Source organism: Psittacula echo (genome assembly GCF_963264785.1).
Source record: "Psittacula echo genome assembly, chromosome: 3".
Lineage (NCBI taxonomy): Eukaryota > Metazoa > Chordata > Aves > Psittaciformes > Psittacidae > Psittacula > Psittacula echo.
The window spans coordinates 34,122,037-34,243,725 of record NC_137736.1 but is presented as its reverse complement, the minus strand read 5'-3'; the positions used below and the strand labels follow the sequence as shown (position 1 = coordinate 34,243,725).

The 121,689-nt window shown below is 43.2% G+C and overlaps 3 protein-coding genes across 8 annotated transcripts; all 3 read left to right on the top strand.

The window, feature by feature from the left end:
- Window positions 1–6,256: 6,256 nt before the first annotated feature.
- On the top strand, window positions 6,257–56,569 carry PRDM15 (PR/SET domain 15). 6 transcript variants are annotated; one of them, XM_080612464.1, is made up of 27 exons: window positions 6,257–6,453; window positions 11,734–11,778; window positions 14,273–14,366; window positions 16,837–16,990; window positions 17,836–18,088; window positions 19,259–19,381; window positions 21,832–21,930; window positions 22,694–22,915; window positions 23,617–23,752; window positions 24,830–25,011; window positions 25,669–25,763; window positions 26,690–26,777; window positions 36,237–36,404; window positions 37,656–37,750; window positions 38,849–38,980; window positions 40,100–40,234; window positions 42,172–42,335; window positions 42,796–42,875; window positions 43,475–43,594; window positions 44,331–44,462; window positions 44,976–45,059; window positions 45,257–45,432; window positions 46,459–46,539; window positions 46,764–46,976; window positions 47,476–47,843; window positions 48,470–48,525; window positions 51,498–52,275. In XM_080612464.1, the coding sequence occupies exons 1-26, from the start codon at window positions 6,330–6,332 to the stop codon at window positions 48,480–48,482; spliced, it is 3,576 nt and encodes a 1,191-aa protein (XP_080468590.1). In that variant the 5' UTR covers window positions 6,257–6,329; the 3' UTR covers window positions 48,483–48,525; window positions 51,498–52,275. The 6 variants fall into 6 exon arrangements, with proteins under 6 accessions (XP_080468590.1, XP_080468588.1, XP_080468589.1 ...); XM_080612462.1 differs by lacking the exon at window positions 48,470–48,525 and having other exon boundaries at window positions 24,833–25,011; window positions 47,476–48,440; XM_080612463.1 differs by lacking the exon at window positions 48,470–48,525 and having other exon boundaries at window positions 45,260–45,432; window positions 47,476–48,440.
- A 5,748-nt stretch (window positions 56,570–62,317) lies between these two features.
- On the top strand, window positions 62,318–79,208 carry LOC308218967 (histone H4 transcription factor-like; the record flags this gene model as incomplete). The annotated part of the gene is made up of 9 exons (XM_080613506.1): window positions 62,318–62,670; window positions 63,770–63,993; window positions 67,959–68,070; window positions 71,579–71,731; window positions 72,652–72,729; window positions 75,415–75,535; window positions 76,554–76,692; window positions 78,058–78,173; window positions 78,809–79,208. Exons 1-9 carry the CDS (start codon window positions 62,520–62,522, stop codon window positions 79,206–79,208), a joined length of 1,494 nt encoding a protein of 497 aa, XP_080469632.1. The 5' UTR covers window positions 62,318–62,519.
- A 7,492-nt stretch (window positions 79,209–86,700) lies between these two features.
- RIPK4 (receptor interacting serine/threonine kinase 4) lies at window positions 86,701–108,028 on the top strand (the record flags this gene model as incomplete). The annotated part of the gene is made up of 8 exons (XM_080612955.1): window positions 86,701–86,882; window positions 93,977–94,268; window positions 101,890–102,038; window positions 102,840–102,889; window positions 103,967–104,125; window positions 105,009–105,115; window positions 105,597–105,849; window positions 106,851–108,028. The coding sequence occupies 8 exons, from the start codon at window positions 86,701–86,703 to the stop codon at window positions 108,026–108,028; spliced, it is 2,370 nt and encodes a 789-aa protein (XP_080469081.1).
- Between the last annotated feature and the right edge of the window lie 13,661 nt (window positions 108,029–121,689).

The following is a 121,689-nucleotide window of genomic DNA, read 5'->3' as shown; positions in this document are numbered from 1 at the left end:
GAAGAGTAAAATGTCAGTCAGTATTTCCCAGGTACTATCTTTTGTGCATACCTGTACTTTTCCATTATCTGCATTCCTTCTGAGGACAAAGGACCAAGCCTGTTCCCTCTAGCCAAGAAAAACATCCATTCCATCTAAACTGCTGACATGAATGGATGATAGATTTGTGCCTGCTCTGCCAACAGTGATCTTCCCCCTCCCCCTTTTCCTCCCCTTAAGACATCCAACACTTTGGCTGATATTTGGGCTTTCAACTTAAATCACTTGTCAAAAATGAAAAGTCACTGAAGAACAGAAACACAATTCAAAACTTCTAATGGGCTCTGCATTCCTTGGTAAATATTTTACAAAGAATATAAAAGTAGAGGGATTTTGGTTTCTGTTTTACCAGAAAATATTAGGACAAATGAACTGTCAAAATATTTTATCTGAGCCTACTGGTTAAAAATACTGTTTAGGTGTAACCTCCTAAAATCACTGTGATAGTACAGCAGTCCAGACTATCAAATAGTTGTATGTTTGAGCATGCTGCTTATCACAAAAACACTTGAAGGCATTTTAATATTCTGTATTTTGAAAATGGGTTACAGTTGAGTCTTCTAGAGCTGTAATGTGCTTAGAAATCCCAGTTCAGTAATACAGGTTTGTCCAGCTTGAATGTGCTTGAACACATTTGTTTATTGTTAACTTAATACAAAGTAGTTTCTTCACTTCTTTCTACAGTGGTTCATTATATGAGCATTAAAATAACTGACATTATGTTGTCTCATCATACACTTTTCCCCTTGACTCTACTAGGAGCTCTTTGCATGACAGTGACAGGGCAGGGTGGGGGTCAAATCTCTGCCATGTTTTAAATGCTCAGTCTTATTTCCTGAAGAAGAAAACAATAACTACTCACTGAGTGCAAGAAATCAAAGTGAGACTGAGCTCCATGGGTAGCACCCCCTTAAACTAAAAAGGTATGGAACTGGGAGTATAAAGGGAGCATAAAACACTACTTGAAGTCTGCTTAAATTATTGAACTGGGATTTTAATTTATGGAAGCTTTATTGTGTACTTCGGAATGGGGTGGAAATAACACTGAATAACTTGCAGAAATACAAGAGCAGGGTTTGCTCTTAGCTTACCCTGTGGAACAGATGCTCGCTGAAGCAGTGGTTTTTTTAGTTCATCTTTCTTAAGGTCTTGGTGATCGCCTAAATGCATGTCTTGATGGTGGGAACCAAAAACATTCTATACTGCAAACTGTATGAAGGTTTGGGCTTGCGTATACTGAAAGAGAATGAATTCTTAAGATGAGGAAAGCAAGGCATTTGGGGTAAAAAGGGAATTGTGTTTTCTAATTGCCTTCACTCCTCAGGAAAATAAACATTGTTTGGTTTGATGTTTGACCTCTATGTCTGGCTGGTGTGTTCCTCACCTCTTCCTACTTCTCTACAAATACGTCCTGTTGTAAAAACAAGCTATGGTACTAAATACAAAGGGATGACTGAGTTGCTCAGTTGTGACAACTCCAAAGGCCCACAATTCTGAATCCCATTCCCCCCCTTCTGAGATGATTAGGTTGTCACCTCCATCAGGAGGCCTGAGTATGTACGTTTCTTGTATACATTAGTGTTTAGGTCAGTGTGAGTTAGATTCTGACAGCCAGCAGGAGCTGTGCTACACAGTTTGAGTTGGTAGGACTGGATCCGTAAACTGGTGTTAACACTGTGACATATCCTGTCAGGTGTTGCATGTTGTCTGTGTGGTTGTGTGAAGGATGCTGGAGGGAATCATTTTGCTCTTTTATGTTTTGCAACCGTCATAATTTTAATAACTACACATTTAACAGCAGAACAAATCTCTGCATGATACTACACTGAAAACTTACTGTTTTCTGCCTTCCAACTTAATTACTTCAGTACAATAGCTTGGAAACAACCTGTGAAATCTTTCTTCCTTTTTGCTTTCTTACACTCTTGTGTTTCTGAATGCAGCAGAGGCAGAGGATACAGCTAAGAAGGCACGGTACTTATTTTATGAGGATTAAGAGATAAAGTCTTGCTTTTAATTTCTGAAGAATTTTTTTGCCCGTAACTGAACTTAATCTCTGTTTGTGGTCTGCTTTGCTTTATGGCATTTTAGCTTTTCATTTGCCTTGATGTAAACAACCTGCATCCTTATCTAAACATGATTTGCCTTGGCTTTAATTGTCTTTTCATAGATTAAAGCAATAAAACCACCTAGTATCTCAAGCTTGAATACAAGCTAGGTGACTTCCTTAAAGTGACGGAGATCACTTTAAAAGTCACTTCAAAGAGGAGAGGGGTCCTTTATCCTAGATATCCTAGATCACTAGTATTTCCTATCTAGTTCAATCCAGAACAAAATGACAGTTGTTTCACTCCTAACTGCATATGAAACTTGTGAGTCTTAAGCAGCAGGAAGAAGAAGGGATGCCGTGGAGGAAAAAAGTTTGTAAAGAACTAAAATACTTTTGGCAAACTTCTTCAACTTAATGGACAAGTCATAAACTTTCAGGCAGAAATAGTGGGGTTTATTCTTATGCTCTCTGTCAGATTTTTTTTTTCCTCAGCTCTTTCTTTGGGAGAGAGGTTGGGGCTCAATGTCTTACAGACCTGTAGTTACTGTCTTGCTCTTTAGAGGACTTGGCTTACAGCACTAGGGTTTTTGAGGTATTCTATTGCTTGTCAATATCAGTTTTGAATATGAGTGAAATTTCACACCATTTCCCTGTACCACATCTCCTTGCTGGTTCTAGGTGGTTTTCAAGGGAAACCTTCCTGCTGTGTATTGTAAAGTTTTGATGTGCTTGATATGCAAAGTATTGTAGGAAAAAGTGAAGTTGACTACATAAAATGCTATAAATGTCTGCGAGGAAGCAAAATAAGAATCTTGCTTTTGGTTTAACATCTTTTTCAGCTCTAGCAGCTCTAGGTTTTAAAAGGAGCAAGAGCTCTGTACAAGGTGGGAGCCGCATGGCTTTTTCATTTTGGTTTACTGCAGTTTTTGAATTGCAGAGCTGAAATTTGAGATAAGTGCTTATCCTGGTACAGAATTAAGTATACCATAGCTCCAGGCTAAGACATGCCCATTATAAGTGGGAACAGGTGACCTCATACTTTGACCTCTCTGACTTTGACAGGACCTAAGTGGATTTATTCATATATTTAAGATTCAGCATATGCTTCTGTACATATATGCTTCTGTACATTTCTAAGCCACAGCCTTGGTGACAAACAACTCCAGATTAATTGTATAAGACGGGTGATAAAGGTGAATAATACCATTTCACTCAGGATATCCAAACTGCTACTATGCAAGGCACTGGCATGGTATGAAAATAACTGGGAAGGATGGGTCTGAGGTCTTTCCAATACTGTAAACTCTGTATTTCCCAATAATGTATTATGCTGTGATATTCCAGGTGGGGTAAAACATTCTTTTCCAGCACTCCACTGTTACAGTCACTTCTGTGATGGTTCTTTTTTTTCCTTTTCAATGTGTGTACACAAAATGAAGTTGGTGCAATTACAAAGTCTGTGATGTACAGATTTATTCTGTCACCTAAAAGCCTGAGAAGAGGATTTTTAAGAAATAACTACTGCTGTACATACAATAAAAGCCAATTGCCTCCATGCAGTGTGCTGTCCTACACACTTTGTCTGCCATGCATCAACAGATGTCTACTCCCCGTCAGTAATTTGACCCCTTGCTTAACACAGTGCATTTACCTGTTTATTCAGGAGCAGAGTTCTCCCCTGTGCTGTGCTGGGTTGTTTCCGATAACTCCGGCTATTATCAAGTAGCCCTTTCTTGATCCTTGAGAAATCACCTGAAACATGGACTGGGTGGGAATCTAATGGAAAAGGGAACTCTGGAACTCACTGTGATCACTTGTTCTTTACGTTGTATTATCCTGAAAGCATTTATAGTCTGAGGGGTGAAAGGGGAGGAGCGTTAGAGCCTAGATCTTGCATAGAAGATACCAGTACTAAAATGAGCACAGCTCGGGAGTAGGGTTCTCTTGTGATGATTTTACTGAAGAAGTTATGTTCTAAATTAATGCTGCCACAAAGCCTTACCAGACTGAGGGAAAAAATCAAAACCCACCAAGAATGGGCATTCACATGAAAATAGCTGCCATAGTGGTTTTATTTCCATTCCCAGAGTGCTGGACCTTCTTTTGCAAGGAAATTGTATGTTATCTTACAGGGTGTTACTGCCCACATTTCTATGCCTGTTTATTTCATCTTCTCAAAGTGCTTAGCTGAAATTTCCTAATAGACTCCCAACAAACCTTCTTGCTTCTCCTTCCTGCTCTGCTCTTGGGTGAGGTTTTTTAATTTGAGTCATGCCATTTGTGTACACTACGAAAAGGGACAGTAGGGACATGGCAAGGGGTAATGGGTTCAAACTTAAACAGGGGAAGTTTAGATTGGATATAAGGAAGAAATTCTTTACTGTGAGGGTGGTGAGGCACTGGAATGGGTTGCCCAAGGAAGCTGTGAATGCTCCATCTCTGGCAGTGTTCAAGGTCAGGTTGGACAGAGCCTTGGGTGGCATGGTTTAGTGTGAGGTGTCCCTGCCCATGGCAGGGGGTTGGAACTTGATGATCTTAAGGTCCTTTCCAACCCTAACTCTTCTATGATTCTGTGACCTATCAGAGCACAAGCAGGGGTGGATGTAACACAAGTCTGCCACTGTACTCATTCCTCCAGTTCATCATTCTTAAGCAGTGAATGGAAGGCATCTTCATTTTGGTTTATGTCTCTACTCCAGTGACCCTGGTGTCAGACACAAGTTCACATCCGATGTTAACTCTGCAGAAAGGTAGGAATACTGGGAGGGAATGAGGGGTAGGAGGGGAAATCATTTTGGAGCTGCAGGATCCAGACTCACATGGATTGTAAATCCAGACTGCTTCAGCTAGGAAACATACAGATAACTACTCTGAATTAGTTAATACTTACTCTGACAAAGTGAATGCAGTGCAAGTAGGATAACCACCCTTGTGCACTGGTTGTCTCCTAGGCAGAGGCCTGGAGACAGCGCTGTCAATGTGCATTGAGACGTACAAGAACAGTAAGTAAAAGCAAACTATACGAAACTAAACACTGGTCAGCTTCGACTGCTGAAAAAGCACATGACCTGTACATGCACTTGGATCCTGGAGAAATCCCCCTTACTACTCATGTGCTCACTGAAAACCTCTGATGAGCCATTTTTAAAGACTAAATGGTTCCCTCTCCTCAATTTAATACTGTTTTGCTAAGAAGCAGCATTTTCAAAACTGAAAGGCTGTGTTGTTTCACTTTACCCAAGCACTTCACAGAAGTCACAATACTCTCTACACTGGGTACTTGTGCAGAAGGGGACGTGCACAGGTAAGGTGAGAAGCAATAAAGCCCCTTGTCTTAGCCAGCTGTTAAAGATGTAGCTGCGAGAGCATATCCCCCAGAGAGGTGCCTGCTTGCCATCATCTTTTTCAGTGGTGCTCTCACTGTGCAGGCTGGGCAGTCACACCACAATGGGTATGACTTCTGGGGGAGGATGGGACTCCATTGCAGGCAACACATCTTACCAGAGGAGACTGGGGCATCAACTGAATACCAAAAATACAAAAAGCGTAAGTACCTCTTTGTCCGGGCCTCTACCGGAGTGTTCTTGGATGCACAGCACAGGCTGCACCTGGGGGAGCAACGAATGCTGCAGTAACCTGCCCTCAAGGTTTAAAGCAACTTGAGAAAGGAGGGCATGCTTTCCTGGTCACCAGGATTCAGCGGTAGCCCATTACGCAGGCATTGTGTAGGTTACATTTCTGTATTCTAAGGGTGGCTACAGCGTTTGCTATCGAGCACAGTATGTCCGGTAACACTCTGGTAACACCAGGCTGACCACACTTGAGAGCGCAGAACTCCCGATCCTCAACAGAGCCTGGGTTCGGAGGCCTTGGATCCTTGTTGAGGGCTGGGCTGAGGGTCAATCAGCTGACAGCCTGCCGTGTGCATGATGTGGTGTCCCTGTGGGCCCTTCTCGCTTGTAGACAGACTCCTTCAGGAGCTGCTTCCTCCCGGGAGGCGAAGAGCAAATCCCAGGTTGTGCAACCCAGCCTCTAAGCCAAGTCCAAAGGCAGCCACTCCTCTCCAACGCAGCGTAGGCCCTGCCGAGGGCGGTGCGGGGGAGGGGGGGCGGCCACCCCCCGCACAGGTGCGGGACCGGCCGGGGGGACCCCTGCGGCCCGGGGATGATGGTCAGGCCATCGGCTGCCCTGGCGAGCAGGGAGCGGCACCGGGAGAGGGTCAGCGTCAGGGGTGTCACCCATGGGACTACACTTCCCGTCGTGCTTTGCGGCCGGCAGCGCCGGCTTCCGGTGGCGCGCAGTTTCCGGAGCGGATCGGAACCCGGAGTCCGGATCCGATCCGGGTCTGGCCATTCCCCAGGCAGGTAACGCCGGTTCCCCGCGCTCCCGCCCGCCGCCTCCCCGCCACCCTTCCCCGGCCCACGCGCGGGACTCTCCACGCGGGATCACCGCCCCGTGCTCGGCCTGCGCCACCCGGGCCACCGCGTCTCCTCTCGCCGCCCCGCCGCTCCTCAGGGCGTGCGGGGCCGGGGCGAGGGCGGCGGCGAGAGTTCCCGGTGTGGCAGCGGCTACGACCCCGCCGCCTCCTCCTCCGTCGCCTCCTCCATGCCGCCTGTTCTTTGTTACAGCGGCCGCGCCGCGGCGCGCGGAGGGAGGGCAGTAGGAGGGGGGCGAGGCGGGTCCGAGGCAAAACCCGGCGGAGCCGCTCCCGGATCCCCGGCCGGGCCCCGCCGCCCGACGGGCTCCTGGCGGCTGAGACGCCGCTCACCCCCGGCCGTGCCCGCTGTCGGTGCGGGGCCGCGCCGCGGCCTCACTCTCGCCGCACACACACACATTCACACACATTCACACACACCCACCCCGCGACGACGGGAGGCTCCAGCCCCGCTGCCGGGCACCGGCGGCGGCCGGGGGACGAGCAGCCGGGGCTGTGTGGGGCGGGGGAAACGGGGGGGTGTCCCCGCAGGCGGGGCTCGGCCGATAAAGTCATTGGGCTGGGGAGGGTGTGGGTCCTGTGAGGGAAGCGGGTCGTGTGGGGCTTGTGCCGCCAGTAGCGGCGTGTCCCCTTCGGCTGCGGGAGCGGGGAGCGCCCAGGTGCGAGGGCGAAATCCAAAGGGAAGAGGGTGGGAGGAGGAGGAGGCAGGTCTAGGAACCGGTCATGGGAACCGGCCATTACCGGCGGCTGACCCGGTGACTGGCGGCTCTGCCCTTGCCTGCCCTGGATCTGTAGGTTCACGCTTTCTGGAATCACAGAATGGTCTGGGTTGGAAAGGACCTTAAATATCATCTGGTTCCAGCCCCCCTGCCATGTGGAAGAACGCCTTGCACTAGACCAAGCTAAAAGCCCCGTCCAATCTAGTCTTGAAAGGGATGGGGCAGCCACAGCTTTTCTGGGCAACCTGTTCCAGTGCCTCTCCACCCTCATTATGAAGAATTTCTTCCTTACATCTGATCTAAATCTACCCGTTTTTCAGTTTAAAGCCATTCCCCCTTGTCTTGTCACTACGTGCCCTTGTAAAAGTCCCCCTACAGCTTTCACGTAGGCCCCCTTCAGGTACTGGAAGAGGTGAGGTGTGTTCGTTGCAAGACAAAAGGAAGAAAGCCCCAGCCTGCAGTGCTTGCTGCGCACAGACTTTCTGCCATACACTTGTTTTCTACTCGTGTTCCTTAAACTTTGCATGTACTCTATGCACCATAGGCGGAGTGACCATGGTCACTGTAAATGATGGAAAGGGAAGGTGGGTAACCTCACTACCCACTTTGTGCTCCCCCCAACTGGTACATAAAGTGTCCTACTCTCCCTTCTCAACAGTAGCTGATAGGATGGTTGTACTTCTTTAGAAATGCAGTGCCTTGCTGTAGTTTACTAGATATTCTGCCAGGTAGTTTCTGATTACTTTGAGCAGAAGTATGAACAAAGTAGACTACATCATGAAGAAAACAATCTGTATTTTTAAATGCATTCTGCTTGCACAAATATATTTGCAGTACCCATCTGCCTCTGTTTTCAAGTTACTTATTCCCACTAGTTGAAGCCCATTCTGGAACTTTAGTGGAAAACTGAAGCAAGAAGAAAGGGAACTTTAATTTGACTTTGTTGGTAATTAAATACAGATTTTTAGGGTTTGGGTTTATTTTTAATTTTCTCTTACCTGTTCTTTTAAAATCTACTGGCAAGATCAGAATTGCACAACCTGCCACTGCAGCCTCATTTCTTTCTTCAGCAGTTTAGAAGGGAAAGTATGCTGTTACACCAGGTCTGATTTATATGGATAGCTTACAGCTTGAGTGGTTCCCTGCTGCTGCACATCATGCTCTGTAAACAGATACCTGTGATGCTGCATCCCCTCAGTGTCTTCATTTGGGTTCCCTCGAGTTTCAGAAGCGTCCAGAGGCCCGTGTTGCAGCTGGAGTTTGCTTAGCTCTGTGTATTACTCTCAGGCACAAAGTCACTCAATTAATTATACTCGTTATAAACCAGAAAGTTCTGGTTTTCTGCCATCAGAATTGGGCCTTGTACCCGTGGTCTAACTTCTGTGTAGCTTTTCACCTGGTTAGTCACTGCTTAATGATCGTTTTCTGTTTTATATAAAAAAATCTGTAATTCCCAGAGGCTTTTATTATCTCTGCAAGGCAAGAACATGATCATGTGCAGCGGGATGAGTGACTTAATGGAATATTTTTCTGATAGTAATGCTTAAAAAGAGAAAAAAAACCAGACATGGCCCACAGCAGCAGCAGATGAAGGTGAAAAACTTTGAGTCTGTCTTCAGTGCCATCGTGTGAGCTTGCATGGCACTTCATGACTCTCTTTACCAGCTGGGGTGGGTGGCATAATATCATCTATTTCAAAAACTCTTGGGAAATACAGTTGAGATTTGCAAGGAGTTTTGGATCCTATGGGTTAGCAGTATACGAGTGAGTATGTGTCTGCAAAGCAGAACTGTTGAACTCATTTTGGGGCAGCTCTTCTTTTCTTACACACGCAGCAGTTTATAGCAAGTTGCAGATACTAACTCAAGGTTAGTAGCTGTCTTTGCACCTGCATGTTGAGGTGGGAGTTTGTTACCCGTTCCTGTTTATTTCAGAGGGAAATTTTATTTCCTGTTTATTTCACAGGGAATTATTTCAGCAAGTTGTTGTGCTGAGCACAGGAAAGACAGATAACAAATCAGAAATGTTGCAGTGTGGAAAATGAAAGTACGTGCTGTGTTAGTGAGAATCGTGCTAATGCAGATAGTGAGAGGTAGTGTGCTGAACTGCGCCGAGTGTGTTTGAGGTACTTTTATGCTTTCTCCCCATCACCTTGAACAACATTTCTGGTACTATAATTTCCTCGTCCCTTTGCTATTCTCATCTATGGTCCCTTAGAACAAGACTGACATGGCTGCTTCTGTAATGCTGCGGATCATCAGTCTGCAGTTCATGAAGAATGCAACACAGGGAAGCCCTAGAAGGTGAATGCCTTTGATGAGCAGGTCACACAGCAGCATTGCTTTTCTTGATGACCATGTCCCCTGTGTATCTGAACCACTGACCAAGAAAAGTATTTGTTAATTCAGCTGTATTTAGGATTAAAGTCTTGTCAGGATACAAGCTATCTAAAAATAACTGGGTGTGCACCTCTTGAAATAGTGCAGAGCGTCTGCAAAACATCTTGGTTAAAAAGCAAAGCAAACCATTTTTGCCATCAGCCTACAATGCAGTTTCTGTGGCTTGCTTTGCACCATTATATTCTACGATTGTGTAAACACCTGTTGCATTGCTTACAGTGCTTTCAGGTAAAAAGCTTTGAGAAATTCCCTGAGTTGCTGCTCATGCTCAACATTGGGATTTTGTATACAAGTTTAAGTGTTTTATCATAAGAGTAGCCAAGAAAGGCCTAGCTTGTGCCACAGATGGGCAGCGCTTGCCCCTTACTGGGGCTGTTCACATGAGGTGGAGTTGGGGAGGTCAGTGCTTTGGACAGGCCAGGATGCCCAGACTCAGTAACTAAAATCCTCCTTAGGCTGTTGCCCAGATAATTAAGCAGCAGGATACCTCCTGCTGTGACCAAGAGCCACAGTGACCAGATGTTCTTTTGTATTCCCATCAGTTGACATGCTGGCTTTCCACTCAGTACCCCTCCATGTGGCAGTGGACTGTCCTTTGCTAATTGAGAGTAACCTATAGATTTATGAAGGATTCTTTTTGCTGCTTCTGGAGGAGGTTTGAGGGGGAGTGGATCATGGGTGCAGCCAGCAGCTAAATACCAGACATTGCTGCCCGGTGTGCACAGACGCCATCATAGCATTAGCAGCAGGCCTGGCACAACCATGGAGTTCTTCCTGAAACAGTGAAAGGGGTTTTGTGGGACAGGTACTTCACTTGTGCTGAGAAGTCAGTAGATCCGGTATCTGTGCAGTAGTTGCCTCTCCAGACTCCAGCCTGAGGCATGTTTCCAGGCCTCAGCCACACAGAGCGTATGAAGCATCAGTGTTCAAGAGTTAACTCGTAATGGGAAGTCCTGCTCCTGCGCTGATCCTGAGTAACAGCTGTGGTCATACACATCTCTGGCTTGACTTTTGTAGTTGTAGTAGCAAATGCATTATATTTTTTCAAACAGGGCTCTGCTAGCTTGGTATGTCTTTGCTTACTTTTCCTCTCTTGTTCTCCCTTTCACAGGTTCAGTCTCTTATTCCTTCCTGTTCTCTTCTTGACCAATGTGTTTGCCCTTTCTGCAGCCTCATTCTCTCTTAGAATTGGGTCATGATGTTCAAGTTGCTTTGCTTCTCACTGGGCCATTGAGAAAATTGCTTATTTGAAGAGGAGAACCTTTTCATGGTTAGAAAAGGGAAAACAATCTTCTAGGTCTTGCTTGTGTCATGATCCTAGCCATACATAATCAGACTATTTGCCAACCATTTAGATTGTCTAGACATCGTTGAGGAGACAGTTTTTAATACATACTGCCAAAACTGATTTATAAAAGTGAGTATAGGTTACCCTTATTTTACGGGTCAAAGCAAATTGGTGAGTTACCATTTCATGGAAGATCAGTTACAGAGATGAGATTAGTTTTCCCAGGTTTTCTGATGTTTGTTACTACAGTATACCTTTGCCTTTGGAACAAATCATGATCACATCTGCAGTTTTTAGGTTCTTGAGATTATTGTGTTTATTTAATAACTAATCCACCCTTCAGAGGTAATTTTTTAAGCTGCTGTTCAATAGAATGCTTCGCTGAACCAGACAGGCTTTGTTTCTGCAATGGTTGTTGCTGGCCTGGATTAGTCCTCTGGCTCTGCTTGTTCCGATGCTCCACAGGAGCTTCTAGCAGGGGGCACACAGGAATGTCTGAAGGTTGGCAAGAGGAGGGATGAGGAATGGCGTGTGACAGCATTGCCTCAGAGAGAAATGCCTGTGAACCTACAGACACTTAGGCTTCTTGGTGGTGAATTCAGCAACACATGTAATGATACAGCAGCCACTGAGGGATTTCTAGCAACGTTAATTTCTTTGACTTTCTGTTGATACTCCTGCAGGGACAGTAATGTGTTTGGGTATAGCTCTGGGTCAGTCAACATCATTACACCATAAAGGGGTTCTATACTATGGAAAGTAGAAGTCATTCAGAACTAACCTCATCTTTTGTATTTTGGCAGGTTTAAAAATGGCTGGAGATGGCAGTGATGAGACTATGTTTATCTGTAAGTATTAGAAGAGAAAATGATCTAACTCTGATGATGTGACTTATCTACTCAGAATGTTTGAAATGAAAGACTAAAACAGACTAAGTTTTTATTTAGAAAAGTATTTATGTAAAGGAAGTTTAAACAGTTTATGGGGTAAGAAAAGGTTGCTCATTTTAAGCATGAACATTCTCTTGTTTGGGTTTGGTTGGGTTTTTTTGCAACCAGATAAAGAGACATCTGAATGTGAGTTAGCAGAGCAGCTTTTTCATGGTCAAAGTGAGACTGAAGGCCTAAAACTAGCCTAAGCCCTTCATTTATACAGCCAGCTTTAGCAGCCAGGGGTGTCTGGGGGGGAACTTTGACCTCTAGGCTGAGTTAAAGATCTGCACTTCCACAGATGGAGGACGCAGGCTCATTCTTTCTGGACAGTTAGCGTCATTGAATACGTATTTTATAGACAAAAGAGAGTTTTGGAGTTTTTTAATAGAAGTGTGTGTATATACTTCCCTCAAGGTGTTTCACCATTTAACCCATGCTTAGTTTTGTATTCCTCCTGTGGCTTAATCTCTTGAAAGTGTCACATATGGTGAGTGTAAAAGCCTTGGGGAACATCTGCTGTAAGGCATCCCTTAGATTTTGAGAGACACGCTACACAATGTATCAGTATCAAATCCCCCCTGCTTTTGTCATTCATCTGCAAAGGAGTGAGAGAAATATGTAGCTGATTCCCACATGTAGTTTTGGACAATACTGTCTGCCCCTTGTTGAACCTGTGCAGTGGCTGGTTCTTTGCAGAGGTGAGGGATGCAGTTGAAAGATGAGGGGAATGATGAAGTGCTTCGTTTCCTCTGGCAGCAAAGCCAAAAGAACCTGTTGCTCCAGCTACTCCTTCCTGTCCCCGTTGGTTATGACAACCCTTTGTAGATGATAATCCAGTTCTTTTCAGTAGTCTGGTTTGCACATTCCTCTGTGGCTGCTTCACCCTCTCTGGTTTTGGAAATTTATATTTGTCCCAGATAATTTCTGTAATAGTAAGCACAGTGTGAGCTGCAGGCACAGCTAAGGGTGGTGGTATGGTAAACAGTGCAGGATGGCTGTAGGCTTAGTTGTGATGCCAGTGCTAAGTGGACAGCACTTTCCCACAGATCCTTTTCTCTGGTACAGCTGTCTGGTGCTGTACAGCAAACTGGATTGGGAAATTCATTCATCTGAAAAATAAACTGATGGGAAGAGCTTGATGATCCTTTCCTTTGTTCACCAGAAGGGAGGAAACAGCAGTTAGGGCAGCTAGGCTGGGGGGTTGCATGAGCTGGTACTACCACCATTTGTCAAATGTATGTGGATTTTCACTGCTAAGCTGTTTTTGTTGCCAGAAGAAGGAACAGTGTGGAGCTCTGCATTGTAGTTTGGGATCCTTTTTCCACATCTAAGAAGAAATTTTTTTTGTTAGTTCACTGGGACTGATACTGGGAGAGAGAGGTTTCCAGTTAGGAGTAAAGAGTAGCTTTACCAGAAGGGGCATACCCTGGAATGACATGGCATTTTTCTTGTTCTCTTTCCAAAGTGTAACCACCCTCTACTTCGCATCCTTACTGGGGTTACCTGACTTGCCCTTGTGAGCGTGAAGCTCAGGTGTAAATCGCATTGTAGGAATATAACCCCTGTGCGATGATCTCTTCTTAAGCCGCATTAGCAGTTAACTAGGCAGGGCAGTCTGACAGCTATTTTTTACGGTGAAGCAATGTATATGCATTTGAAATCCTGTTCAGTCAGCTTATTTTAGAAAGCCACAAATTATCCTGATCTGAAAATTGTTTTTTAGGAGCCATTCAGTTCTGGGTAATTTACAGCCACATAAACTAGAAGTTAATTTAGGTAAGCTAACAGTGAATTAAGAAGTGGCCAGAGTGTACTGTGCAGCAAGCTGACTTGTTTGGAAAGGCACCAGAAGGTATCTTGGAGGTATCTCTCCCTGCACTGTGAGTGAGGAGCCTGAGTGGGCCAGGCATAGCTCTAGGTAGAGCTGTGCTCCCACAGCATGTTCATGCCCTGCTGAGACCCTGTGACAGTTCTGCTACTGGTGCTGGGTTTGTGCCTCCTGTCACTAAAAAGACCACCCTACCCAAGCTCTTTTTAAAAGCTTGGGTGCTGGGAAGGTTTTCTTTAGCTGCCGATGTTACAGCACTTTATCTGAAGAATTGTGTCATCTTTAAGCAGAATAGTTACTGTGGATGTAAAGCAATTATTTTCCTTTGAGAGAGATTTTTAACAATTGTCTTCTGATTGTACTGATGATCATGGTGTGTGTTATCTCACCTACACAAGTGCCAGCTGTCAACTTGATGTTCAATTATACATGTTCTTTTAAGCAATATAAATAAACATCTGCCTCTGTATGTATGTATTTTGCCCAGTGCTAGATTTTGTATTTGGCTCTTGAAAGGAGAAGGCAGCTGTCTAACGGATTGTTTTCCATCAACCTTTCTGTATTCTGTCTGCTTCCTTGCAGGGTGCGAGGACTGTGGGCAGTACCATGATTCAGAGTGTCCTGAACTTGGCCCAGTGGTGACAGTCAAAGACTCCTTTGTATTGAGCAGGGCAAGGTAAGGAACATTTGTGTTAGTTCTGACTAACCCAACACCCATATTAGTTCTTTGATGCATATTTGCTATTTAATGAGTGTCACGCTGAGAGCTGAAAAGTGAAGTCCCAATCTATGGAAAGCATATGGCCTTGATTAAATAGAAAAATTGATGCATACCCTTAAGTGCTTTACTGAATCTAAGCCAAAAAATAATTTGCTGCTCATCAGGACTTGGCTTCTTTGCTGAGGTTTCTGGCAAAAAGTCAGATACTGCCAGATGGGGTGATGACTTCTGTCTTGGTTGAGTACCTGCAACTGTTTCCCCTCCTCATATGTACCTCATTAGATTCAGAGAAGTGTGTGAGGATTTCTCATGTGTATGAATGGTTGTGTCCTCCTGCTTGGTATAACCTCTGTAGTTCCTTCACTGAGAGGCAAAACAAGTTGTTCTCTTTATTATGAGACTTTACGGATTATTAGGGGTAATGCTTCTGTAAGAAAATGTGTGATAGCATGGCAGAAACATTCATGCTTGCCAAAAGAAACAAATAGGCTAAATCTAATTGGGAGAAAACAACAAGTAGTGATTTTTATAGTGAAAGGCAATCAGGAATGTCAAACTTCATATTAATGTGTAAAATGTAAGGCTAAGGGAGAGAAACAACTATTGTGAAGATGCAGGACAAGTCAAAAAAGGAGAGTTCAGATGGCTTCTTGTATTATATAATGTGCTTAGGGCTTCTGTATTTTTTTTGAGAAATCATGGACTGAAAATGTGGACAGCAAGTCTGACACATGCTGGCTGTGTAGGTCATACTGTGTAATCCCAGTAACAAACACTGAATGTGTTGGGTCTGCCATGTGGATGCCCTGACCCATCTCTGCCTGGGCAGGATACTCTTGGTGTCCCACAATGTACATTGGCTGCATAGCTGGTTTTCTGGGCCTTGCCAGAAAAGGAAGCTCCTTGCAGCTGTTACCAGGTCCTGCCTTCCTATGCCTGGAAACTTGCCATGGATGATCTCCTGCATCAAGTGTTAATGAGGACTGCTGTCTTAACAGCCCTGATGCTATTGTCTCTTCTGCTCTTGCCATGAGCTCCTGGGAAAAGCCTGATTCCTCCATCCCAATTACATCCCTGTAGGTATGCACAGATGGCTTTTTGGGCCGCCACAGCCACCTCTTCCCCAGACTGATCAAGCTCTGCTTCCCCAGCCTGTCCTCACTGCTCTAGCCTTTGACCATGCTGGTGGTCCTCCTGTGAGCTCAGTCCAGTTTGTCCATGTCTTTCCATTTCATGAGCCTGAAATGGGAGGTAGTAGGTAGGATCTAGCAAGTGCAGAGCAGAGGGGGATGATCATTCACTTCAGTCTATTGGCTGCTCCAGTTCATACCATCCAGAATGCTTGTGGTCCCCTTTGCTGCTGGGACGTGCTATGGCCTTGTGTCCAGCTTGCTATTCACCACCTCCCACCCAGTGTCTTTCTCTCTGGTGATGGTACTGGCTGGGGTTCTTCCTTCCCACATGCAGGGCTTTGCATTTGTCCTTGGAATTTCATGTGGTTCCTGTCAATGTATCTGTCTATCCAGGCTACCCAGGTCCCTCTGGATAGCAGTCTTGCCATCTGACTATGTCCCCCAGTCAGTGTGATCTGCAGACTGGACAGGCGTGCACTCTATTGTCCGTTCTAGGTTGTTGATAATGATGTTAAACAATGCAGAAGTCCCAGCACAGATCTCTGTGGTACCCCACTTATGGTCTCCAGGTAAAGAACATGACCGTCTAAGCCTGACAACCCAGCAGCTTCTTTACTCTAGTAGTTGTGTGCCCATCCAGTTCATAACATCTGAACTTGGACAGAGAGATAGCATTGGAAGCCTTACTGAAAGGCATCCACTGCTTTTCCCTCATCTGCAAACCTGGTCATTTTATCCTGGAGGGCAAACAGTCTGTCAGGCTGAGTTGCCCTTAATCAATCCATGGTGACTGTTTCTCATGTCACCTTCTCGTGTGCCTCTAAATCCCTCCCAAAAGGTCTTGTTCCATGATTTTCCCAGGAACAGAAGTGAGGCTAACCAACCTGCAGTTTCTTGTATCCTCCTTTTGGGCTCTTTTGAAGATGTGTGGAACATTTTTCTTCAGTCATCAGGGGCCTTCCCTGATGCCCATGATCTTTCCAAAACAATTGAGAATAGTCTCAGTATGGTATTGGACTGCTCTGTCAGCACCCACAGGTGCAATCTGTCAGGTCTCTGGGCTTACATGGGTTGAACTCTCATTTAATCACCTACGTGGCCCTCCTCAACTGTTGGTGGTTGTTCTCTTCTGTTTATTTATAAATCCTCATAGAAGTTAGGGTATGTTGATCAAAAAACTTGTCTGTCTCTGAAGATGGGAGAAATACATGTTGACTTCTTTCCATGAGTTTCTGCACTGTTGTCGCATGTGTAACTTTTTTTTCCCTCTCAATTCTCTCTTCAATTTTTAGATCATCTCTGCCTTCTAATTTGGAGATAAGACAACTGGAAGATGGGACTGAAGGAGTTTTCGCTCTGACTCAGCTGGTGAAACGTACCCAGTTTGGCCCATTTGAATCCAAGAGAGTTGCCAAGCTGGAAAAAGAATCAGTTTTTCCCCTGAAGGTAAGACAGGGCACATGAAAAGCAATAGCAAGGAGTCAGTTTTACCCATGATGGATTTATGCTATCTCACACTATGGGAAAAAGATGTGTAGGGGGATCATTTGGGACATCTTTTAAGCATGCCCTGTTATGGACTAGCTAAACAACCATTATCTGAGCAGCATACAGAAGAATCAAACTATAGCCTCATTCTGTATATTCCATGTGAACATCGTTACAGGAGACAGGGCTGGGATACAGTTCGCAAAACTGCTTGTCTTTCACCTTCTGCATGTGACAATACAAGAGGGACAATGATTATGGCAGCTCATTTCAGTTTTAATGAGTTTCTTCAGTTTGATTGTATGTGATGAGTGACGTGCACACTAGGTTTATGGAATGTGCAGAATAAATATTTGTTTCTGTCTTACATTTGTTTTACTCTTTTCTTGACAAGTTTTGGTAGGAATATTGCTACAGTAAAAGTTAAATTCAGTTTTAGTTTTCAGTAGTACCTAACTCAGAAGCAAAGATTTAGAAAAGTGAATTGAGCATGCTTTTTGCATTCTCCTCCATTCTCCTGTATTCAGTCATTAAGATTTTGTGAGAAACTAGTTGCTATAGAAAGAATTCTTCAGATAAAAGTTCAGTTTGTTCCCATCCTGCCCCTGGTAGTCTGTCTCAGACATCCTCATCTGAAGATGTGACGAATACATCACATCACATACATGTTGATGCAAGTGTTGGGGCTTGCTTTGTCTCTGATGTGCATTGAATGGAAGCCATTGCAAAAGCAAAAAATAAAGATTATTTTTAACTTTGCATTATTTTGTAGGGTTTTATTATATGCATATTTTGTTTGGCAGGTGTTCCAGAAGGATGGGCCCCTGGTATATTTTGACACCTCAAATGAAGATGATTGCAACTGGATGATGATGGTGCGACCAGCCACCGAATATGAGCATCAAAACTTAACTGCCTTCCAGCATGACAATGATATTTACTTCACCACCTCCCAGGACATCCCACCAGGAACTGAGCTGCGAGTGTGGTATGCAGCTTTTTACGCCAAAAAAATGGAAAAGCCAGTGCTGAAGCAGGTCTCTAGTATTGCCAATGGTATGTGTGGGGGCCTTTTTTCCTTCCTAAGGGCCCAGTCCTGATAGGGACTGATAGTCCCCTACTGGTGTAGTTGACAGTGCTGTTTATCAAATAGGTTCTGACCCTGAGTTCGTTAGCCTTAGAGTCAGGCTGACCTGCATACATGGTTGTCCTACGAGAAGAAAGGATAGATGATCATGATATATCTAAGGTTTTGAAAATGGATGGCCTATTTGATGATTCAGCATCTTCAGAGTAATCAAACTGGATAAATAGTTCTTAACTAAAGAACTGGTGGTTGCATCAAAACATTTCTGGGTAGAAGAGCAAAGGAACCCAAGAATCAGTGAAAGTCTAAACATTTATGCAGATTTGCTCAAGAAGCGTTCTCTTTCAATTGAAGTGAAAATGTTTTGCTTTTGCTCAGAACTGTTACACAGTTTTAGAAACTTCCATATACCTTATGCAGCCTTACATGGGACCCACTAGAATAAGTTAAGCCCAAGAGTGAACTTCCATTCCACATGATTTCTTGTGCATTGGTGAAGAAAGGCAGCAGGTTTTTTAGAATCTGAATTAGAATTGCCAGAAGTCTTTTGTTCCTCTGCCTCTTCATTTTCTTCTGCTTTCGCGTTTCTACAGCTAAAAGGCATGATCCTTTAGCATTGCAAGAGCATTTTTGTTCTACTCTTGAGCTCGAGTACTCCCTGAATGGTATTACTGCTACTCTGAATATAATTTGGGGTGACAAATGGCTTGGGGAGGGCATTGCCATCAGCATGCTTTACAGCTGATCTTGATGGTAAACACATTCTTAAGCGCTACAGCTGAATCTATGCAGTTAAGAAGGTTTTGAATTCTGAGATGTTTCCAGTTGATATTAACTGTGTTTCCTCTTTAGTTTAACCTGTTCATGTATTTTTGTGTTCATATGGGTATTTAAAATTACTGTTTAGGTACATCCTGCTTTCTGTGTTCAGCACTTTCAGTATACACTTCAGAATATGAAAGGCACATTTTGTGAGGTTCAGGCTTAAGAATGTTCTGGTTAGGATTTTACATGAGAACGTATTTTGCAGGCCTGCCATAGGGCAAAACTTTCTGGCTATAGTTACTGCTCTCAGCACAGAGCAAGAGAATCAAAGGGTCTGGAAAGTAAAGAAAAGGAACTGTTCTTCCTCTTCACAGATATGTGCTTGGTAGTAATGGATTCTGATAAAGAGGGAAATAAAACATCTTCAAAACCTTCGTCTGCTGTCTTCCCCCATAAAAAAACGAAGAAATCCAGCATACCAGCAGCTGATCCAGCAGGTATGCAAAATCATGGTATTTTTAAAGGAGACAGAGCACAGATACAGATCTAAAGAGCTGTCATGTGTACCACTTCTATGCAGATATTATGGTTATATAGCTTTCAACAAATCCTAATTTAGAGAGGATTTGAAAGTCTGGGGTTTTTTTCTTTTTATTTTCATGGGCATTGTGCTTAAAATACATTTGCAGGTTACAAAATGACAGAAAACCACAACTGCTTCTGACTTTGGAGGTGGTTATTAGTGGAGGTGGCCGGGGGGTGGCAATTCCAGAGAAAATCGTCAGATGTTCTTTGCAAAGTGTAATAGTTCAAATTACCAGAATTTTGCTCACTAATACTAAAAGTAGCCAGAAGAGGAGGAGAATTGTTGCAGATGTGTACAGAGCAATTAATTAGAAGATCCATTCATTTAACTGGATACTGTCACAGCTAAAATGTGAAGTTGACTGGGGAGTTGTCTTTGATTTTGGCACCACTGATATTTTTGCTGGGGGGGGGGAAACTATGAAGAGTTTTAACTAACAACCCCTTCATCCTCCTGAAAGTCCAACTTCAATAGAAACAAAATGCTCCATATTATACTTTGGGAACCCCAAAGTGTTCTTACTGAGGTAATGTTTTGGTATTTCCAAAGCTAAATATTATACCTCTCTTGATTCTGCATATTTGCCTCAAGTGGTACAAAGCAGTTGCCAACTGACAGATCTGTTCTTCCAAGTAAACTGGGTTGCCCTGCAGCCATGCTGAAAGCCTGAAGTGGGATTCTAAACAGAACCTGAGTCTTCCTGGCAAGGCAATGCGTAGCCAGGGTTTCTAGGTTTACTCCTTGAGGCAGCTAAGGAGCAAGGGAACTGCAGAGTCAGGACAGGTTTCCAAGGCAGACTTCAGTTTTGCAGATGGTGCTTTTTCAGTTTTATTAGATTGCACCTTTGTGAGGCAGATGGGAGTAGCGTACATGTTGCCTGCCAGTCTGACTGTTTTTTGAAGTTATGCAGAATCTTGGGGTTTAGGTTTGCTGGTTTTAGCCTCCCAGACAGAGCTCTGAACTTCTTTGTGTAGCCTGTGAAGAATAAACTGATGTTGCTGAACTGTCTAGTCATTTTTTATTTATTTATTACATCATGGATGAGATCACACCTCTGTAGTGCAGAACGTTGAACGTAACTTGTAGCAAGGACACTCTTTGCCTCAGAGAATCTTTTATTTTGGTCTAAGAGACATCACTGAAAAGGAGGAGTAAGTTTATCGTGCCATTACAAATGTGGTCCTCAGGCAGAGACAGATGCACTGATCATGTAGGAAATCTGTGGCAGAAACTGAGGCACAGTTACCCACACAGTTATGCCGACCGATACCCAGCCTGACCCGAGCAGCGAGTAACTCCCCCCAGTTTATATACTGGGCATGATGTGCTGTGGTATGGAATACCCTTTTGGCTAGTTTGACTCAGGTGATCTATCTCTGCTTCCTCCCGGCTTCCCGTGCTCCTCCTCACTGTCAGAGCATGAGACTGCAAAGTCCTTGATCAGATTAAGCATTACTAAGCAACAACTAAAAACAGTTTAGCCGCTGTTCTCAGGCTAAAGTCAAAAACACAGCACTGCACCAGCTACTGCAAGGAAGGAGAAAAATGACTGCTACAGCTGAACCCAGGACAGCTGCCATTCACTTAACTAATTTCAGTGTCATACTCCTTCTCTGAGGGAGTCTTGTAGACTGTGGAATATTCAGCTTTGTGTGTACCAAAAAAAATCTCTGAACCAGTCTAGATTTATCAGATCCTCTTAACAAATTCAGACGTATTATCCAAGGACTTAAAGACAATGGACAGTGAACAGAGTAACTTTTCCTCTTTTTTTTTTTTTTTTTATTCCAGTTCAATTTTCCCCCTAATTTCTTCTTTTTCTTTTTTTTTTCTTTATCTTGTGTGAGCTGATATGTTAATGAAAACATCTACTATGGTGGTTTTATAGAACATCTGATTAATGAAATTGAGTTTTCATTGTCCTCACCCTTGCTTCCATTAATCCAGATGTTCTTACTCTGCAATGCTTTTCATGGAGGGCAAAGAAACTTCTCCTGCTTCTGTCCTCAGCTGACCCAGAAGAGTACTGGTAACACAGGTTTTAAAGGTGCTAAAAATGGCTTTATATTGTGCCTTTGATAATCACAGTTCTTTAGAAAGTGATAAAAGGACCCTTTAGACTTCAAAAGAGCACTGATACTCTCTCTTGGCATCGTTTCTGTTCTGACTTCTCATCTGTTCTGATGCTTCAGGTGTTCATATTTGGAAAATCCTGAAGTTATCCCAGCTGCCCCTGTGGGCCTCTTACTGCTTAAATTCTGACTTGTGTTACTCAGAGAGTTTTTGCAAGATAAACAAAGCTGCAGCAATTTTTCACCTTCCCATTTTCAAAGCTTCTCAGTATTTCTCCTTGTGATTTAGTGAACACTCCAGAAGGCAGCGGAGGTGCAGAAGCAGAGTCCAGCCAGTGGACATGTAAAGTGTGTTCATCTGCATTCCAGGAGCCTCATCTGCTGACAGGTAAGTGCTAGAAATTCATGACAGACTACTGAGAAGCATCGGAATTCTGCTTCTCCAGAGCAGGGCACTGTGAAGCCATGCCCCATCCATGATGCAGAAACATGAAAGTCTTAATTTTTGTGTTTCTTTAAGAAAAAGGGAAAATGGTAAAACAGTGATATTTTGGATATGGCAGTGGTCAGTCTGTGGGCAAACAACTGTGATGTTGAATCTAGAAGAAGTAAAAGTTGTATAGGAAATGACATGTGAATGTTAGGAATATCAGGGATGTGAAACTGCATGCAAAATGTGTAAGGTCAGTGATGCCAGCTTATTCTTAGTAATATTGTTTGTGTGGCATTTACAGCACAGATTTAGTAATGGTAATGAAATACTTCTATGTTTTTTTATTGCATTTCATTTGCAGCTATTTCATGCAGTTTTCAAAAGAACTTAAAATATTGAAGAGCTCTGGCCATCTGATGAATCATTTCTGAAAAGGGGACCTAGGCTGCTAAATAACTTTGACATTTGGTAAAACATGCCCATTATCAGGGAGCACAACCTTTTTGTAGTGATATCTAATAAATCTGTTAATGATTCAGTCCCTGTGAGTAACTGTTTCAATGTTTAACAGACTGTATGCTTCTGTTTAGGAAGGTATTGTGACTGCTTTTGGAATAATTTGAAGTGAGTCTGTCCTAAGTGACGTTGCCCTAATAAGCTGGATCAATCCATTTGAGTATTTCATGACAGTTTTTTACCTCCTTACTCGTCTACCCAGAGCACTTGCTGAGTCACCTGGAACAAGCTAAAGGTGCCCCTCAAACCAGCCAAAATGAGGCTGTTGCAGAGAAAGCAGCAGAAGCTTCCCCTGTGGATCAGCCAGTGACTTGTGGTGCAGCCAGTGCCAGTACAGACTCAAGGAGAAAGGCCCGGCGGGGAAGAAAGCCCAAAACAGCAAAAGCAGAAACACCTCTTGTTGCTGAAGAGAGAGATTCTGCAGGTAAAGCAAAACTTAAGAAAATGCTAAGCATGTATCCCCTCTTCTTCTGTATCGATGCCACCTTAAAAAGACCTAAAAAGTAGCAGAGACAAGATGGAGGGTTTTAGTTAGATCACTAAAGCAGACAATTACAAACTTTGTTAATTATCTCTGAGGACCTTGTCTACAGTAAATATTGTAGCACCTACACTTAGATTGCCTGCATTCTTCTGTGACAGTTTTAGTAATAGAGAGGCCCGGAGGAACACAGAACAGTGGCTATGGGAGACCTGCCTAGCTTTCTACTAGAAGCAGCAGCAGATAAAGCATCCTCCCTCTCAAGAGGAGATACCTTCCTCTGTCTACCTTAAGGTTTATTCTTGAAAGGGACCTTTTTTCAGGGCCTTACCTTCCTTCAAGGGAAGCTCTAGTAGGAAATTTCATAATGCATAATCAACTGACACCTTAGTAATAGGTTGGAAAGGTAAGAAACTGCCTCCCTAAGAGATGTTGACTACACCTCACTTGTCATTCAGTAGTGACTTTTTCTATCTTGCAAGTGCTGCCTACCTACTAATTAGCAATCCATAATTTATCATTGACAAATAACATGTTTGTGAATAAATAATGTGTTCAGTGCCACACCTCATTACAAATTCTGCATTTGAGGTTTTATTTCTACCTATCCGCGTTAACTCTGTACTTTTATGATGTGTTTGCAGTGGAACGTGTATCTGACATTGTAACTCAGGTCCCATCTGAAGAGGTAGCCCTGCCTTCAGCTGCAGAAGAAAGGATTATGGAATTGGTTTTAGGAAAGATGCCTAGCACCACAAATAGCATCAGTTCAGTGACAAAGTAAGTGTTCTGGGATGCAGTTTCCTCTTAGGCTTAGTTAAGATTCTGTAGCATGTAACAGCTCTGCTCAACTTCTGGGCCCACAGATGCTCCTTTTCGTTAGTGTAAAATTGTGTGATGCTGCTGCTGCTACAAGAGCTGACTTTGAGTGCCACAAAGATTGCTTCTGCACTGGAGGATGGTGGTGCAGAGATGGTGAGATTGGTGATAGAATTTTGACACATAAACAATGAGAATTTCATTTTTCATTACAATACTGCTTTTATTTAGTGTGATTCCAAAAGTCTCCTGCAGCTGCAATGTGAAATATTACTCCCATTGAATGTTGGTGAGAAAACAGGCAAACAGATTTTTGCTAAAAAAAATAAAAATAATAAAATATGCTAACCATTATTACTCAGTTTTGCATCTTAACTCATAAATGATTTCTGTCCATGCGATACTTCGGATTTTGAGCAGTGGGAGGGGAAAACTTCAGTATAACAGTGCCTCAGGGAGATTCATAAATATAATTCGACCAATTTAGATTCTTTATGTCTTTTTGTCTTGGTATAATTGGCTTTTTCAATTATTTTTTGTATAATAAAGCACTTGATTTTTCAAAATGGGCTAGTAGTGCTATATATTGAAGTCCTTAGCAGACACAGAGCATTTCAGCAGGTGGTTGTGCTGGGAAATAGAACAGTACTGCTTCTTGGCGCCCTACTGCCCTCTTATTATATACGCCTTTTGCATAACTGCCAAGCTTTCTAAGCTGAAGAGTGCTAATATTTTCAGATGAGCAGAACAGATCCTTTATGTTCCTCTGAGGGGCCTTCCAAGAGATCTCTGAGGCTGGTGGCTGCTGCTTTTTTCCTCTTTGTGCTGGGTGAAGATAATTTGGAGTGAGCTGCGCTCTGACATCTGCCACTTGCAGGGGGTGGCCAGGAGGGCACCTTGGCAATGAGAAAGCCCCAGGCTCTTTCCCTCCTGTCAGAAGCTGAGCATAACACTCCTCTAGCTTTTGCCAGCTGGTGGGGCTCTTTCTTGCAATCTGTGGGATACCTTTCAGTCCCTGCTTTTCTTTCTCTAATCCAGTAGGTTTGCTCATCACCAAAACACCATGTCCCTCAAAAGAAGTTTAATTCTCTCCAGTAGACATGGTATACGGCGGAAACTGATAAAACAGCTTGGGGAGCACAAGCGGGTCTATCAATGCAGTATCTGCAGTAAGATCTTCCAGAACAGCAGCAACCTCAGCAGGCACATCCGTTCTCATGGTGGGTTTGCTTTTGTCTTGCATATTGATTTTGTATCTCATTGGTTCCACCTTTGAGTAAAAGAGCTAGGCCATTTTCAATAGTGGGATACATAATTTTAAGAGATTTGGGGGGGGGGGGGGGGGTTTAAGTCTCTCTAGGAAACTTTTTGTTATGCAGACCAAAGCATGCAAATATAATAGTTGAAAGTTGGAGTATTTAAAATTTGAATTTAGGTACATATTTTAAAAGAAGGCAAAGATGCAATGGTTTTTCCAAAACCATTCTTGCCTTTAAACATATAAATATATATCAACCCCCACCTTCACAGGCACACTGGCAACATTGGTGTGTAAATGTCAGCTGAGTGCTTTTTAGCTTGTGATCTGCAGTTACAGGTGTCCATGATCTAATTGTAAAGATTTTCTGATAAATAATCACTGAAAAAGGGTGGGGGAACCAAACAAAATTGTTTTCAAAATTGTTGGAAAAGGTTAAAATCCAGTATTTGGATCTCCTGAATTACTGAAGTGGCTCATCACTAGCCTGTTTGTTTGCAATTTGTGCTTTGGTTTCTCCTGCTTGTGTGTGTTTGTGCTTTGGTTTCTCCTGTCTTGCCTGGAGTTGGTTATTATCAGTCACTGACTACTTTCTTTTTATGTCGATTGATCCCCTCAGGTGACAAACTATTTAAATGTGAGGAGTGCGCAAAGCTGTTCAGCCGTAAAGAGAGCTTGAAGCAGCATGTTTCATACAAGCACAGCAGGAACGAAGTGAGTGGAAATGAGTAGCAGGCTCTTTCTGAGCTTAGGTGAAAATGTACAGTGAGCTTCCAGGTGCTGGCTGGGGAGCTTGGGCCAATTATATTTGAGAAGGTATCTGTGTGAATAAGTGAGACATAACTGATAGGGAGAGGTAACATCTTTTAGAGCAGTGGATGCGTTGGCAAAGCATGGGCATGCTTTTGAGCATACAAGTCCTTTTTCGTGTCTGAATTTCCTATAGAAAGTCGTTTTCAGGCATCAGTTACAGCAAGACAAGCTGGCGTTAGCTGGACCTGCATGATCTAGAGATGAGATCTCACTTCAGTTTATAGCACTAAATGGGATTGTTTCAGACTTGTTTGCTTGTCCTGTTTCATTTATCCTAACCTGTAGTGTCCCTCAATGTATGAACTCTCTGGGTAAAGGCTGTGTCATTAAGGTCTATGCACACATGTGTAAACCTGCAGTGCTTACAGTAGCAGCACTGTCCCAGTTGGTGAGGGCTTTTCAGTGCTGCTGCCATTTAAGTATTAAACATGGTTGTAGTGGTGCCTTATCAGTGAGGATTTCCATTACTGCTTGGCATTGAGGTCCTAAGCGCTCAGATTGCTGGAATCTGTTCTGGAGCTGGAGGGTGAGTCAGATTATGTCTTGCTTCTTACAAATCCTGTCACTGTGTTCAACCAGTGGCTATCAATGAGAGTGTTACATGCACACAGCTGCATGGTCTACTTTTTATATAGAGCTCAGATGTGGGAACGTGGCAGGATGGTACAGCATCAGAGTTTTGCATAAATATGTATTTAAGTGAACTGTTGAAGGAAGCAAAATAGGAAAGATGGAAAACAGAAAAAGTAGTTGAGATTTAGCATCTCTCTGTCAGATGTAACTGGGTGTTTTTCCCACTTAAATTCTTAACTGTTTGCAATCCTCAGGTTGACAGTGAGTACAGATACAAGTGCACCACGTGTGAAAAGGCCTTTCGGATAGAGAGTGCATTGGAGTTCCATAACTGCAGGACAGGTAAGAATGGCTAACCATTCAGTTTCCTCTGGCCTCACTACTCATTTTGGGGGGATGTCCACAAGTCCATGTCACCACAGAAACTACAGAAGGGAGTAAAAATTTAGATTTTTGGCATCCTCTGAAAAAGCAGCCTGCCCCCTTTTCCGCCAAAAAAACCCCTCGTTTGTGATAAGAAAAGTGTAACCAGTAATCCATAGAGCAACACATCCGTTTAATTTATTCCTTTTTTTTTAGCATCTCCTGCCTCACTGCTTTTTCATTTGTATGTTCAGATACCCTGTCACCATCTCTCTTTTTCTTTCCTGAAACTATTTTTTACCTCATTTCTCTGAAATAAAGGAACTGGAAAGGGGGCTGACACTATCGATAATGTGTAGTTGTTTCTGGGGTTGCAGTTTTCTGCTTTCTCATGCTCGCTTTATACTTGCAATAGACTTTCTAGATGTTGGTGTGTTGTTTTTTTCTCTGTATCACTAGAACCTGTTCATTTTTTCCATAGTCATCCTTTGTGGTTGCTCATATTATTTATGCTAAGGACTGTTTTGCTTAGAAAATGACATCCTGGTTACTTTTATGGACCCATAGAATCACAGAATAGTTCGGGTTGGAAAGGACCTTAGGATCATCTAGTTCTACTGCTTTTTCCTGGGGGCACTAGTAGGGGTCCTCTTTACTGGTACACCAGCAGTTTTTTCATTTGATATGGTGTGTGTTCCCTCATTAGCCCCCTACAGAACTGTGAAGTGGTTCTGGGTGAGGACATCGAATTTTAGAGGAAGCCCTTTGCTTTTAATTGTCCTCTTCCTCCTTTTTTTTTTTTTTTTTTTGTTGTTGTTGTTTTTTTGGGTTTTTTTATGTATTTGTTTTGATTTGGAGAAATCTCCAGGAATTCGCCAACAAAGTTTTAAGTTGACAAGCAGGTATTCTTTATTGCGGCGCTGGGAGACACGGGGGATCACTCCTCCAAGCATGTCTCCCCCAGGCATCAACCAGGCTGTGATTGTATTGTCCTTAAACATACATATTCATTAGATTACATACATTACATCATACTTTTTAGAGAATGCCTCCAGTATGCATACAAAAATGTGGTAGTGGGCTTTCAGACCCCTGGTGGTTATTTCTTCATCACTTTGTTTTAGGATCGTTGTCGTATCAGTCATATCAGTAACCACCAGGTGGTTCTGGCAAAGGTTATCTCAGTAATTTCCTTTTCTCTATAGCTGCTAACAAAGCCTAACGTTCTTGAGGTTACTTATTTATTCTTCAATCAACCCCATTCTTCAATCTCCCCTTTTCTTGTCCTATTGCAAATTCTTTTGCAGCTGAGTTGTTTCATTTGTATTTAAAGTTTCCTGAAGTATTTCCCTGTTTCTACTTGATGCTTAATTTTGTTTCTCTTCCATTCGTCATAGTTCATCATGGTTTGTTTGCAACACCAAAAGGAGCATTGGACTGTTATACATGTAATTACAACCATTGCTATTATTACAAATACAGTAAAAAACAACTGTCTCAACCAGGAGAGATTGGGTACCCATGATGTTAATTTTTCCCAAATTTCCTCAAATCCCCATGAGGTGTTGTCCTGTGCCACCTCATGAAATATTTTAACTAGTTTCCACATTTCCTTTAGATCAGTAGTAATTCTTCCACTTTGATCTATATAGGAACAACAGCTATCATTGATTACAGAACAAACTCCTTGGGATGCTAACAGTGTATCTAATGCCATTCAGTTTCGGAGCACTACTTTAGACAGACTGGTTAATTCTTCTTGTAATGCTAGAATAGCATCAGCAGTTCGATTTTCCATTTCCGTAATTGCAGCTGAGATATTTACAGTCGCTTTTTCTAGTTCACTAACACGTAGAGATGGAATAAGCCATCTAACAAAGCTATGGAAAGCAATGTTTTGTTCTGCTATGGGATTATATCCTTGTTTGATTCTTTTAATAAAACTCTGAACCCAGGTTCCAGAGGGATGAATGTCAATTACGATAAAGTTTGGAACCACTACTCCTAGTGTGCATGTCCCTTTCCAGTTAGGAGGCAAAGCCTTATAGGCATTTTCTCCACATAACCAATACCATCCTTTCCCTTCAGGAACATTACAATAACCAGTTAAAGGTTTTCGAAGGTGAAGTTGCATTGCCCAGCTGCAATATAGGTGATTTCCTACTGACATGTTGCCTTAATTAAGAGTTTTGTTAGTTGTTACACATTTAACTTCTGATATATTTGAGGCTTGTATCCTTAAAACCTGTAAATTTGTATGGCTCTTGTTGGTATAACAGGATCTCTCCATAATCTATTCCAATTTGTCTTAAACGGGATAGGGAGGCCAATTAAAGGAAACCCAGTCTCTCTCCTGATTTAGGTAGCTGCATACAGTTCCAACAATCACTCTTGTTTAAGACATAAGTAACATTTGGTATCAATCTCAGATATAGATTTTGATTCCATGCTTCTACACCTCTTATTATACAAGTCCAAATTATGATCGATGTAGTCTCATATGTGTGGGTCCTGAAGACTCGATGTGCCATACTTTTTCTCAGTTCTAATGTGTTTCTGGTTCTGCCGCCTTCTTGATTCTTGAGTAATGTATCCAAACAGGCTGTTCCTTTATCTTCACTGCTGTAGTCAGTAATACCTGGTATGATCCACTCCTCTTCTAGGGGATCACCTGCAAAATTCTTAATAAAAACTCAATCTCCTGGCTTAAAAGGATGAATAGGATAATCTAAACCTCTGGCCCTGGGCCCTAACACTCTGCTGTTTATTTCTTCTAACTGTTTTCCCAAGTTTACCAAGAACTGTTGAAGGTGTCCTTCTGCTTCTTGAAGGCTGTCTCCTTTAAATTGAGATTGATACGACCTTACATATAGAATCTCAAATGGGCTAATTCCTTCCTTTGACCGAAGTTTTGTTCTGATTCTCAATAAGGCCAATGGTAATGCTTGATACCAATACAACTTAGTCCCTTGACAAATTTTCCCAAGCTGTTTAATTAAGCGATTCATTTTTTCCACTTGCCCACTGGCCTGAGGCCTATACGGAACATGTAATTGCCAATCTATTTCCAATTTCTTGCTGATTTCTTGCAATAATTTTGCACTGAAATATGTACTGCGGTCAAAAGAGATAGTTGCTGGTACCCCAAAGCGAGGTATTATTTCACTTAATAGCACCTTAATCACTTGTTTTGCATTATTTGTCCTGCAAGGAAATGCTTCTGGCCACCCTGAAGAAGCATCTGTCAATACCAACAAATACTGATAACCTCCTTTTCTAGGTAATTCAGAAAAATCTATTTGCCACTGTTATCCCGGATAATTCCCTTTTCCAATTGTCCCTACCTGATTCCTGTTTTCAGTCTTAGGGTTATTTTTCAGACATAGTTGACATTGTTTTGTCACTAATTGCACTATGGTATATTAATTTCTTCCTATCTGTTTGTTTGAATGTTTGTACAAGGCATTACTTCCCCAATGAGTTTTGTTACGTTCTTCTTGTATCAACCTTCATAATTGATTATAGAGGATCACTACTCGCCCATCAGGTATTTTTATCCAACCCTTTTCATTTTCATGTCCTTCCAAGTCTTCAATTAGTTTCGTATCTTCTTTAGAGTACCTAGGTTTATTTTGCTGAATTACCAGTTTATCGTCAGGAATCAAGGACATCACCTCAACTCTTTCTGTTTCTGCTGTCCGTTTAGCCTCACGCTCAGCCAAATTATTCCCAATCTGTTGATCAGAGTTACCTCTTTGATGTCCTTTACAATGTATGATAGCCACTTCATTGGGTAATTATACAGCTTCTAACAATCATAGAATTTCCGTTGCATGTTTAATTTATCTTCCCTGGGTATTTAAAAGTCCTCGTTCTTTCCAAATTGCTCCACGTGCATGAACTACACCAAAGGCGTATTTGGAATCAGTCCATATGTTTATCAGCTTGTCCTTTGCCAACTCCAAGGCTCTAGTCAGGGCTATTATTTCTGCCTTCTGTGCTGAGGTGTTAGAGGGTAATGGTTTAGCTTCTATTACCTTTGAAGTTGTAGTTATGGCATATCCTGCTCTTCATTCACCATCTTTAACAAAGCTGCTGCCATTGGTGAACCAGGAATCTGCACCCTCCAGAGGCTCCTCCTTCAGATCTGGTCGGCTCGAATATACTGTCTCTATAGTGGCCAAGCAATTGTGAGTCAGTGGTTTGGTAGGGGTTTCCTGAAGGAAGGATGCTGGATTCACAACATTAGTGATCACAATTTCCACGTCATCCAGTTCTACTAGGATGGCTTGATACTTCAAGAAACGTGATGGTGATAGCCAATGTGTACCTTTTTGTTCTAGGACTGTTGACTGCATGTGATACTAACACAGTGATCTTTTGTCCCAGTGTAAATTTTCGGGCCTCTTGGGTGTTTAAGATAACTGCTGCCACTGCTCTCAAGCATCCAGGCCAGCCTTTACTTGGTTCATCCAGTTGTTTTGAAAAATAGGCCACTGCTCTTTTATAAGGTCCCAATCTTTGAGCCAAAACCCCCAAGGCAATTCCCTGTTTCTCAGGAATATAGCCAAAAATGTTTAGTTATGTCCGAGAGCCCCAGAACTGGAGCTCTCATGAGTTCTGTCTTTAAACTTTTAAATGCTTCTTCAGCTTGATCTATCCATTTTAGAAAGGTTGGATTTTCTTTTAGCAGCTCATATAAGAGTCTTATCAGAACACCATAATCATGGATCCAGAGTCATCACTATTCTGTCATTCCCAGAAACGTCCAGAGATCTTTAACTGTGGATGGTCATGGTGTTTGAAAGATTGCTTCTTTCCAAGCTGCTCCAAGTTCTGGTCCTGTTATTTTGCATCCTAAATAAGATACTCGAGTTTGAATTAGTTGAGCCTTCAATTTAGATACCCGGTATCCATTTAGCCCCAGAAAGTTAACAATTCTACAGTCCATTGAACACATTCTTTCTCAGTTTTGGTAGCAATTAACAGGTTGTCAACATACTGTAGTAAAGTTCCTGTCTGGGTGGGTGCTTCCCAGGATTCTAATTCTTGTGCCAATTGATTTCCGAAAATGGTCAGACTGTTTTTAAATCCCTGAGGTAACATCGTCCAAGTGAGCTGTGTCCTTCTTCCTGTTTCAGGGTTTTCCCATTCGAAAGCAAATAAATTTTGACTTTCTTTGGCCAGGGGCAGACAGAAATATGTATCCTTTAAGTCCAGAACGGTAAACCAATCCTGATTAGTATTCAATTTAGTCAATAAGGTATACAGATTAGCTACTAATGGATGAATATCCTCCACAATTTTGTTGATTGCTCTGAGATCTTGAACTAATCTGTAACTTTTCCCATTGGCTTTGTTTAATGGCAAGATAAGAGTATTATATTCTGATTCACATTCAATTAATAATCCGTATTTTAAAAAATTATTTCTTTGATTCCCTTTCGATCCTCCACTTTTAAGCAATATTATTTTATTCTAATTAGGCAGCCCCCCCTTTTATTTCTACTTTAACAGGCAAAGCATTTTTTTCACCTTACCTGGAGCTTCAGATGCCCATACTCCCAGATACACCTGATTAAGGATTTCTTCTATTTCAGGGAGGTCCTTCTGTTTGCTTTTCTGTTGAATTAAAGATAAACTCAAAAACTTCAATTAATTGATAGCTTTTGACACTTAATTTTATTTTGCATTCTTTAAATGTTGCTTCTTGCCCTAATACAGATTTTGGAGAATTTGACATATATAAAAATTTATGCATTCCTGTTTGTTTTCCCAATTTATACTCTAAAGGTTTCAGAAAGAATGCTTTCTTTTTTTTTTTTTGTCTTTTTCTTGGTGGTCAGTAACTCCCACATGTGTAACAAATTCTTTTCCCTCTGATTTAACGCTGAATAAGTTGCTCCTATATCCACTTAAAAATTCCAATTTATTTCCTCTAGTCTCTAGTTTTAATTTAATCAGTGAATCTGCTAGGGTAGATTCCCCAGATCCCCATCAGTCTAGTTCCAGTTCAGTCACCGGAGCCACCCCATGGCACTCCCCCCAGGGCAGTCTCACTTCCAACGTCCAAACTCCTTACAGTATGCACACTGATCTCATCCCACAGGGGAATTCAGTCTCTCACCTCTGCCTGGCATTCCTCCTCTACCTCTGCCTCATCTTCTCACATTAGTCCCTTCACCAGTTTCTACTTGTCCCAAAGCAGCCACTGTAGCCATGCCTATAGCATGACTCAGCTCGCTCTTCTCTACCTGTTCCCGACTCCTGTACTCTCTCCACACTTCTTTAACATTCTCAAGTCCTTCTTCTCTGTTGCCAGTGACAGCAACCTCTTCTTCCTTATCAATAACAGATGGGGCAGATGCCAAGAGTACTCCCTAATCTATCTTCCTGATTACTCTGTTTGGTTTTTTTGTTGTTTTGTTTGGGTTTTTTTAACTTTAAACATCATTCCCCCAATATCACAGGCTGAACAACATCTCTCCAGCTTAGCTTTCTGTTTTTCCCTGTCCTTTTCCAAAGCCAAAATTAGGGATCTGCCAGAGCTATATTTATTTCACATTCTGTCTGCCACTCTGGGTGGTTTCTGAAAGTGAAAAACATATCTGCATACATCACTTCATCCCATTTTCCTTGTTGTCTTAAAAATAACATTAATTGCAACAACGTAATTCAAAGTTCCATTTTTGGGCCATTTCTCCTGATCCTCCAGAATATACAACAGCCACCATTGGTTACAATATTTCACCAACATTTTCTTTCTTACTGAGCCCCCAGGAAACCCTCCCAGTTCTTTCCAAGTGCCAAAATGCACCCTAAAGGACTCTTTTTCAAGATCTCTCCACTCTGCCGATTTCCCATCATCAGTCTCACATTCACACACACACACGGGATCCCACAGACACACTCCGCACAGTTACAACACTTGAGATAGAGACAGAGACTAAAATTGTGTCAAACGAACAGCAATTAACACTTATAACAGTCTGTCACCAAGACCAAAATCACAAGACTAAAATCATCACTATAACAAGCCACAAAATAGACATACTCCCCACAGTTACAACGCTTGAAACAGAGACAACAATTAGTAACACAGTTCTAACAGTCTGTCACCAGTACCAAAATCACAAGACCAAAATCATTACTCTAACAAGCCACAACATAAGTCAAATACCAGTAAAATCCAAAACCTTTACTACAAGATGCCCACTGCGTCTTGCAGGACCCAAACCGCAAGATGCCCCCTGCTTCTTGTGGGTGTATACCAAATGGATGCTAGCAGCCGGGTATACGCCTTTACCCACAAGGTTTCCTATCTTGATTTATGGAAGGCTTCCAAACCTTGTTTACGCTTACCAAACCAATTTACCAAACCAAGATGCCCCCTGCATCTTACCAACTATATAAAAGAATACCTTTTATGAAGATGGTCCTTGTCTGCTCCCACAGTGATCTGAATGAGTCAAGGGGTCCCTCCGGGAAACACTCCCGAGGGCCCTAGGGAGCCCTGTCCTCAGCGGGTCCTGCAGCTGAGCAGAGAGGATCCTATCTGGGGTGCCAAATTGATTCAGAGAAATCTCCAGGAATTCGCCAACAAAGTTTTAAGTTGACAAGCAGGTATTCTTTATTGCGGCGCTGGGAGACACGGGGGATCACTCCTCCAAGCATGTCTCCCCCAAGCATCAACCAGGCTGTGATTGTATTGTCCTTAAACATACATATTCATTAGATTACATACCTTACATCATACTTTTTAGAGAATGCCTCCAGTATGCATACAAAAATGTGGTAGTGGGCTTTCAGACCCCTGGTGGTTATTTCTTCATCACTTTGTTTTAGGATCGTTGTCATATCAGTAACCACCAGGTGGTTCTGGCAAAGGTTATCTTAGTAATTTCCTTTTCTCTATAGTTGCTAACAAAGCCTAACGTTCTTGAGGTTATATATTTACAACCCTATTCTTCAATCAACCCCATTCTTCAGGGTTTTTTTTTTTTGTTTATTTTTGTGTTGGTTTTTTTTGGTCTTGTTTTGGTTTGTGGGGGTTTTTTTTGTTACTAGCTCCCAGCTCCCTGCCCTCCTCCTTTTCTGTATGCGCTATGATGGACGCTTGTGGCCCCTGCACAGTTTGGTCCCGGAGCAAGCAGCCCAGCTCCCTCTCAGCTTCCCTGACATCTTTCAGCTGCTGACAGCGTCCCGCAGCTCAGCCCCTGCTGGGGGACGGCCTCCACCAGAGCACCGAGAGCAGCCCTGCCCGTTGCGCACCCTCGCCTCAGGAGAGCAGTGCAGGCACTTCCTGCACCCCGAGCTCCGCGCTGCAGCCTCCCCTCTCACCGCCTCTGTCCGGTGCCGACGCTGCCCCCGCCGGCGCAGCCGGAGCAGAGCTCCCGGAGCGGGCCCCGGCCTTAAGGAGACCTCTCGCTCCCCGGGGCGGGTTTTCCCCGCTCAGGGCGGGGCCGTCCCTCCTGGCACCGCCCCCTGTGAGTCCCTGCTCGCCTCAGCGGAGCTGCGGCGCCTGGGCAAGGCCTGGCGAGGGCTCGAGGCTCCGTCGCTGGCTCTCGCCGCTCAGAGCTGAGGCTCCGGGAGGCGGGGTTTCTCCTCGCTCTGTCAGACTGGAATCACCTGGGTAACTGCCCTTTACATCGCCAAAGTAGGGTTTCTCATTCATTGCCTTTCAGAGGGTACAGCTTGTATGAAACTCAGTTTTATGAAGAATGGAGAGTAATGCCAAGTAACCTCAGTATTCTGTTCATTCAAGGGCAGCAGCTCATTTCATTTTATGAGTTGACTACAAAAAGCAGCAATATTTGCTCTGCTCTTCAAGGCATTCAGCTGTCACTTTGTGGTTGGTGCAGCACTGGCAGATTCCATCTGCTGGACCATGCTTTCGTGTTTCAAGAAAAGTCTCAGCTACTGAATACAAAACAAATTCCCCATAGGCCTGTTGTTATGTGCTGGCCTATTTTTGAGATCTGTTACCTTCTTCTGGAACATTCTGTACTGGCTGGTATTAGGAGCCAGTGCTGGTAGAAGGATTCTGGTAATTAGATTAGAAGGATTCTGGTGCTTAGGCACAGCTGTTCATGTGATGTGTTGTTGTATATGTAGTGATGTTACCAACATCAAAAACTTGAACCAGCTGTAACAGAATCCACTCCAAACATAATTTTAATGTATGCTAGGCCACAATGGAGAGAGGCCATGTAAGGAAGTTAGAGTGCTAGATTCCATGTTCAAATTAACATCATACGTACTTACTGCCTTTTAAAAAATCTTTAAAGTAAAAGAATACATGCTTTTGCTTTTCCCTCCTCAATCCATATAAAGATGGATTACATTTTAAAATCAGATCTAACAGAAGAACTACCGAAGCAACTAACAAAAGTATCTGTTTTCATCTGTAAAGAACTGCGTGGTTTCTCTTGCTTACAGATGACAAGACATTCCAGTGCGAGATGTGTTTCAGATTCTTTTCTACAAACAGTAATCTCTCAAAACACAAGAAAAAGCATGGAGATAAGAAGTTTGCTTGTGAAATCTGCAATAAGATGTTTTACCGGAAGGATGTCATGCTAGACCATCAAAGACGACACTTGGAAGGTAAGTATACTACAGATCAATCTAATTATTACTCTTGAAACAGCAGTAGAGGTGGGAAGGTAAAGGAATTTATTATGGGTTTTTTTTTGTCAGTTGCCTGATCTTGAATAGCAAGATTCAGCAAAATGTGACACTTATTAAAAATAATAGTAACAGTTGTCTAATTCTATGAAAAACTTTACAGTTTTTCATAGGCACCTACCTTTCAAAGGCACTTATGGTTTTTTTTCAGTCTCACATGGTTGAATCCAGTTCTACTAACAATTGTGTGAAAGTTGGTTGGCTTATTCTGCAGTAGTTTAGAGTAGCTGATTGTAATTATATCATTTTCTTTCTTTGAATTCTATTCTTTCTTTAAAAAAAAAGAATTGTGGTAACTTGAAAATTTGAAGGCAGGGAATTAACTTGCAATGTAAAACTGAAAGTGATTATTGTATAAATATAGTATAAAGGGAATGCTATGCGATGTTATCTTTCAAATTCCTGAGACTATATGAAAGTGAGACTAGAAGAGTTTACTGTTCAAAATCTCAAACCTCTAAGGTTGTTATAGGCACGCAAACCCTGGAAAAACTTGCGTGATGATAGATTGCCGAAGCATTAAAATGCCTCCAGCAATCTAGATGATAAAACCAAAGGTGATCTAAGAAAAGCATCCAGACTGTCTAATTTGGTGCTGTGGGAGTAGCCAACCACCACCAGCCGCTCCTGTGATTCAGACCTTTGTGTCATGAGCTGGAGGACAGCTAGACCAATAGGTTGAATGGCACTGGCAAGGCATCTCCTGTTTAAGTGTCACCAGAACAGCAGCAGCCCTCTTCTTTCCTGAAAGCAGCAGAGAAAGAGATGTGAAATCCTCACCGAGCATAAAAGATGGTGCAGGATGGTTGCTTCTCTGCTTAGAGGCTCTGAGGAGGAATTTCTGGGCCAGATATCTGATTGAAGTGTCAAGGTCTACTAGATGAGCCTGTTTCCATGTGCTGACAATAAGTGTTTGTTTTCAGACACTTTATAATTGGTGTAAAAACCATTAAGCCATAATACATCACTTTAGTTGACTGTTTTTATAGTCTTAAGACACCGTTTTAATTTAGAAGTTATCCTTTTGTTAGCAATTAAATTCTGCATTGAGGCTCTTCCCAGTGTTTCACTCTTCTTTACAGTATTCACCTGAAAGGGCATGCAGATTGGAGTGGAAAACCATGGTTTATTTTTTTGTTTTGTTTTTTTGATGGGGACTGTTCTGTTAAGGGGTGAGGCGTGTGAAAAGAGAAGACTTTGAGCACAACACTGAAAACATGGTTCGCTACAAGAAGGAGCCTTCAGGATGCCCCGTGTGCGGGAAGGTAGGTGTCTTTGCCAGCATGCACCATGCAAAGCTCTGCACTGTAGCTCCAAGAATACTGCAGGGGAAGGGTGTGCCTCAACCCAGCACCTTCAAATGAGTTACTGTGGCATAACAAGTTACCACCCGTATATTAAACCACAGTAGCAGCCTACCTGTATAGTCACACAGTCCGCCGAAAAGTTGAGGTGAATGACTTGCACTAAGGTATGTGCCAAGTCAGATTACCTCACAACTTGGACAGGCACAAGGTTAGTTACCAGTGAGTTACCGTGTCATCCAGCTAAGACATTACTCTTCAAACTGCCTTAGCCCCATTATATATCCAAGCCCACTGTGGCCATGGCTGGTGGGAGCTGGTAGGATAAAGAGAATAACAAAACTGAAGTTCAGACTCTACTTTTTTTCAGGACATGTAGCACAATGTCAAGTGTAATATGGTCTCTGTGTCTGCGGTGAAATGCCATGGCTTATGTCACTTAGAGTGAAGTTTTCCTGCTGGAATGTAAACAGCTGGAACTGACTGTGCAGTGGGAATAATTTTCTATTATAAATCAAAATGAATTCATGGTGTGGTCATGGCACTGTTGTATGTTGGTGTTTAACACTCATGATCTTAAGCTGCTGTTAGCACAGGTACAAAGACTGAATTTAACTAATGATTTTACAGTGCAAGATGTACTCAAGCTGGTGTGTAGACCTTTCATTTTGATGCTTTGGATATGTTACATATCAATGAAGGTAGATTCTGTGGATATGTCTTTTTATAGATAGGTGGAACATCAGTGACTCAAAAGACACTGTCTAAATATTTCTAAATCTACCCTGTGTAATTCTGGTGCAGCTTTTTTGGAAGTCTGCGTCTGATGAATGGCCAATTTCAGGCAGCTCCTTGGAACTGTAAACCTGTATTTTGCTGTGCCAGCAGCTTCTGAGATAGCCTGCTGGCTGGATAACAGGAGTTCCTACATGTTTCTGGCCAGAGTGAATGAAACAGGACGGTAAATGTGTTCTGTACTATCCGTTGAATAACTTGCAAAGAACTCTGCAGGCCTGCTGGACAGTATACAACCCCTTTTTCTTCCTCCTTCTCTTTTAGGTATTTTCATGTAGAAGCAATATGAACAAACACCTGTTAACACATGGAGACAAGAAATACACTTGTGAAATCTGTGGACGTAAATTTTTCAGGGTGGATGTGTTGAGAGATCACATTCACGTCCATTTTAAGGTATTGTGTTAATTTATTCAAAAAAGATATGTTATTTAACAGGCACATGGACATATCGATAAATACACTGAGACTGTTATGGTCACGTATTCATAGTGGCAACATAACAGTGATTACATACCCTGTGCAGTGATATTTCTACAGCAGGCCCACCAATTGTGATCTGATTTACCCACGGCTCTTTTGCTACATCTGGATTGCTACAGAGTAGACTATCACATTTTAACTTATTTCAGCTGTCACTGCAGAGCACTTCTGAATACTGTGGAAAAACCACCTCTGTGATCTTGTGTGAATCACAGAGGTTGCTTAGTTTAAAGTGGGGAGAATAATTTATCAGTTAGGCTGCAAGCAGATGTTCGAGTTGTAGTTTGGTTGGGCTGAGGGGTTACTGTCATACTCTGTGGGGAAAAAACAAACGAGAACGAATTGTTCCTGCCCTTTCCATGCCGGTGATTGTGGTTCTCTTGTATATGCTAGCATAACTGCCTATATATCAAGTTTCTTACCTGGTTTTACAAAAGTATTCTAAATCACAAAAATACCCTTATTAATAGTGCTTAATCAAACCTAGATTATTTTAATGTCCCTAGGTTAGCACTGAATGTAAGGAATTTAATTAAAAAGGAATTGTATTACTCGGTGGTGCTCATAAAGATGCTTTTATGGAGGTAATACTGTACCAGTTCAGTCTCTGCTTACATTAAAGTTCACAGAGTCGCAGAATGGTTGAGGCTGGAAGGGACCACCAGAGGTCATCTAGTCCAACTGCTCTGCTAAAGCAGGGACACCTAGAGCACATTATACAGGAATTGTGTCTAGATGGATCTTGAGTATCTCCAGGGAAGGAGACTCCACAACCTTTCTGGCCAACCTGTTACAATGCTCAGTTTGTACACAAAAAATAGAGTATTATTTATTTGGATAAACAGTTTCTCCTTGTTTAGTCATGGACAGAAAAACTTTGTTTACCTGAATTGAATGAGTCAGGAGGGTATTTTAAATAAATAATATTACAGCAATTGCTAATGCTGCATGGCAACAAAACTTACCAGGCATTACCTTTTGAAATAGAAGTTTAATCCATTAAAACATAATATTCTTTCCCACCCTACACAGGACATAGCACTAATGGATGATCACCAAAGAGAAGAGTTCATTGGTAAAATTGGAATCTCATCAGAGGAAAACGATGACAACTCTGATGAAAGTGCAGATTCTGAGCCTCACAAGTATAGCTGCAAAAGGTGCCAGGTAGCTTTAAATACTTTCAAATTAACTTGGTTTTGGATGGGGAGAGGGAGTAGAGATGTCCATAAATCATTCAGAATTTTAAGTAACGTTAAGGATTCACAAACAGAAGGCCAGTCCACAGGTCTGCTCTTCTGCTGTGCTTGTTACCTGTAATCTGTGAAGCTGATGCTATTGCATAAGACTTGAGGTGGTGTTTTGTAAGGTGAATGCTGAACTCATGCAAATACATACATTTATCTGTGTGGAAGGAAGCAAGCAAGCAAAACTGGAGAAAGAAAGGAACATTCAGATCTTACACTATCCTTTAATTATATGCAAATTAAAATATTTACAGCATTTCTGAATTATACAGTCCACAAATTGATGAGATCAGGTGGTCCTCGAGTGGATATCTAATTTGGAGGATTAAGACTGCTGCTTATGTTAAGTGTCACTGGTTATTCATGGCTTACTTTCATTGCTAACAGGGTGGCTTTAGAAGTACTGCTGGAACATACTTTACTCAGCTGTCAGCTGAGAGAGGAAGGCTTTTTAAACCTCATACTGCATGGCATTTGCCATTTTGGAAAGTAGTAATGGGGAAAAATGGAGTCCTTAAGGCCCATTTGGAGTCTGTGCCCTTAGTGGGCAAGCACACTGTGCTGAGAGGCAGGGGGAATGCAATAGCAACCACTAAGAACAGCAAAACTAGCCAAACTGACATAGGGACAGGGGAATTTTGGTATTTAAACCACTAACTTGGCCCCTTGAAATTAGAGCTTATTTCACAGTCTACACTTAATGTAGTGAAAGTGTTCAACTTACCTTCATTTTAAAGACATGAAGATAAAAATACTTGAGTTTTCTGTTCCTATACGTGAACTGGTTTTAAACACAAACTGATTTTAAGCTTATGTCACTGAGCATAAGAAGATGAGTATCACAGCAGTTAACTACGTGCTTGCTTTCAATGTGTTGATTTTAATGCCTGACACTTAATGGGTCCTTAAACTATATAAAATTGTATGCTTCCAAATGAGGGCAGTTGTGCCATTCATATGACAAAGCTCTTTTTGGAACTGGGTCTTTTAGCACTTTTGCAGGTGTTTGTGAAGCAAACAGTTGTGTAAGGCAACAGCTGTGGAAAATGAGTATTAGCTGTAATGAGACGGAGAGTCTCTTTTTGGCTGAAAATGTCTGTTCACGCATCCCTAAAGGAGAACAACATATGAATGAGTCTTAGTGAAATACCCCTTCTGAGCTTTCTAAGAATCTGTCTTTTATTTTTTTTCTCATCCCAGAATATACTGTCACTCAGCTGTGCAGTGCTGTCAGAAATAGCCTGACTAGTTCTAAAATCAGAGCAAAAGATCGTGCCATTATGGCCCTTTCTCCTGAGATGTTGGAGCATGTATGTGTGTGCAGGGTTGCTTAGCCCAAGGAGCCGAGTAGTGGAGCACCTATCTATTGTAGTTGTAGCTCTTCCAGGAGCTGAGCTACAGTCACTGCCTTCAGTGCCTAGAAATACCAGCTCTTCTGGAGGTAGTGCCAGTGCTTACTATGCAGAGTAGATGCCCCTACCATGTCCCTAGAGCCTAAAAGACATTTTTCCCATCTGTGGCATCCTTGCTTTGACAGCTAATGGAGGTAGGACACGGCTTTCTCCAAGGCTGTTCTTAGTGTACTAGTAATTGGAGGTCCTCCACTTGTGCAGCATAGGAAGCAGAGATACTATCTCAAACTAGTTTTCCAAATGAGTTAACTAATGTCCTGTAGCAGTGTGCTTGTAATGGCCAAAGGGGTTCAAGCCTAAATCCAGCTTTCACAGTTTTTTCATATAGTGATACACAGGGTATTTGTCTGCTAGCTTTGACTCTAGATCTCATAATGTGTTGCTAGATTGTTGCTGTTCCCAAGAACATTTTTCCCCTTTCATTCACTATTGGTTCATTCTGCAGTTGACTTTCGGCAGAGGGAAGGAGTATCTGAAGCACATCATGGACGTGCACAAGGAGAAAGGCTATGGCTGTAGCATTTGCAACCGACGTTTTGCCTTGAAGGCAACTTACCATGCGCACATGGTCATTCATCGGGAAAACCTGCCTGATCCTAATGTGCAGAAGTAAGATGATGTGTTGGACTGATAAGTGAAGCTATCTTTCTGAAGTTACAGTGGCTCTGCCACCTGATGCTTGTAGAGAATTGGGCTGTACTAAAATATCTGAAACTGTATAATGGGTGTTAAAATGCTTACTAAAAGCTTTAAATATATATCACTAATGATTCGCTTCACACGGATGCTTAGTTAATGGCCTTCCAGTTTGGTCTTCGTAAAGTGTAAATCTATGATTTTGGCGAATACTTTCTAAAGAGTATCATTTGAAGATTTAGCAGTGCCTGACTGCTCCAAGCTTGCAGTGAACTTACGGGTTTCCTAAGCCTCATTTTAAAAAATAAATTTATGTTTCAGAGAACTTTCGTAGTAATAAATATTTCTAAATGACATACAGTTACTAACAGAAATGCCTGAAAACGACCCCTGTCTCAAGGAAAGAATCATGGTTTCTGGTGTCTGTTTTCAGATACATCCATCCATGTGAAATCTGTGGAAGGATCTTTAACAGTATAGGAAATCTGGAAAGACATAAGCTTATACATACAGGTAAAGATGTTGTGTTTCTTTATTATTATCAGTATTGAAAAGAACTTTCTGTTGCCAGTGCCTGCCTTATGTTTTTCAGGAGGAAGCAAGTTATGTGTTTTTACTGTAAGTTACAATAAGATAAATGTTATATTTGTGCTTTTTTTCTAAAGCAGGTAGTATTACTGAAGATACTTGGTCTAGGTACACAAGCCAGGATCCTCATTAATAATATGCAGGATTCACCTGCTACAAATCCTAATTCTGAATTCTGTTCTTCCCAAACTCTTATCCATGCTACCTTCTCACTTCAGGCTGAAAACTGCTATTGCAAAATCATTTTTAGCAGCTCATTATTATTTCATGCTATTCAGTATGTTCCTACCTCAGGCTTTATCTTTTCATTTGTTTGTTTTAAGATTTCACAGAAAAAGCCAGCTTTTCTCTCTCTCTCCAAAGTGTTTTGGTTCAGTTTGAGCTACTATATGCATGAAAGATGTGGTTGACAACATAGGTGGATTGTTGCCCTCTAATTCACCAGATCAGTCAGATTTTAGGAGATGCACATTTTTCATTAACATCTTTTTTTGTTTATGTTGTCTTTCAAATTTATTTTTAAGGTGTAAAAAGTCATGCTTGTGAGCAATGTGGCAAATCATTTGCTAGAAAAGACATGTTAAAAGAACATATGCGAGTCCATGATAATATCCGAGAATACTTGTGTGCAGAATGTGGCAAAGGTATGTCTAATGCCTCATTTTCCATTAATTGTGATACTGAATAGCAGGTGAATATCTGAATTAAACTTCAGAATTGAACTTCCATTCTTAGAATATTGGGAAGGTCCTTGGAGTGCTGTAAATCCTGCAGATTTGAGAGGTAGAAACTGTATTAATCAAAAGCCTTATGGTTGCATAAACTATCCCTAATTTTATACAATTTAGTTTCATAGCCTGCAAGCGAAAACTGATTTTGATAAAATTTGCTTCTGTTAGGTGGAGGAGCCCTTGCCTGACTGAGTTCCAATACATTTGCGTACAAAAGTGAATACAAGTTAATTTTTCCATTCTAGGTTGTTTTCAGGCTTAAGAAATAGAGTAATTTCTCTCTGTAAGAGCTTAAAGAGTCAAGGTTGCTTTGAGTTTTTTAATTGTTCGTGTTACAACTTGAACAAATCTGAACTGGTATTTCAGTGGCAGGCAGTAAGTCTGACGTCTCTAATGGTGTCTTGTCTTTGCTTGTCCCTGCTGTTTTGCTTTTTCCTCAGTGGTTACTTAGATGTTTTCCAGAGCTTTTTTTCTGGAATTGAAATAATAATGATAATGTACACTGCTACCTAAACAATTAAAAATATGCAATTGTGGACACACAGCAAATATAATCTTAGAGCTTTTGGTTAACAACATGTTCATACTGAGTTCTCCTTTAAGGTGGGAGCAATGGACTAATTGTCACGCTGTACCCTTTGTCTCACAGGAATGAAGACAAAACATGCACTTCGTCACCACATGAAACTTCACAAAGGGATTAAAGAATATGAATGCAAGGAATGTCACCGAAAATTTGCACAGAAAGTCAACATGTTGAAGCATTACAAAAGACACACAGGTGAGGTCTCTAAAGATGTACAGAAGTTGCACTGAATCAGTTAAATCCTTCCTGAAAGAACTCTTAATGTAGAATGGTCTGGGAGTAGAGGAAAACTAATAAAAAATACACATATTCTGCTTTTTGAAAAGTGAGATTTTGACTTTTTGTCAGTCAAGACCACATGATATGCAATGAAAATACACAGTTTAGATGCATTTGTGTTTTGCTTTTGTAAGAGAGGTTGCTTTGATCTAGGATAGGTCTAGAGTGTTTGGTTTGTTTTAAGTTAGTCTTCAGGTTCTCATTTCCTGAAAATGAAAACAGAATTTTACCTCCCACATCAGTTTCCTTTGGATTCATTTTCTGACAGATATGGTGGCATGGGTTAGATAAAAATAGCTGGTGAAGCTGCGTTGGTGCTTCTTATTTGGCTGTGATTTCTTTAGTATTTTTTTAGTAATATGAGACTTGGAATTGTCCCAGATACCCTAAACTGTTTTCACTCTGATGCTAAATGTGCTCTTCATGCAGGAATCAAAGATTTCATGTGTGAGCTTTGTGGCAAGACGTTTAGTGAAAGAAATACAATGGAGACTCATAAGTTGATTCATACAGGTAAACCCTCTTCCAAACAGTATCCAAAGACAGTATCTTAATTTTGTTCCTAGGCTTGCTGTAGACTTGCAAGTCTTGGAATTAGTGTTACACAGCATGTTACCAACATAAAATTGTTCCTCTTGTTGTGATGCTGACAATACAATCCTCATCTTTGGGGGCTGTTGATAACAGCGTTTCCCTCCATCTGCCACCAGTAGGAAAACAGTGGACATGTTCAGTCTGTGATAAGAAGTATGTCACTGATTACATGCTGCAGAAGCACATCCAGCTTACTCATGATAAGGTAGAAGCCCAGAGCTGTCAGCTGTGTGGGACAAAGGTTTCTACAAGAGCGTCCATGAGTCGACATATGAGGCGTAAACATCCAGAGGTGAGTTAGTCTGGAGTTTTAGCAAGTGTCTGTTAAGCATGCACTTAACTGAATCAGCCCTTTCATTATGTTATGTTTCAGTAGTGAACATATCAATTGTCAGCCCCTAAAATTGAAGTTGTTCTGATTATTTAAGTCCCTTTTCTTTTGCTGCCCCAGCTTAAATGTATATTTTTTCCTGTTTTGTCTTCATCCATTAGTGAGTATAATTGATTCTTTTTTCCCCATTGTGTTCTCTGTATTCAGAAGTGCTCTGAAAGAGGTGGTGAATAGAGACATGATGGCAGCATCTGCTGATGATACAAAATTATTCTTAGTATTAAAGATGAATGCTGACTGCAGAGAATCTGGATTAGAGGCATGTTTTGTCTAACCCAAAGGGGTTCTTTTCTGTGTTCTAAATTTCTGAATAGCTATTGTGTTTCTCCTCAGCATTTCTTGTTTAGGTTGACTGAGGCTTGTCTGTTCCCTTTGAGGCTTTTTGTTTTTATCGTTAGTATTGCTTTGCTATGAACATTTTATTATCATGATGGCTGGGGAAGAAGTTAACAAAAAGCTTTCTTTATTGATTTTTTGATTAAAAGTGCAGCTATATATCTGCAATCCAGAGGGCAATTTGTTTCAGTTCTTTGATAAGCTGAGATTTATAGATTCAGCTGCAAATAATGGAGTAGGACACAGTTGATAGGTTTATAAATAGAAATGCTAAAATAATACTTTTTCAAACACATTGTTTTCTGTGGAATTATCACTTGTGTTCTATCTAGACAATGAAAATCAACATATTCTTCTACTGTCGTCTTTAAACTTTGCTGGTTTTCAGCAAGAAGGAAAATATTAGATGCCAAAAGGTTATTTTTTTTAAAGCCATGGTTAATGTCCTTGTATTAAATGATATGTGTAACATGTTAGATTGCATCATTTTTGCTTTGTGACAGGATTTATTAGGGCACTGCTTTATTGTTTGACTGTGGTTGTCATTGTTGAACTGCTGCAGTTAACCAGCAGATACCCCTTTGCCTACAGATTCTGTCGGTGAGGATTGATGATTTAGAGCAGCTGCCAGAGACTACTACCATTGATGCCTCCTCAATTGGGATTGTTCAGGTAAATTACTTATTGCAGAATTCTGGTGGCAGCTAGGTTCCCGGCCTACTGAATGGTGAAGTGGGGACATTACTTTTTTGGTACATAACATAGCTGGGCACAGGCTGATGGGCAAGGAATGCGCTTTTTTAAAGAGTCAGCCCCAGCTTAACATGTATAAGCAGATGCAAGCTGTTATCTGCTTCATTGGTTAATATGGGTGCTGTTAAAATGTGTTTCTGCAGCCGGAATTAGCCTTGGAACAGGGAGAATTACCAGAAGGGAAACAGCATATGAAAGCTCCTAAACGTGGTCAGAAACGAAAACAAAAGTCAGGTGAGGAGGAGGAAGCTCAAGTGCCTGAGGACCCTGCCTTCAGTGAATACACAGAGAAGGAAGGTGAATTCACGGGGAATGTTGGAGATGAGACTAATTCAGCTGTCCAGAGCATCCAGCAGGTGAGCTCCAGTAGCAATGTGATGGGTAGCAGCTGTGCTTAAGAGGGATAGCCCTTCTTTTCTCCTGATAGCAAACAGAAAAAAGTGATGGGAACATCTAGAGCTAATATGATAAATTGTGGTAACATGAAGGTGAACATGGACTTTTAAAAAACAAGGAGTTGGACCATTAAGCTCCTTATGGTTGTTTTCATTTCCTTTGGTGTTACCATCTCCTTGTTTGCCAGAGCACTAACTAGCTGAGCCTGTGACTGAAAGTGTGAAAGTTACTTTGGCTGCTTGTTTTGAATATTGAATATGCCTGCCTCCCATAACGTTCTTATTTCTCTGTGGAAGTTGTTATATTACAAGCTTTCTATGTTCCTCTCTATGTGTATGACTTCTCTTGCTGGCAGTAGCAATCTGAGCCCATGAGCACTCAGGTGATCTTTCTTAATGCTTGATATATGGTGGTCAGCTGCAAGATACAAGACTGAGTTACTTTTCTATTTTTCCTCAGGTGGTGGTGACCCTTGGCGACCCAAATGTCACAGCCCCTTCCAGTTCTGTCGGGATGACAAATATCACTGTTACCCCCATTACAACAGCAGCTGGAACCCAGTTCACAAACCTCCAGCCTGTGGCTGTGGGCCATCTGACAGCTCCTGAACGCCAGCTACAGCTGGACAACTCAATTCTCACCGTGACGTTTGACACTGTCAGTGGTTCCGCCATGCTGCACAACCGCCAAAATGACATTCAGATCCAGCCGCAGCCAGAGGCAGCCAATCCTCAGTCTGTGGCCCATTTTATAAACCTGACCACCTTGGTGAACTCCATTGCTCCTCTAGGGAACCAGATAACAGAACAGCATCCTCTGACGTGGAGGTCAGTGCCTCAGACTGATGTCTTGCAGCCCCAGGCACAGCCAACGCAACAGCAGTCAGGACAGCAACAGGTTCAAACAGAGCAACAACAACAGATGTATAGCTACTAATTTATACTTCGACAAATTTTAAAATGGACAGTACTCAGAGACAAAAACACACAGACTTTGGAAAATTTCTAATAGGATTGTTTGCTGGATACCAAACAGAGATGGGCAAATGTAATGAAATGTAAGCTAAAATTGGCATAGCACCCTGCAGCACCCTAACCTTGATATTCTCACACTGTCTCCAGACCTTGCACTGTCTTAAAAAAAAGAAAAATTAAACAAATCTCACCATAAATTTAGCACCTCCTTGCACTGTGTATTTTATGCAGTAAGATTGAGATTTGACAAAAGGATCATAACACATCTTAACCAAAGCAGGGAGATCCTAAATATCACAACATTGGTGATTTACAAAACCCTTTCAGCCATACCATGTCTCTTCGTTCCAGTCTGGAAATTACATCTGATGACCTTGTTCACAGTGAGGTGGAATGCATTTGCGGTCAGCTGATGGAGACTGAAATGTAAAGACACAAATGGGCACCAGAGTAATTGTCTTTTTTTTTATCTTCTTTAGGTCTTGTATCTAACAACATTGATAAAGTAGGTGGAGGTTGGGGCTTCGGGGTGGAGGTGAGTGTGGTGTGGAAGAAAATATACCAATTTCACAAAGTATTTCCATTTTAGTCATGGTAAAAACCCTGTACCCATAACACAGTGTTAGTGCTACCTTAATCAGATAGCTGGTCTAATGGTAAAGCAACTTTTATGGTCTTTAGTCAAGTTTGAATCAAACCAATTATGAACTGAAAAAAGAATGTGATACAGTTTTATGTAATTTTTCAAAGAGCTCTTTCAGTCTTTCTCTTAGCTACTAGGCCTGAAGAGCCGGCAGTCCCCTTTGATCAAGTTCAGGATGTGAATTTTTCTTCAAATACTATTCTTTCATCACGTAATAAACATTTGAGAAAGCATTCTTTTTATATATATATACACATATATATATAGCCTTTGTACTGTACTGTGCATTCCTGGTGAGTATTTGAGTGAAAAGCACTGGTATCAATATGATTAATTATTTTTTTCATCCCCATATTGCCCTTTCTCACAGAAATAATGTATGGGTTCTATTCCTTCTGTTTCCAAAACTGATTTACAAAATTTATAGCCACGCACAAGGTTGCATGAAACGCAGGAACAAAGAATGTCTGAAGCATATTCTGCCACACGGAGGCAGCATGCCCTAGTGTATAATGGACAAGGTTTGCATGACTGGGATAAAAATAGTGGGTTGGGTCAAATACATTGTTGCTGATACACTTTCATTCCATTCTCCATACATTGATGTGCAGTGTGGACTTTTGCATGTGAAGAAGATAGTATCTTTGCCACAAAGAAAAAGCAGCTCATATCAAAAAGGAATAAACTAAAAAAAAAAAAAAATCCATAAAAAATGTTGCTGCCTGGAATCCTGAAAGGCAAATCTGTACTTCCAGCTGTAGCTGAAGAACAAGGTGCTTTGGGGCAGCAGACTGAGCCACAGAACCATGCTAAAGCTTTTTGCTGAGGATAAAGCAGCTGCTGTGTTTGACACTGAAGATAGGTTGATGGTTGTAAAAATCCTGTCTGTGCCTATCGTATTTATGAAAATGTTCTATGTATTTGCAAAAAATATGAGTAGGAATGACTTCAGCTTTGAAAGTCTGTATTAACATGGGCTACTTGACCCCTGAAGGATGCCTTATAAATGCTACAACAAACTCTTCCAAAGTATAAATGTTAATTAAAATTAATCTGCAGTGGTTTTCTTGGTGCCATAGCAGTGTCCAGATGCTCACCATGCTAGGCTCTGTGTAAAGTTTAGTTGCGACAGAATGTGTAGGAATGGGGTTTTTGGAGACAGGTTTTGTGTGTCAGGAACAGAATTACTTGTAGGTAAATGTCAGTAAGTCTGTAAAATGTCTGCATGGCAGGGACCTATATTTGACGGGACAGGGATGCATATCTCAAAGAAATTAACTTTTACTGGTGTGGGAAAAAGAATTTTTCATTCCATGGCCCCTTCTCCCTTTCTCAGATCCTTTTCAGACAAATTGTGAGATCCTGTAATTTTATTGGCATCCCAACATCCTGAGAAATACGGTTTTATGCCCCTCTATTACCAGGATTTTGTTGCTGGCTTGAGCCAGTTAAGTTTCTCATCAGCTGTCCTGTGCACAAGTGTCCCTTCACAACAAACCCACTGGTTAAGAGGAAGCTAGGTTTTATTTTTGAAATATGTTGTATGTGTTCTTGAAAGTACGTGAAACTCCCCCCCCCTTGGCCCCCAATCACTGTGTTTGGTGCCCAATTGTAAAGGCACATAATCTTTTGGCAGGGTACTTTAGATGGGTAAAAAAAAAAAGGGGGGGGGGAAGGAAATCAAATAGGTCCTAGGTCAAGTTGTTATGGTAAATAAAAGATAACATCTAAAAACATACATTTATATATGTACACATATGCATGGAGGGTTACAGTGCTGCATACAGAGTTTCTAAAAGATCAGGGTTTTGTTTAGACATATGTAAATGGTGATTAAGCTTTTCAGAAAGGAGAGGTTTTTTGCTTTAGCTGCAGAGTGAGTACATCTGTTCTGTGTTAGCACTAGTGATAGTAGCATTCATGATGCAGTGAATCAACCTGAGTCATTTCACTGTGTAATTGCCTATTTGATAAGAATTGCACATGGAGGTAATCAGCCATTATGGAGTCCTCTCTGACTTCACAAAACCTCTTTATCCTAATGTGATTCTCTGGTATTCAGTACTCTTAGGCTGCCTCCTGTGTGATTCATCCCTCCGGTGTGAATCCCATTTAGGCAAGTCAGCACCTTACTCTTTGGGTGATGATTTGTTCTAGTGGATTTCAAAAGGAATGATCACACAGATGCTGGTTGTGACTATGGTGGTGGTCACACAGAGAAGAAATGTCTCTCTTCAGTCTCCCAGTATTCCCAAGCTCATAGAATCACAGACCAGCCCAGGCTGGAAGGGACCTCGAAAGATCATCTGGTCCAGCCTTCTCTGGGAAAGGGGCCCTAGGTGAGATTACCTAGCACCCTGTCCAGTCGCATCGACTCTACCATGTCATAGAATCATAGACTAGTTTGGGTTGGAACGGACCTTCAGAGGTCCCACCCTGCAATGAGCAGGGGCATCTTCAACTAGATCAGGTTGCTCAGAACCACATCCAGCCTGGCCTTGAATGCCTCCAGGGATGGCACATCTACCATGTCCCTGGGGAGGTTGTTCCAGTGGATGACCATTCTTACTATAAAAAGTCTTAAATAACGTTCTGCTTTAGAAGGGGAAATTATAACCACTGGAAGGGCTTTGTCTAGGCCAGGCAATGGAGAGGTTTCTAAAAGCTGATCTTCTCAGAGCACTCCTTTCTGAAATGATCTTGACTTTCCCTGCAACCATTGCTATGGTACCTCATCATCTCTTGGTGTGATTTTATTATTACTGCTGTTACTAACATCCCTATGAGAACACAACTGCATCTTGGGTGTGCTGCAACATGAAAAACTTGAAAACATTGTTTTGTTTGATTTTTGTCTCAAACAGATTTTGTTTGGAGATGTTGGAAATTGATGACTTGTTGGACAGAGCTTACCTTGGATGAGCAGTGACTGCCAGCTGCTCTCCCAGCTAAGCCTTTCTCAGATGAATACCAAAGTTATACTGACGCCATTTCAAACTGCACAAGAAACAAAACTACGTAAGGGATGTGCAATCTAAATTTCCTCCGCCAATCTGTTACTGGCTTCTTCCACCGCAGGATGTGAAGGTCACTGTTTTCAGCCATGTGCTGGAGATTTTCTGTAACAACTGTTCAGCAACAAACTGGAACTACTTTGAGCCAAAGGAATGACGTTGTGCACTGCCCTATGTATTGTCAATGTTACTGCTAAGGCTGTTACTTAACTGAATGCTGTCTGTGGCTCGTGGGATCTGAAGTAACGGAGCATCAAGGTACAGAACCCTTTCTCTACCAGTGTCATTCCTGCCTGATCCTCAACGCAGCGAACGTATTTTTTTCTTTTTTCTCTCAAATCACAGTGTCTCATAGAAGTACCTCAGGACTGAAGAAAATCATTCCAAGCCGAGTTGATGACAAACACGATAGAAACACTGTTTTCCTTTATCCTGTTGCCAACCTGGCACTTTGGGTTTGCTATAGGGCAAAAGCCCTCATGGAAACAAACCTCGGTAACTGATGTCACAGGTGCAAGCTGCTCTGCTCCATGGCCTGTCACCAGAACCACTTCAAGCAGAGCTTTGCTGTGCACCGTGGTGCATTTCCCGAGGTGAGCGGCTCCAGAGAGGAGCCTTCAGCACCGGAGCGAGGAGAAACCCCGCCTCCCGGAGCCTCAGCTCTGAGCGGCGAGAGCCAGCGACGGAGCCTCGAGCCCTCGCCAGGCCTTGCCCAGGCGCCGCAGCTCCGCTGAGGCGAGCAGGGACTCACAGGGGGCGGTGCCAGGAGGGACGGCCCCGCCCTGAGCGGGGAAAACCCGCCCCGGGGAGCGAGAGGTCTCCTTAAGGCCGGGGCCCGCTCCGGGAGCTCTGCTCTGGCTGCCCCGGCGGGGGCAGCGTCGGCACCGGACAGAGGCGGTGAGAGGGGAGGCTGCAGCGCGGAGCTCGGGGTGCAGGAAGTGCCTGCACTGCTCTCCTGAGGCGAGGGTGCGCAACGGGCAGGGCTGCTCTCGGTGCTCTGGTGGAGGCCGTCCCCCAGCAGGGGCTGAGCTGCGGGACGCTGTCAGCAGCTGAAAGATGTCAGGGAAGCTGAGAGGGAGCTGGGCTGCTTGCTCCGGGACCAAACTGTGCAGGGGCCACAAGCGTCCATCACAGCGCATACAGAAAAGGAGGAGGGCAGGGAGCTGGGAGCTAGTAACAAAAAAAAGGGGAAGAGGCGATTGTCCTGCTGTAATCAGTGCTGGTGCAGGCGCACCTTGAGTAGTGGGTACAGTTCTAGACCCCACCAGTTAGGAAGAACATGAAGGTCCTCGAATGCATCCAGGAGGGCAACAAAGCTGGTGACAGGGCTGGAAGGCGTGTCCTGTGGGGAGCGGCTGAGGACACGGGGATTGTCTGGTTAGGAGGAAAGGAGGCTGAGGGGTGACCTCATTGCTCTCTACAGCTCTTCCCAAGGAGGGGAAATGGAGAGGGAGATGCTGATCTCTTCTCCCTGGGATCCATTGATAGGACGTGTGGGAAGGGTTCAGAGCTGAGCCCAGGGAGGTTTAGAGTAAACATTAGGAAGTCAAGGGGGTTTCAGCACTTCAAAAGACACAAATCAGGTTAAAGGTGGAAAGTGTATTTTATTTATTTATAAATAAAGTTATTTATCTTATTTTAGTTTAGCTGAGTTTAGTTAATTTTAGCCTAGTTTAGTTTAGATTATTGTTTCTTTTTCTGAATCCCTCAGAGCTGATGCTCACAAGCATTAACACAATGCACATGCGTAGCCAACAGCAGGATAACGCATCCCTTGCAGCCTGACAAAGGAAAGCCAGGGCAGGAGCAGTGCTATGGTGGTGTGAGAGGAGCGCAAGAACCCATCCAGAAAGGGCCAGGGAAGACCTGACTGGGGGTGGTGCTCAGTGCTACAGAGGACAGCAGCAAGTCCCGAGGCCACACTGGGGCCACCCTGGGAGTGCAGAAGGCTGCCTCCACCCGGATGTGGGGCACGAGGGCCACCTGCATGGAGCACGAGCAGCTGCCTTTGGGCCACAATAGCCCAAAGGAGCCCCATGAAGGGGCTGTGCTCGGCTGCAGAGGAAGGCAAAAAACCCCGGGGACACTTGATAGTCCATCCTGGGGGCAAAAAAGCCTTTCCCCCCCCAGCTGCAGGACACGAGGGGCCACCTTCGTGGTGCATGAGCACCAGGCGATAACCCAGAGCACCAGAACCAGAGGAGCCCTGACAAGTGGTCATGCTCAGTGCTCAGAGGAAGGCAAAAACACCCCGGGGACGGGTGCCAATCTGCCCCGGGGAAAAATTCCTTCCTGACCCCAACACGAGCATGTGAGCAAGACCGGCTCCTGGTCCACGGGCTGGTTATGCCTCTAAGGGGACACTGGCTCTGCCTTTTCTGCCTCCACCTGGAGCCATCTGAGGGGCTCCCAAGAACAGCAAAATGCTGCTGGCCTGATCTACCCTGGGGTTGAATCCTTCCTGTGCCTGGCAGTGGGAGCTCCAAAGCACTGGGGGAGGGCACTGGGCCATCTGTGGATCCTATTTCTTATGGCTACTGCCACTAACTCCCCAGAAGATGAGGGCAGCGAGCTCCCCAAAGACTGAAGCAGGATTTCCATCCTCAGATGAGCTGTGAGCATGGCCCCTCCAGGAGCTGGAAGTGCAGCAGAGAACCTCCTGCAGCTTCGGGCAGTCTTCCCCCCTCTGCCCCTCCAAGTAATTCCACCAGTGCCTCAAGGACTTCCTCTTGGATGCCTTCAGGCTGCCAGCTCTGTCCTGGTGGCAAAGCCAGGCACTCTGGCAGTGGGACATGGGAGGACGCTGCCTTATACTGCCCCGTAGCACTGTGATGCTGTGTTGGTGGGTGCTGGCACTATGACACAGGGGTGACAGGGCCCCCACAGCCCTGCCACCACAGCCCTGCTGCTGCTGCTTCACCCAGCATCCTTTGGAGAAAGGCCTTTGGAGTGCTGGCCTGAGGCAGTGCCTGTGCCCAGGAGGCCCAAGGGAATGTCCCTGCCTGTGGCAGATGCACACTGGGCACCACTGCAGGGTGTCCGTGTACATTAATCTCTATGTTCAGACTGTGTTAATAAAGGCTTGGGAGCTCCAAAGCACTGGGGGAGGGCACTGGGCCTTCTGTGAATCCTGGGTCGGGGCAATCCCAGGCACAGCTACCAGTTAGGCAGAGAAGAGATTCAGAGCAGCCCTGCGGAGAAGGACTTGGGGGTGTTGGTCGATGAGAAAATGAACATGAGCTGGCTTCAGTGTGCCCTCGCAGCCCAGAAAGCCAACTGTATCCTGGGCTGCATCAAAAGGAGCATGACCAGCAGGTTGAAGGAGGTGATCCTGCCCCTCTACTCTGCTCTTGTGAGACCTCACTTGGAGTATTGTGTGCAGTTCTGGTGTCCTTAACATAAATAGGACATGGAACTGTTGGAACAAGTCCAGAGGAGGGCCACGAGGATGATCAGGGGACTGGAGCACTTCCTGTATGAAGACAGGCTGAGAAAGTTGGGGCTGTTCAGCCTGCAGAAGAGAAGGCTGCGTGGAGACCTCATAGCAGCCTTCCAGTATCTGAAGGGGGCCTACAAGGATGCTGGGGAGGGACTCTTCATCAGGGACTGTAGTGACAGGACAAGGGGTAACGGGTTCAAACTTAAACAGGGGAAGTTTAGATTAGATATAAGGAAGAAGCTCTTTACTGAGAGGGTGGTGAGGCACTGGAATGGGTTGCCCAAGGAAGCTGTGAATGCTCCACCCCTGGCGGTGTTCAAGGCCAGGTTGGACAGAGCCTTGGGTGGCATGGTTTAGTGTGAGGTGTCCCTGCCCATGGCAGGGAGGTTGGAACTAAATGATCTTAAGGTCCTTTCCAACCGTAACTATTCTATGATTCTATGATTCTAATCACAGAATGGTTTGGGTTGGAAAGGACCTTAAGATCATCTAGTTCCAACCCCCCTGCAGTGTGCAGGAACACCTTCCGCTAGACCAGGTCCTTCAAGGCCCTGTCCAACCTGGCCTTGAACACTGCCAGGGATGTGGCAGCCACAACTTCTTTGGGCAGCCTGTTCCAGTGCCTCACTACTCTCACAGTAAGGGATTTCTTTCTTATATCTACCCTAAATCTATCCTGTTCAAAAGCAAAAAGCTGAATCTTATCTCATGGAGGTTTGTACATCCTACAGAAACACAGGATAGCACACAGAAATATTTATTCTCTCATTTGTTACTGGGTACTAACAGAAAGCAGAAGAGATTGAATCGTTGTCTATGGTTTATGGTGAGTTTTCTCAGGAAAACTGTATCAAGTTCTGTTATGCTGTCTAAATTTGAAGTTTTCTTTGGATATGTCAATATGAAAAGTGTTTTTGTGGAAAACTACCAGTCTCCTGTCAGTTTAACCAGCTGCACTGTGTAGCTTTTTTTTGGTCCAGAAATTGTTTGAAGTTAACAGGCAGGTAACGGTTGAATGTCTTCCTAGAACTGAAATTTCTGTCAGTTTGTCAGAATGATTTGCTGGTGTTATGCGCACATAAAGATGCCTAAATTTCTCATCTTGAAAACTAGGAATGGAAAAAATGCCATATATCCAAATGACAATCATATGAAAACTATAGGTACTACATGAAAATGGATATGGTAAATAGCTTTGTTTGTATTGCTGTGTGAATAATTCGTCTTCAGTCATGAGATTTCCTTGTGCTATTTAAATTAATAATAATGTCACTCCAATTTAGTTTTGTCCTGACGTTTATTATTGATATAGGCATACCTTTTGGAAAAGCTCTAACCTTTTGTATTTTTGCCATTTTTTTTCATGGTGGTTGTGCCTTGGCTCACCTAGTATAAAGGAAGAAGAAAACACCGGAGGAGGATTCTTCTGACCTGTACCATGATGCAGAGCAAACTCTGCTTGAAGTAGTTTTGGAGACAGGCCGTGGAGCGGAGCGGCTTGCACCTGTGACATCAGTTACTGAGGTTTGTTTTCACATGCTATAGGCTTTCACCCTATAGCAAACCCAAAGTGCCAGGTTGGCAACAGGATAAAGGAAAACAGTGTTTCTATTGCATTTGTCAATTGTTTTTTGTCTAAAAGTTTGTCTATTGTGTTTGGCTTAGAATGATTCTCTTCAGTCCTGAGATGCTACTACGATACTTGCACTGTAAATGGCAAGAAGCTGTTAAATTTTCTTGATTAAAAATGTTGGAACACTGTATAAAGCCACAGGTACTTCACCTTACAGTGTAACCATGGTTGGAAGACACGTTTCTTGCCTTAAAATGCCATGAGGAAGCTGTTCTGGATTTACTTGCCCTCCTGGATGCTGAGGTGCCAGTTCAGTTCAGTTCAGACGGGATTCTCTTGCCAAGCCCCTGCAGTACAGCTAACGATGGCCAACACGCTGGACTGCTTTTTTAGAGTCCACCTTACTGATCCTAGGCTTAAATTCCCAAGAGCTGAGCTGAAGGAGGCAGAGAGGGTCTGCTTGGAGTGTGGCAGGGAAGGTGAGGCTGGTCCAGGAGGCTTCAGTCTCATCCCTGGCACCAGGATTTCATCAACACCTGAAGTGTAATGCTGTTGTCTTTCTGCCATACCCCTGAACAGCTCTGAGCATTCACAGTGCCTTCTTAGTTGCTAACCCTTTTGAAAAGCTGGTTATTAGGTACAATAGCAGCAAAGCAACAATTAAAAAACTGAGTTTGGGGATTTATTTCCTCTAAAGCCAAGTTTTTATGTTCTAATGTGATTTTGCTGTCAGTTGAGTGCTTCCCTCTATTTTTATGTTTATTCATAAATTTTGATTTTAAAATGTTTTTACAGTGTCCCAAAGTGTAGCAAAATTTAAAAGACTACAAAAAAATGTAATAACAGAATGAGGAGTTGAAAATAGGAGAAACTAACAAAACTAATTTACTACAGATTTCTGCTCTTCTCCTGCCTACAGGAGTCTGAGGTTCCTGCCCTGATGCTAGCTCAAGGAAGGAGAGGACAGACGGGTACATGCCCTGGCACATTTGCCAGAATGACTTGTATAGGGATTGATAACGCTGGGTGTTGTTAAGAAGAGCAGATATCAGCTGAGCTCTGCCAGCCTTCCCCTCAAGCCACATGCTGGTTGCAGGATCTCTTCTTACTGACACAGCTGGCTGTTTTCACAGAGCTCACAGCAGTGTATCGGAGACTTGTACCTCTCATGTCAAGAGACAAATTCAAAACTGGGGGGAAAGAGTAAACCAAGAGCTGAGAAGCAATGAAATAGATTAGAAGGATAGCTAAAAACTGCGGGAGAGAACACATACTTTGCCTGCTGTACCCAGCCGTGTGGTAAATTGTGGTGGATGCAGCACTGTTCACTAAATATTAGTTGTTACTGCATTCAGGTGCTGGGTTTTTTTCCTAGCAGAACCTATATTCTGTTACTTGTATAGGGGAAAGTGTTAGTGTGTGCTCAGTTTGCCGTAAATTAAATTCAGAGTAAATTAAATTTGAATTCACACGCTTCGTGTGTTATATGCAGCAACATGCAGAAACCAGAGAGTAAGATGCTCAAATGATACGAGAACGGAGTAGGTCCACATTCATCGCTTTGGGGAAGAGAGAAAGCAAGGCTGTGGGCAGCATTTCCTCAACAGTGGCTGTCCTTTCCCATGCACAGAATAGACTTATGGGACATCTGGATGCAAGTTGGGCACAAGAGTGTCATCAAGGGGATGACACTGGAATAAAGAGGAGTGTTTTACAATCAGAAAAACAAAAAATCAAATCAGCTCATTAAAGGAAAGGGTTGGGAAGTTCTAAGCCTCACTCCTTGCACTGCCAAGGAGCATGAGATAAAAAAGAATGGCTTTCAATCCATTATACTAGCTGGTAGGTAAGAAAAATAAATTAACTGCATATGTAAGCTCTTCCATTCTCTCCACACCCGTGCCTGTGTTAACACCCTAGTTTGACCTTTCAAAGGAGTAAATAACATCATCTGACTGATGTACAAATGGCACTTGTGCCCAAGGGCCCTAGTTGTTGTACAGAATTCAGCATTGATTTTCAAAGTAAATACGGGTACAGAGATTGGGGGTGTTTGGGCATGAGTGGGTTCTTTTTGGGGCTGTGTCTGTTTTAAAAAGTAAAAAACAGTGGCTTTATTGCCCTCCCTGAAGCCCATGCTGACACACACACAAGATTTTTGCTGAAGAGACAGTGGAATCAGTGACAAAGCTACATTTTTAAAGATGCAAACAAGAAGAGCTTAGATTGCATAACCAAAGAGAAAAATGAGAAACTTTGTCCTAAAGGCAAATGCACCTACTTCGCATTCACTCTCCTCCCTTTTCCACTACATTTTTTCCCATGAAATACATGCAAATCCCAACATGCACTAAGTTTTCCTCCAGGCATGATATACTTGTGTGGTTATTTAAGTAAGAAGTGGGTTGAAAGAGATATGAGCTGTTCCTGGCAGAAAGGTCTTGGAAAAAGAGAGCTCTATTTACTGCTGTTGTTTTAAAGTTATTCAGTCACCCCTGCGAGCATTTCTAGTTAGTAAGGGGATAGCTGTCATTTTAATTACACAGCGCACACAGATTTCCTCCTAAATTTACAGTCTTCTCACAGTATGGTCAGGATTTCTGAGTCTACCTACTTTAAAAAATGTCTAGAAATTATGTGTAAGCATTTTATCAAAACGAAGAGTGGTTTAAGAAGTAATTCAAGTTGAGCAAGAACTTGCTGTAATCAATTAATGCTTGCAAGGAATCATAAATTCTGGTTGTACAGAATACTTATCAGAGTCTGGGAGCAGTAACTGAATGTGTGTGGTCTCCTACACGTGGCTGCAAAGACTTCCAGCTCTCAGTGGCACATGTTTCCAGCTAATACACTCTTACCTGTAAAGGTACCTGTGTTTGGCATGAAAGATATTGAAAACTCTACGGTTTAGTGAAAAAGAACAACACTATAAACAGAAGAATTGAAGAATGGGCAGTGGTGAGTGACATTGTTCAGTGGCAGCTACAACAGCAGTCATAGGAAGATGTGGTTTAACCACCCTAAACGAGTTTGCTGCCTGCTTCTGTTCTCTGGACATTCACCTTCCACCAGCAGCTCCCCCATTGCTGCTCATGACATGGCAGTTCAGCCCCAGCTCCACCACCAGAAATCACAGAACCGCTAAGGTTGTAAGGGACCTCTGGAGATCATCTGGTCCAACCCCTGCCAAGGCAGGGCCACCCAGAGCAGGTTACACAGGAACGTGTCCAGGCGGGCCCTGAATGTCTCCAGAGAGGGAGACTCCACGACCCCCATAAGGAGCGTGTTCCAGTGCTCTGTCACCCTCAGTCAGCGGGGGGCTAATAACTGCCACACACGCGCACACGCACACACACTGACGCGGGCCTCGGGTGAAACCGCGGGCTTCGCCACTCGCTGCACCCGGGGAAGGGGAGCGCAGTGGAAACCGAAGCCTGGACTCGGCTACCGCTCTGCTTTTCTCCCTGAGGAGAAAGACAACCGCAATCCAAGCGCGCCCGTTCCCTCCGCGCTCTGAGGGGAGAGCGCTATCCGCTCCCCGCGCGGAGCTCGACTCTGCGCATGCACACACCTGCGGCCGGACAGGTGTGCCCGCATACCTGGCTCGCCCTGCAGCTTTCCCTTGGGGTTCGTTAGTGCTGTTGGTCACGTGTATGGAGAGCCTCTCCGACAGGGCCAGACAGCTAAGGGCGGTGGGATGGGGACGTAGAGATGGCAGAGGGGGCTGCGAGTGGCTGAGGTGGGTGTAGAGACGGCGGGGGGGGGTTGTGTGTGCTATGGGCGGCTGAGGTGGGGTGGAGAGGCAGTGGGATAAGGGGGAGGTGCTGAGGGTCCGTGTCGTTATGGGTGGGAGGGTTTCAAGGTCTCTCCCAGAGTTTTCCTCTCTGGTAGCTTTTGCTTCTGGTCTACTCAGCTTGTTAGGATATTGTGGGTACCGGCATTAAGGCCACAAGGATGATGAGGGGCCTGGAGCATCTCTTTTATGAGGAGAGGTTGAGGAAGCTGGGTATGTTTAGTCCAGCAAACTGAGATATAATGCATGTAAATATTGCAAAGGTGGGTGCCAGGAGGATGGTGCCAGACTCTTCTCAGTGGTGCCCAGGATGAGCAGCACTGGCCATAAACTAAAACACAAGAAGTTTCATCTCAGCATGAGGAAAATCTTTATGTTGAGGGTGGCAGAGCACTGGGACAGGTGCCCAGGGGGATCATGGGGTCTCCCTCACTGGAGACGTTCAAAATGCATCTGATCATGTTCCTGTGTAACCTGCTCTGGATGGCCCTGACTTGGCAGGGGTTGGACCAGATGATCTCCAGAGGCCCTTTGCAACCCTAACGATTCTGTGATTGGTCAATTAGAATAATTATAGCTTGAAATATTTTGTTCCATTAGTATTAATACTGTATCTGGTGGAATAACTTTAAGAAAGTATTTGACAATGGATTATTTAATGTGTAACATAAATGGTAGTCTGCTCAGCGTTTTGTCTGCCTTTAGGGATGCTGGCATTTCCGGCTTCAGATCAGCAAGATGGGGCACTGGAGAATCAAAAGGCTTGGTTGTAGCAGTTTAGGTTAAACTGTTACAATGTGAGAAGGTTTGCAATATAAAACTATCAGGTCTCTCAGAAGCTTTCTGGTAATTAACTTTCTGGAAAGGGAATGCTTCCAGACTGGTATTTTTGGTAGCTGGAAATACAAAGATCCTGCCAGTTTTGTTGACAGTGTCTGCTTAACACCACTGAGTTAGCATGCTGATTCCTGCACGTTTTCCCACGTGCACCCTGTTGGTTTTTTTTTTTTTTTACACAGTATTATGTCAGTGCCTGACTTGTTTGAATCAATAGAATCAGTAAGAGCATCAGGAAAGACACAGGCTTTTGTACTGATGCTTTAGGCTATTGGGCGGAGTTTGTCTTCCAGATCTGTATGTGTGGATGAGAAAATGAAGAACCTCCTCCCAGCTGCTTGTTACTATCCTCCTTCTAAAGTTTGCTGCTGACTGAGATTCGTCAGCTGATCTGCTTGGAGGCTATTTAAACTCTTAAAACTAATCCACATTGCTGGGAATAGTGCAGGTTAGGGAGTGCTCCTCTGAGCAGCTGAAGTGGCAGATCTTTGAAGCTAGTAACACAGGGAAGAGTAGAGAGGTGGAAAACCACTGAGAGCAAGCCAGTAGTTTTTAAGTTTGCTATTGTTGTATCTGTTCAGAGCCATGAAAAAAACAGTGGAACTATGTCTCCTTGGCTTATATTCCTTTATTCCGATACAAACATGCATCCATCCGGTTGAGCAGAAAACTGATTTAGTTATCTCTCTGTCATTGCCCAAAAAGAATTGGCTTTCAGTTGAATTCGTTTTCTCATGAGTTTAGTGGCTGGCTGTGCCAGCTCCAGAGCTGATGGTTGAATGTGGTAGATAGAATCAGCCTTTTTCAGTGGGAGCCCACACTGGTATCATGCTAAAATGACTGTGGAATTGCACTCTTGGTAATGATTGCTTTGGCTTTCTCTGTGGAAAGAGATTTTACAGTACTGCTGTGGAATTAAATTACAATAAAGGCAGCCTCAGCAGATGTTTGGGGTGGTGATCATAGGACTCTTACTGTATGGTTGTAATGAAAATGTTACAACTTGTGGCTTCTGGCAAGGTATAATTGTTTGCAAAATATGATTTTAGATTTTTAAAATAATATATGCAATAATTAAAGAAAAACAAAAAACAAACAAAAACTAAAGCCCACAAAAGATGTTCATGTCATCTAGGAGCCTGTAATCTTATCTGCCGTTTTCACATGAGGAACTTACAAAAATGTAATATGGTAACTAAAACTCCTCTGTACTTCTACAAATTTTAGGCAATGGCCCCTGGAAGCAAGTTTAAGAACACTGAATTGATATTACCCTGTGAATGGAAGGAATGCTGCTTTGTAGGAAAATGCATGGAGGAATTTTGTAATCATATTGCAGAACACTTGGATGAGTACCTACAGCACCCCTTGGAAACAGCAGGTTATTTATGTCTCATTTGTCATGCAAATTACACTGCAGCTTGGAAGATTATTCCTAGCCTAGAAAATAATGTTGACTTCAGTTTACCTGCACCTTGGCTTTTCTAAGGCACAGCTGCATGGTGCCCTTAGACAAGGTCCAGCTCCTGTTTTTTACTTCATCTCTGATTGTTCTGGCTTTTTGTTTGTACTGATAGATATTACTAACATGGAAAGGGACTGGAGACATGATGTCATGAGAACGTCTGCTGAGGATTTTTTCTTTTTTCCCTAAGATTAAGGCCTCAGCAGGTGTCTAAAGCAGATATTAGCAAATTATTTTTTAATGCCGGAGTTATTCCCTTTCAGGGAACAGGCCTGCTGCTGCTTAATACTTCTAAGTGTAAAGTTGCCCTTGTATGAATCTTTATAGAAAAATGTAAAAGGAAACTTTTATTGTTTGTACAGTATTTGTCTTATTTAGATACATACACTGGTGGTGGTGTATTTCACATCTTTTTAATAGTATTAAATGTACTTAAAAGGAAAGCAGTCCAATTCTGCAGAAAATTATAGGTAGTCTCTGTGGATGTAATAGCAATAATACACTAGACTTTTTAATATAGCTATTTTGGCTCTTGTGTATCCTGCTCTTTATTCTTAACACTGTAATCAAGTGTAATTACAGGTGTAGACATTTTAATTAAAGGTGAATGAGTTTTAATTAAAGGTGAAAAAAGTAGAATTGGACCAACATTAACAATGTCTCTGTGACCTAAGCTGCAGAGTATTATAGTATATACCTAAGAAAATACTGATTTTTACAGTTTTTTCCTACTGAATCCATGAAGTGCCTTTCTGCAAAAAGTTGTGGTTAAGACACAAACCACTCCAATATTGCTGCAGTTGTGAGACACTGGAAAATCTATTTGCTACTGAAATTTACAAGTCTTATCTGGTGCATTCTCACTAGATAGCAATTACCAGCTTCTCTGCTAAGGTTACTTACAGATAGTGAAGTTACTACAAATGTAAGTACTCTTGGCGTTCTCACCATTGTGGCACATGGTTGCAGATTTCATGCAGCATTCTGTAAGATCTTACTTCTTTCTTGTGTTTAGAGCAGTACCGGTGTTGGTGGAGAAGTTGTGACTTTGAGGCTAAAGATCCCAGAGAGCTGGTAACACATGTCAATTTTCACAGTTACCACACCAAACTGAAGTTCATAGGTTGTCAGTTATGGGCACTGCGCCAGGATTTGCCCACGTGTTTGCAGAGCAGCCGTAGCTGGCATCAGTTACCAAAGACTTCAGAGGAGTTTGTTTGCCACTGGGAGAATTGTGACGTAAGTGAAATACATTGAAATATTGCCATTTCTCTTCCTTTTCGAACTTTACCTTAGCAATGTTTGGATTTGACTTATTATTGGGAATTCTTGCTCAATCTCCCCTCTGAACAACGTTCCCTACTGTCTTTGTAAGTAATACGTAATTATTATCATAGCATTCCCAAAATGTAAACAACACATTTGTATGACACCTGTGACCTCTAATTCAAATTTTCTTTCTCTTTGTGATGACTAAAATGATCTTTTTGACAAAGATGCAACTTCTCTTGTGTTTTAAGAGCACATGTGCAAAACTTAAATATACGCAGTTAAATAAAAAAATAATGAACTTGGTAGTTTGCAGAGAGGTCCAGAGTGTTATTGTTTGCCTTAAGAAAGGCAACAGTATATGTGATGTTTCCTTGGTCAGCTGGAAATGTCTTGGGTTTTTGTTTGTTTCCTTTTTTTTACTGTGACAGAAATTAGACATTTGCAACAGGCTGTTCATATAAGCCTGATGTTCAAATGTGACCAAGATTGGTTTCAACTAAAAGTGGTTTGTGTGTTGTCCGCTTTTTGGTGTCTTGAAATAAAATCGTTATCTATTCCATTGTGACTGTGCAATTTCTGTATTAAGTAAATAACCAAGTAAATCAAAGTGATTAGCAGTTGCTTTTTTCTTTTTTTTTTTTTTTTTTTTTTTGGGGGGGGGCACTGTTAACGTAGGTAGTGGTGCCTGTATAATTTTTTTTTTCTGCTTCTTCGATGTGTCCATTCCTGATCAAAAGTGGCTTTGTATTTGTACAACATTATAGGGAATCACTTTCTCTTTCACTGTTGGCCTCAGAAATAGTGAGCATTACCTGCAAAGGCATGCAAAGATATCCACAAGTGTGATGCCTTACAGATGACATTTTCTTATCATCTCTTTTTGTGTAACTGTTGAGCAAGATAGTTTTCAGAGAAAGAGGTAATGCAGGAAAATTGTCTATCTGGTCTATGTAATTTTTTTTTATATTGTATGAGGTTTTTTCTTTTATTTTGGTAAAGAGATATAACTGAAAAATGTAAAATATTGGTGAAGAAGAAATAAATGAAATGATTTGTACTGTGGAATTCAGAAAAACAGTAAAACTCAATTTTGCAAACCTTATATGGGCAGATCTGGTGTAGGTTTAGTAGTGCTGAACTGCAAATCAAAACAAAACATTAATGTTTTTTCAAAGGCCTGTAATTTTTTTCCCTGATGTCTCTCTAGGCCTTTAAATGATTCATGGGTTATCAACCTTAAATTGTATTTCTCTGTTATCTATGACTTTTTGATATCAAATTTGTGATAAAATTAAAGACATAAACTATGGTTTTTGAGGTTATAAACAAACACTAATGAGGATGAAATTATTTCCATGCACAGGAATGTCAGCTTGGTGGTGCTTTACATAGGTATTATATCCCTTCTGTGCGTCACGTTTATGAATGAGTTAAATGTACTGCGGTGATGGAGTGAACGTACTTTTATTTTCTGATGATGTTTATAGTCCATGCTTTTCTTTGCTAACCTTACTAGGTACAAAGTTATTTCCACTTTCATCTTAAAATTTCAGCTTACAGTTTATATATGCTATCCCATAGCATATATAAAAGGTGAATACCTCCTCATCTGTCTGTTATTACTGGACAGAATGTCTAAAAATATGCATTTGGCTCTTTTGGCTCTGAATTTAGAATATCTGCACTCATATAATGCTTTGATACCTTTTTTCTTCAATAATTTTTATTTACATGAAATAAGGATTGACATAAAAATCTGAGAGTGATGTTTATAGAGAGAGGTAATTCTGTTGCTAAGTCAATCTGTGAAAAAAAGTCTTTTACTTACTAGATTATGCATGGAAGTACCCCATTCTCTTCTTTTTAGAGCTATAAGCTTAAACATATAATTCAGAGCATTATTCATGATAACTTTTTTTGTTTACATATTTTGATTGCAAACTGTTGTTACAAACAAATCTTATTGCCATTATGTTTCATAGCTTATAAGAATCATATTTCTTATAATACTTACTTTTGTTATTGACTCTTTTTAATACACATCAATCAGTCTTCACTAGCACACTGCCGTGATTGGTCTATTTATTTTAAAAATAAAGATGTCCAGAAAAAACTTCAAGGCCCTCAGAATTTGGTTTTGCTGCATCTGTCAATAAGCACAGTCTTTTGAAAGCATGCTGGAAAAAAAAAAAGAGATGCCTAAAAATCAGAAGAAAAATCTTCCCATTAATTGATTTCATGTTCCATTTTTCATTTGTATATAAGTGGGCAGTTTTGGCTGATGGAACCTTTTAGTCCACAGCATTTTGCTAAATCTTTTTATACATGTTTTTTCAAGTTCAAACTATGTTGTGAATTTTATTAATTAAAAGAATGTTTCTCAACTTAGTAGGCAGACTAGACTAGACCCAGGAGGTGGGGTAGGGCATACTGCGAAAGAGGAGAACTTTGAGGGCAGGGAAAACTACTTACCTTTCCCACCCTCCTGCAAATATGTTCCCACAGTTATGAATATAATTCTCTTTGAAAGTTACCCATACAACTTCCCCCAACACTTGTGGTGCCTCCTACTGTGTCGGATTCAGTTCCCCAAAAGTAAAGCTCCTGACTCGGCAAATGCCCCAAAAACTTCTCTCCTACTTACATGTAAATATCCGAGAAAGTTCTAGTGAAAGACCTAAAGAGATGGTGCCAACAAATTAAAATGTGTTTAACCCCTGTATGGTTACTGTGATTAAGAAGTAAAGAAGTTTTCGATCACTGTCTAGCTCAGTATTTTTAGTTGATTCACCTTAATATGCCTATATGCTTTCATATACACAAGACCTTGTATTTCTCAGATCATGTTTCAAGCCCTTCAGAGGAAATAAGGGCTTGTCTCCCTGAGGGTGCTATTGTGAAATACAGCAGAGTATGAATTTAAGATGCAGCAGTTTGCCTGCATTAACTCCTTGTGTGAATGCTCTGTTCTGCACACGGAATGCCTAGCAGCTTCATTTAACCCACTCTACTAAGACTAGAATGGTTAAAACCATGTAATAAATTTTATAAATTTTATTTCATTTATATATTTTTCCTAAAAGTAAAAAAAAATCCCAGAGCTGTTTAAATTTGAATCAGCTGTATATCATCAGCAGTGGCAATATCAGCCCAAGGGGTCTCACCTGTTTCTCATTTCTTCTTCCCAGAGTTTTGATTTTGAAAGCCAGATCAGTTTCTTGTCCCAGTTCAGTGTGTAGCCTTACCAAATTGTGCCAGTGCAGCAGACAGGTTGAGGGCTTAAATTATTTGGAACAGAGAGGTATACTTTGAATTGCGACTGATGACAGTATGCAGCTGAATGACACCCTCTGTTACTTGAAGAAAATGCAATGTGCAGTCTACTTTCACTCTGCAGGTGTGGATTTTTATGGTGTGAGACAGAGGGTAATTAGGGTTTAGTCCCCCTTGTCACTTAAGTACTGACTCATGGAGTGCTGTGTCCACAACACCTAATTCCGTTTAATCACGGTGCAGCCTTCCCACTTCTGTTGGAATTACCTGTGCTACCTTCATAGCCTCCTCGTGAGTAGGAGCAGGTAGAAGTGAAGGGAGGGGACAAGGTAAAATTAACCAAAGAAATAAATCAACCTTGAAAGAGACATCCCTGCCCCAAAGAATGGACAGCATTCACTCTATTAATTTAGACAGACTTTTCAACTAATAGATGGTATGTGAAAATTCAGGACCTGTTTTTTGTGGTGGATACTGCAGAATGTTCCACATTTTTGTAGTTGTAGTAATTGTCTCTGTGTTGGGATGAGTTAATTAGATATTACTGCAATATTTACTGGTGTCTATTTGGTTTCTACAAACACTTAATTCTATGTTCCTGTCAGTTGATTTCCTGCCAAAACTATCTTGTCTTCTCCATGCTTCTATTTTGTTTTTAGGTTACCTTCAATAACCCAGTGTGGTTTTATCAACATGTTGCTAATCATGCCTATGCTACTGAGGAAGAAATTATTGCAGATCAGAAGAAAGCTGTTTATTGTCACTGGAAAGGTAGTTCATATTAAAAAAAAAAAAAGAATTCCAGTTAAAAAATCACTTCAACGCTTCTTACAAAATTCACTTAGTGCTACATATTGCATAAGAACTTATGAGAGATCTTCAAATGTTTTTTCATATATATTAAACAGTAGTAGAAACATTTTCATTTGTAGGCACCATGATTTAAGTAGAATAGTCCCTATCATCCATGGGGTTGAACACCCTCAGTTGCCAGTACCAAACAGGGCCGGATTTCCTCATAATTCTACTTGTGGTTGACAAGTTCATATACCACTCAAACTGACTTTTCTATTCTACCACTTGGGATCAGTGTTGTCTCCCTCACAATAGTTCATAGTGAGCTTACTCTTTGCTTTCCCTCCTCTGTTCCTTTCAAATCAAGGGAAGCACACCTATTGCTATTTTTTTTTTTAAACTCTGTGGTAAGAAAGAGCATTTTTAATGCATTTGCTATATTGCTGACTACTTCTTGTGTTAAAATTATTGTCATGGCTTCAAAGCTGATGTTCTGCCCTTGGCTCTACTGTAGAAGCCACATTCCATTGACAGTCTTTCATAGCAGATGCCTTGATTGTTTGAGTAAGGTTTAAACTATGGACTCCCATTTGATGTGCATGCCATTCAGCTTCAGACCTACTAAGCGTATGAGCAGAACCTCTCCAGAAGAACAGACTTTCTGCTGAAGAATAATGAGACAATTTGTGGGACTCTAGTCTTGCAACAGAACATTCCATGCTTGCTTTAAACCAAACAATTTGGCTGTGTCTTGTAAAATGTGTCAACAAAGTCCAGGTTTGATTGGAATCCTCTTGGTGAACCCCTAGATAGGTGTTTTTTTCAACTTGTGAGTTAAAGTTACTTTTGGGGTTAGCTGTTCACTGCAATGATGCCAAAATCCCATCAGTGGATGCAAGGTGACATAATTTTGTTTGTTTTCCCTCTTGAGATTAGCTGACAGATGCACTGTTTTTTGGCTGGGAACTCACTCCGGTGACCTGACAGTGTAGAATCTGTAGGCTTTAGAGAAACAAAAATCCCACATCAGTGTGATTACAGCTTTGGATAATATAGACTATTAGAACAGGTAAAGGATCTTCTCTGACTGTACAGCCTAAATAACAGAATGGGGAGAAGGGAAATGCAGCAGAAAAGGAATATAGTGTGTCTTCAGACATGATTAAGAAATGCCTTGCTACTTGGAACAATGAAATCAACTGGTCTCCATGTCTATTCTAGCAAGGATGAGAAGCAATGAGTGTCATTTTTAACAAGAGGTGCAAGTTTTAAGTTAGATAAGCCATTTTATAAGGCTAGTTTAAAATGCTTTAGCAGTAGTCATGATGTCTAGTCAATGAAAGAAAACTTTTCATTCACAGCCCCAAAATTAACAAGCAAAGACAGGCCAGTAAGGGCTTATCTCGATGAGGAAGAAGTTGTTGTGAAACAAACAGATGGAAAGTGGTCAGTCTTTTCCAGGGACCCTCAGGGTACTAGCTGGTGATCTGAGTTGGTTTGAATTTGTGAGGAGACAGCATGGAACTGTTCTGCAAGGGAAGATAAAGTGGGATTTAAGGGTGACAGCTGGGCAAGCAGGGTGCAGTCTCACAGAACCTGAACAAGAACAGAGCAGATCTGGTGGTGCTAGCCAGGGTCAGCCATCATGACCCCCGAGTCCACTGTGCCAAGACACGTATGAGGTCAAGCCAGGAAGCCCAGACAGCAAGTCTGAGGCAGGACCAGTGAGGCACAGCAGGTGGGGAACTGTAGCCCAGGGTGTGTAAGTGGAGACCTCAGATGAAGTTTCTTGCTGCTCTTTCTTCCAGCTTAGCTGTTTTCACAGAACTGTGATTGAAGCTTGAACAGCCACACCGTATTAGTGCAGACCTCAAACACAAGCAGCTAAACTCTTAGAAGTGTGGGGTGGAACTGGCTGTAGAGGAGGATTACAAAGATTGACTACAGGCTGCTCAGGGCAACCAGAGGCTGTTGGCATACTCAGGGCCCTGGCAGAGTTAACAAAGGAAGGATGTGAGAGAGAGATTCAATCTGATATCTTGTATATTACCTTTTGAATCTGTGGTTAAACAGACAGAAATCTTCATGTTTCTCTAGAAAAATAATCAGCCCTTCAGCTTCTGCTCTAGACATGGGAACTTGCATTTTTCTATTGCCTCTCCTGATCAGAAGTATCCTGTACAAAGTAGAGGTGAAAGAGACACTGATAATACTTTTTCCTCATTGTAGACAAGGTGAGGTTTTAGGATTGCCTTTGTCTTTTATAAGGAGTCTAGACTTTTGTCCCTTTACTATGTATATTGATCAGCAGCTCAGGAAGTTGCTGGTATTCTATCAGTTGGAGGTGGATATGGCTTGTTATCAAGGCTATTACATTCTTGTTCTACTTGAAAGAATGTCCTAATGAATAGTAGAAATGGAACCTGGTTAAATGAATTAGTCAAATCCTCTTTGTTAAATGAATTTTATGTATTAGTTTCTGAGACCTAAAGGTATCTAACCTGTCATTAAATTTGATTCACTTGATTACTCTTACCATGCATCATCCACAAAACAGTATTTTATCTTTCCCTATCTCTTGTTCTTGAGTTCAGTTTTAGTCATCTTGATTCTTAAGAGTCTTCGATTGAGTCCATGCTATTTCACATTCCTAAAAAAGTAGCTTTCTGCATAGCTATTAGGTTTTTTAGGTAGATGAAAGAGATGCTTCTCCTTATGTGAGAGAATAGGCTATTCCTTCACATATATCTGAAGTTTTCTCCTGAAACTAGTTCTTTAGCAGCATTTACACCAATAGATTAACCTACTAGGGATTTTCCCCTTATTTGTCACATGTCAATAGTCAGAGCTTCCTACTGGTGCTGTTAGAACTTGCACCGTGTCCACAACACCAGACTGCTCCTGAGCTCAAGAGATCTGAGGATATAGCTGTTTATATGCCAAGATAGTTTGGTGGATAGCTGATTGCTTGCAGTTAACCACTATGTGAATGTGTATGTAAAGACAGAAAATGTGAAGACACATGTATTCACTCCCCCATCTTGTTCTTCTGGTTCTCCAGATACCATGAAGATTGCTGGAGTTCTGTGATGGTGGCGGGCAACAGAAATAGTAATGACTGCTACCTAAATTTTACTGTATGAGCATACATGTGGAGTCAAAGACTTTGACACATGAGGGTGGAAAGTATAACTGCATGCTCTCTGCTGGTTCAACAAAACTGAACTTTTTTTAAGACACACCTGGTCAACATGTCTTAAGGAATTTTGATTACTGACATTGGAATGGGTATTTCTGGGGTTAAATGTCACCTGTCAGTTGTAATAGTACCAGTCTGATAATTTTGTTTTTCCTAGAAGCAGCTTTTTTAGTGTATTTCTAAAAATATAACAATAGGACATGAGTATATTATAGCCTTTTCTGTTTCTATGCAATAAAGAGTACAGTAGTCATATACAGCTTTTTTTCTGTTTGTTTGATTTAGATTGTTTAGGTGTATTTAAAGGAAAGCATAAGCTCTGGGATCATTTAAGAACCCACACGCAGGAAAGAGTTGTAGCGTGTCCTACGTGTGGAGGAATGTTCTCCAATAACACTAAGTTTTTTGATCACACAAAGAGACAAGTTTCAGAAGATAGTAAGTAAGCTCTTATTTCTGTTTAGAGATTTTTATTTAAGGTGTTTCATGATAATGTGCACATGTAATTTCATAAATATTTCTATTTTTCATAGATGTCAATTAAATGAAAGAGGGTTTGCTCCAGGAAGGCAGTGTTTTTCATAGTGTAGAAATTCTCTTGACTTTGCATGTCTGATGAATTAGGGTAATGTAAGTGAACAACAGAACACCCTTGGATCCATGTTTCAGCAGAAAAACTATTCACTTGGCAACTGTGGCATTGCACTGCTTCTCTTCCCTTTGTGCCCATGGCACAGTGTGACATTCCACTGACACTGGAAAACTGGCCCATGAATGGGAAAGACTTTTGACTACTGAAGTGAGAACCTCCACAAGAGCCAGACTTGGATTACAAAATCCCTGCAAGTAATCCCAAATGGGCACTTGACTACTTTTAAGTCAAAAAGTTGGTTTTTTTTTTTTCTTCAGCTTTGCTTTTCCAGTATTTTCTTCACTAGAATACTCCCTACCTCAACCAACTATGTATTATTTAGCATGTTTTCCTAAAGAGGAAGGGAGAGGTGATTGTTTTTTCTGGTTTTAAGCACTTGGAATATATTCATGAATTGTGGATGTTTTGGTAATGGAAAGTAGGTGCATTCTAGGTAACTGACAGAAGAGCTCAAATTTCAAACAGTTAGTGTTTTGAACAGATTGTTACTTTGTTTGGGATAAATTTAACTTACTGATAAGCAGTCCTTCTCGTTAAGCCTAAACTAAATTTTCTTCTGAAGAGCATTGGTAATGAAAAAGAAAATTGAAACTGTCTCAGTGCTCTGTTAGTTTATTCATGAAACTGGCAGCTTTAGGTTATTAATTAATAAGTCTTTCATAAGTTATTTGTATTGCCACTCTAAACAGTTTCTATTTAAATTCAGATCGAATGTTTGTTTGCCAGATCTGTCAGAAACATTTTGCCAATGAAAGGCTGCTACGAGATCACATGAGGGGACATGGTAAGTCAGAGCTTTTTAAAATAAATGTGCTTTTCTCAAGGTCACCTTGTACAGAACAGAGCTGTAAGTATCATTACATCAGTTGAGAAAATTAACATACCAAACTGGGCCAACTGTTACTAATGCTGGGAAGTAAGAATTTCATTGCCAGCCCCTCTGAAGCGTGGAAATTCCCTTCTTCATGCCCTCTGATCAAAAAGTGTAAGGGGCTTTCTGTTTTGCAGTAGCTCCGAAGAAGATGCTTATTCTTCACTTCTGTTTACTTGCTTTCATGACTAGGGGCATGGTTAAAGCCAAAGCTGTATTTTAGCTTGGGCTGCAACTCTGCTGTCCTTGCAGTGCATAATCAGCCTCACTCAAATAGCGTAGTACTTCACTGACCTAACCACAGCCTCCCTGAGGTCCCCAAATTATTCCCACAGGTTATACTACAACAGCTATGACTTGCTGGGAAAGAATCCTACAGCATCGAAGCACAAGGAAACATGTGATATTGCTGTTGGACATACAGGAAATTCAGAGGCTGAGAGCCGGGTGGGTCTTTGCTTTGGGAAAAGGAATATTTGAACCATGTAGCCAGACCTGGGTACCATTCATTTAGGTTGTATAAACATACAAGCAGCTTTGTGCAAACTTGCTCAGTCAGGGTAGATTCTACTTTCTAGTTGCATTCTTAAGGAAACATGATTTTTCCCTGTCTGCAAGTCAACACATTGATGCTTAACAACTATGCATTTGATTAGGTGCTTACTGTGACCTGCCAGAACTGAACATGTTTGTATTTGAATGGTTTTATAGTTGACATGCATCTGACTAAAATATCTTTATTTTTATATTAGAAGATACTTCTGTTTGGTTTGTGTACTAGATTAGTTTTATTCCTTTGTCTCAGAGTGATTTTGGACATAAATTGTAAATAAATACAAATTAAGATTTATTTTGTTTTTGTTAGCTAAAGCAGCAGTTTTAAAGTACTGTTGTTTGGTTTTGGGGGTTCTTTTTATTTTTTTTTAATTAAAGCATAACACATATTAGGATAGGTTTTATATAGTAAATAAAGCACATGGCTAATTGAACTGTTTGTTGCTGGTCACTCTGGCTGCGCTTAAACCTTTGTGAGCTGCACAATGTGCCTGTTTGTCCTTGTCCCCTGATAATTCAGACTGTGTTCTGCTTGCATAGCTAGGGAAAATGGCAAGGTGGCTGAACTTAGGAACAAGGATAATGTGAAACTGTGCCATGTCCCAGTGAGCTACAGTGAACCACCCACAATGTGAATTTGTCTGAAAGAGCTGGAAGGCATTCCAGGGTCCAACTGTTCAGGCACAACTTAAATCCCTTCAGATATTAGAGCCAGCATTTCTCTGGTTCATGATTCAGCTTTCTTTATAAATTCTGGCACCATACATGTCTGCATGTTAGTGCAGACTGCCAGTGCAGACATGACATTTTCAGATTCTTACCCCAGCATATTTCATAATAGCTCGCTGGGATAGATAAATATTGAAATTGTCTTTTAAAGATCTTGCTTACCTGTAAGAAATGCTTCTGAAGTAAGCTGTGATGTGAATGCAAATGCTGTAGGTATTCTGAAATCATTCCCTACATGGACATTCTTACACGCCAGACAACCAAGTAAACCACTGGATACCTTCAAGAGAGTGCTGAACTTCACTCATGGCAGTTTTGCAGATTAAGTTATTCCAGACTAGTTTCCACATTAAGCTATTTATTTTAAGGAGGAAAAAAATACCAATTTTTCCTGGTTTAAGACAAACTACAAGGAAAAGTGTCTATGCAGGGAGTGATTCCAGAATAGTTATAGTGCATTATATTTACGTAGTTTTTAAGAAGACATGAGCACTTCAACTGCATGTTTTAATTTTGCCATCTGTAAAGCACTCAGTGGTTCTAAGATAATCATAGAATAGTTAGGGTTGGAATAATGTGTTGTTCAGAGTCTTAAATATAACAGGTTTTGTCTAAATCCAAAACTTCTTTATTGAGACTCTTCCTACTGCATTCATCAGGTTGCTGATTCATATGCAGCCAAGCAAACATTTGTTCAGCTTAAGATGTTGCAGCCCTGCCTGCCAATCTGCCAGAGGTCCTCCCGTGTTCCAGAATCAGAGCAAACCTGTGTCTCAGCCACTGCAGTTCGATGTCTGCCAGATTAGCAAGCACCTTGCATTATTATGCCTTAAGCAAATATACCTGAATGTGAAATGGGGAGGCGGAGGACAGACACGTATTCTTTTTGCCATCTTTTTGAGAGTGGTAATACCTAAAACACTAAAAGTAGATTTGCCAGTGCTTGTCTGTCAGAAGGCCTCCAGACAACATCCACCTTTTAGAAATCCTCCCAAAGTGCCAAGGGCAAAACGATAATCACCCTTTTTGTTACAGCCTAGAGAATGAAACATTATCTTCTACACCTTTTTCCTTTACCATCTATTTTTTTAAAGTAACTTGAAACATTGTAAGATTGACCATTACTTCATTACCCTCCTTATTGCATTGGCATTCCATTTTAATATCTTTTTTTCTGTGTATTTTATTCTGAAATATAATATCTTACTTTAAATATGATATTTTAATATATTTTTTGTCATGTGTCACAGCAGACAACGTCCTGGTGAAGCTGGGATACAAAACTGAAATTATCTTTGTTTCTTTATTTTCTAGTTCATCATGTTACATGTGCCCTTTGTGACATGGTATGCACAAGTGTCTCTTCACTGAAAGCACATACCAGATTCCGACACTGTAATGAACGTCCTTTCCATTGTCATCTCTGTGACAGCAGGTAGGAAAATCTGAGGCTTGTCGCTATGTAAGCAGAACTGTAGAACCAAGCTGGTGTTCTACAAGAGAGTTAGTAAACAAAGAAAAGTGTTCAACTGCTAAAATAATCAACTGGTCAATGAAGAAATCTAATACATTCATCTGATTTTCATCTGCTTTCACCTGCTGAGATGTAGTTCATGAACTTGTGGTGCACATAGAACTGATACGTTAAAAGATGAGTTTTCTTGGCAAGACCGTAAGTACACCAAAATGGTCATCACAACAAGTTGAAACATGGAGCAGTATTGCCCTAAACTGTGGGGTTTGCCATTCTAAATAATTGCTGTCTGTTTGCTGGGAGAGTTGCAGTCTTCTCCTTTGAGTGATTTTTCTGCCACGGGCTTACAATATCTTCTCCTGTCTTACGCTCTCATTTTAATGTGGTGGTTTCTTTTGCTTTTGCCATGTGATGCTACACAGGAGAGAAATAAAAAGCCCCACAACATTGTGATGTGACAGACCAAGTTGTATATATAAGCACTGGCAAATTATGTTTAACTTTACCAAAGAAGGGGAGAGGTCTGGCCTTTCCATGCTGGAAGTGGGGTAAAGTGAACAAGTATTTTTGTACTTCTGTGTTCTGTGCCCTGTGGGTGGACAGCAGGAAATAATCTGAATTTCTAGACCAGAGGATGAAGTGACTGACTGAAAATGACAAGAAATTTCTCTACATGAACAGAAAGAGGGGGTGATGCCTTGCAACATGGTTGTCGAAAAATTACCTAGATTTGGGCATGGTGTGGATGTGTGGGAAGAAAGAGGGAATGGAAAATGAAATCCAGAGCACATCAAAGAGATGTCTGTACTATCCCCTTTTCACAGGTGGAAAAACTGAGGTAGAGAAACAATTTACACATATTCCGCTTTCACTTGTCATTGTCAGAGCCAAAAATTACTACCTCCCAGTCCTAAACATTAACCACAAGACTACTCCTCTGTACTATTATATCTGTTATTTGTTTTACCTTGTTTTCAAGTTTTAAGAACGTGTATGATCTGCATAAACATGTTGAAACACACAATGATTCAGATGCCTACAGCTGTGATGTTGAAGGATGTGGTTTTATTTCACGGACTTTACAAACTTTGAAACAGCATTACAGGAGAGTACATGTGGTGAGTATATTAAATAGCAGGATAAAATATCTTGCTATAAATGAGGCAAAATTCCACATTTACATGCCTTTAGTTTCTTGTGAATTAATGAAATGTTTCATTTTTTGCATCAAATCAAGTATTTATTTGCACACATTTCTAGGACTCTTGCAAGTATTATGCAAATTTACAATTCATCCTTACCAATAGATTTTGAGTGCTTACTTTAGGTGCATGCAGTTGCATACTTGTCTTGAACCCCCTCCACGTACACCCAACCCCTTTTTAAAAATGAAATAAAGTGACAATCCTAATCTCAGCAGCAAAGTATTTCAGGGATTAAAGTCCAATGTCACCTTTCTCCTCATGTTGGTACTCCATCCTTAGAGTTACCTGAAAATAGAGAAACGGTAAAGTATGTAAAGCTTACATCACTTTTAATCAGGTGAGTCTGGCCACAACGTTAAAATACAGTTTTGCTATATTTCATAGAATCATAGAATAGTTAGGGTTGGAAAGGACCTTAAGATCATTTAGTTCCAACCCCCCTGCCATGGGCAGGGACACCTCACACTGAACCATGCCGTCCAAGGCCTCATCCAACCTGGCCTTGAACACCGCCAAGGATGGAGCACTCACAACCTCCCTGGGCAACCCATTCCAGTGCCTCACCACTCTTACAGTAAAGAATTCCTTCCTTATATCCAATCTAAACTTCCCCTGTTTAAGTTTGAACCCGTTACCCCTTGTCCTGTCACTACAGTCCCTAATGAAGAGTCCCTCCCCAGCATCCTTGTAGGCCCCCTTCAGATACTGGAAGGCTGCTATGAGGTCTCCACGCAGCCTTCTCTTCTCCAGGCTGAACAGCCCCAACTTTCTCAGCCTATCTTCATACAGGAGGTGCCCCAGTCCCCTGATCATCCTCGTGGCCCTCCTCTGGACTTGTTCCAACAGTTCCATATCCTTTTTATGTTGAGGACACCAAAACTGCACACAATACTCCAAGTGAGGTCTCACAAGAGCAGAGTAGAGGGGCAGGATCAGCTCCTTCGATCATGCTCCTATGCACACTTGTTGCCTGCTGCTTCATCTTTTTGAATTATGATAGTTATGATCACTGCTATGTTGTAAAATGCATATATTTTAGTGAAAGATATGTGTCACACTGCTACTGGAGTACTGATGGCCTATGCTGAGAATTTCCGTATTCACTGGGGTTCCTTAAACAGACATGTTTTAAAAAGCACAGGTTTTAAATGTCTTAGGAAATTAACTTCAGAAGAGTTTTCAGCTAGTTTGTGTGGTTTTCCACTTTTCAACAAAGGATTAATTTTTGCCATATGTACCTGCAAGCCTTCAGTGACTCTAACAGTCTTTCTTTCAAAGAGTAATGCCATTCTGAAATACAAATGCCACATCTGCCAGAAATGTTTCTCCTGGAGTTATACATTGACTCTACATCTTCGAAAAGCTCATAAACTCCGCAGCCATTCTCGTTTCAGGTATGTTTCCCACTGATTCTTGCTCAGATCATAAAGTTCAGGGGTTTTTCAATACTTTGCTTAAGAGATGCAGATATTTAATTAAATGTTATCTTAAGTTTGCTTCCGTTTTAAACATTCTGAGCATGAAACAATTTACTACTTAGGTTTCATTAGCACTGGTGTAAAGATAGTTAAACCAGGGAAATAAAAGGGTCTTTATGCTTTTATAGCTTTTACCACTCTGGAAAATCTTGTAACCTAGACTGCTGAAAAAATTTTTTGACCCTGCAAGTTATATGCACGAAAGAGTACATAAATATTTCAACAGCTTCTGTAGTATAAACAAGCCATGATCTCCATTTTGGAGCAAGAAAATACAGCCAATAAAATATAATTATGAATAGGTACCTTTTATTTTCTGTTACATGACATAGATTTGATAAAAACTACCTACTGGAACCCTCTTGCAGGTGTTCCTTCATATAGAGTGTCTTTTGTTTAAGTGCCACTTAATAAACATCAATCTAATTCATCTTCTAATTGCTGACATTCTCAGTTTGGCAATCGAATTAGAAATTAGATTATTCTTACTTTTTGCTGTAAATGCTGCGTTTGTACTTGTATTTTCAGTATTGTCAATTTTATTCCCTTAGATATAAAGAAGATGATGAGGGTCATATGAGTTTGAATGTAGCAGTGTATAATGACATCATGGATTTACGTCAGGCTGTCAATAACAAGACAGGAACAAATAAGCCTCCACCAAGTCAAAATAGTTCTGGAAGAGAAGGAGGAGACTCATGCAAAAGAGACACTTCAACAGTAGAAGCGCTTTTCATGCAGCTTCAGCCAGGGTCACAAGCTACTGGAGAAAATGTTCTGGTAGAAACAGAGACTTCCGTGCCAGAGCCTATGTATTCTGAACTTCAAACTGCTGTACAGCCATTTGAAAACTGTTGTTCTTCCAATGAAGTTGATGAAGCAACACCAATGAATGTGAAGGAAAAACCAGCAGAAATGGAGCTGGGCTTGGGAATTCAGATAGCTTTCTAGAAAAACAGCCTTTTAATGGATTCTTACTGTGAAAACTATACTCTTCTGAAGAGGTTTATTCTCTTAAATAAAATAGGTTTTAAAGTCTTCACTTTTATCCTTGACAGATCTTGTATATAATACTGTGTTTTCTCACCTTTCACATTAACTTATTCTAATGTGCTTAGAGAATATATGCAAAATACAATATTATGCATGTATAATACTTTAATTTATAGCCTTTTGGAGAAGAAACTTTTAAGTTCTATATATTCACCTAGCATATATGTGTGTGCATGTGTATTTATTTATTAAAAATATATATGCCATGGGGAAAGTGTTGAACCAATGCATGAGACAAACAGTTTGAACTGGTAAGTAAAGCACCTCATTTTCTATTAGCCTCCTACATTATTTATTAGAAATCAGATAGCAGCTTGTGAGATGTATATTAACACTCAGTTTTGGCAGGCTTCTTAGCTTTACTTAGTGACTTTCTGTAATAACGCTTGAAAGAAGTTGAGACTTTATTCTCATAAAGGACTTTTAAGCTACAATTAAATGATTAAATTTAAATAAAAAACATAAGGTATGTCTAAATAAAATAGTTAAAGATGTTCACAGAGCTGGATTTATATAGGATTTATGTACAATTTGGTATAATGGAAATTTTATAGATATTTATTGGGTGCTGGTGATACAACAGTGAGAAAGTAAATGAATATTATTGGCAGTAATGTACCCACCTGTGTTTTCACAAATAATTCCACATAGCCATGGTTATCCTGACCTGTTAGGAAAAGCTCATGGCAAAGGCATTTATCTGAGTCTTCTATAAAGGGCATAGACAAAAAGACAGGTATCCTTCACCACAGTAAAAATGAATGACAGTGTTTTAAACATTTCTTTTAAAACAGGAACTGAATAAGCCCTCCAAATAAAATATCTAAGATTTATATACAGTAGAATGTGGCATTCAGTCAGCTTGAAACCTAGCTTACCCTGTGCTAGCTACCACGAGCCAGTCTCCCTTGAGGACCCAGAGGCATTCTCTGAGAAGGGTCTCCTGTGCCACTTTGACAGTGCAACTTCCAGCGCATAGACAGAGTGATATTGTATCACCAGCACTTACTGAATGTTTGTTCCTTTATGAAGACAAACTGGTACCGAGAGCACAGGACAAGCCATCAGCTTGCATGCAGGTGAGGCCCTGGGCACCAGAACGTAGTATCAGACACACCGGGAATAGCTTGAACAAAAGTAGGCTGTCTGAAATTGAAGTGAGCTTGCAAAGTAACCTTAAGGATGCTGGAGCACTTCTGTTTGGGAGGATTTAAACTGCATCTCCTGTAGAAAACTGTCTCCCTTGAACTGGCCCCTTATCATCCAGCTGCTGCCTGCTGTTGCATACATGGAACATAAGGCTGTGCTGGGACAGTGGGGAGCTGGGGTAAGGAGGGATGTGCTCCCACTCATCGCCATAGCTGGAAGAGCACAGCATTCTGCCCAGGACCCTCACGAGGGCCTGTAGGAGCAGGTGGAATGGTAATAGTAGCATCTGCTTCCTACATTTGCTGTCACAAAGAGCATGGGCAAGTGAGCCTGCTGATGGGTTTGTGCCAGTTTGCTACACCTGCATTAAGAATGGGAGCGGGGCTTGCTGGAAGGAGTCCTAAGTCATGACTGTGCAGCCATTCTCACTGCTGCTTCAGCCTGACAATCTGGACCAGGTTGTCTGCAATGCTTGGCAATCTTGGCCAGAGAGAGAAAACGAATTCAAGACTCCTGTCACAAATACAGGTACAGTAAAACTGATGGCTGTAAAAAATTTCCTTCCACAGCTGTCCAGCTTGTTACTGCCTTGAAAGTTCCTGCTTTGCAGGTAGCTGAGATCTTTGCGCTCAGCTTTTAGTATTATTAAATATGCTTGGCTGTAATTTGTGGCAATTCAGCTGATGTTTGAAAAGCAGTTGAGCCACCTGCACAGTGGGGGCAGGCCAGACAGATGTGGGTGGCAGCCTGATTTTAATCTGCCTTTGTGCATGAATCAGAGACCGGGCATTTTTAATACTTTACAGTATGGGTACAACTGAGTCACGTTTCTGTGGGCAATGAATAGGTACCACTATAGCCTCTGGGACTTCCCCTGCCAAGTATCAAAGGCCTGCAACAAACAACAGAGGTGTTAATGCTTCCCAAAGAAAGAGTCCTTTATAATGGAAAATATTAGTAAACCACAGTACAGAGGAGTCTTTTTCCAGGTCTTTTACGATAGCCTAGCAGGACTATCTGATCCAATATCCAACAATTTACTCCTTTGGGTAGATCTCCATGCCTGCCTGAGCAGGAGGCTGCTGCCTTCCGTGCAAGCTTCACTGCAAGTATCGGAGTGGATTTATACAAACACCATTCGGGGCTTCACACAACAGATTTAAATGTGGCATTATAGATTTGTGCTTGAACTGTGGAATCACACTTGCAGGGCAATGGTATCACCTGCAAGTTTGACATTGCCACGACTTCCTGTGAGCCTGTTAAATACATTTTGGAAGACAAAATCAACTGTGGAGACAGAGACAGTGAGATGATAATTTATTAATGGAGACCTATTTTTAAAAGTAATATTTTCAAATAATTTCCCTCAGTTATGCTGCTTAATGACCGTCTAGATTTTTACCCTACTGTTGCTTAGATTCCACTTTAGTATTACTCACTGTGTTTGCATTCACACAGGGGCTTTGCAAAGCTAAAAAGTTTCATCTGTTATCTTGTCAGTAATCTCCTATAGAATTTATGTTCTTACATTAGTTTGTATGCGGAGGCTTTGTTAACACCCGTGTCCTCACTAGGCAGTAGTAGTTAGTGACAATGGATTTCAAAGGTGGTTTCTCAGAGTTTTTTCAAATTCTATGTAAGAAATGTAATGTATTAGCACTACAAGATGGTGGTTTGCTTGTACGAAGTAAAATAAAATATCCATCTGAATGGAAGCACTTTGGTGAAAGGGGCTTTTTTTTTCCTTATTTTGATACCAAATTCTAAATCTTCCATGCTCATTATTTGCACTGTAATAACTGTATGTAAATCTATTCGCTTTTGAAAATGAGGGGTTTGTTCCTGCTTAATTTTCAACGTGATTCCGAAAATGCTTTCTCCCCAGCGAATGCTGCCAAGCACCGTCCTGTGGAAGTGTGTAGAGGGTGCCTGCAGACTCGCCCTGCCACCTTGTCCCAAGACACTGTGTGACACTGGGTACACATTAAGCAAGTGTCTCCCTTGAACACACACTTTATTCAGCGCCTCCTAGAAGAAGGAAGCAGCTCTACAAGAAAGAAGACATGATCTGCTGGCATTTGTGGGACCCAGCTTGAAAAACAACTTCCCGTGCACACCAGGTATGAGGTGGATGTGAGTAATTAGGGACTTGTTCTCATGGAGCCAGATCATCAGATAAGGCAAACTGGCGCAGGTCCACTGAGTCTGTGAAACCAGCACGATGTCCAGCTGCAGCTCTGCGCGGGACCTGTGTAGATTTCGGTGGAACGGGGCTAGCCGTCAGCTTTGTAGAGGCAGGAGGAGCCAGGCTGACAAAGAAACCCTTTGATAATGACCTCGGAGATGGTGCCCTGCAGCACAGCTAACAGCAGGAAAAAATGTACCTGAAAAATGACGACGTGTGCCAAGAAGCAGAGCAAGACCGAGCTTGAGGAAAGCATGCAGAATACCTTTTTTGTTCTCAGACCTTAAGAACAAAAATTTAAAACTAGGCATTCTTTTCCCCCATGCCACAGTAACAGCCACGTTAGTCATTCACTGCTTACACAAAGGTGATTAATCTTCTTCTTAATTAGTATTTTTTCACTTGTACAGGCTCTCTACCATCATAAATTGAGCTGATAATGAGATTTATGTAAAATTTGGGTTGCTTAATACTTCTCAGTTAAGTTCCTGAATGCAAGGGCTTTTTATGATCCTTAGAGAGAATGTTCGCAACAGTAGTTCAGTGGTTCCTAAGAAAGCAATTGTGAAAAAGCACAATATCTGTCTCTTGGAAAAAAATTTTCAAAGCTGGATCATTAAGCAACACTATTGTTTTGCATGGGCGTTAAAGTTTAGTGTCTGGGAGAGGAGTGGTTGCCCTGATCTGGGTTTTGGCATATAATTCCAAGCAGAAAGATGTTAAAATCAATCTGCAAAGCCTACCAAAAGAGAATGTTCCGTTACTGTCTCTACAGCGAGGAGCTTATGTGATCTCGAACAAACTATGATTTGCCTCAGTTTTCTGCCTCCACTGATAAGCTCTCAGCTTTACAAGGAAGCCACAAGATTTTTATTAACTTGTATTCTGATTTGCTCAACTATTACAGTCACAAGCACTAAAAACACGCGATGAAGGCCCAAGCATAGTCTCCAGACTATCTTTTAATTCATGGCTTACTTTTGTATGGTCAAATCAATTTATAAAGGAACTGACTTCTGGGGTGCTGAGCAGGCAGAGTTGCCACTAACTTAAGCTCTGAACTAACAAAAATTCATACATATGCCTGACTCTGGGCACTATGAGCCGTCCAGCTGGAGCGTGTCATTGACTTCAGGAGGATTACCTACACTGTACTTTGTTGGGGTTTTTTCAGTGGAAAAGTTGGTTTAAGAATTCCCATTCTCTTCCTACTGCTCATTTCTACCTCCACGCCACACTTGTCAGTTGTATGTGAGAGTGTGCTTTAAATGAGATCAGCAAGGAACTCCAGCATCTGCTACGATGTGTAACCATGTCCCTTTCATCACCTTCTTCAGGGGTAGTTTCCTTCCAGCCCACTCACCTCCCCTTCTGTTGACATTAACAAGTACCTGGTAAGTCAGGCCAGCTTTCTGATCTGCCTGAAAACTAACCTGGGAGGTTTTTTAAGTGACATCATTGAGCTGGTGCAGTTACTGTTCAACCACGTGAACACAAGTGCAACCATGTGAATACAGGCTCCGACACAAAAAGTGGAGGGCAGCCACCTTCATAGACAATGTAATTTTAGGCTGGCTTAGGCTAACCGCAGCGTGGCACCATTTGTGTATAAAAATGTAAACGTAACTTAAATGTTTGCAGAGTGGGCAAAAAGATGGATTTTTGTGTTATCTTTTTGGAAAGTTGCAAGTTGCAAATTATAGCTTTTTTTCCTACTATCTTTCAAGCTATTACATAGATGCCACTTGCTATCTGTTCACAGAAAACAGAAGCAAAATACTTTAGATCTAACATAACAGGGCTAAGGTGCTCTACGCCCTGTTGAAGCTTCATGTTGGTTGACTTCATACACAGCGAGCAACCCTTTAGAAGCACTGCATTCAAAAAAGAAAAGGTTAAAGCACTAGATTAAATCCTGTTCTCTGAAAGGACTGAAAAAGACTGCAAGACAATGAAACAGAGTAGGAAGAGAGTTTCTTTGAGATGCTCCTGCAAATGTACGTACATGGGAGAGAAGGATTTTACACAAGACTGATCACCTTGTCACAGAAAGATTGGTTTCACATGACTTGGTCTCAATAAATCTAGTATTGACTGTTGTTTGTCAGTCTGGGTACTAGCCTATTTTATTTATTTCAGTCAGTGACCTGATTTCTCCAGAATTCCCTTACCACCTTCTTCTTCTGCCTCTTGAAGACAAGCTCTTCCGGTGCCCTCTTCCAGCCTTCCTATGCTTTACCAACTAAAAGCTCAGAGCCTAGGTAGCTGGTTCTCTAAGCACCTTAAATGTGAATTTTATTTAGGCCTAGCCCTTTTTGAAAGCACTTAAGTAATTAAAATTCTCTTAGATGAGCTCTTTCCATGTTCTGCCATGAGCTCTCACTCCTTTGTTGCTGCTGCTTGTTGAATTAATTTCTCAAATCACAGTGCAGGCAGAAGGTATACTATTTACTTTTTGCTTAAACTCTACTGCCAACTAAGAACAAGTTGGGTTTTGTCCCACTCGGGTTTACAGCTTTCACCAGTTTCCCAATGAAGCAGGAGTTTGAGTGACAATGGAACAGACCACCTGGTGTGCTGTGTGGAACAAAGTGGTGCACACCTCCAGAAGGCAGAGCATCCGAGGCCCTAGTTCTCCAAATCACTTCAACTTCCACAGACCTCCTCCACAGCATGGCAGGTTCCCCAGACTGATCCAGTTACAGCTGACATCCCAAATTAAAGCAAGGACAGTGATGATAACCAGGACAAGGAGGATCAGGTAGAGGTGTAGTGTTGGGTCACACAGGTGACCTAAGGGCTTGTCTCTAGACACAGCTGTTTCTTATTCTAGATTTATTTATACAGAGGTGTTCTTATTCAGAGTAAACCAGTTTAATCCAGAGTGAATTAAGGAGGAACAAGTCACTGTCAAACAGAGTCCTGTGTCTTTTGAAAGTATGTCCCATGTCTTTTGAAAGTGTCTCCATAGATTCTTTTTAAATGGACCTTTGCAAAGACAAGACTGACTACTGCTGTTATCTTAGCTTTAAAACACATTGTCCTTTATCTATTGCCTAACCTGCCAGATTAAATGATCATAGGCTAACTGCCTAGAACAATCAGCTTGAGTCTGATATTCAGTATGATAAACAAACACAAGCTTTATTAGCCTTTAGACATGTGACAGGTGTGAAGGTCACATTGCAGATCGCAATAGCCTCCTTAGCATTGGGTTACACACCAAAGGTTGCAGCCTCCTTCCTTCCAACTGCAGCATCTGTCACAGAGTAAGACCCTTTATCCATTGCTCCGAGAAATGTGGTACCTGCAATTAGATTCACAAAAGGATTCAGGCACTGAAACCTGCCGCTGGGATCATCAAGGCTCCTAGTCCCAGGGGCAGCTGAAAACCAGACAGGCAGCAGCTCTCGGCAGCACGGTTTCCCTAAAAACTGTTGCTTTGGAGCGCGCCTGAGCAGCCTCCAGCCTTTGCCACGCAGACCAGGCTGGCCCAAGCATTGCATCCCCCGAGCGTGATGCATCATCCTCCTTTGACGAAGGGACGCAGACCCACTGGGGCTCCTAGAGAAGAGGAGAAAGGAACGCAGCTGCTGGTGCTTCCCTCCCCTTTATTTAATAGCTAATTGTCACACCTCAACAACTGTGCGCAGCGCTCCCCTCCTGCCCGAGGAGCTTTGCCCACGATCGCTGCACCCCACTGCCAGACCTCGCGGCTTCCGCCACACGGGACCGGGAGCTCACACAATGCCGGGGCGAGAAGAAGAGCCAAGGATCTGCCCTTTATAGGTGTCGGAGGAAGTCAGAAGCGCTGCCCGGGCCCTGGGGAGCCAAGGGAGGGCGCTACGGCAACAGCACCCGAGTACCGGCAAGCGGGGCCGGGCAACGCCACAGCCGCTCCCCGCTCCGCTCCCGGCAGGACGGGGGGGGGCGGGCCCGGCCCAGGAAGTGACGCCGCCCTGCACCCCCCCCCCCGGGCACACCTGACTCACCTGGGCGGGCGGCGGCGGCGGTGCCGGTCGGTCGGACTGTCGGCGGCCCGGGAGCAGCAGCATGGCGAGGGAGAACGTCTCCCCGTGGGCCATGGGACTGCTGAAAACCTTCGAGGAGAGCGAGTTCGGCAGCTGGGAGAAGATCGGCTCGGGGGGGTTCGGGCAGGTGTACAAGGTGCGGCACCTCCACTGGAAGACATGGCTCGCCATCAAGTGTTCGCCCAGCCTTCATGTGGATGAGAAGTAAGGGGCGATGGGGACAACGGGGAACTGGGGGGAAGAAGATCTCCAGGTATTGAGGAGCCCTTGGTCGCCCCGTGGCTCCCTGGATGTGCAAATGCAGCCAAAGGGCGACCAAGGGCTCCTTCTTCCACAACCCTCCCTTGTGTTTTTATCACACAAGGCACACAAATCATGCTTCCCAGGTAATCATGTTTCCCAGGCCAAACAAGATGGTCACGCTGCCTATGAGACACCTTCTTTTTGAGCACCGAGCCAGGCCGTATAGCCCAGAGTTATAGATCTTGGGAGCGGGCTTGGAAAAGGGACAAACTGACCCGACCCAGCCCTGGCAGCTGCAGCACGGCTCCCAGCTCTGTTTACCAACAGCAGCAATGGGGATGAAGGTCTGACTAAATGCAGGAAAGAGCTGCGCAATTAAGTATTCCCCAGGCAAACGTGGCCTTTGCCACACTTAAGCAAAGCCCGGACCAACACCTTTGGTTCTGTTGTACATAATGGGGCTGGCCTCGCGCAAAGAACAAGCGGCGTTGCTTAGCCACTTGCAGCAGTTTGGGGAGAGCCACAGCACGGCTGCAGTCTAGGGCTGGCCTGTTCCCTCGGAGCCATTTGGAAAGCATTTTGCCCTGCCCTGGTTGTGCATGTATTGGCTTGTGCTAAAGTGTTACGCTTGCTGCAGCTCCAAAGGTCACCAGAGGCAGTCCTCAATGGGAAGCGCAGGAGGAGTGAAACTGCTGGATGGGATCCGGGGGTTTCTCAAGCCTCCTGTATCTCACTCCAGTGAGCTCCCTACCTGGGGAAAAGCCAGCCCTTTACCTTGCATTTGCATTAGTTGTGACTGCTGTGTGATAGGTGACTGGTGGTTAGCAGCGGGGCAAGCAGCCGTCTCTGCGTGAGGGGTGTTGGACTGTGGACATGCTGTCTTTGAGGAGCAGGTGCTGAAGGGAGATGCGCTGGGAAATTCATTTTCCAGCTTCAGGGCCGGTGCTTCTCCTTGCATTTGCCCAGGATGAGCCCTCACTGTGTAGTCCAGTGTGGAACTGTATTGTATTGCAGGTAAAGATAGTGGGAACCCCATTCAGCTCAGCTGCTCTCCGTGACTAGCTGTGGCCCGTGGTGGAGGGCAGTCAGCTATACTGTGCTTGTGCAGTCTGTGTGTGATGGGGCCATACCAAGTGTAGATTGCCCTTCCTATGGGAAGAAGGCTGTCAGAAGCCCCTTTAGAAACATCATTCTGTTTTGAGGGGCAGCAGTGACTTACCAGCTGGTCAGCGTCTGTGCAGAGGGAGGCGAATTATGGCCAAATGCTATTCACGGAGCTTTTCCAGCTCCACCTTGATTTCTGGATCTTTTCCAACTCACGAGCTGATCCTGCAGTTCACTTTCTGAGATGTGGGTTGGTTCAGACACAAAAGCTTTCATTTGTTGCGGTTCCTGCAGGAGAAGGGAGGTGAATTGGCCTAAGGTTGAAAATGTTTATAAGCTCATCTTCTGCAGGATCAGTAGGGTAGTGGGACATCTTGCCCATCGTCTTGCTTTGCTGTAGGCATAGCTTATATAATGCAGAAAATGAGGCAAAATGTCCTTTTTTAGGGACAGAAGGTAAAGAGGGAGAGTTTAATATATGCACAGGGTAACTGCTGTCTGTGAATAAAATGGAAAGGCCTCAAAATAGTACTGTAGCTGACTAATTTTGCTGTTAAAATAAAAATACCTCTTAAAAATACCTCTTAAAAATAAGAGAGAGCATTTGTTATACTTTTCATTTGCAAAATACGTCTAGAAACTTAGTCTAATGTTAATTTTCAGTCTGAGCCAAAGGATGCTGTCACCTATTTTAATATGAACAGTGAATCTTGAGAGTTGCTACCAAATCTCTATATTAATATGTTTGATGTGTGATAGAGAACCAGTGGTTATGAGGCTTGCAGGTACTGGAGAGACCATACAAACATGCAGTGGAGTAAACAAGAATGCCTTGAGAACCTGGGAACTTCAGGGCCGTGGGGTCCCTGCAGCTCCTGATTAATTTTAACAAACCAATCCTTGAAACAGTAATTTATTTGTTTTACTGTAGAATTTCTGCTTTGGATGCTTAAGGGGAGCATTGATCAGAAGTTGGAGGGTCCCTGGCCTTTGAAACAGCTGCTTCTGCAAAATAAAGCAAAGCTAAATTTGTATCTGCTTTTCCTTCAGTTCTTAGGCTGTTCTACCTCTTTCAGCAGTTGGTAACACTGGCCCCTAAAGAGACTTCTCACCAGAAACCTTTTTAAGAAACTTGTGTCATTCAGATGGTGGGGTGGGGGGCACAGACAACATAAACCACAACCCCTTTAGTTCACAGGTTGAAACAAGCCTGTGTAATTAGACAGTTAATCCAGGAGATTAACTTGGCTAGCCATTTCTTGGAACCCTGTGAAGCAGGAGAGTTAGAAGAATTACCAGTGGTATCAGAAACATTAACTGAAAAATATGGAGGCTTTTTCTTAGTTATTTATTTGGTACCACATTAAAACCATGTTTGTAGCGTCTCGGCAGGGGTAATACTCTGTAGTCTCTCTTACTGTGTTTCTGCAGACAGTAAGCGATTTGGAGTAATTCACTTGGCAATTATCACACCATAGAGTGAAGTGGCCTCAAGCAGAAGAAAAACCGAATATACAGTCAGAAGTGTTTTTATCTTTAAGCCTGAGCCCTCTCAGGGGACTGAGCCAAATTCCATTCCTAAAACCTTATTTGCTGTCACTTTCCATCTCCCGAGATCACTTCCCACATGCGACTCAGGATGCTCTCAAGATTGGGAGCTTCAGTGTAAGCCTGGAGAAAAGAGTGTGTCACCCAAAAAGGTGGAGGAGCCTATTCTCCAGGATTTGCAGTGGGAAGCACAGAGTCCCTTCTCTTTACTCCTGTTGGCCAGAATGGAAGCGTGGTCTGGAGGAAACGGGTGGCGAGCCCAGAAAGAACAACCTTGGAAGCCTTTGTGGGTTTCTTACAGCTGAATGTAAACGTGCAGACTATAATGAGGATGAACCATGTAACAGTTCCCAGAGAGGACTCCTCACTGGAGGCATTAGCCGGTGGGGGTGATGACAGGGTGTGGAGGTGGAAAGGTCTGCCCTCTTGATTGGGAAAATAAAATGAGTAAAGCCCAACATGTCCCTCCCTCTGCAGGACCTGCATTTAGGAGTGCAGCAGAACCTAGAAATTTATGAAGTTTTTAAATGTCTTGCTGTTAGCAGCTGCTGCATTTATTTAGGTGGTGAAGGTGAATGAATGCCTGTTCTGGTGGTCTCTGGATGTGTAGGTAGAACTTAATACCCACCTCATGCTCCTTAAAGAGTAGGGATGAGCCTAGCTGTCTCTGTTAACCTGTAATACTCCTGTACCAGGGTTATGCAGCAGAGATCTGTGAACAGCGCTGAGATCTATGTTAACCTAAAAGAAGGAACTTTTTAACTTCTATACTTCTCCTCTCCCCTACATATTCTGCCCTGACCATGCGATGTTTTGTCTTCTCTTACTTTCTTCTCTGAGGATCAGCAGTGTGAAGGTCATTAAAGGTGTACCCTGCAGAGCAGAGGTCACTGTATGCTCTTAAACATCTGCCATGATGCAGAGAAAAAGAGCCCCTGTAAAAATTCAGAGAAGTTGTAATTTTGTGGATCCCATCTTCACCACCAGCATAGTTTGTAAAGAGGTAACCTGCATTCCCCACTGAAGAGCAGTTTGGGTGGGCTGACTGCTCTGCACCTGGAGGTGGTACATGCAAATGGCTTTCAGGTTTTCAGGGCTTTTTGAGTTTCTTTGGAGCAACTTGAACTGCTCTGTCTCAGACTTCATTAGGAAAACGTGTCGAGGTGGGGGGAATATAAAACTGCAAGGACTGCCTTGTGAGTTTAAAGTTGTATTTTTATGGCAGTGTTATCTTTAGGGCATAAAGATTGGATACACACAAATGCAGATACAGTCATAATTCCTGCTGTTCTTGTGGCAGGGTTTGTGGTAAGAGGGTTGGGCACTGGCGAATGAGGCAGTAGCAGGAATAAATCCCTTGTCTCTCCAAGAGAATCCAAAGAATGCAGCCCTATCCATTTGGGGTCTGACTTTGAGTGGAAGCAGACAGATGTTTCGGGGATGTCAGAGGTCCCCCGTTCATGTAAATAGTTCTGATTGCTCTGAGAACGGCTGACCTGTCATTGAGAACTTCACTGACAGGGATGCTGTTTGGCACTGATGCAGTACTAGATCTCTTATGTGTGTGCCTCTGTCTTCTAATACTATTATGGGGAAAGTGTATGCACCCCATGATTTACATGAATTTATCTGTCCTGTGTGCAAGTTTTTTTAATTCTTATTACCATAATGTTAGGATATAGTACTGGAGGGGGAGGAGAATGGAGCCAAGGTGGTTAGAGAAGATAATTCTGACTCTTTAATTGTGTGGGTATTAAATAAGAAACACTGTTATAACAGAGGCTAGTCCCATACCTCTTGTCTGAGAAACCTCATAAGGAGCTTTTGTTTTCCTCCACTTTGGAGGGAAGTGTTTCTTGGTGACAATGCAGAATAACGTCTAAGCACGAGAAGTAGCTGAGCAGCATAACCCTGCCCATCCCATACTTTGATCTGTTAAATGTGAACTTGAAGAATACCTACAGCATCCTTTGTTGCAGCATTAGCACTTGTGTATTGCATTGACAACGCCTAAGACTGTGCTGAGTGCCACTAGCACCTTGCTAAGGGAAAAGGGAAGGGAAAGACCTTTCATCCTTGCCGGATGGAGGAGATCTTGGTTTAACGAGCTGCTTGTGTTAATAGGATTAATGCAAGTGCACTCCAGCACTTGGCTAATGACCGAGTTGTATTTTGGCTGTTTCTTTTTGTCTTTTTTCCTTTTCTGTTTCCTAAAGGTGACAGGAGCCTGTATTAGAGAACTGCCATGTCCCCCTGGCTATACCAGCTTATTCGGTTTTAAATACTCTGGGTTTGGGGAGGATTGTTGTATGGGGGGTTTATTTAAACAGGCAAATTAGATAAAGGGCACTTGGCCGTTAATCAGTCATCTGCCCGCGTCTGATCCAAGCAGAAAGGGACGGTTTTTTGTTTTGTTTTGTTTTGTTTAAAGTGGAAATTCTCTCTTCATGGGCAAAATGCCCCATTTTAAGCAGCTGAGATCTGTGATTTTTGGGGATGCTCTCTCTCGCTGTTGTTAGCCCTGGAACCCCATCCCTGCGAGTCTAGTGGTTCTTGTGAGGCTTTAGCTGTTGCTGGGTTCTTGCCTTGCCTTGGAGGGCTCAGACAGGTATTTTACATCCCTGACTCCAGAGCTCAGCCCGCTGAAGCCTGGTGAATTATGCTGGCTATGCATGTGGCTTGGGGGCAAGGAGTTGGTTGTGTTATTCACAAGCGCTGCCTTCCAGTGTGCCAAAGAGCAAACTGGGTACTTGTCTACAAAGGCAATTATTTCACAAGAAAGTTGCTGTAGGGAGCAGCAGGAGCCAACATGGTGAATAGATGGAGATTTCCCTTATCTTTTTTTTTTATCTCCCTATGTGTACATCCCTCTTAAACCATTTTTCATCCAGCTCTTGCCTCTGAAATAGGTCTGCTGCTTCTTGTTAGGCTAGACTCACCCCTAGCATGAGATGTTAACTGAGCTGGGTTATTGCAGGCTGCTACAGCTGGTAAGGAGCAGCCATCAGGATGGGAACCATGTTGTCAACCTTGTGTGAGCAAACATCAGCTCTGTGCTTCCCAAGCAGGCGAAGCAGAGGGGAAGGGGATGGAGTTGTGGGAGTCTGCTAATGTGGAGTGTAAGGGCTAAATGAAGCTCCCAAAATCACTTCCATGTGAGAGCACTGAGAGTCTCTTGCAGGCTGTGTTTCAGCACAGGCCCTCTGGGTCATCCAGGCATCATGGAGCAGGGGGCGATGACACGCATCTGCTTATCAACTTTGTCCTAGTACTTCAGGTACTGTTCTCCATTAAATAATATACACACCTTGGGTACATTACAAGAGCTGTCGTGTAATAAGAGAGGGTCGGTTCAGGAAACATTACCTATCTGACCTCCCTGTGTCCTGTTCTGTGAATCAGTGAGTGGCAGCAACAGTGATGCAGCAGTACCCGTGGCCCAGAGCTGCTCTGGGTCTACCCATCATTGCTGCTAGTGTAGTAGACAGACTGAAGGTTCTTTCACACATCATGTGTGGCTCCCCTTTGTGAGCAGTCAGCCTGGTGAGATGACCCTTGTTTCCTCTTTCCAACTCAATGCTCAGTTGGTCCTTGCAGGCTGTTGCAGCCTGAAAGCCATGTGTGAGGTGCAGAAGGAGTGCATGGCAATTAAGGGGCTTGAGCTGGGAGGCTGCAGCTTGGACCGAGTAGCGCTTAGCTCTCTGTAAGGTCAGGCTAAAATGACACATAAGCAATCCAGGGTGCTCGTGACTTGTGCTGGTGCTGGGCCTGTTACATCACCGAAAAATGCTTGTCAGGAGTTTTTGGCATCCACTGGAGCTGGGCGAGCATAATATTGGAGCTGCCAAATCTAGGGTTTGAGGACAAGGAGGCTTTTGCTGTGTCCCCCTAGCTAGAGCAGGCAGTTTGCTCTCCTAAATGGTGGGTCCCAGGGATTCCCTTCCCAAGGCCTGGGTCTGCATGCTGGCAGCCTGCAGCTGAAGCAATGCTGTGTGTGCCCTCTCCTGATTAACGCAGTTTTATGACTCACAAAAACTTAATGGCTTTAGCCCAAGGAGTTACAGCAGTGGTAAATCTGGGCACTATGTGTATTGTCCTCATTCTTAACAGCACAGCATAAACATCAAAGTGGGGAGATGGGCTTTACGCTAGGGATGCTTGCGCTGTTGGAAGTGTACAACTTGCCTGTGGTTCAGCAGCTGTGAGCTGCCTACCATTAGAGGCATAAACCAAAGTTAGTAAATGTGGAAATATGCCTGGAGTACAGGCTGGTGAGATGTAGCGTGGTTCAGCCAAGTGATGGTCATGAACGTGGTTGTTCAGTTCCTTAATGTTTTGTGCACGTTTGGTGTGGGGGGAGAACCAGCTACTCCATCCTTCACCATCTGTTCCCTTCTACCCAGGGAGCGCATGGAGTTATTGGAAGAAGCGAGGAAGATGGAAATGGCAAAGTTTCGCTACATCCTTCCTGTTTACGGCATCTGTAAAGAGCCAGTTGGCTTGGTCATGGAATACATGGAAACGGGATCCCTGGAAAAGCTCCTTGCTTCCGAACCTCTGCCCTGGGAATTGCGCTTCCGCATCATCCATGAGACAGCTGTGGGGATGAACTTCCTGCACTGCATGTCCCCTCCGCTGCTCCACCTGGACCTCAAGCCTGCAAACATCCTGCTTGATGCCCACTACCATGTCAAGGTACGCACTGGGCGCTCTGTGCCAGGGACCCACCTTTGGATATTCTTGCATGGCTTCTGCCATTGAAAGTCCTGAGAGAAACCAGCAGCGTTCCTTTTTAGTTAGAGCCCACCAACGCAGCCCCTCCAGTCCCCAAACCTGTCTGCCTGATGTATGCACCATTTCAGTAGGTAAACAGAGGTAGAGTTGACCTTGTGAGAACTCTCCTGAGTGTACTAGCATAGTGAACTCTGGTTCTGAGGCCTAATGGGTCCTGCTATAAATTTCCTTGCGATTAGGGTATGAGACAGATGAGAACAGGGAGAGAAAATCTATATCATCTATGCCACTTCACAGCTGCCCATGGGGTAACCTTGTTCAGTGTAGGTCCTTCTGGCTTTGTACACTCCACTAAATACACAAATCTCATTTAAGCTGGAGTCTGGAGAAGCCTTCCCAGAGGCAACTCATTCTCTTCTTTCAATTGCTCAGAGCATCTACAGTAAAGAAGTATCTGTCCTGACTGTTTATGCATGCCAGAGATCACTTAAAGAAATTTTTGTGGCTGTATCAGCATGAAATCATTTTCGTTACCTGTTTCCAGCATAAGCTAGCAAACTTATTTGCCTTCTTTGTTGGAGGTTCTGTTTTGACAGCTGGTCTGAGGAGGTTGCTTTCTGATCCTTCCTTTTGGAGAGATAAGAGACTGGAATATATATATATCTTTTTCCTGATTTCCTCCCCCTTCTCCCCCCCCCCTCGCCCCGATTAGTGGCCAAACTTAGCCTTAGAACTGCATCATTAATCATGCTGGCTGGCTGATACAACTCCGTAGTCATAGTATGAGTAGTCACAGATTGACAGTGCCATCGTCCATCTGTTCCCTGTTTTCTTGTCCCCCTCAAAGTAGCAAAATGGCTTTGATCTTGCTGCACCATACTGAAAAACGAAGTTTTCTTAAATGAAAACATCTTTTCTAATGTCATGAGAAGGTTGCAGCCATAAGAGGTGTGTGCCTCTGATGAAATTGCACCTGTGATAAGTCTCAGCTTTTTTACTATGCCTTAGTGGTGTACTTAGAAGGATTTTCTTTGAGGTAGGAGGCATCTACAGGTGATCCATGGTATTATGACCAGAACATCAGGATCTGAACTGTTGGAAGTATATTCTCACACATTAGTGCTGGGGCACCTTTGCTAAGTATTTATTTACTTAAAGTTTGTGCTTGCTTGCATAACTTACTAAATTCCTAATTCTTGACTCATCCAAGCCAAGATGCTAAGGCTGTATTTTTCTCACTGTTTCAGGAAGTTGAAATGCTGTCTGGTATTCCTCCTGCTGTATAGCCTATATCTGGGTGGTGATATAATACAAGGGGGCAAGTGCAGGTACAAAAAAAATGTTTCTAGTGAGGTCACTGCTGACATCCCTGAACCGTTGCTACTTGCTCTGTATATCAAATACATGAAGGTCTTTGGACCTTCTCTCCATGAAGTTCAGACAAGAATAGTCTAATGCAGATTTTTTTCCAGCCAGCAGTATTTTACATTTGCAGGTACCTTGGAAACCCCTCCAAGCAGCAAAGCAGACATAGGAACCTGCGTGAAAATAAGAGATGTACATATTCTGTGAGGTGCCTTCACTTTAAAAATATGGCCCCAAACCTTCTTTTTGTGTGATGTGAAGCTTGTAATTAAATTTCGGACCCTGCAGCTTGATTTAATGTGCATTTTCTTGCTGGAAGGCTAATGGAGCTGATGATTGAAGTGTTTTTACTTTTTAAATGTTAGTGTTAATTTAGTAGGTGACTGTCCCTAATAGAACCCTAAGGTGAGTGAAGAGATGTTGTACACTGCAAAAGAAGAGTTTGGAGATAGGGAGGCCTTTATAAATTGTTTGCCCTTGAGCCAGGAAACAGTCAGTCTTCCAGTGGAGCACATTAGAAATGCTTCTGTGCTATATTGCTAGTTAACTGGAAACACACCCTTCTTCTTTTAACAAGCACAATGCTTACTGTAAAATCCCCAAGTGAGGATGATGACTAATGCAGTAGTGCTGTACAGAACTTATCATCAAGTGGGTGCTTCCATATCATAAAGTCGTCTCCTGTGTGTATTACATAAGTGTGTGCTGAATTTTGTTCTTGGGAGGATACTTAAGAGGATGAGATTAGCCTGAGCACTGATCAGGGACAGATACTAACTTTTTCAAAGGCATGTTGGAGGATTCTTTGGTGATTTTAAATATACGTATATAATATGTACAATGCAAGGGAAGCTTTTGCTGTTTTTTTGGAGGATGAATCCATGCATGCCTCCTCCCCTGTGAGTACTGGTAGAACTCACTCCTGACAGTTCCAACCTCAGCTGGGAGCTCTCTTCCTTGCCATGTCCTGCTCCATCTTGGTTGCCTTAAGCAGTGTGCTTTCCTTGGGAGGATTATTCCATACCCTGACAGGCTTTGCTAGCAGGGATCAGTCTGCTGCTTTTTTTTTTTTTTTTTAACTTAACATCAACCTGTTACTTCTGTTTGTACCAGCAAGGTCCTCCTTGCCCCTTTCTCCAGTGTTTCAGTATTTGTGGGCTAGCACCTAGTTTTTGCTTAACTGGACTACATTTTAAGAGCTTGTTCTTCAGCTCTCCTGCCCTCTGTATGCATTGTGGATGTCTCCCCTGAGCTCCCTGCGATGTGACAAGGGCTTGAAGGGAGCTGGAGCTGAGGAAGCAGTGCCACATTCCAGCATTACCCTCATGGGCTGTTAGTTTGCTCATTCCCTGCTCCAACGGGATCTCTCTTTGGGGCCCTCAGTAGGAAAATACACCACCACTACCCACCATGCAGCAGTCTCATACCCTAACTTGTTGCCAGCTGTCATGCCCCCATGCTCTCTCTATTGCTGCTTCCCAGGTTTCTTTATCTTCAGCGTCTTATGGTTAAGAGTGTTGCTTTTTGTTCAGGTATTTAAAATTAAATCAGCTTGCAACTTAAGACATTTGGGCAGAATTGTTATTTGTAAGTTCTTGTTTCTCCTACTATACAGCCTGTTCTTTGCATCTCCTCATCTTGTCATATATATGTGTGTGTGTATATATACATATATACAAACACACACACATGCACATGTCTGCATGTGTGGGTGCATGCACACACAGAGGCAAATCCCACCAGTTATTTTTAATATCCCAGATTTTAAGAACTGGGAGTGGGATGAGCTGGTCTCAGCTGTGCACTGCTTTAAGCTCACTGTAGTTGCTTTTATTTTGCCTAACTGCAGCACTCTATTTTAAACCAGTGTGAAGTTTGCTGCATGTTGTGCTGTGCTGTGCTGTGCTGATGGTCTTGCTTAACTTGGATAGGTTGCCTCTATGGTCTTTGCCTTTATTTGCTTCAGCTGCAGAAGGGGCTGCAAAGTTTCTGAGTGTGGAGTTAGAAGCAGCCTAATCAAATGGCAGATTCATTTTTCAGAAAGCTGCTTAATGTAGGTTGTTAACTGTAGGTCAGAGTAATACCCAGAGGCCAGGCTGGTGAGGAGAGGTTGTCTCTCCTTATTAGACTAGCTAAGGTAGTTAACACAGCCACTTTATCAGCTGTAATGCTCTCCTATTATTAGAAATGAGAAGAGGCTTTTTTGTTTTGTGTGTCCCTTCTCTCTCTTTCCCACCCCTCCTGATCAAGGTTTCTGTGTAGGGCTGTTGTTAACTGGCTCTTTAATCCCAACCAACAAAGCTGGTTTTCACCTTGATCAGTTCTTTAATTGATCTAATTGTAGTGGCACAGGGGAGGGAACAAGACCATTTGTGTTATGGCAGTGCAGATTTATGATAGGTTAAAACTGATGTTTGACCATGGCTTTGGCTCCTACTACTTCTGAAGAGAGCAGTACCAATGTCACACCTGAAACAAGTTTCGAGGAGTTAAGATCTCAGGGCGGGTTGGGAAAGGATGGAAATACAGTCTGTTTCAGGAAGACTTCTTTTAGTAGCTAACTGACATGTGTTCATAAACACTGAAGTAAAGACATCTGTTTGAAGTACAGATACTTGTTCTGTCTACACTCAGAATTAATACTTTTTCCCCATTTTTAGTAGTCCAGGTCTGTGACCCATGTAAGTTTCTTACAATTTCTGGCATTTCTTAAAGAACAAAACTGAAACAGCCGGCCTGCCTCACCTACCCCCAGAAAAACACACAAACCAGGTCAACTCGCTGCTAACACCCAAACCCTGTAGACAAATGTGGCAGCATTCTCAATATCCAAGTGTGCAGAGGCTTTGCACAGAGACAAATAGTGGATATGCCAGCAGTGATTAAAAATTAATCTGATGGCTTTATTACCTATTTGGTGGAGAAGACCTTTTGGTGAACTCTGTCCCCAAGTCCATTGCAGTGGGTTCTTTAGTCTTATTTGCAGCATCAGATGCTAAGTGCATGCTTCAGGGTGGCCTGTCAGAAGTCAGCAGTAAAAGCACTTTCAAGCACTGATTTTGTTCCTAGATTCCTACGGTGTCTGGGAATAGCTGACTTTAGTAACCATTATAGCTACATGAGCATATCTACTAGTTTAAAAAAAAAAAAAAAGTTTCAAAAAATAACTTGACAAACTCAAAGCACCTAAAATTTTGTGGGTTTTACGAACTAGAATGCAAAGGTCCACAAATGTCAGAAGCAGAGAACAGCCTGTGTTCACAGCATGCTCAACTGAAAACAAACACAACTAAAAAAGGAAAGAAAAAAAATAATCTTGAGATCTTGGAATCTCTCAGTAAAGTAAGAGTTGCTGGGAAGTGGGCAGGGAAGCACGTACAGCTCCCCTCCCCAGTCGCTGCTCACGTGTTTGTTCTCATGCAGACCTATAAAGAGCAGAGATCAAGCGAGCTGTCTGAACACGAACAATCCCACTGTCTGCGTGGGCATTGGCCAATGCTTTTTCTCTTCTTCTTACCTCTTCACCACGTCTTTTGCATGAAGCAGTCTGTCGCCTCCATGTCTCCTCTTAACCCTGCTGATACTAGGTATGCTTTTGAAGCATGATGGGATCCACCTGAAATAACTGATGTGAGGAGTGAGATTACAGGTCCTGTTGGATTGTGGAGCAGGGCAGATCCCAGGGTGGGCTGCAAAGGCTAGTAGGGAGGGGTGCTCCACTCTCACTATCTTCACCAGCAAGTGTGCCTCGTGTTGCAGAACTAGGTACCTGGCAAGCAATTTAAAGGCAAAATAGGTAAGTTAAAGGGCTGTGTCTTCCACCCACTGCACAGTTCCCACTGATGTTTAAAGAAATTGCATGACTAAATATGCCATGCAGTGTGGAAAATTCACCCTAAAGGGTCTAACAAAAGCCACAGAAACTGCCTGCAGAATCTCACTATTTTGTGGCTGGCTGGAAGAGAACAGTTCTTCAATTTCCAGTGCTTTCTGCAGAATTTTATATTGAAGCTCTGTTCTAAAGATGTATTTCCTAGTAATTGGTATAAAACCTAGTCCTTCACAGTAGGTAGGGGCAGATTCATAAGGTAAAGTTCTTGCTAGCATAGGGGAAGGGGGAGGTATACTATGTACCTTAGCTGTTTCTTGGTCTGTAGGCTGAGACTGTTTGATCCAGTGTGCTTAGCTGCGTGTCTTAGCCCCTAGCGTTAGATTCATGCAACATGGCATGCAGGAGTGTCGCTGTGCTGTCTGTATTTCATCTTTAGTTCTTAACTTACACAGTAGGAAACCTGGTGTTGTTCAGACAAAGAGGAAGGTATATTACTTTAATTATGCCATATGGATTTCTTGAGGTGTACACAAGTCTCTGCTTCATGTTAACCAAAGTATAGCAGTGCTCCCCCAAGTCGGATCTGTTTAGACTTGCAGCAGTTGGTTCATTTATTAAACCTGACACCACGGCCTTGTGTGATTGGGATTGTGCTTTTGTTCTCTAGTGGAGCACTAAGTGCCCCAAACTCATGCAGCACTTCCTGGGGCGATGAGTTCAGCTCTTCCCAGGGTGATCCAGCTTGCGAACCTGGGTTTCTTGACTACTTACTGCTTTCCTGGACTCCAGTGCTTGGCTTGTGGAGGAGGCCAGCAACCCTGCTCTGAGAGTGTAAACCTACAAGCATGAGAAACTATTCCTCCAGAGGGCTTTTCTTGTTTCCTTTTTTTTTTTCCCCCAGTGTTTTTCTTCTCAAGTAATTCCCACTTTACAGATTGGACAACAGGCTGGATATACCTGTGTGCGAGGGTACAGGACTCCTACAGCCCCTGAGAACGCCTCTGTTGAGCTCTCTGCCCCTGGGAGAAGTTCCTCCTGAACCCGTGTGGGTTGCTTTGTTTGTTTTATGGCAAAGGGAGATTCCTAGCGTTTGAAGACCAATGGCTGTGTGGCCTGCCTGTTCTCCAGGAGGCCAGACCTGGCAGCAGTTTTCTCCCTTTCCAGTAATGGATGCGTGTTACGACTGGCTTTGTGGTATCTTTAGACAGAAACTTCTGAAAGGGTAAAGTTGGAGCCTATTAAAAAAAAAACCAACAAACTTTTTTTTTAATTATGCTTGCTGTTTTGAGGATGAACTTTCTCAAAGGAGAAGCTGTGAAGATCAAAAGGGGAACGAATAAATGAAAAACCCGAGTACTTATTAGATAAAATAATGTGTAAGGCGGGGGGAGGGGAGAAATCTAATCTAACATGTACACAAAAATCAGTGGGATGAGTGGTTTAAGAAGACTTGACTTTTCTTGAAATTTCCACTTAGCATAATAGACATTTTTGTCCAGTGGGAAATAAGGAAGACAAAGGGAATTCTTCGCCTGTCTGTTTGCTTGATGATTGGTATGCTTTTGAGAGCAAATGAATGCATACTTGTTTGACACTTCAAATTAAAGTAGAGGTGTGTCCTTTTTATAAACTTGCTGTCACTTGTTTTGTTCATTTCAGCTGTGCTCACTGCACCAACTTGCCATATCTCCTGGTTGCCAGAAAGAAAAATGCCCTGTGTGGGTTTTTGGTGTGTGTGTTTTGGGGTTTTTAACACTTGGTGCCTCTGGTGTTGGACTAGTCCTTGTTGGCATGGTCAGTGTAACAGTGGAATCTGAAAGAGCAATTCTCTGGCACCCATTGGAGAGCTCATGGTTTGAAAACAGGTGCTCAGAACACTTACACATAGTGTGCAATGTGAGATTACATAGGGAAAGGGGTGGCAGCACCAATAATTACATTAAAGTACTTTGCACTAGCTAAATTTGACTAGTTTTAAATTACAATAAATTGTCTTGACTGTTTGTTGTGTTTGCTGTGTAACATGCTGCTGCTTGCAAAAAACTGCTTGCTGTTTAACCATAAAGAAAAGACTACCATAGCATAATGCTTCCAGAGATGTTCCAGAGTGCTCAAGGCCAGGTTGGACAGGGCTTTGAGCAACCTGGTGTAGTGGAAGGTGTCCCTGCCCATGGCAAGGGCTTGGAACTGGATGATCTTTAAGGTCCCTTCTAAACCAAACCATTCTGTGTTCTCTTGGCTTAGTGCTTCTGAATGGCAGCTCGCAATATTTTGTTAGGTGATCCTGTCACATCTGTCCCTCTTTACAGAAAATTGTTTGTTAATGCCTCTGAAGTCTGATGGTGGCATGCACTTCTCATCCCTTCTTCCTCCGTTTTTTTGCAGATTTCTGACTTTGGACTTGCAAAATGCAATGGCTTGTCCCATTCCCATGACATCAGCATGGATGGCTTGTGTGGCACAATCGCGTACCTTCCTCCAGAGCGCATCAAGGAGAAAAACAGGTGTTTTGACACCAAACATGATGTGTACAGGTCAGTTAACCGTGAAAACTCTTAAAGTAATGCTGTAAAATGAGACCTCTTTTTCTGGTTATAAAACCTAATTAAGCATGAAACCCCGAAAGGTAGTTTGAGCCTTACCTTGCAAAGGGTTACATTTGCTCTGCTTTTTGCAAAGTCTTAATAGGGTAGAGGCCTTTTAACAACCTGCAGCTGATTCTGGGTCTTGAGCATTATTCCAAGTAACATTTATTAGTAGCTGGCATGGGAGGCACTCTGCCCACCTTTAATTTCCCCATCAAAAGGTACATTCTGACCTACTTTTTGAGTCTGTGACAAAATTCTTAGTTATCTTCAGTGGATTTCATCACTCGGTCTTTGATTCTTCTTTCATCGTAATGCTACTAGGAAAAAGAAGTCATAGCTGTAGATTAAAAGATATGTCATATTCTAAATGGAATGCATTTCTTTAAAGTAGCTTTGCAGGGTAGAAGTATTAAGTAAAATCCACAGCAATGCTTTGCTGCTCTCTGATTTTGTCAGTTTTGATGTGGAGTAGTTGGTAAATGTTACCAAGAACAGCCTGGCAGCCTCCAGCAAGTCTCTTGTGTTTGCTGCCTCAGGTTCCTCCCTGCAAAAAAGTAGACTTTCAAATCATATTCTTGCCTGCATCTTGCGGTATGTGGTCATGAGATGGATTAGATGCAGAAGTGAAGGACAATGAAAAGACAACTTAGGAAAGTAAATGATACTTCTGTGAGTTTTTTGGCTTTTAGGAGAATTTTTTTTAAGCTTTTCTAGAAATAATTATTTTTAATTTATTTGGTTTTGTAGTTTTTCCATTGTGGTTTGGGGAGTTCTTACTCAGAAGAAGCCTTTTGCAGGTAAGTTTGATATATTGTGGGTGGTTGGAATTTTTTTCTTTTCTCCCACTGATGAGTACACTTCCTGCCCCACCAGCCCCAGATTATACGCATGTCCTTCAAATTCCTACAGTCTTGTGCGATAGACACTTCTAACCTCTCAAATTTTGATCACAAATGTAAGTCCTCCTTTGTCCTGCATTGTGAAAGCAGAACCCACATTGCTGCAGAGGCCCTCGTCTGCACCTTTCTGCTTCTGCTGGAGTTTGCTGTACGGATCCACATTAGTGTGTGGCCTCTGCAGACTTCTGACATGTTTGCAGCCAACGAGGAACAGCACAGGGCAAAGCCAGCTGGCAGGCACTGTGCTGTTTTCAGAAACAGCCTCTCTGCACCGAGGTTCTGTAGTTTATTTGTAGATTGCGGGTACAGATTTGTTCTTTAAAAAAAAAATAAAAAGCTGTCTGTGAGAGCGAGCCTTGTTCCACCCCACAGTAAATGCACTGATCAACAGGCAGCTATTTATTCTTTATGACTTTTCCTGTGTGCATGACTAGCCTACGTATAGCAAACATGTTTGAACGTGTTCCAGTCTACTATTAATTTTTTACCCAAGTGAGACGTCCCATTTAGCCCCGTGGTTGACTTTAGAGTCAGGAGCCACAGTACTGCGCTACTTGATTTGCGTTATTCTTCCCCTTTATGAAAAGTTCAGGTACCTGGTCTAAACAAAAGCTGTGGTTCGGTTTTCTTACAGCAGAAAGGGAAATCCGAAGAGGCAGCAGAGAACTGCTGCATTTTCTTTTTTTTTGGTTCAGTGTTGTTTTTTTTTTCTTTTTTATGGTGGAAAAAGAAGGATCATTCACTGACAATTGTGTTTAACTTATACACGGGAAGTAGGTGTTAACATATTGATGAATGTGTTGTGGGAGAATTAAGACCAACTTCTTGTTCCCTGTTGATAAAAGAAAGCAGTCTAAATCTAGAAAAAAATTATGAAGACAGAGTCTCAGCCTAATACACTGTTAATGCTGTTAGACAAAAGAGAAATCACACCTTTTGCTGGGAGATCTTACTTGGTGCGCTCTTGCTTTACAGAGGAAAACAACATTTTACATATTATGGTAAAAGTAGTTAAAGGCCACCGCCCAGAGCTACCTGCTGTTTCCAAATCCAGACCTCATTCATGTAATAACTTGATCAAACTGATGCAAAAATGTTGGCAAGATGATCCTGGTGAAAGGCCAACATTTAAAGGTAAGATTTCCTTGTAACTTGGCTGCCCATTTATTCTTCTATGAGTCATGTTATTACTCAGGGCTCTTAATCCTTGGGGTAAATGCTGTGAACCTCTGTGACAGAATAAATAGAGCACATTGTATGGTAGAGACAATGATACAGGCCACTTATTCGTTTGTGGAGGAAGGGATTATGTGGGGACAAGTCTGACCATGATGGGGTTATGTAAACTCAGGAGGAATAAGACCTATACTGAACCAGAAATTGTGTTCGTTTCTGTGTGTATCAGAGCATATGATAAACTGGAGCTAGTGTGGTCTTCACCATGCAAAGCATTCAAAGACCCTGGCTCTTGAAAGGTACCATTGTCTGCTGAGAAACTGAACTGTTTTCTTGTAACAAAACAATTTGTACCTTCATTTTTCTGCCAACAAAAGGCAACTCTAGTGAAAAGCTTGACCATGCCCAGAGCACCTGCTACGAATTCAGAGGCGCACAAGGATGTAGCAAGTGCTATCTCTAAGTTGTATTAAGTAGCATTAATGGGAGAGATTTGCTTCCTCTCTCCTCTTGCCCAAACAAGATACGGAGACTGAAGGGAGGATGCATTCCATCTTTTTAAATACATACTTCTACATCTGCTGGCAGTAGACTGGCTCCAATTTCAGTCCTGCAGTGTAGCCACCATGTAACATCAGTCTGGTCTGAATGTGAAGATGAGTTGTTCAGTCAGCCCCTTGCTTAGGTACACACTTGTACCTATTGATGAGCTGCTGGGTGGAATAGCCAAAACTGGAATTAGAGCTGTTAAGCTTTAATGATAAAGAAAGGCACCAGGGCATCTCAGGAAAGTTTCCTGTTTAAAAACAAACCAACCAAACTTCTCTTGCTTTCTTCAAAGAAATCACTTCAGAAACAGAGGCGCTTTGTGAAAAACCAGAAGATGAAACGAAAGAGATGATAACTCAGGACCTGGACACCAAGAATTCCCCAGAGCAGCAGCCTGAGGTATTTTTCTCTTTCTGCCTCTTGTTCAAGCACACTAGGTTTTGTTGCAAGCAGGTTCCTCTGTGACCTGTAACTTCCCAAGCAACCTTCTCTTTGCTGCTTTTGAGCACTTTCCTGCATGATAGAAGTGGTCCTTCTTGGTGAAGGACTGAAATGCAAACGTGACAGCAGGTGCATGGACCAGCTCGGGAAAACCTCAGCACTGGACTGAGGGAGAGCAGGAAAGTTAGGAAGTAAAGGCTGGAACTATGTGGGTATGATGCTGTAGACAAGAGACATGTGGCTCTAGTGGCTGTGTGAGTACTGATGAAAGCTACCCTCCTGCATCTGGGAATTTTCAATTACCTTACTCAGAGGTTTCATGTAATATGACAGTGCTTAAAGGCTGCCTGCAAACTAACAAACATGTTTCTTCCTATGGGGCCTCATGCTTAGTGTTCTTTACTGACCTTTCTAAAATGCTTGTTTGCTTGTCTTGAAGGGGATTTCTGCATTATCCAAGACAAAACAGGAGCCTGGTCTACCATTAGTTAAGGATTACAGTCTGTCAGAGTTGTTGTCCCAGCTGGATTCGGGGATTTCACAGACTATGGAAGGCCCTGAGGATCTCAGCCGCAGCTGTTCAGAGTCCAAACTCGCCTCCAGTGACAAGCGGCTTTCAGGAGTTTCATCTGTAGATTCAGCTTTTTCATCCAGAGGCTCCCTTTCCCTTTCCTTTGAAAGGGAGAGTTCAGGTAATGGTCAAGTTTTTCTTTGTAGTTGTTTGGACTGGGGCATGGGAGTCTTTGGATTGGAGAGTAGTTATAATAAAGAATAGCATTCTGGCAGTCACTGTTAGTTTTTCTAGTCACTGTTAGCTTTCTCTAGTCAGCACTGCAGATTTGTTTACTGGAGGTAGTTATTTAACAGAAAAAAAGAATGAGGTGGTTCCCAAACGTGATCTAATGACAAATAATAAATCTCACTTACTTTTGAAAAGAAGTGACCTGAGTTTCCATCAAAGCAATTAAGAATCAGTCACAAAAAGGTTGTTGGAAGGGAGGTCACCTAGTCCAGCGTCCCACTGGAAGTGGGACTAAAGCCAATGCCCCGTCAGGTCAGCTGAGTTTGTGGCTTTTTTCAGTTACATATATAAGCCCAAGTCTGAGCACTTTTTTGAGAAGACTCAAGCTGTGTTCTCAGCAGCCCCTATTAACATTGTAATAAAGACCCCCACTGATGCACACAGGCCCCTCCCTTCTCAGTCCAGTGCTGCAAAAGCCAGTTATCTATTTTCCAGTTAGGCAAACAATGATTAGTGCAGGGAGATCAACCACAGCATCCTTCGGTCTTCATTCCACAAGAAACAGAATAAAAGTAAGCGGGGCTCTAAATCTGACCTGAAATTGTTTTGGAACTGCTGTGGGAGGGGGCTTTCTTTGCAGTCAAGTCATTTCTGAAGCCACCAGATATGTTAGCTATAGGGAAATAAGATTTGATGGCTATCAGAATTGACGGTGTCTTTTTCATGGAGTGGTTTGGGTTGGAAGGCAACCCAAAGCTCATCTTTAAAGATCATCTAGTCCAACCTACCTGCAATAAGCAGGCACATCTTCAGCTAGATCAGGTTGCTCAGAGCCTTGTCAACCTGATCTTGAATGTTTCTGGGGATAGGGCGTCTACCGCCTCTGCGGGCAAACTGTTCAAGTGTCTCACCATCCTCATTGTAAAAAGTATCTTCCTTGTATCCATCCAGATATTGGTACTACAGACATCCAGAAGAGGAAGCTAACAGAGGCCATTTTATCTGGAGATACCAGCAAGCTAATGAAGATCCTCCAGCCTCAAGATGTTGATATTGTTTTAGATGGGAACTCCAGTCTTTTGCACTTGGCTGTTGAAGCTGGTCAAGAAGAATGTGTCAAATGGCTTCTCCTGTACAATGCTAATCCTAACCTTACTAACAAGAAGGGATCCACCCCTCTTCACATAGCCATTGAGAAGAAATTTAAAAGCATTGTGGAGCTGATTATGGCTAGGAAAATCAATGTTAATGCCAAAGATGAGGATCAGTGGACTGCTCTTCACTTTGCTGCCCAAAATGGGGATGATTTCAGCACCAAAATGCTGCTTGATAAGAATGCATCCTTAAATGAGGTAGATTTTGAAGGCAGAGCCCCCATCCATATAGCCTGTCAGTATGGCCAAGAGAATATTGTGCGGATCCTGCTGCGAAGAGGTGTTAACGTGAACATCAAAGGGAAGGATGACTGGGTGCCACTGCACTATGCTGCCTGGCAAGGTCATCTCCCCATTGTAAAGCTTCTGGCCAAACAGCGGGGTGCAAATGTGAATGTGCAGACTGTGGATGGAAGGACCTCACTACACTTAGCTGCTCAACGAGGACACTACCGTGTTGCTCGCCTTCTTATAGATCTGGAGTCGGATGTCAACATACAGAATGGGCTTTTGCAGACTGCTCTCCACATTGCTGCTGAAACCGGCCACACAAGCACATCGAGGCTGCTCCTTAAACATGGTGCAGACATTGAGGCAGCAACAGCGGAAGGATACACTGCACTGCACTTGGCATCTCGCAGTGGCCATTTAGCAACAACAAAGCTGCTAGTAGATGAAAGGGCCAGTGTTCTAGCCAGGGGCCCTTTAAATAGGACAGCATTACATCTTGCTGCAGAAAATGGGCACTCTGAAGTAGCAGAGGAACTTGTCAGTTCAGAAAATATCAATGTTTTTGACAGTGAAGGATTGACAGCTCTTCACCTGGCTGCACGAGGAGGGCACACAAAAACAGTTGAGCTTCTTCTGAAGCATGGGGCATACACTGACATGCAAAGACCCACATGTCAGACCCTTCTACAGCTTGTTCAGCAGAGCAGTAGTAGTTCAGTTACTGTGTTATTAAGTGAGACTTAAACAAAAGGGACAGAACTTGCTACCTTTCTACCTGGTGCAAGAAGGCTGCTGGAGCTTGATGCAAGGGCCTTCTCCAGTTGTGCACTGACCCACTCATCAGCATGTCAGCTGATGGACTGATGTGGAACCAGCAGAACCTACTTGTGCTTGAGTGTGCAAGTGATAGCACACATGGACTAAGACTGGATGTAAGGCTAAGAGCTGGAGTCTGCCATACTGTGGTCTGTATCAGTCATTCTGCGTGTGCCTGCCTGTCTGTATATTGACATTTCTCTCCCAAGGATGTTGTGAGAGAAGGATGCAACTTGTGGGTTTCCCCATGCTTTTTTATTTTTTTCATGCGCCAAACTGATTTAAGAGATAACATTCTGCTTTTTGATTTTCCTGAGGAAAAAAAAAAACAACCCAAAACCAGCATGAGATAGATTACTGGTTTATTGCAGTGATCTATATTTTGGGCTGAAAGCCTCCAGGATAAAATAAACACAACACAAATATGCTTGAAATTAATGCTAGAGATGAGGAAAGGGCTACTTAAGATACAGCTAACCGTGTTTGTTTGTGTCAGAAGGTACTCTGTTCAGTGGAGACATTGTAGATTTCCATGTACTCAAAACTGATCAGACAGACATACTAACATGGCAGGATTCCCAAAACACAGAAGCAGAAGTAAAAGCTTAACACTGGCATCTTCATATACAGTACCACCCTCTATGTATTTAAGATCAGTAAGCTGAACTAGGTGCTTAGTGGTTTGTCTGAAATGAAAAAGTCAAAAGCTAAAATTCATACCGGACTTGTAACTGGATGGTGTATTCTAACACCGTGATACCAATATGCATGTTTGGAGGGACTGATGACTAGACTGATATACTGTGTATATAGTATTTCTAGCTGTTGTATGCTTTTTTTCTACTGAAGAAAATAGATTGCATAGAGTGGGTATGTTTTAATACACCTTTTAATTTCACTCTTTTCAAAGTTCAAATGTGATCTGTTATTAATAAAAGAAAGACTCTGTTCCATAGCTGTCTGTATTTTGTAGTTGTTCAAAGCAACTGAAAATCCATTGACCAGCAGCAGCACATAACTAGTGTGTTCAATGATGCTGAATCTCAAACTGTTAACATGGAAGGCTGTCTTCAGTTTCAAGTTCCTTTATATGGGAGGTAAGGAGCTTGAATGACTTTGATGTGTTTTTACAGAATAAATCTACAGACTAAAGCCCTATTTAACCTGTGCTGTAGCTGTTCAGGAAGTCTGGTTTTCTTCCCCATCTTGAAGCCAAGTCAGCTGCTTCTGCATCTTTCCTGGTGACTGTTAGGCTACTGCCCCACTCCTTGGTGGTGTTTTCCCACCGTGTGTGCCACAGAACAAGCAGCAGTGTGGTGCTTTGCTCCTACCTCCCTGACAGGAAAGCTGCTCCTGCTCCAGGGCTTTATCGCGCATAGCTGGTGGCAGTGATAGGAATGATTTTAGGAGTCAAAGTGCTCCTCTGGGAATATAGCCCCCATGAAATACAATACTTTCTTAAAAACCCAAACCCAGCCTCCTGTCACTGGAGATGGTAGTGGCTGAGGGCAATAACCAAGAGAGGATGGGTGCTTGCTGCTGTTTGATGCTGTTCCTTGCTCCAAGTAGGCCCCCTCTGTGTGCAATTTCCCTAGTTCAATTTCTTGAGCTTGAAGAGAGTTCACTGCCTGCCTAATGAAACTATTAAAGAATAAATGGTGAAGCCATGCTCACACCAATATATGGAGCTTGGAAAGCAATGTGTCTCTTACTGGAGCATGGCAGTCACAGCAAGCTTCCTGAAGGTGCTGACAGTGAAACTTCTCGTTAAACAAACAAAGCTGCAATTTTCTTACTGCTTCCTTTCAACTTCTTTTGAGACCAATAAGGTTGTCATATTTCATTAAGCTGTACTTAATCAGTCACTCTTTATAGCAAATTCAACCACAGACCACTTAGTCTCTCAAGTCCTGTGCCAATATGATTAAACGCTTGGCCTAGCCTTGTATACACCATACCCTTCTATTTCAAAGTCCTCCCAACCGTGAGATCTGAGATGCTTTAATTCCAGTGGTATTTGCCTGAGCTGCAAAAGAGTTGTAAGACGAGGTAGCAAGTCTTGTGCCTCCTAATAAAGGTGGTGCGTGCCAGCTAGGCAAGGGGAAAGTACACTTTTAAAATGCTTTTAAAACAGCTTAAGCACTGCTTCGCCAGTACATTCCTTCAGTGCCTAATAATAATAGCACATTAGCTTCTAATTAAGCATGAGGCCACACTCATGAGTCTTTATTTTCCATGCCGTCTTTCACAATAACAGGCAGCAGCTGAGTTACATAGAAGGCAACACAGCTGGCACTGAGGGAAGAAAAAAACAACGAAGGAATTGCAATGACATGAGGGCAGTGTTGGAGTGGGTATTCGTTCCTGTGAACCAGCCTTCCTTGGGGCAGGAGGGGTGAATAGGGGTGCTAAATTAGGGCTAATGTAGCAATTACAAATTACTGTTTTGTAAAGGTCTCCTGCGGGTGACTTTCCTGGTCCTATGTTCACTCCCCTGACTGAGCTCAAGCCCTAACTGGGCAGCTGACCTAAAACTGACAGGCATTTCTTTGCCTCTTTAAAACAATGCTCAAAAAATACACAGACCAACCTAACGGCAGTATCAGGCTTTGTCACTACTTATCTACAAAAAATAACCAAACCACCACCACCAAAAAACCATCAAAAGAACAAAAACCCCACTCTACCAAAAGAGAAGAGAAATCTCCAGATCATGCCTTCCTGCACACTCAATATTGACTTCTTCTCTCTAGTTGAGTTGGCAGGTTGAACTCAGCTGCCCCAAGTCTGAAAGGAAACCTGTTTCCCACTCCACTTTCTGCCAGCTTCCCTCCCTCTGCTTCAGCTCCCACCCTAAAGGAAGCCAAGACAACAGCGTGAACCAGCTCCTAAGCCCCGGGCTCTACCCACTCACCACCAGCTCCAGCCCTCACGCAAACCCTTACAACGTGCACAAAACCCCACACGCATGGGAAGTGAGTCTGAGAGATGGTGTGAAGGCACTGGGGCCTCTTATGGAGCTGGGCCTCCAGGTCCCCCAGTGCTGCCTCAGTACCTGCTTGCAGCAGAAAGGGCTGCAAAATGAACTTAAGCACCTCTTGCTCACTACCAAAGTCAGGTAGAGGTTGCTTGCAGGGTTTCTGTGTACACCATGCTAACCTGCTTCCTTAGGGGTTTTGACCATGGCCCCAGTGGCTATTTCAGCCCAAGAAGTAACAACATAAGAAAAGCAATACAGTGAAATTGTGTTAGTGACCATAAGCTTCACCTTTTCATCTCTAGATGTGATTTTTCAACCTGGCTTCTGCCTGCATGCCTGCGGTAGCAGAGTCTGGGTTTCAGCCAGCACCCGCTGGTGCCAGCTCCCTGTGCAGTAGCCCCAGCAGCGGGGAAGGTGCCCCACACCATCCCCATTCCTTGCTCCTCTATCCCAGCCTCCGCCTCCGGGGAATAGCGCAGTCTCTGATGCATTACCTGTCTGCGCAACAGTTTGTTCCCAGCACCCAGTAGCTTTATTTACTTGCTACTTAGCGCGAGGTGCTGCAGTGCTGTGTTTCTACAGGCCTCGGGAGGACTCGACAAGCCTGCGGTTCAAACACGCTCAAACGGTGGTGGCGGCGAGGGGAGAGAATTGCTGGGTGATTGCAAAGAGGCCCGCAGGCAAACCTCAGCCCTTTCATTCCTGCCTCCTCTCTTGCACCACCTTGGCTCTGCACAACAGGGTTGCCAGAAAAACAAGGCATGTGGGAGCTGCTCTACACGGTCTCCTTTAGTGGAGAGGCGTGAGGAGGGGAATATCTGCTCTCCTCCGTGCTCCTTTAAACCCTGCTGAGCAGCACAAGATGCAGACTGGTTCACAAGTGTCCCCAAAGACACAGGCAAAGCCCTGAGGTGCTGCAGTGCTCTGCTGCTGGGGTGCAAACCTGTGTCGTCTCCTCGGCTGCCCCTGGGCCCTGCTGCTGATCAGATTCCATCATCCCAGCACCTTGGGAAGCCCTTCCCCTTCCCTCCTCTTCTAACACATTGAGGACTTTCTTCAAGCAGCAGTAATTTTGATCTGTCTCTTTGCAGGAGACCTACACAAGTAAGGAAGAAGAGGGGGCTGGGCTTCTTTACACACAAGTCCTAGGGCCAGTCCTTAGTTTGAGCTAAGATTTCAGCGGCACTTAGCCTGTCCTCTTCTTCAGCCAAAACTCCCTGCACATGCACCCGGGTCCCTGCATGAAGCCATTGACTGCTTTTGCAACACCAGATTGGAATTGCAGAGGGATGGATCATGCACGACACCGCTCTGCTCCCTCCCTTCTCCATGCTTTAACCTAGCAGCTGTGGCAAAGCGCCAAACACCATCACTCCTATCGCCACTCTGAGCCAGGGAGAGATTCACAACCCAAAGTGAGCGCTGGTTAAACAGGGCAGCCTAACAGCACAACAAGACTTTTCAACTGGGGAGGCAGCACAGGGCAGATCCCAACATGTTGGGCTGCTGCAGTCGCTCGGAGGCTGAGCATCATGGGCTGCCAGCAGCGAGACACGGGGCCGGCGGACAGCGTGTTGCGGCTGGGAGGAGCGCGGAGAGGCTGTGCCTGTGGGGAGGCTGTGCGCATGGGTAGGCTGGCATGACACCTATATGGGCAGCAAAGCCCTTGCTGCTGCACCTGAGAAGTCCTGAGAGTGTAGGAAATGAGCAAAAATGGGGTTTAAAAATCACTGCTGCCACAGCCTTATTTACCGTGTGTTCTTTAAAAGCTGTGGAAGAGCCTTTCAGGCTTTCTTCGTCTACATAGACCAAAGGCTGTCTGAACACTAATAAACAGCAACTCGTGATCTGCACAGAAACACCAGACCCTGAGAGGCTCAAGTAGAAACATGCAGAAGGAAAAGATAGATACTACAGATGTGGCAATGACAAGGGGAAAGGTGCTCTGTGATCTTCCCTGGAAGAGCAGGCAACAGCCCATTTGCAGGCCCTGCTCTCTGGGACACGCTCTGCCCCACAGGCAGAGAGTAACCCTCGACAGCAGCTGAAATAAAGGCCCACACACTGCACTCACAACATGCATGACAGAGAAATTTGCCTGATGAACTCCCCCCCAGTCTTCATTACTTAATCAGATAGGAGGAAATAAATCCTGACAGAGCCAGTTTTCACATGAGTTCATGCCCTGACCCTGCCTCAACAGGAACCAGGTCCAACACGTTTCCTTTTTATCTATTTACATAGGATTGCTTTTTTTAGTCCACTAACAGGCAAAACATGCCAAGTCCTGTGCTGCCACTACAGACGTCTGCCATGTGTTTTAAACCCTGCAGTAAGGTTGGCTTTAAGCATCAGAGATGCTTAGCTAAGGGCATTGTAGGAGGTTAAGCAGGCCACAATTATAAGTGACATTCAGAACCATCTAGCACAGTAGCTATATCCAAAGGCACATGTGCAATGGGGTTTAGACATTTGCAAAATCCAGTTGTTTGTATGTGGTGAATATAAAGGCTGACTTCGGCCTAACCTGAAGCCCCTTTGCCAGTCTCAGGGACTCATGAAAATCTCCAACATCTTCCTTATAAAAAAAAAAATAGATATTTTTAAATTTAAACAGCAGATTAGTCCATCCCATCTTGAAGATACTGGGTGACTTGAGATCAATTCAGCCTGCCCACCAGCTTTCCAAAGCAGAAAAGCCTTTATTCTCCAGTATCTGCCCACTTGGTCCCAATTCCTGAGCACAGCAGCATCCCTTTACCCAGTGCAGCCAGGGCACAACTTGTGTAGTACCTTCGGCACAGGTGGGAGGTACCAGGTTGTCTGCCCACATTGAAGCTCCTTGTTTTTTCACATGTGGATGTGCAAGCCTACGCCTCAACTGAGCTCTACTATTGGGAGCAGCAGGGAAGAAGAGGCAGAGGAGGAAGCTGCACTGCACAGCTGCTGCTATAGTGATAACCGTGGCCTGGGGGGCAGAGCAGCAAAGGGCCACTGATCACTGATGCCAGGGCTTTCTGTTTCCCCTTCACCTAAATCCAGGTTTGGATGGTGATTAATTAAGGAAAGGCAGTACTGCTCTATTGCTGTCCAAGTCAAACTGCTTTCAGGACCATCCCTGTTCTCCCCTCATCCTTTGGGCTCCTGACACATTTCTCGGCCGCCAATTCCCAGGGAAGAAGTTTGCTTTAGTGCATCAAATGAGGCCAACCAGCACAGACACAGACAAGCTCCCTTGCCACAGCTACAACTCTCAGCGTGCTTTGCCCTCCCTTTCACTGGATAGGATGAAAGTGGTTTGGGTTTTTCCCACCAGTGTTTACTGAAAAGGTCCCAGCTCTGGGACATTTCCAAAACAAAATTCTTTGCAGAATAGGAAACTGAAGGGCTCACTTCCCATCCTTGGCTCTGCCAGCTTCGGGGACAGGAGAGGTTCAGAACTGCTCCCGGCATTCCCTTCTCGGGGCCACAGCAGTGCCAAGGACACAGTCTCAGACACGCTTTCAGTGGAGCACGCTTTCTTCTTCCTCCTCGCAGGCCTGCCAGGACTAGGCAGCTCCGCGGCAGCTCTTTGCCTTGGGTGGATGATGAACCCTGGCAGCTCACGCGGCGTGTGCTGGCACGCACCGTGCTACAGGTGGCTCCGGCTCACAGCGCCTGCCTTTCCATCAAGGGAGGCTCCTGCACAGACGACGCTGAATGAGTTTTTCCAGACGGCTTTTTGGCAGGGAGGCAGCGTTGCAGATGCCGCTCGACTTTCTTCATTCACTTCTCCCCATTAGCAACCAAAACGGCCGCTTCAGCCTTAAGCCAAGGTAAAGCCCGGTGGTGAAGGCCATGGCAATTAGCTGTGCTGGCAGCACACCCAGCAAAGCAAAATGGCTGGGTAGTCATCATGGCTCATAACCAGCCTGTGCCAGTGGGAAGCTGAGGCCTCCCTGATCTCCTTCCTCCCTCTGAAATTCCCTCACCTTTCAATTAGTTGCCTCCTTCCTGGAGGAGCTGAAAGAAAAAATAAACTAAAAGGCCAACAAATGCAAAGGAACACACCAGCTTCTCCCCACTGGCAGAGACGTGTGCCTGAAGGGGGGGGTCCTGTTTGTCCCCACTGGGGTGCAAGCTGGCAGTGGAAAGGCAGGGGTGAAGCAGAGCTGGCTTAGGGTTGGGCAGAGGGTGCATCTCCCCAGCAGTGGCACAGCTAGCCAAGATCACCCTCAGCAAGGGACTATTTTGCTCCATGATATTTTGGGGGTGGTGGGGCTATGCCAGCCCCCAGACAGACTTCCTAGCTGGAGTAGGTTAGGAAGAGTTGCTCCAGGGCAGGCTGTCATTCCCTTAATGACAACAACCTGTTTCCAAGGGATTTTATGCATCTGACTCCCATTAAAACAAGAGGGACGCCAACCTAAGGGACTTGGCCAGCATCATGCTTGACACCTGCAGGCAGCTGGGACCACTCCTTCAGATGCTACATCCTCTGCTGCCTCCTGCCCCAGGGAAGAGCTGGGATGGGGGGGATGCACCACAGCACTTGCTGCCTCCCTCTAGCCAACAGCCTCATGCATGCTCTAAGGCACCCAAAAAAAGGCCCCACAGGGCTTAAAGTCAAGTTTTTTCCACGTAACATTCCCCAAGCTGTGCTCTGAGGTGTGCTGTATAGGGTGCTTGTGCATGTCACCAGTTTGTGCCCTCTGTGAGCTCGTGGGCAAGGGTTTCCCTCTGCCCCTCGCTTGACCGCTCCAAAGCAGCAGGTGCCACAGGTTGGCACAAGCATCTTCAACAAGGTGGTATGGCTTGCAGAAAAGGATCTCCACCAATCAGCCCCGTGGCAAACGTGCAGCAACCCCAGCTGCTGCTGCGTCCCTGCTGCTGTTTGCAGGCAATTAACAGAGACATGGGACAGGGTGAGGCTGGGTGAGGTAGGAGACCAGAGGCAATAAGGACGGGATGTCAAGCTGTTTCAGCTTTTTAATGTGGCTCTTTCTTCACTGTGATCACAGGGACAGTCGGGTGCCCGTGCATGTGTAACTACCCACACAGGCACACGCAGGTTCACAGGCGTACACGTGCCCGCTCTCTGCCTGCACACATGGACATGCAGCTGCGCACACACGTTCACAAATGCAATATTCATTTCTCATTTTAGTGGTGAAAATTAGCCACTTTTCAAGGCAGGGAGCTCTCAGACCACTACATCCACCAGACTCACCCCAGCCCAAGCCACCTACAGACAGGGCTGTACTCCTTTGCCTTCAGAAACAGACTACAAAACTGAGAAAGGAGATGGCAGTAACACACCACTGCTCATGCAATTATTTGCTAACCCAATCCCACCAACCACTTGGTACCACAGCAGTTTGCAAATCTCCCCTTATGCTACCCCATCCCAGCTCTCTGAGGTCTATCAGAGCATCCGAATGGCTAAAAGCTGCCTCAGGGTGTGTCCCCTGAGGCTGCCAAAGGTTTGAGTTAGAGACTTCACAGCACTGCCACAACCCTGTAAGCCACTCCCATGAGATATTGATGCTGTCAGAAAGAAATCAAATCCTGGCTGAGGAAGAAACATCCACTTGCATAGCTACAAGCGCTGGTATAGTAGTGCCCATTCAGGTATTCCCAACCCAATAAACACAGTCTGGATCAGACCAGCATTCCCCAAATTCGGTGTTTTTCCTCAGTTTCCTGTGTTAAAAGCCTAAGAAAGACTCAAAACAGAATCCTGCTCTAAGTAGTTAGGAAATAAAATGTTCATAAGGAAAAGTGCCTTCCACATCCCAGTCATTCATCCCAGTGTTCACATTACCTATAATAAACATTTAACTATTTCCAGAATCCTACACTGTTCTCAACCATTACCTTTCTTGAATATTTATGTACACATAAATATACACATATTTCTTATGTTTATATATATATACGCACATATACATATATAAATGTGTGTGTATATATACATGAAAGCCCTTGAAAGCATTTATTTTCTCAGTCTAAAGACATGCTTCCTTTGGATTCTGCTTTTACGTCCTGTTGTTGTGACAGAGTGAGTTGTCTTTACCTCTTTCTAGCAGTCATATGACATACAGGATACAAACACTTAAGTTTCCTCTATGATGCTACTTACTGACAATGGCTCCAACCCTATCAAATCCTAACAACCCAAATCCAAACTCAGCAGCAAGGGCATGGATTCAAAATGATACGTATGGCTGCTGCTCCTGCATCACAGAGGGACTGAAAGACCTGGAAGTGACTTACTTTTGAGCTTACATCTTTGCAGTGGTTTATTACTCCCCCTGTACTCTAGCTGCCTTCTTCAACACACTTTTAAATAGCTGTCTCTGCTTATGCAACAACAGCCTTGAGCTTACAATAAAGGCAGTCTTTGGCCCATAGAGAAGGTATGTACTGAGTATTTCTTACATCCACTACAGATGCATGCATGCACACCCAGAGGAAGCAGTCAGTTGCAGTGCTAGACTGCTTTTACAAGCAGCAATATATCATAGAATCATTATAGAATCACAGAACACTTTGGTTCAGAAGGGGCCTTAAAGACCATCTAGCTCCAACCCCCCTGCCATGGCTAGGGACAGACACCTGCCTTTCTGCTGTTTTCCCAAGCTCCATTTGTTTTCCCAGGTTTGCTCTAAGCCCTAAATACGTTCCAGATTAACAAAATTTAACAGAGAGCATGATGCAAGGGGCAAAAATTTCCAGCCAAGTGGACCACAGCCCCCAGGCACAGTTGGGCTTATTTAGCTCAATTAAAAGTGTCCTCTTGCTCCCTTCCGATGCCTGGTGGCTGCCAGGGGCTCCATGCTGAACCCCAGCCACTCCTCACCAGCCATGCAGCAAGTGACGTCTGTGCCCCATCAACATGCCAGAATCTTATGGCTTTCTCAAAGGTCTCTTGAGTGGCTTTAATTACCTTCTTCAACCAGGTATCAAAGCTCTTGCCAACAGCAAGTGATGGAGTAGACCCAGCCTGGGCAAGGCACTGGACTGCAGCAGGAACCTGCCATTGAACCCCCTGGCAGGGCTGCCTGTATGGAAAGTGAGCCCCAGTAGCTCGGCTCTCTGACAAGTTTTGTTTCTGGAGAGGCCTGTTCTGGGGAGAGGCACAGGCCAGCTCTTGAGCGATGCTGGGGTTTTGGGCACAGCTCTGTTGCTCCCCACGAGAGGACAGGAGGTGGGTGAGCCAGTGGAAGAAAGTAATTGCTGCTGCTGGAGAAACTTGCCAGAAGCCCAGAGGCAGCATCAGGTTCTGAGTTTGTCCCCTGCCATGTGCAGGGGGACAACTAAATGACTTTCTTGAACAACCAATTCAATCCTCCTATTCTGCCTCAAAGGCATTTGGCTGACAGTAGTGAAGTTAAGATGTCAGTACAAAGGCTTCTGTTGCCAGGAGAGTTTGGCTGCAGATCCAAGTTGTGACACGGTTAATATGTAATAAAGTTATTGTTATTATGACATACCCAAGATAACCAGGTTTCCACTGAATATGTAACTGATGAAGAGCCAAGAAATAATCCTTTAACTACGGATTAAATTTAGTCCTATTTGACATCCCAGCCTTTATGCAAGCCATTAAAAGAACCTGAGCCAGGAAGCTATCCTTGTTCCTCACCAGAAACGATCACATCCTGCTAGGATATTTTTCTAACATATATGCAAATGGAATGCCTGCTCCAAGCTAGTGTCTACTTTATGCCTATGTTACACTAAATGCTGTTTGTCTTTAAAAGGCCATTAAGCTGCAAACATATCTGTCCTGTCTTACTTTGACCTCATTCTTGCCTGCAAACTTAACCCAGCAGACCTTAAAGACAGCTCCTAGATGCCTATGTTTGCTGGTACCTGAAAGCAGCAGGTGCCAGGGGTGCTATCACCGCAGGGTGACCTGGCTGTACCCCCTGAGCACATAGCTGTGCCTACAGTCACCACACACACCAATGGCCCAGCCTGCCGTTCTCTTCCTTAGGTGTGCCAGCCACCATTGGAAGGATGCTTAAGCCTGCTGTCTTCCCTTCCTTCCTGCTCCTCTGCTGGGTCCTGCCCTTTAGGTCCACAGTGATTGAATGCATCCAGAGTTGAAAGGTGAAGCCTCAGCGACTCTCAAGGGTGAGAGAGAGGAAAATGAATGCAAGGGACAGGCCATGTGTTTCAGCTGCCAGTGCAGATTTTTCTCCTATCCTGCAGGGCTGTATGTGTGCTCTGGATGGTGGAGGCAGTGGGTGCCTGCTCCTCTGGAGAAGCTATTCCAGTATTGTTGGAATACAGCTTCCAGCATCCTCTGTAGTTTAGCCTACCTGCAACCTGGCACAGCCACTACAGTTTTTTTCCCCTCTTTTCTCCTCTGCCACCTGTCACATCTGGAGAAGAGAAGGCTCAGGAGGTGCCTTATTACTCTCTACAACTACCTGAAAGAAGATTGTAGTGAGATGGGGGCTGTTCTCTTTTCCCAAGTAACAGATGATAGGACAAGATGTAACAGGCTTAAGCTGTGCCAGGGGAGGTTTAGATTGGATATTAGGAAAATTTTTTTCACAAAGAGGGCGTTCAGTCATTGGAACAGGCTGCCCAGGGAAGTGGTGGAATCACCATTCCTGGATGGTGGCCTTTAGTTACATGGTTTAGTGGTTGTCTTGGCAGTCCTGGGGTAAAGGTTGGACTTGATGATCTTAAATGTCTCTTCCAACCTTGTTGATTCTATGATGGAGGTTCCCAGAGATCCTTCTCTCACTTCCTTCCACCTTGGCTGGGCCCAGTTATTAAGGATCTCTCTCTAAGTAGCAATGAAACAGGGTGAGACACAGGAAACTTACTGATTCAATGAAAAGAAAGACAAGTCCTGAAACAGAAATGTGGAGAAGGAAGAAGAAAATCAAGAAGGCAGCTGGGGAAGAAAAGCACATTGTGGAATTATGCAGCATCCTTGTAAGAAAATCAGTTATTCAGCTACCTGTGAGGGCACCTGTTTGCATTATTCATAGGTTATTAATTACATAGCTCAATTTTTTTTGAGACTTTGCCATTACAGCTCAACACCTGCAGCAGGCAGCCCAGCAGCACTTTGCTGCCTCCACTGTCCCAACACAGCCTACTCAGTTTTCTCCTCCTGCCTAATTATGGCAACTACTTTCTTATCCTCCCCTTTTATTTCCCTTTCCTTGCATTGTTTGGGCCAGCTGTTACAGCTTTAATGTTCTTGTAACAAAGCAAAGACCCCACCCAGGGTGGCACCATAATATCAAGCTGCTATCAGGTAACAGTTGAACTCAGCTGATATCAGCTTTCCACGAGGTGTTTCTCCAACAGCTCCTAACAAAAAGGAGGTTGTGGATATATTCTGTTTTCCTCTGAATGCTGCACCTCTCCATGGCCTCCTCTTACCTCCCTTCCTGCTCAGCACATGCTGGATGAGCATGAAGGCATGGTCTCAGAAGCATTTTCTGAAGTGGCAGGTGCCCCAACAAAGGGCTCAGCTGACAGCCTTAAGCACAGCATCTCAGCTCCTTGAAGCTGAAATCCATGGCACCAAATGTCCAAGCATCACTGAGGCCCTGTGCTTATAGCTCTCCTGCAGGAGGACCAGGCAGCCCCTGCAGCATGGGCTCCCCTCCTGCACATCCTCGATCACAGAGTAGGGAGCTGTACATAGACCATAGCAGGTAACATGCTTACTAACTACATACTGAGAGCACCAACAAAGAACCAGAAGAACGCATTTGCAAGTGCTAGAAATATATGACCAAGTCAGAGACTAATAAAACAGGGGGAATAGGGCTAGTCAGCAACATGTGATCACAGTTGCTTAGGTTATTCATTAAATATAAATTTTCATAGCCATGTACAACGCAGCACACCCAACTTTAGGCCTTCAATAGTCTGCAAGCGTGCTAAAGCTCCCTTGGCTGTCAGTGGAGAGAAAAAGAGGAAAGCCCAGTGTATTTATTCATCCCACCTTCCTCAGACACAGAGCTGCTCACTATGTGCGCTCAGTGCTCTGCACTGACCAGAGAGAGAGAGAGAGAGCAGACTGTCCAGATGAACCCTGGGAAGCTGGGCTGGCCAAAGTAAGGAGAGCCAAAATCATAGAATCATAGAATAGTTTGGGTTGGAAAGGACCTTAAGATTATCAAGTTCCAACCCCCCTGCCATGGGCAGGGACACCTCACACTAAACCATGTCACCTAAGGCCTCATCCAACCTGGCCTTGAACACTGCCAAGGATGGAGCATTCACAACTTCCATGGGCAACCCATTGCAGTGCCTCACCACCCTCTCAGTAAAGAATTTCTTCCTTATATCCAATCTAAACTTCCCCTGTTTAAGTTTGAACCCGTTACCCCTTGTCCTGTCACTACAGTCCCTGATGAAGAGTCCATCCCCAGCATCCTTGTAGGCCCCCTTCAGATACTGGAAGGTACCCATATGAGGTCTCCACGCAGCCTTCTCTTCTCCAGGCTGAACAGCCCCAACTTTCTCAGCCTGTCTTCATACAGGAGGTGCTCCAGTCCCCTGATCATCCTCGTGGCCCTCCTCTGGACTTGTTCCAACAGTTCCATGTCCTTTTTATGTTGAGGACACCAGAACTGCACACAATACT

Excerpts from the sequence above, each read along its gene's own strand:
- PRDM15 (XM_080612461.1), top strand. The coding sequence starts at position 6,330 with ATGGGACTACACTTCCCGTCGTGCTTTGCGGCCGGCAGCGCCGGCTTC. Across the intron at positions 23,753-24,829 it reads AGCATCAGTTCAGTGACAAA|TAGGTTTGCTCATCACCAAA; the intron begins GTAAGTGTTCTG and ends TCTCTAATCCAG. Across the intron at positions 45,433-46,458 it reads TGAGGCGTAAACATCCAGAG|ATTCTGTCGGTGAGGATTGA; the intron begins GTGAGTTAGTCT and ends CTTTGCCTACAG.